We start from the raw sequence: 121,358 nt of genomic DNA on the forward strand, positions 1-121,358 counted from the left end.
TTTCTTGCATTGACCTCTCAGATTTTTTTTTGGTTGTTGTTTTGTTGTTGTTTTTAAAAGAGGGCACAGGAAGTTCCACATGCTCTAACAACATTTGCTGTTTATTATCCTCCATCTCATTCAGATTATGGCTTGCAGCTTTTGCTCACTGGGGAAGTTTGCATAATAGTTTCAGTTCGCTTGTTAACAGTAATTATTTTTTCCAGTCTCTCTTTTGATGTAAGCTGAATAGCTTGGCCTCTAAGAGATGCAATTAGTGATTCCTGCAGTTTGCTATGGAATGGGGCAATTGCATCATTAAATTCAAGATAAGTCTTAACTTAGTATTTCAGATGCTCACGTAATGTGTTATGCAACAAGGGAATAAAAGCTACACAATCCTGCCCTTTAGAACTTTTCCCCAGTTGTTTCTCCCCACAGCTTCAACGCAGAGAGGAAACACAGATTTCCCATTGCAGGTGAAAGGACATCAGCTGTTCAGACGGCTCAGCTGGCATGTAGCTGGCTTGTGTGACATGGGATGAGGCAGCGCAGCTCCCCCGCTCCCCCGCTCCCCCCACCCTTTTGTCAGTGCAGCTAATGGACTCTGGGTACAACATGTGCAGCAGCAAAGATGAGATGTGATCCTAACTCAAGAGAAAGCAAATAAATAGTCCCAACTTATTTGGATGGAATTGTATCTAGAGAAGTCAGGCCATTCCTTCAAGAGGCTTATAATTTACTGTTTTCTCTGAGCTTGTTTACTGTCTTTTCCGAAAACCCATTTACTGTAAAAACAACCCTTGAAATTTTTTTAGCCTTTACTCTCAGTAGATCTTAAAATTCATAGTTTTATTTAAGCCTCACCTCACTCCTGTAAAGAAATCATGATGTTATTAATAGAAATACCTATTACTTACCCAATAGGGAAACCAGAACACAGAAATTGTAATGTTGTTTGTGTATGGCTGTGCGTAAAGTAAATGATAGACTGAAGAACTGACCTCTAGTATCATGCAGCTTTACCAATTCCCTACCTCCCCATTTTATTCCAGTAAAAAAGTAATTCAGTAAAAAATCTAATCACATGGAAAAAATAGAATTTTATTTAATAATATTGAAATCTACTGTTTAAAATATTATTTACTATTTTCATTTTATTTGCACCCCTTCTTTGCAGATAAGTAGGGTTGGTTTTAAAGTAACAGTTCCTGAAGTTTATGTAAAATCTCAAAAATATCCTTGTTTTGGGACTGTCCTTTCCTCAAAGTCATATGGCAAACCTCTGACATGGCAGTGTTGTACCTGCACACAGAAATCCAAACTGCCGTGAAGATTGATAGGACACTGCGACACAGGAGACAGGAGCACATTTTTAACAAATTGCACTCCTATCCAGGACTGTTATGCAGAACTGCATAACACTCAAAAGAAGTGGCAGCTACACCAAAACTCATCACTTTTTTTCTGTCTCCCCTGACCTGAAAGCTAACACATAGCTGGATGGGTATCTCCAGTGTTTCTTATCAAACCATCAGTTGTTCAAACCGTGCAAAGCCCACACAGTCATTCTTTGACTGTTCCCTGAAGCGGGGACATACATACAACGTGCTTCCATTCTACAACCAGAAGACAGTTTTAATAGGACTAATGCCTTGTCCCTCTGATAGTCTCAGAAAGCAGAGAGAGAGGTGAATAGAAATGTTCTCTTCTTTTCTTATGTAGCCTTTTTTCACGTATTTTTTTGTATTGTATCTCTTGCCTACATACATATTGTGAGATGCACTAACTGTCTCTTCCCGCCTCCCCTTTCATGTGTTTTCCGACCATTTTTTCTCCCTGTTCTCTCTGCTCTTCCATTCCAATTCTTCATTTTAACATTCATAGGAGAATATCCTAGATATCCCAATGGATCCTGGGACAGATTTAAAATCCATTTTAACCAAGGGAAATATCTCCATTTCTGCTGTGGAAAGAAATAGCATATCAGGAACTGGAGGCTGGCATATCTGGTGTCTTCTTCCACAGCACAGATTACACATTGGAATTTGGCTGCTCTGTCCCATATGCTGATTTTTATCTTTGCAATGATACAGTTCATTCATAGGCCTTGTGCATGTTTTTTAATTTCTGAATTAGCCAGAGCTCTTTTAATTTTAACATCCAGACTCTCTCGTAAACATGTCTTATTACAGCAGTACCAGTATTGCCTTGAAGATAATATCCATTTCCATTTTTGCTTTTTTGGACAAGCTGCATCTTGCCTAAAACCTAAAACCCAGTATCAATTTTTAAAAATGTCCTTTTACACTCATATGATTTGTCTGTTGTATCTAATGTATGAGGCATTTAGTTCCTTATTCTTGCTGTGGCCAGTAGACAAGAGGAATTCCTCTAAATCTTGTTACCACAGGGATCAAGCCCAACTTCTTAGAATGATTTATGGAATATGCATGGCTGTACTCAAGTGGTTGATCCTCTGTTTCTCTTCCCCACAGGTGCCTGTCCCACTGATGGATGCACATTCTTGGGATCTGTGATGTGAGAAGGACTGTGTAGTGTATCTCTTCCCAGTTTCATTTTTGCCAAAAAGAAAAAAACAACAGGTGAAAATCTCTGGTTAGGTTGGGAGCAGAGACTGTTCTAGTGACATTATGTGAAGAGCAGCTCCACTTGCATTCCCAGGAAGATCAGCTACCAATAGATGATAATTAGTTCATTAGCATCCCCATTAGTGTCTGACAGCATGTGATTAAGCTGCAGAGAGCACAATGTAGAAGCCAGTCAACAAGCTAGGAGGACACTCAAGCCACTCTGAAGAAGTCTGCCAACAACAGACCATTGGGAGATACCACTCCGAGGTGTCAGCACAAGTCACAATGACTTCTGCAGGCATGAAAGGGATTGGAGATCCCACCAGATGTGAGGGAATGTGAGAGGTTGATTGGCTTGTCCACTTTCTCAATCTCTTCTTTCACCACATTCCTCAAAATCACAAACTTTTAATTTATTCCCAACATGAGGCAGTTCCATGGAGAACACTGTCATCTCTGGATGATAAAGGCTGTGGTCTTTCCTTCTCTCCTCTCCTTAAACTAAGGCTTAATGTCTAGCAGCTCTGAGCAGAATAGCAAGGCACAACGCCGATAGATGTTGAGGAAAGCAGGGCCCATAAGCTGACCCCAGAAGAGTATCACAGACATGTAAGTGTGACTGCCCTGTTGTTTTGGTGGTAGCTTTGGTCCTGTGGCTGTTGTAAACTGTCATACTACCCTAGGACCGCTACATCACCCAGAACAGGTTTCTGTGTCCTTATAAAGGCTTTTGTAAAATAAATGGATAGGGAGTTTTTTGAAAGCACAGCTATGGGGATTATTCATCCATTCATTGCTAAGACAGCATTTTCTTACACCTGTATCTTCTATTGTCTTAACATAATTTTGTTACTACAAGAAATCATTACCCAGTACTATTTCTTTTATTTTTTCCTCTCTTTTATGTGATAAACTGTGTTGTGATGGAAAAACCATGTCTTCTTATCTATGATACAGATTCTGTGCTTTAGCTATAAGTCCTTAGAGGTGGTATCTTTGACCACCAGAATAGAAAATGGTATGAACTTCATTCTGTTTCACAGAGAGGAAAAGGTGTATGATTGTTTGCCTTATAGTTCCTCTATTTCCTAGGACCTGCACGGCTCCGCTCATTGCATGGGAGGTGGGTAAGGGCATAACTTTTGCATGTGCAGGTGTTTCTGCCTTGAACGGCTGCTCCATACCCAGGACTCAACAGTGAAGGTGTGCAGAGGTTCAGATGACACCAGCAGCTGCCTGGGCCAAGCTCACTTGCACAGGCACTTCCACCAGCCATGCTCTGCCCTGTCTAATCGAGTAATCCCTCACAAAGCCACATAGAAAAAGAGCTGAAGAAATACCAGAACCCCTGTTCTGGTTGTTGAAATTTCCCGCTCTTCTCAAAGGCAGAGGGTATAACCTTCCAAGTCAACACATACACAGGCCCGAGTCCAAAAGGTAGCATGCCAAAATCCAGAGCTGTGGTGTCCCTTTGGGACAATGTAGCTGCTACAAACATCTCCTCCACGATGGCTAAAGATTGTATTGTGTAAGTTATTTTACACTCACCTAGGGAAATATATTTTTCATTCATTGCCTATTGCAATGACTTTGCAGTTTGTGAGAGACCTAGGCTTTACTGATTTGAATGATTTGTTACAGTATCCACACATCTTTATTTTTAATGAAGTGACCTAGGAAAGTTCTGGTAGCTGTGTTATAGCCATTTTTTCCCCCAGTGTGGCTTAGGCGCTATTTTTCCTGTAGTTACCTCTCTTTTATGAGAAGCATAAATCATCAGTTGTATAGCACTGTACTGGGGATACAGCCTTCAAAAATGTGAGAAAGAAGCCAATTACTGTAGAAATTATTTTGAATAGCCAAAGAAAGCTGCCTTCATATGCCAAGCTTAGCTGTCTTGACAAGTCATTGATATTATGTTGGCAAACCTCTTCTTTTTCCTTTTAATCTGTGTTTTTAATTCAGAAGCTACACTGATTTTACAGAAGACTAATACTGAACTAATCCAACCCGTGTAAAATCAGGGCACAAAGTTACACAGAAAAAACAATGAAAAGGAGAAGAAACATGAAAAAGCATATTGTGGCAGGGACTGAGTTCCTATCACTGCCTGTAAGTAAGTCTGCCTGACACTTCCCAGATAAGACTGCTTTCTGTTGACTGTAATTATATAACTCTTTAGCTGTTTAGGATGAAACATGCCTTGCTGGGTGACTTCCACAAATAGATTTCTTTATTTTTTTTTAAGCCAGCCAAATACTCAATAACAGAAAAGAAACCCCAGGGAAGCTGTCTCTGATGTTCACCATCTGGAACAGTAAATTCCAGAATGGCATCTTACAAACCAGGGCCATCCAGAAAAGCCTTTTTAATGGATTATGATATATGTTGCTATTGACATAAACAAATTAAAGCCCCTGCCTGCTTCTTTAACCTAGGTAGCAATTCTCTGTCCTTGGAAACCTCAGTCTTATTCAGTGACCTATCCGTTTTGAGAGCCCAGTGCTTCTGTGATAGGATGTGACAACTCCATTTTGCAAGGCAGTGCAATACATCAGATCTATTTTTCTGAAACTGAGGACAGCAAAGGTGAACAGCTTTGCTGGTAATGAAGAGGAGAGACTAAACCTCTGTATGTATTTTGATTCTTGCAAGAGGCAGCTGTAGTCAATGTTGGGAGCTGCAAATGCAGTGGCACATCCTTCAGTGAGGAGGCAGCCAGTCTTTGCATGTTAACTTCACAAGATGACTGTTCCTTTGTGCTTTGAGACCAGTGCTCCAAAAGTGCCTTATGACTTCACCTGTCAATGGCTCAGATTCCATCTCTCCTGTGTAAAAGGATGAGTTGTGTAAAAACTGTCTCTCTACCCTGAGCCTCTCCGTCCCTTTCCTCAGCCCTCAACCCTATGTGTGTTTAAGTTCATTGAGGCTCATGCTCGTCCTTCAGTTCAGTCGTGTCCACTCTTGGTTTGTTGTGAAGGATGGATGACTCCTGCTTCTCTAAATGCTGCCCACATCCTTTAGCCTCAGCTCCCTCTGCAGAAAGTAAATAACAATACCTTCCCCTGGGGTCTGTGATCAGTGACCTTCTTTAGCTGGGTAACTTCAGCTCTGCAACTTATGACAGACTTAGACCTCATTTCCAGTGAACAGAGAGCACCTGATGGATCAGTCTGAGGCACACAACCCAGAGAAAAGCCACAACAGTTTTACGGACTGGTCCTCACTTCTCTGAATTGTTTATGGGTGCCATGGTTTAACTCCAGCCAGCCACTAAGCCCCATGAGGCCACTCACTCACTCACTCACTCCCCCACCAGTGGGATTGGGGAGAGAACAGGAAGGGTAAAAGCTAAAAAAATTGTGGGTTGAGATGAAGACAGTTTAATACGAAAAGCAAAAGCCATGCATGCAAGCAAAGCAAAGCAAGGAATTAATTCACTGCTTCGCATAGGCAGGCAGGTGTTCAGCCATCTCCTGGACCCTCCTTCTCATTCTTCTCCCACTTTATATACTGAGCATATGGTCTGGAATATCCCTTTGGTCAGCTGGGGTCACCAGTCCCACCTGTGTCTCCTCCCAGCCTCCCATTCACCCCCAGCCTCCTTGACAGCACAGCAACAGAAAAAGCAGAGAAGGCCTTGGCTCTGTGTAAGCCCTGCTCTGCAATAACAAAAACATCTCTGTATTATGAACCCTGTGTTCTGCACAAATCCAAAACACAGCCCTGTACTAACCGCTGTGAAGAAAATTAACTCTACCACAGTCAGAACCAGCACAATGAATTATATAAGTGGGTAAAGGGCACACTGCCTTTGGAAGGGACAGTCACGTCTCAATTTTATTAAAAATCGAGGAAAATAGTCAACACATACACAAACAAATTCACTAAAGCAATACTTTTTCTAAGTATGACTTCTGAAGCTGAAGAGGTGCTGAGCTTTTCTCTCTTTTTTTTTTTTGCATTCTGTGGGCATTCTTCTGCAACAATTGGAAGTCAAAAACCCTCAGGTTTGTCCTTGTATGAGGTAGAAAATATTTTCTTTTTGAGTTCTGATATCCTGGTCAAAGGCACATTTTTAATATGACTTGCAGCAGGTCACTGGTTGTATACATGCCATTGCCAGTTCTACCAATCAGCTAAAGAAAGCTGAAAAATTAGTCAGTTGTAGCTGGATTCAGAATGCTGGTCTATAAATACACTCAAGATGAAATTTTTGTTAGCAATAGGATTGGTAAGAGTTGTCAGATTATGAACAATTTTTGTAGTTCTTGCCTTCAAATCTTGATTTCCTACTTGAATTTGGGAAATAAAATATTTTAAATAGATGACTTAAAATCATGAATCTGTTACTTTGATTGTCTGAATTTACCTGTCACATACTTTTGCATTTTGTTAGATGTTTTTTTATTATTATTATTGAGCACTTGCAAACCTCATCAATTTCCAAGCTTCTGGTAGCATTGCTACTAGGAAAAGTTGTGGCTTCCTACCACTTTGGGTGAATAAAATTGAACTGGATGTTGTTTTCATAAGAGGGTAGTTGATGAAATTTCCACGCTGCAGAACTTCAGAGAGATTGTTCACTGTGATTCAGTAGCAAAGGGAATGATTAACATTTCCATCTGACATGACATACCCCACCATTCAAAGTCTCATTTAATGAACTTTCCCTGCACCCTTTCAAAACACAGTGTACCAGACAGTTTTAGAAAGTAAAGCCAATGCATTTACACAGACAGTTCCTCTTGTTGGATTAAACACATGCATGCCTAATGCTGTGACTAACACTTCCCACCTTATGTCCTGAAATGCAGCATCCTGTTCAGATCATCTTTTGCTTCCTTTTTCTTTTCCATGTAGTTATATAAACAGCTTTTGGCCTGTCTCTTATGGCAGTTTTGGCTCATTGCATTCAGAGCCTGCCTGTGGCAACAACTACATGTAGCTCAGATTTTCTTCTGTTGCCATCTGCTTTCTACACCTGATACAAAGCCTGGCCTGTTTGCAAAATCATCATTGTGTGTGCTCTATTTTTCCTCCACAAGAAGCTGTTATTGTTCCTCAGAATTACTAATCTCAGTCACATCCATCAAGGACTTGGAGGTGCTGATGGATGAGAGGCTGGACATGGCCCAGCAATGTGTTCTTGTAGCCCAGAAAAGCCAGTTGTATCCTGGGGTGCATCCAAAGCAGCATGGCCAGCAGGGTGAGGGAGGGGATTCTGCCCCTCTACTCCGCTCTTATGAGAACTCACCGGAGTGCTGCATCCTGCTCTGGGATCCTCAGCACAGGACATGGGCCTGGTGGAGCAGGTCCAGAGGAGGGCAACAAAAACAGTCCTAGGGCTGGAGAACCCCTGTTGTGGAGAAGGGCTGAGAGAGTTGGGGCTGTTCAGCCTGGTGAAGAGAAGGCTCTGGGGATACCATATAGCAACCTGACAGTCTCTAGAGATGGCCTACAAGAGAGCTGGATAGGGACTTTATAGCAGGGCCTGTTGTGATAGAGCAAGGGGAAATGGTTTAAAACTAAAAGAGGGTCAGTTTAAATTAGATATAAGGAACACTTTTTACAATGAGGGTGGTAAAGCACTGGAAAAGTTTCCCCAGAGAGCTCATAGATTCCCCATATCTGGAAACATTCAAGGTCAGATTGTTTGTGGTTCTGAACAACATGATCTAGTTGAAGATGTCCCTGCTCATTGCAGGAGGGTTGGACTAGATGACCTTTAAAGGTCCCTTCCAACCCAAACTGTTCTATGATTCTATGTGACTTGTTTATTTAATGTCCTTCAGTTTATTTATAGCTCATTTGAAATCATCAGCAGCTCCTCCCTCATGCAGCAGAGTATTTGACCATGAAAGCTGGTTCACAAAATTGCCTTGAGCAGGAGGGCTCACAGAGGTGCTTATGTTAAGTCCACATCCAGATACCTGGGCAACAAAAGATCTAAACAAGACTCTTCCTTGCCTAGATTTTTTTTTTTTGGGTGGTTCTGCACTAGACATGCAATTTATGCACTTAAAAATATCATTGTCTCTTTGGAGGCTGCTTTAATTGCATACTGAAAGTACGTGAGCTGGAGATTTTGTTTACTTGTCTCCATTCTCAGCATAAAGATGCTTTTGATCAACAGTTTCTGTATAACCTTTTTACTTTAATTACAGGAGGGTGCTTCTACTGAGTCAGAATAAAGACAGCTCTAACTCGACATCATGTCTCTGATACTGGCTAATACCAGCTATTTAGAAGAAGAAATTGAGAAAAAGGGCAAATATGAAATAATCTTTCTTCTATTTATTGATGCCTCAGCATCAAGAGCTGCAGGGTTATGGACTGGGAGGTTTTTTTCACGTCCATGATTTAACTGGGCTTATATTAAATATCCCATGTCCTACTTCCACATTAATGAATATTACCTAGCAGCGTTTTTTAACCCATTCTTGCTTTTGTCTCCCTAACACCTATGGCAAAGTGTTACATGGTTTAACTACATGCTGTGCAAAAAAACACTCACATTTTTATTATTTATATTTGCTACTGGCTATTTTGGTTTTGTGCACTTTAATTCTTTCATTATAAGAAGCAGTGAAGATCTGTTGTCCTTTTCCAAACCATTATCATTTCATAAACCTTGATCAAATTTTCCCTCAGTCATCTCTTTTCCAAGTTAAAATGCTCTGAGCTATTTCCATTAGCTTTGAACAGACTTTCCTTTGTCCACATCTTTTATGGGAAAAGAAATTCTCATAAAAAGCATGGGCACACTGTCCTAATCCAATTAATGATGGTTTCTATTTGTGATTCCCATTCTTTTTTTCCCCCAGCGTCAGTAAGTAGCTAAATTAGAGCCCATTCACTTTCATGTATACTTAGAAGTGTTTTTCCTGTATGTGATACAATGGTCTTAAACTTATGTTTCACCTGCTATTTTATCTCACAGCTATTCAACATTGCAAAATCCCTCAGACACTTTTTGCAGTCAACTTTAGAATTGATTTTACTAAACCATTTTTAATCATTACAAAAGGTTTTTCACCTGCACTTGTACCTTCCTTGCCTGTCAGTAACTTCTTCCCAAGTCTGAGCACATAATCTTTGGATTTTTAGGGGTAATTTCCCTTCTTTATGAAAAGTGACCATTTGTTCGTATCTTTTTTTCCCTCTGTCATTAGCAGATTTTAAATGCAAGAATGACTTCTCTTCCATGCCATGATGATTATATTTGTCTAAGAGCTTTCTGTGAAAGCTTACTGAAAGCACAGAAAGGAGAAGAGGAGCAACAGCAGCCTCTGGAAAATGGGGATTCAGATTACAGAAGCAAAGCATCTGGGTCAGCTGGAGGGAGCTAGAGCTGCTGAAGGTCATAACAAAAGAGCTGCAAAAATGCTAAGGAAACCTAAAATGAGGTCTGTCTGAGAGAAAATCAGTTGCAGAGTCTAAATGATCAGCCCATGTCAGGTCTTGCTCAGAAAGCTAATTCAGATTAAGTCATGCAATGTGAATGCGAAGAATTATATTAAAATCATGTCACAGAAAAAGGATTAGATTACTTGAGGAAGATGCTGTATGCCTCATTCCTATTTGACTGTCATTTCAAATCCAGATCAGGGCTGTGCTCCTTAAGACTTGCTAGCATCTCATGGCCCATCTGATCACAGTATGAACCTCTATTTACAAACAGTCATTCAAGCAGTAGAACACAGAATTTCCTCTGGATGGCTGCTCCATGCATGGGCCAGTTCTCATGACCAAGCCTGCTAGTGTGTATGGATAGCATTTTGTCCTAAAATATCATATTAGAAACTGTTCTTCTTCGGGTGGCAATTAATTCAGAGGAGGAATAGCTCTTAGTTTGTCCCACAATAAATTTTGAGAAGACAGAGCATGAAACTGGTTTTGCTTCAGTCTGTTAGTGATGAAAGGTGCCAGCAGAGAAGCCAAAGACTGACTGGGTAGGGGAGAAAATATCATTCACAGTCCACCAGCAAACCCATTTCCAATGGGCTTACACTGACGACTGAAGACACATTATTTTGCTTGGTCAGATCTTTCACTCAGCCTACCCTATTTTCTCTTTATGCCACTGCTTACCTCTGATCCAGCAGATTTATACATTACATCATTTTGAGAAAGAGGTTGAAAATTTGTTTTGAAAAATATTAGGAGTTGCTTCTTTATTCCCCAGCCTTGTCTTTTTGTATGTGCTGCATGCCCAATCCACCACCAAGTTCTCCTTCTCAGTTATAGAATTGTGGTATTTTATCAAATGTATTTTTATTCTCCCAACTTACATTTCCAGCTGCTCCTTCTGCAGTGTTAATATATATATATTTAAAAACGCAAGAAAGCAAAAATACTACATGATCTATTTGAAGCAAAGCAATGGCTAACTAGGAACTTGAGTTTATTAAAAAATATACATGTTTTGGTTGACTGAGACAGGGCTTTAACCACATATCAGAAAATTCTTTCTGTATGTGTAGTTATGTGACCAACAGAATTACAGGGAAAAAGAGATTGCATTTCTTTGTAGAGTCTTCTTGTGTTTCATCACAGAAATGCACCTGGTTCATCACTGAAGGAATGTTCTTGCTGCATGAAAAGACAGAGTTAGTTATGATGCATTGCTATGCTGTGCTAGTGGTAGCTTTTGTTATGCTGTGCACAGAGCCAAAAACTCTTTCAGTTTGGATGACTTTAATTAAAATTTCAGATAACAAAGACAGAAAAAAATTCCATGTCAGAGAGAGTACAGCACATGTCTGTGCTCAGACTGTTTTAAACTCCCAGAGGGTTATTAGCTTGAAAAGTTAGACACTGGAAAAGTTAGTTGTATTTCCAATGCAAAACCTTTGTCTTGAACATCTTTGTCCCCATCTTTCCAGTTTGGTAAACAGACCTCCATAAACCTTCTTGCCACCTTCTGTGCCTTTATGTATTTATTTGCTGGTCAGTTTTCATTGGGAATTTGATGGCTGAAGTTGAAGACACCCATTCTGGGAATACCCTTTCATTCCCACCCATCACCCATTCATTCACAATTTCCAGGCAAAATCTTTTTGTTTGGGTGAGTGTAGGAGGGTGTGAATTAGTGAAGAAGGCAGAAGGTGAGAGAGTCAAACTAGCTGAGGGAGAAAGGATGCTTGAAATAGTGACTATTTAAAGGGGGAAAAATAAATGCTGAGTTGAAGTGTTTGTTTGAAAAAAGGAGCAGAGAAAAGCAAAAAATGCTTGAACTAAGACAGAAAGAGGGAACAGAAAGCCAATGATCAGACAGAAGGAAAGAATAGACCTGCAGAGGAAAAGTAACAGAAGGGATGAAAGCCTAGAAGAATGGTATTTAAAAGCCCTCAGTATTTTCATGGTGAGAAAGCAATTTGGTTTTATGCCCATGCCTTAGTGAATGAAGTTGGCTGTGGTGCCAATTAGCTTCTGAGAGTTTATAACTTGTCCTCGTTTCTCACTGCACTTTTCCTCTTGCCTCAGCTGCAGTTTCATTTCAGGAGCACAGCTGTAAGTCTCTTTTCTCTTGCTGGAATTCTGGGAACCATGATCTTCCATGTCACCAGCGTTTAACTGGACACGCATGAAAAGCCGCAGGGGCCGTCCAAGGCAGGACAGGCAGCAGCTGCCTTTAGACAGAGCTTCTTCAGCACCCACACGTTCCTCAGAGCAGTAACCTGACTGTCAGGGTCCAGCTTCACCTTTGCAACTGCTCACACTTCCTCAAAATAGCATTGTCGCTGTCTGGGGCTTCAGAAAACATTCATTTGGGGGAATGTTTGTTGTTGCTGTCTAGCCCTTTAAGAGGTAGAAATGTACAGTTTTTCAGATGAGTTGGTGTGCTTTCTGTAGCATTTTAAAATGGTGAGGAAGGCATCATTTTTCCTTGAAAGTTGTGGGCATTTTAAGATTAATTTCAGTCGAACTCCATTTAAACACCTGAGTGTTGTTCCCAGAGACCACTCAGAGAAAGGTCCTCCTAAGGCCATAGGACAACAGAAGGACAAGAGAAACAGCGGTTTTGAAATATCTTTTTTGGCATAAGGAATAAAAATAAAATTTTAACCAAAGAAAGGAGAAACCTGAGAAACCTTTCACATTTCCAGCCGAAGAAAGCATAAGAACCCATTTCCAGAGCTCCCTGAAAGAAGTGGTGAGCTGACACTGAACCGTGCCGTAAATCAAATCTCTCCTGATGGGAGAAGGTGTTTTAAAAGTCCTTGCAAGGAGTTCAAGAGACAAACAGAGACTTTCCTGGAGTTTCACTGCTGCCAGATAGTTGTTTATTAAGTCTTATCAGAGAAACAGAGTCACTAGTGTGACCCAGGCATAACACAGAGCAGAGAATGCAGGAGAAAAGTCTAATTATCAAGATTTACACAGCCTTTTAAAGATATTTTAACCAATGGTTACTAAAAACATATATTATATTCACTTTCCTACCAATTATTCAGTATCATGGGCAGGAACTGCGGAATTCTCTATCCAATCATTCCAAACTACTTTTACTGCAAAATATGGAGTGGTAGAAGAAGAAGAAGAAGGTTTGGAGAACAACAACAATCCTCCATTTTGATGTTTTTTGCTCTCATCTATTTACTACAAAGAGAAGCCCAAAACCTCTAAATTTTTTACCCTGTGACAATCTTACATAGTAGTCTATCACCTAATTCACACCACTGTACTTTCTAGTTTTTGTCTGATCGTAGGCAGTTTTTTCCAAGGTTGGAGGTTAAAATAGTGTTGTTCAGGGGGGTAAGAACCCTTCAAAACAGGCAGAGAAATATTCTCGGCATTTTGGGTTCCTACAGTGAGCTTCACTTTTACTCTGCATTTTCCACAGTGGTGTCTCTCAGCTCTCCCTTTAATATGAAAGCAAGGAGCCCTATGACTAATTTCTTTAGCATCAAAAAACTCCCTAATTCCTCATACCCTGTAAAAGTCTGCAGTGGGACAATAGCACAAAAATGTATAATTAAAAAAATAAAAAGGATAAAAGTGTAATAGTTTCCTTGTGCATGAATACTTATGAATACTTCAGCAAGAAACTCTCTGGAGAGCATTTTCATTAACAAGAAGAAAAGTAATAATAATAATGATAGCAAAAAAAGAAGATATACATTTTGCATTTATACAAAGGAATAATTTATCTAGAAATTTGCTTCCTAAAGTGATATTCTTCAAGGGACATGCACTTATCATGTTACATATATATCTAATGGAATCTAGGCAACCATGCTTCAGTTTCATGTATCTGATATTTTTAATAAGCTGTGCAAGAATAAAATCCATCTGTCCATAGCATGAAGATCTTTCAGGGGCAGGTTTTATTAATGTTTTTTCCTGCCAAGGAGCCCTTAGTCACACGAGGAATCCTAGTTAAATGAACGAGAGAATAGTGTGAAACTTCTGCACCTCTGTAGATAATTACACATAACTTTGGGAAGAAATCTTATCAAGGCTGTCTTTGTTCCTTCTCTAACTGAAGGGGGTGGCTGAGCAAAACATTTATAAGTCACATATACAGATTTGTAAACAGTGCCTGAAATTAAGGTTTTAAAGTCACTTGCTATTTGTTTTGATCCAATTTTGGGATGTGCATGGTAAACATGAATGTTAATTAAGTCCTTGTGTTGACTCCAGCTACTAACATAGTATGCATTCTGCTTATCAATAATGAAATGCTTTCCCTTGCGCTAGTGGGAAGCTGCCATGTAGTATCAGATTTGCATGGTATAATCCTGAGTCTACATTTTTCCTCTGGCTTTGAGCCCCTTAGAGTTCCCTTAATGATTCAAATGGTCAATATATGTTTTAGATTCTGTGTCCCTTAATTTAATTTTTTAAAATATTATTGTTGTTATTATTACCAGATATATTTCCTTCTTCAATGAGTTCCCCCATTGACAAAAAGAATGAATGTGTCAGGTTTAAGAGAAAATTTCTAAAGTCCGTGCTTACAGAATTATTCACGTCTCTCCCTCTCACCCTTTCTTTTCTCAGATAGAGGAAAAGTAAACAATCATAAAGTTGATTGCTAAAAACAACAATTACATCAAAATCCTTTGATTGTTTTTATTGTGCAGTAAATTCTTTCATTTTTATGTTTTTTTCAGTGTAAGTCACATTCTGTTCAAAACTAACTGCGAGTTTCTTTCTAGATTGTAACTGTGAGGTATTACACTGGGGATTTATTTCCATTCTGGAGTTTATATACCTGCCTTTTCCTTCATTGATTTGCCTCTCTCATTTCAGGTATACTTATCTCAGCAGAATCATTGACTTAGCTTAAGCCAACCACAACAAGCGTATGCAAAGCTACACACCCACGCAGCAATTTCTGCCGGGCATAGTACACAAATGACAAATGCTCTTTTGCCTGTTTATGCCAATCACCTATGTTCTTCTCACCAGTTTGAAGGCTATAATCATTTTCCCTTTCATCAGGTAACTTTAACAACCTCTCCACTGCTGCAACAACAATTTAAACACGAATGCTCACCCATCAGTGCTCAGATTCACTTTGCGTGAGCTAGTGCTCAGCTGGAGGAGTGAGTGGGTATGTAAGTCTCAAAGATGATTTTTCTGGTAGCAGTTCTCCTCTGTGAGTCAGATTCTACATGGACTATGAGACACAGATTGAAAACCCCTCCTCTAACTTGGTTCTGTATATCTTCTGTACTTTTCCAGCCTACAGTTGTAGGCAGGCATCATTAGTGTCTACAGAGGATGTCATGACTCCAAATGATGTGAGATAAAGTAGTTAGGAAGAGCATTTGAAAATCAGTTTACTGTCTCTAAAGAGAGTATTCAAATGTTGTGACATCCACTCATCAGCAACTACAAAGGAACTGCAAACGAATATTAGATATTTATCTTGAAAACTAGGTCAAAATTTGCCCCAAATAACAGTTCCTTAACTATGATTTCATGCTTTCTTTTGAAACATCCCTGGCAAGTAATAGGAAACCCAATGAAAACAATGATTTTGCCTTCTCGTGTGCCTAGCCCATACTTATTTTCAAGCCTGGGGACTGCTCACCATCAGAATTTTGTTGCTCAAAGCCATCTTGATCTTGTATTTGAAAAACATTCACAGATGGAGTGAAGAAGACTGTTTCCTGCAGTGAACACTCTTCTCTCTGTGCTACTTTCTCGTTTTCTTCATGGTTATTTTTCCTTTTTGGGGGGCACAAACAGCATTTAGCTGAGTATTACCATAATGTTTTCTAAAAGCACTTTCCATGATTGAAGAGACCACTGCTGGATTCCTCACAAGGCCGCTTGGTAGCACAAGCTAAAAAAAAATAAATGTAAGATAATGAGAGAAATCTGCAGACTGAAATAATTCCCCACGTTAATAAATATTTCAAATCATCCCAGTAATGCTGCAATTTTCTAAGAATACCCAGAACCTTTCATTAATGACCTCTGTAAATGCTTTTTACTGGCTGGAATCGTTCCTCTTAGTCACACTAATAGCAGCATGACAGACAGGCCAATAATGGCATCCTGGGGGCTGCAGCCACTGCAGCTGAGCTGGGGTCTTGCCTTTCGGACTGGAGGGAGCCAAGCCATTCCCCTTGTGATGGCCAGGGGGTGGCTCTCAGCAAAGGATGCCTCTGCCAGGGCTGGTCAGTGAAGGAGTGATGCCACAGGGATGATCCAAAGATGGGGAAAGGTGGGGCAGCCTATCAGCTGCTCTGAATTATGTGGGGGACTGAGCACACCCACGGCCACTTCAGCACCAGGGAAACAGTGGGTGAAGGTTGTAAAAGCCCCTTTCTCCCTGCCTTAGTTGCTGCACCCAGGGATATTGTCCAACATTTATAGCTAGCATTTGCTTTGGTATTAATGTTTCTGCAGCAACATCTCCTAAGAATACAAGGGACTAGGAGCAAAAGTTAGCCATGTAAGAAGGTAAAAAAACCATCCAGATTTTGGTAATCATAACTCAGTCATCATTTTGGTCCCTATATGCAGACAAATATTCTGAACACTTCTCATGGAATATTTCTCAGGCATTTTTCTCGTTATCTGTTAAAAATGTAGGTATGCTCCTGCCCCCATAGAGGCCACTGAGGGGTGGAAACTGTCATCATCTAGCTGGGGAGGAAAAAGCTGCTGCTCTGTTTGATGGTCTGGGTCTGATTCATGTGAAGCAGTTGGAGAGGAAAAGGCCGAGAGCTACAAGAGCAGCCTGAAAAGGCCCCTGCCCGTCCCCAAGGCTGGCTGAGAGCCTGTTGGCAGGGCCTCTTACTCTGTAGGAGCCTCTTACTCTGCCACTGGCACAGAACTCACTGCAGGACCCAGCCTTCTCTGTGCCCCTGGGAACACAATTAATTGGTGTCATTTTTGGAAGTGCCTTGCCCAGTTTTCAATAACAAACTTCCAGGGGAGACTTTGCGACCATCACTGACATTGGGACTAACAAACAGCTCCACCCACAAACAGCCATACGGCCAGCCATTCCCAAGCTACTGTTTCCCAAAGGAAGCAGGCTCTGGGTTAGGTTATGTGCTGTATTGCCCGTGCATGGCTGGTACAGGAGGGGTGTGGTTCTTGGGATCAGCTCTTGAACGGAACCTGAGCATAATCATACTAGGTCGGCAGACTGATGGGGAGCAACAGTGATCTCTGAATCCTCGTTTGAAGCAAAAATGCCTAAGCTCCCTCTGTGTGCCAAACATGATACCATTCCTAACATTTTCTAGCACTATCTCTGTCATGCAGGAAATTATTGACAAACAGCTCCAAGCTATGCAATACAAATCCACCTGGTGTGCACCTCATGCTGTAATGCCTTTCATCCATTCACAGCATCAGTGTCTTTTCAGACAGATACCAAACAGTTGATCCAGGGGCGGTTTGTTTCAGAGGCTTCTGGTATGAGCATCTTTTCTTGGTTCCTCAAATGAAAAAAACGTAGATCTATAGCTCAGCATGATCAGTTTTCTTACAGTCCTCAAAATTGCTTAGAAGCAAGGAATTTATAAGACCTAGTGAACTGAGTTGTCCTCCTTGTTCTCCTTAAACATGCACAGTTAAGGGAGAAGCTGAAGGAGCAAAGTAATGAAATAGGACAGGTACACTTGACAGACACATCAAATATGCCTGACATCAAACTGAGATGAAATCAGCTTTGCCTCTGTATTGCATCTTGAAGGGAGGAAGAGATTTCTGATCTTAAAATGACTGAAGGACATCTTACCCCACACTGAATGACTCGGGCGCTTTAACAAGTACAGACAGGGCAGGGGCCAGCTAAAGCAGTTGGTAAGGAGTGTTAAAGGTGTGCAGAGGTGCAGAGCTCACTCTCCTGGCTAGCATGTGATTCAAAACAAAGGGCCACATCTGCAAATGATCAAACTAATTTCACTGTAACCCACGGACAACACTGGTGTGTTTGCTTACAGGACATGGCCAACTCACTTTCCAACACATTTTTGAGTAATGCACTAGAGACTATCACAGACTACAGCTTCCATTACAGCTTTGACCTAACACTTTACAATATGCCACATACCCCTCCAAAGAGATGAACAAAAAAGTCAACACAGGCAAAGTTCTGGTTAGCGAGTTTCAAATGTTCCACTTTCGGATATATTATCTAGCAAAACACTAGTGAAGTGTAAAGCCCACTGACGTGCAAAATTAAAGGATTCTTCTTCTTGATTTTGACTCTTTATATTAATGAATTGTTTTTCTTAAAATACTGCCACTGATGAAGATTATGTTACCTTGCAGCAACCCTTGTCTGTAGATTTTATAGAACATTGAACTATAGCAGTCCCTCCACTGGAGAACTCTAAATGTTTAATAAATGCACATAAACTAACCTCAGCACTTACCCAAAGAACAGAAGAATCATTCTGTGTTTCTGGATCCTGAATGTGCCAGAGACAGTGGAAGGAGCAGCTCCGGTTGTGATTCCTGACTGCCTCCCTTTCCTCTGGAGGAGGGGTTCCTTCCTATTTGTCTTCCAGCATGCTGCTGTGATCCCAGGGACATTTTTCATCAAAAGAGGGATCACCTTCATGTCTAGCATTTCACAGAGCTGAGTGCCTAATCAGTCCAGATTTGGATCAACCTAAAATCATTAAAAACCAGCTTTTTTCAATTGGAATGTTTCCACTGAAAACTACTGGCATTTTCTAAAAACTGATATAATTCACCTCCAAGTAGAATTAATGCTTTAGTACTTAAGACAGATATTTGGACTCAAGCAACTATAAAAAAGCAAGTCCTTTTCTTACCACTGCTGAGTAATTAATGCATCTAATTTCTAAATTGATTTCTCTTGAATTACATACAGCTGAGGAAGTCAGCGAGACAAAGAAATTCTGTTTGTTTACAATCAAAAAGTCAAATTGGGATGAGATTGAGAAATCAGATTTCAACACCTCTTCCCCCATCAAATTAGTTGATCCAAATTGTGCTTGCTTGAATTAAGTAAGAAAAATAAATTTGCAACATATAATGGAGTTCCTTAGAAAGTTTTTTATCAGTGAAAATATATGTATTTAGGTAAGGGACTACATGGAAGTAAACTCTCCTAAAGAGTTCTCAGGCCAAATTGACTCATTATTGAAGATGATAAAACTATTTTGCATCAAAGGGTCATGGTGGATGACACCTGTGATGCATAATAATCAGCTTTGAATGAAGCTTTGGACCATCAAGATAATTTTCAGCGAGCTGGTTTCTTAAGGAATAAGGCTGATTCATTCAAGATAAAACTTTTTGTAGGAAAGTGTCAGTTCTGACATTTACTTTTACCCTTAAAAATTTTCAAATGTGATAAAAAAGTTTCAATGAAACTATTTTTCTAATTACAGCATATTTCTTTCATGTTTACAGAATTTCCCCATGTTGAAACACTGTCCATGATTTGAGTAATATAATTATGAAAATTGGTGAAATATTTCAAAGGTTTTGAAACAAAAAATTGGCACAAATTAATTTTCTTTCTTAAATTTCTTTCTTAAAAAGCCAAAAGAAGTAAATAAGCAACCCCCAAAGCCCACCAAACCCCAGGATTTCACCTCTTGGTCCCTAGACAAATTAAGTTCTTTTATTTGCTTGGTTTTTCCTAAAAAATCTGGGTCAATATAGCTACATTTAGCACATAAGTTCGTTTCAGAACACTGACTAATATTTGTACTGTTTCTTTTTTTTTTCCAAAAGGCCCTGATTAAGTTGTGAAAGAAACCAATGTCTTAAAGTTCAGCACCATGAGGAAATTACAGATGGTGCATCAAGCCCATGAGAGCCTCACTAACAGAAGGGAATGGGCCTGTAGTTATGAAAACACAAAAAAGGTCTAAAAATTCCAGTGTGAATTCCATAGGCTGTTCTCAGCCCTCCAGCAAAAATTAGCACCAGGGAAATTTCTGCAGCTGAAAGCCTCAAGACCAATCTCAAGTTCTACTATTAAGTGTTAGCATCTGTGCTTATATTGTGTAGTACCTCCAGAAGATCTCTCACTGAATAAATATGATCCATCAATAACAAAGTTATTTTTTATGTTGACCTGCAGCCTCATCTGGGTAATTAGGGGACAAGTTTGTGTCGTTCAACATCTTCTGTTCCAAGGTAGCATCAGGTCACTTTCACCCCCTCATGCACACTGGCACATTAAATCCCCCATGAACTAGTTATCATAATTTGCATCTGTCTTCCTGAAGCAAAAAGTGGCCTGGGACATGTTCTTCCATTGTTGTTTATTGGTTTAGCATCTCTTGGTCCTGAGAATACTAACTTTTAAAATACAGACTCGTATATGGCAAGCATAGATGACAGTGACATATATGCTCCTGCTACGACCTTCATTTCCCTTAGCTTAAAAACTAATTTTAGTCACAACTGAGCAGCTCCACTAGCATTGCAGGGATAAGAAAGACATAACCAAGACTGAAACGATCTTCATTTGTAATTGCCCTTCTCACCCTGGCACCTTATGCAAGTATATTTTGTATTATGAGTATATTTGTATATTTGTATTCTCAGCATGTTTAACAAACAACATCTGCATTCAACTGTTTGCTTTGTTAGAAACAGCAAGACAGCAAACAGCACAACACAAGACCATCCCTGCAGGTGAAAAGGACTTGCCTCTTCCCAAAGGACCTTGATCCAGCTGCAGTATCCTGTTACCTGCATTGATTTTTGAGCGGCTGCCTGGGTTTCAATAGGATCAGATACGATCCTTCCACACTGTCCTTGTGCCAAGGCTTGGTCTGGTGTCCTGAGAGTACAGGTATTCCCCACCTCCCTGGACTGTCCTCAGCAAGATGGATGATCAATGCCTGCACAATGACAGTGCAGTGACAAAATGGCCTCTCTACTCCCTCACTTTCCTTTGGATAATTTGTTACTGTCCTTGTCTGTTTAGTGATGCATTTTATAGGGGCAGCCGATTCTTCCAAGCTTAATAATGCAGCCTAGCTGCTTTCTGACATTATCCCAACATAATCACTATAATTCCTTCTGTTTCCAATATAGGTCAAGTTCTGCCTGATTCAATAAAATACCATTTTTAAGTGAGCATCATTCATCTTAGGGTGCATTTGTCTCTTTCATTTTGGTAATTGGTCTCTATCATTTTTTGTTTGCTCTTTCACATTTTCCTTGCTCCTTAATTATCTAATCACACTATGGATCATTAAAAAGCTGAATCCCTGTTAAATAAGGTGACCATATGCAGAAACTTCTTTGCAGTTTAATTTCCATTCTTTCAGGCTACAGAATTCCTGGAGTTGAACAAAGAAGTGAGTTCTGATTTTCAGTTATAAGCATAGAAAAGAACAGGAAATAAAGGCTCTAGTTGTATTCAAATCTGAAATTGAATAAAAGTGGAAATAATTTTAAAAATAAATGGACTAACAGAGATGGTATAGGGGGCATGGGGACTGGAAATTCAATATTTTATTCTGTGGTGTATGATAACTTTTGGAATGTGGAAAACATCACCAATGTTGGAGAGGGAAACAGACAACTGTAGGTGTAAGGGATTGTACTTCTCTTTATTATTAGATGCATCTGACCCCCATCTCCAGAATGACAGACATGCAAGTCAAAGAGATTTGCAATGAACAAATAAAAAATAAATACTAGCCGCTTTTTGTGACTGTAAGTGGCTTTAGCCTAGATGGGGCCTCTCAGCCACAGGCAGAGGCTCCTCAGAAGATGAGGGTCCTAAATGTAAAGACTTAGTTTGGAAGAAGCAGTTTTTCAGAAAGTTCCAAATATTTGCAGAAAGGATGCATGATAAAAATTGGCCTGGTCTTCCATATATTTTGGTGGGTAGTAAAAAGTTGCAAAAAGAGGTTGTATTTTGTATCAAAAAATGAAATTTGCTTAAAATAATAAAAGCTAAAATTCTGAATTTAAATTAATTTATATGTTAAATACTGTATTCTGCTTCTAGTGAAACAATAAAGTCTAAACATAAAATACAAATATATTTAGTACATGTACTGATAAATATAACATATTATTAATATTTTAATGAGTCAGAATTATGTGAATGACAACAATGCAACCTAAACTAAATTATCAAAACAAGACAAACCCAAGCTATTTAAGTCTGTTCTCTATTGAACATGTGAAAAAAATGGCATATTTCTGTGAAATATAGGGAGAGGGAAATCACATTTTTAGGGAAAATGGGTATATAGATGGTTTTGCAGCCACGTTTCCAGCAGACATTTAAAAAAAACACTCTACTTACTGTCTGATGACAATTGAAAGTTCAGCTTATACTGTACAAACAGATGAATACTGAAAGTACTCACAAGTAATTATTATATATTATTTATTCTTACTTGTATGCCCAGTGCTCTTACAGCTACACAGACCCAGCAGAAGGACTGGTGCCTTCCCAAGAGCGCAGCTGGAAGACTTTGATCTGTGACAAGCTTCCTATTCCTTCCAATAAAATAAATATAGAGCTGAGGTCTACCTCCTTATGTTCTGTTGAGAACTGCCAAATAAAATTAATACAACCCATGTCTGATTTGGCATTTTTTGCTGGGTTGGCCTAGAAGAAACTTTTGCCACCCTGAAGAGCAATTCAGGATGATGTGATTTCTTACACTGACTAAGTCTTTGACATGACTTCTTGAGGGATCATGTCTTTTGAAGATAATAACTATTTTATGTAAGTGTGCTGTGATTTGCAAGTGTATCCATGTGGAAAAAAAGGCCAACTCCACACTAGCAGGGACAGCAATTAGGGTTGTGAGCTCCTGAAAGAGCAGCCACTAGCTTTTAGTTGACTTAGAAGATGACTGAAATCAGAATATGAGATGAGGTTGCTGTGCAAGAGGTGATTTTAAAAGTAGTCAAGGAATGATTCAAATAACAAGTGAAGTGGAAAGAGAGCTGTCTTAAGGAAAAGAAAGCATTGAACTTTAGATTTTCCCTATCATTTTATTTTCTGCACTCCAATTCATGGAGGCCCAGGAGACTTCATAATTTCTCCAGAGTCTCTGCCTGTATAGGGGAGCTTCTGCAAGCATAACAGCCTCTTGATCTGGACACAGAGAGAGTCTGACCTCAGGTGCTGGGGGAATTGGAGGCAGACTTTTTCTGCTGTTTCACTGCCATTTGTAATAGTGTGCATGTGACTAGTGCTCCAAGGTATCAAAAAGTTTGTCTACAACACCTGTTAAATATGGAAGCTAGCTGGGTTACCAGATCAGACTCATCCACCACAGATGTATATACATGGGAAGCAGGAAAACTCAGGTTTGCTGGATGCTTTAGCCTGTACCAAACATCTACCTCGGGTGGACTGTGCTGCCTAGGACTGTCAGGGCTGAGCACACAGCAGCCCAGTCCAGCTGTCCTGCATGGAGCTCTGCTGAGGCCCGAGCATGTCCTGCTGCAGCAGAGCAGACTAGTGCTTCTCAATGCTTAGGGACAAGATCCACTGAGTTGTCTTTGTTGTTCTCACCAGAGGAAAGGGGGAAAATTGCCAGCAAGACACAATAGGTTTCCCTCTTCTAAAATTTTCTGTCTCTGGTGCCCAGAGGACACCACCAGGGGACTGTGAGGGCCATTCATTATCTCTCTGCAAGATGTCCAATGAAGTATTGGGACAAATCAGACACTCTCCAAACCCTGGAGAAACCTGCTGTAATTCTGCATTTTTCTGGAAAACACTGTGGTGTTTGCTTTTGTTTGGAAGAAGCTGCTTCTTTCCACTGTGACCTGTTTATATAAGAGGACAGGATAAACCAGTTTCCAAAGATGCTCTTATTTTCTTCGATGCTGGCTCCCTTCCTCCATTTAAGTCTGCTTTGAATACGCCTTTTAAGTCCACTAATGAGTACATTTATCACATTTCCCAAATATTTCTTTTGTAATTCACTGACTTGAAACTGTTCTGGAAACTGCCACATTATACTAAACAATTCTTTTAAGGCGAAGATATCTGGGGTGGGGAGGGAAAAAAGACATTTATTTTCATAGAACTGTTCCTTTTTCTTCAGGCTTTCAAGATTTATTTTTTTTCCTTAGAGCTCAAAGTAACCAAGAGTAACTAACCGAAACTAAATCAATAATTTAATTAAAAATAATAAATGAGGAAAATAAGATTTATCACTAAAAAGGGAGAAACCACCTAGTTTTCATTCTGTCTAGTAACATTTTTAGTAATATAATCAGGCTAAAACAGGTGAATTTAGACATTCTTGGGGTGAACAGGAAAATATAAATATCTCTTTGACCAACGGTCATCTCCTTCTAAGGGACTGAAAAGATTAAACTGTTCAGATTGCATAAAGCAAATGTGTGCATCATAATCCCATAAGGGCAAGAACGGGTAATAATGCTTGGAGCACATGAATTTTCACATGAAATATTCTAAGACAGAGCTGCTGGAAGCCTCTTAAGGCAACAATGGCTATAAATTCGTATATTACATGTAAATAACCTTGCTGTCAACAAACACAGGGAAATTTTTAATCACAATAATTATTTTAATCTTTTCCCAACTTAAAAAATAACAGAAAGGAAACTGGGGACTTGTCTTCTAGTTTTGTATTTGTTGTTAGTGGTACTGTGTGCTCAATACAGGCAGCAGTGCAGTAATCAGAATGAGCCTGTTTATCCTGCCAGCTGCTGACATTCGCCCCGTGCTTCCCCCATCTTCTTAGGCTGCACCTGGGCCCCTCTGATAACTGGTCCCTGGTGTAGTTGCATGCTGAATAGCTACATCATTTCTTCTCTCACCTTTCCATCTCCTCCTGTCTTGACTGAAATGCCACCATTTTCACAATGGTGGCATTTCGATTATTTTCTGTCCTCATCAAGAATTACAATAAATGCTGTTATTCCTCACTGATAATGTCTGCTTGATCCAAATGTGAAAAGAGAGGCTGTATGGTCCACATCTTGGTCATCTCTTACCTCTCACTGCAACTTGGTTCTCTGTAGCTTCCTCTCATACAGCTACCTGTTCTTTCTGAAGAGGAGCTGGGGAAGAAGAAGTCTGCATTGCATATTTTCCTATGAATGTATGCACCCTCGTGGCCTTTTCCTTATTTTTGTCTCTGTTTTTGCATGAGATTAAAGCACCTCAGTTCTGAAGTTCTCCACCTCATTATGCTCTAATCAGCAACTATTATCCATGAAAGAGAAACTGATTATTTTTCTGACTAATTCCAGAAAACATCAGTTCGCTATTCAGCATCCATGAAATAGGAAAGCAGAAGGCTAAAAACTAGTAAGAAAGGAGTAGGAAATAGAAAACATCAGTAAGTCTTTGCCAAAGTCTGCAATGCACACACACCTAGAAAACTGCAAGGAGTTTTGATAAATCAGTGTTTAAAAGGATACAGTGAAACTAGAACAAATACAAAATTACATAAAATAATATTTTTAAAATATATAAATTTATGATTGCCACAGAGAAGATGAATGAGGAATAATTACTGACTGTTTTTCACAGTACTGAGAGACATCAAATGTCTCTCAGTACATCTCACAGGACTGAGGGACATCAAATGAAATGATCAGGTGACAGGTTAAAAAAAAGGAAATACTTCACAAGCTGTTTTTAACTTGTGGAATTCATTGCCACAGCATGCTGCAAAGGGTGTTGAGAAAGCTGAAAGTACAAGTTTGCTCAAAAAGGAATTAGAAAAGTGATTCGAAATAAAGCCTACTAAGACCATTAGACAGAAAGGTATAGTTACATTTGTTTGTGAAAATTCCTAAACATTATCATTCTTATTTTCTTTCCTTCCCTCTTGCTGGGACTCCTTTTCTTCTCCTCTTCCCCTCCTACAGGCCACTATTCCTACTGCAATCCTCCCCATCCTTCACCTCTTTATAGGAATTCCTGGGTACTGATTTGTCCTGAAAACACATCATGATAAGACTTATACTTTTAGTGTATATGTCATGACCTGAACTGAAACATCAACTGGTTTTCTGAAGGTTTCATCATTTTTTAACATTTGCACACTGGTAAGAATGCCTCCAGGGATGAAGAAATGTGACTGTATCTTCCAGCTTCATAATATCATGCCTACATCTCGCTTTCTTGTAGCAGCAGAGATCAATATGAAAACAAAAATAGGAGAAAGAAATAAGAGATGGATGGGTGCCCTCTGCATTCAGCATTGATCAAGAGAATGAGTTTTGCTTCTGAGTTAATGCAGAACAGGTATGACAATGATGGAGATTTCTGAAATCCTGATCAGAAGAGCTTTCATGGAAAGGAGGCTCCATGCTCATGCCAGAGAGGGATGCTTCTGATGGAGGGTGCAAAAATATGGCCCAACATCTATCTGGTGACAGGACAATCATGTGGCAACTGAGCGTGGCACCTGGCACTCTCTGTCAAGCAGCCTGACACACCCATCACCCAGTGACAGCACTGATCTCTTAATTAACGTCATGGGCGTACATCTAGCCACTCCAAGCCAGCTGCCACTGCTGGAACAAACCATCCAGCCAGCAGCTGGCTCTCTGCTGTGTCTGAAGTGTCTTTCTGCAAGAATGTGGCAGAGCCTTTGTGGAAGGAAAAGGGGCACAGATAAAGTGGATCTTGTCAAGGTCTCACGGGATCCGGGCTGCGAGCCTGGTGAGCCTGCATTTTGTGCTGCTTCCCATTCTGTGCACAAGGCAGAGGAGAACACTGACAAATGGAGGCTTCTCCAACATGCTCAGTACATATTTTATGGCCAGATAAGGCTAATAGGACTGAATATTATTGAATCACTCTTACCACCCCAGATTATCTGGCCTAACCTATTGATTGATCTCAGTACCTGTTGCAAACATGTATCCTCATGAACAAGCAACCATTCATTGATGTGGCAAATTATAAATATGTTTATGTGATGAAGAAGTAGGCAGATTTTCCTTAACATATGAATACATTGGTGCCAGACTCTTTTCAGTGGTGCCCTGCGACAGGGTGAGGAGCAATGGCCATAAACTAAAACTCAAGAAGTTTCACCTCAACATGAGGAAGAACTTCTTTACATTGAGGGTGGCAGAGCACTGGAACAGGCTGCCCAGAGAGCTCGTGGAGTCTCTCTCTCTGGAGACATTCAAAACCCACCTGGAAGTGTTCCTGTGTCACCTGCTCGAGGTGACCCTGCCTTGACAGGGGGGTTGGACTGGATGATCTCCAGAGGTGCCTTCCAACCCTAACTATTCTGTGATTCTGTGATTTTCCACAGTTACAGAAATTAATATATACGCCCTTATTCCTAAAGAAGTACATATATACAGTCAGCTATTTTGTCCATAGTCTTTACTTATTATTTTTTCTCAGCAGAACCAATGTCTCTTTACTTAAACAACCGGACAAAAGGTGCCCAGTACTGAACACATCTGTTTAACAAGCTTTGTAAGATAAATCTTGCAGAATATATATTTGGAAGTACATTTCCAAGACAGCTAAATGCTCAAGTTTTTCTTTTAGCTTTCAGTGTGCTTTTGTGTATTTCAAGATCAAGGAGATTTATGGGATTTGAGCTTGCTGAACTAGAAGAAAGGGGACAGTGTTACAGCCAACAGCTGATGATTTGACCTCTGCTCATCTTTGTAGAGTCTCTGCTTGGAAAAAGAGGAGTTGAAATTAAACAAAGATGGCTAAAAAGTATAAATCCAGCTACTTTCATCATACAGTATATTTGGGGCTACAAAATTACTGAACATTCAAAAATAACCCTAGTAAGTGTCCTTGGAAAATAATTGTATCAAATTATTAATCTACATTTAATAAATTGGTTTGACTTGTACTGCAGCTGCCTGCAGCAAATACCTACTTTACAAAGAAGTTCAAGACTCCAGAGTAATGTAATTTACATACCAGTCTTTAAGTACTGCTAAGACTAATTGTCTTTGGGAGAGGGGTATAATACTGTCAGTGTGTTCCCAAGGTATCACCTTGTTAGTAAGTGCTGAAGTGGTTGAAGATATCCAGGATGCCAAAGTGGATGGGAAGTTTTCCCGGAGAAGACAATTGTCAGACACCTAGTAGCAGTAACTGAGGATGGGACAAAATTATGAACCCGATTTTGCCTTCTTTCTAGAAGGCAATGACCTGGGTTACATAGGAAAATGGAGCCCCAGGAATGACAGGTACAGAGTTACCCAGGGACATTCCTTGGTGTTTCAATGGCTATTCAGACCATGCCTGTAAGCACAGTACAGCTTGAGAAGGAAGGCTGAGTTTACAGAGCAATGTGATTTCCCCTCTTTAATGGGTAAGGAATCACAGTCAGAAGAGAATGTTCCCACTGCAATTGTAGCAACCCACTAATAAGGATGACCAGAGGGGAAATCACGCCATGCAATATTTTTTTTTAAGAGTAATTACTATAAATCCAAAAACCTACAAGATATTTTCATGTCATCAAAGTCAGTCAGTTCATGATTCCTCATTGCTCCACAAACACACACCAGGGAGTGATATTGATTGGTAATATTTTTCTATATTTTGAGCATGGCAGGGGGAAGAGGATTTAAAAAAAACTCCAACAAAACAAAACAGAAAGAGCAAGCCAGCACGAGGAAAGACTCCTAAAATCAAATATCCTACCAGGGAAACCTTACAAGGAAGATTAAGTCCATGAGCCTGTGCTTAGTTGAATTAGTGGCAAAACCCCATACTGGTCTGGATGAGACAGGTGGGCCAAATGGGAGACAAAATAATTCAGGGCTGTGTGTAAAGGAAATGCAGGGAACCAGTGTGTCCTCAGCCTACAGTCAGCAAAGGAAGCTCTCATCCATGACAGCAGATTTCCCAGACAATAGCTGTGCAAAATGGAGAAGATGAAGGAAAATGAAGCTGTGGTATAAATCAGGAGAATAACACCATATTTCCTCAGGTTGTTTGTGCAATCTTCTCTAGGGACTTATCTTATACAACACTTTGAAAAGGCAGGTGGCCCAGGTGAGGAAAAGTTAAGCAGACACTGCAGTGCACAAATGAACAGTTTGACAGCGAGCAGACGGAATATTTTGTGTAATACCTATCTTAAGCTTCAATAACTCAACTGGCATTCAGAAGTGTTTCTCTTCTTTCTCTTTCTTTTATACTAGACTCCATGTTACAGAGTAACTTTGAAGGAGTAATAATTAAGTACCAGACAAATATCAATGTCCCTCCAAAATTTAGTAAAATTCCCTCCAAAATTTAGTAAAGCCTTTACCCACTGTGGTTTTTCATCTACCTCATGAAATTAAGCAGACTAGGACATGACACATGAAGCACTGACAGATTTATAGCCATAGCTGAATTTCCATGAAGATTCTGCTGCTTTAAGCATACACAGCTTTGCCAAAAAAAACAATCTCAGGAAAAAAGTAGTCTCCTAGCAGGACTTTTTTTGCATATATATAAAAAAGAAAATGAAAAAAGTTGTGTTTTCTTTGTCCCTTTTTGGAGAAAGCAATGGGGAAGGCTGATACCCTGATGACATAAAAGGTGCCTATTTCAATCCAGGCCAATGTGCTCTGCCTGATTTTTGTAGATTTCTGATAGCTGGACAATGCCCTGATGGAAAAACCATGGTAAATCTCCAGACAAACTACAACTTGAGTGTTTGACCGGTGACAAAGTACAATAATAAGTACAAAGACAGAATTGATCTCTACAAGTAGTCTCTGATTATTCAAGAAGAGCAACTCCCAAGCAAAGCCACTAGGAGATGTTCCAAGATCTGAGAAATGGACTGCTCTGCCATGAAGCCTCAGTGAGCAGGAAGTAGCTCCCCACCATGGGATGACTGAGATACAACAAGAAAGAGTGGCTTTCTAGCTCATATGTTGGATTTAACCTCTAGGTTGGTACTGTCAGGAAGAAGACAATGCAGTACCTGAGGCATTGCTGGCAGCTCTCTGCAATGGCGATCCATTCAGTGATCCACCATGTAGCAGTGACACGGCACACATGGAAGAGTGGCCTTCCAGCTTGAGGTTGCTCCATCTGGTCACCAGCACTGCTTTAATGCCTCTCAGACTACATAGTTTCCCTGCAAAAAAAAAAGGGGTCAGAGTAGGATTCCATCACATAACAATGTTCTCACATTTTCTTAAGTCAGCTGGAACAGGCGTTTTAAACAAAATATTAGGCTTCTTTTGAAATCTAATCAACCCAACACACAACAAGGTCGCCGAACGATGAAGAAACAAGGGAGTTTGCCAGGGCATGCCCATCTGAATGAAAGTGACAGTCATTCACCAAACTAAGCTACACAAATGCCGAAGGGAGAACATAAATCTGACACAAAAGCCAATTTGCATTATTTCTTTTGGTTTTGTAAAATTATTTTCAGCGTTACTTGGAGGGAACTTCTAAAAATGCATTTCAATTAATAATTTTCTCCATCTTGCAGTACCAAAAAATCTGATTTTTATCTTGACAACACTCTTTGGAAATGTTCCTCTTTTGAATCGCAACTGCAAATCTGGAGAAAAACTGGCATGCAAATAAGCCATTTCTGACAGAAGATCACAAACATTTTTTTTCCAGATGTCTTTTAAATATCCTATTTCTAACAACATTACAAGCTATTTAGAGACCTCAGCTTCTGGAATTGGTAGCTTTCAGTGGTGCATCTCAGAATAGAAATTCCGAGTGTGCTGAGCCAGCAGCCAGTTCCATGCCCTGAAAGGACCACTTGATGGGCCAAATCCTGAGAGCTGGGAAGTGTTTGTACATTTCATTCACTGCTGCAGCTGTTCAATTACCCTCAAGATCAAAACCCACTTATTTTGTGATGGCTGAACATTCACCCTTTGCTTGGAAAAAGAAAATATCTCCCATGGTGGGGGCAGATGTCAAACAGAAGGTATTTTTGAGATTAACAATTATTTTTGTTAATGAAAATAGACTGTCACTCTTCTTCGCTGCTCCCTCACACATTTTCAGTATTGCCCCCTTTTATGATCAAAGTTTGACTTCTGAAAGCCTCCTTTTGCTACAGCTAATTGGGACCTGATCTACTTCCTGTTTGCACTAATTGAACAGAGTGGGTAAACTCTCCTAATTTAATGGTGACTAACAGACATCTGCCACAGTCTATGACTAATATTACTCTGCTTTTGTGGGAAGATGTGATTCCATTTCAGATCTTTAAGTGATTCAAATCACCCTATACAGAAGATATTTTGCCTTTTCAGCCTTTTTTTTCCTCTCTGGAAAGAAACTGGATCCCATAAAAATGTGATGAAGGGGGCTGCTCTTAACCAAAACATAAATTAATCTGTTCGGTGTCTGATGAAATGCAACAGAACATAAGTCTAATCTCACTTTGCCAACCTGTACTGCTTTGCAAGGACTACCCGTTTCAAAAGGTTTAAAATTGTCTGTCAAGTTATGAGAAGGTTTAGCACAGGTTATCAATGGGTTGGAGCCTATTTAGATAACGCTAATCAATGCATCTTGGCAACTGCAAATCCTGGTGGCTTTAAAGGGCATATTACAAAAACATGCTAGAAACCAGAATGCATTTCCCTGTAGAAAATGAAAATGATGGTAGATGACAAAGATTAGCAACTTGAGGAACTGGTTTTGGGCATTATGGCTCATCTACCTACTCATGGATTATGTTTTCTGTCTCCAAGAAGAGGCCTTCATAATGTTAGTGTATACTTGGGGCCTCTTTTCAATAACATCATATCCTAATTTTATTATATTATTATTCTAAACATTAATGGTTTAATAATAATAGTATACATATGGTAATTTAAAATAAATAATTAATTATTAAATATTTATTATAGAAGATGAATGTTTGCACTATTTAATGATTTTATCACTTTACTTCTGAGTTGGAAAGGTAAATTAACAAGCTGATACGCGGAAAGAATGAGCACATTCTGCAGCTGGAGAACCCTCCAGTTTGAGCTGCAATGGGAAGACGACAGTGTAATCTGTGGAGCAAATAGAATATGGCTGTACCCATGCACTCAGGCAGGCAGACACCTGACTTGGCAGCTGAGGCATCCTTCAAGAAAGATCTCAAGAAAGCGAACTTGGGAATCTGCAGACCAGTGGTGGTAAAGCAAGGATGGCCATGGCAAAGCAAATGCTATGCAAGACAGCAAACTGGGAACCAGCCTGGCTGGGATCCCGTTCTCTAGTCACCTCCTTCATGTGTTGCCACAACACAGCTTTCCCTGAAAATCCTATTATGTTTTTACCGAGCTAATGAACAAATATAGGATAAGATCTGAAATTGTAATTTGCAGCAAACAGGTTTCCAGATGGTAGAAATACAGGTAGGTTTGCATGTGTGATTTGCATGATAAGGAGTGTTCTCACAGACCTGACTGTGAGTTGTAGGTCACAAGGAGCAAAGTTCCTATCTCTAACTGGGCATCAAGCCCTGCAAATTTAATAATCCCGTAGCGTGTTTTAATAGAATTAACTAGCTAAACAAAGAGCTTCCAGATGGTACCACACTACCAGTCCCAGGGACTTTCTAGGTTCAACTCCCATATTGATCAAAAGTGAAACTTGATCTACACTGCAGGGCACACAGGCTGTTGTAGAGCATTGCCTTAAGGACTGCAGCCTTTAACAGGGCTCCCCTGAGGCTCTGCCTTACTGGCTCAGGTCTTACTGTGAAGTGCGTGCATGGGGTCAGCCCTTCTAAAAGTCCATTTCAAAACTGCATGCTTTTCAATGGAAAAGTAAGTGCAGCCCTACAGCACTCTGATTTTTGAGTGACAGCACAGCTCTGTGCTTCTAGCCTACTGCACTTAGCTTCTGCTTCACACCCATACCAGAGAGGAAGAAAGGGCTTTTGCAGACCATTGCAGGACACACTATGGACCCTCCATAAATTATTGATTAAATAGCTGATTTTCCATGCATGCATGAGAAACACACCTTATCTTTCCCTTTGGAGCTTAGGTGAGACTTGTTCATAATACAGCTTTTGCTAAAAATGTACTGGGCATGCATGAAACATGATTTCCAAGGGCTCTTAATCTGAAAATCAAGTGCTCATCACTGAAGCACTGAAATTTCTCTCCTAGATTTTAAATTGCAGTCCACTTTTGCTTCAGTATTAGAAGAATCAAAAATCACCTCTCCCTCTCATGCTATAAGAAAAAACCCATACTTGTTCCATATCTCTCATTTGAAAAGAGCAGCTTGCTTTTTCCCTTGATTTTTGGGTCAAGATCATACTTGGGAAATGTTAAACATCAAACCAAGAAATACAGGGTTCAAACAATACAAAGCAGTTGGAAAACAGAAAGCAAAAAGGAAATACCTAGACAAGCATTTTTATTGTACCCAACTTGCCACATGCTGTAAATACTTCACGAATTTAAAAGAAAGACAACAACCCACATATATTATCAATGTTACTTCCAACAGGAGAGTTGCAGGGAGGATGAGAAAGAGCTCCACAACAACCTGCATAGAGCACTATATTATGCAGGGCAGAACAGTGGCAAATCAATCCCTACTGAGATGCTTTTCCCTGTGCCGTGCAGCAAGACATGTAACAGAAGCCTCTGTGGAAGGGTGTGCAGAGCACTGTAACAGGACAGGTTGTGGTCATATAGATTTCAACCCTGCAAAGTAGGGACATCAAATGGTGATGTGCTTGAGAACCAGCCTGAGCCATGAGCTCTCCCAGGGATGGGGCAGTCCCTCCCTACCCTCTTCCCAAGGGCTTGGGAGGAAACAGTCCACTGGCTCCAATTCATTATTGTTTTCAGTCTTGACGAAGATTTTTCCCCAAGTTCCTCTGTTCCTCTGAGGCCATGCAATAATGGAAGAGGGAACTGAAGCCTATTGGCCTAACACTGGATAAACAACTCGACTGACTCTACAGACTCCTTTTAGTGAGGCACTGAGATGGAAGACAGTTTGAAATTCAGATTCCAGGGTGCACTTTCAGAACAAGTGATTAGAAAAGAATAATTTTGTAATCTAATTAGATATTATTCCATCTCAGTGTATTTGTGCTATGGAAGGCACACACCAGGGCTTAGTTCTACAAACTCCATGAAATCAATAGGAAGTGAAGAAGTTGAGACAGAAATGTCAATATTCTGTTGGATCTAGGCCAAGGCTTGACAGTGTAAATATGGTGAAAGATGGCACAAGATCCTTCCACAAAGAGATAACTATGAAAAATAAGTTACTGAGAAGTGAGAAACAAGAGATTTCCCACTATCATAGTCTTAACCATGAAGCTTTTCATGGTCAGAAGGAGTGTACCAAAGGCATCTTTTCTGTTGCAATAAAACCAGAAAACTTAAAGGAAAAAAACACCAAACATTTTCTCTGTAGACAAATTAAAAGTGAATCCACAGGTTACCATGGCTACAAAAGTCCATTTACTCTAGTAGTGTTTTCTAGCAGCTAAACACAAGTTTAAGTGATTAAGGAGAAAACACAGTTATGTTTATAACATTCCATTAGGTTTACATAATTAGATCTTTCAACTGCAAACCACCACTGGTGACGGTTTTCTTGACTGTTCATAAAAGCCCAGTGGACTGATGTAACCATTTTTAGAACCATCCATTGTATTTCTGCACCTCTGCAATCATTTGGGATCAAATGACTACTAGCATGTCATACATGGCAATTTTCACAATCCAGAACACTCATTTTGGGTTACAGTAATCCAATTGGCAGCTTCTGTGGATGGTTGGAGGGGTACACAAGAAAAGCTAATTCTTAGACCATAAGGCAAGCCAAAACCTTAGGCATGCAGCCCTGTGTGGGAGCCTCTACAGTCCTGCCTCCTAAAAGTAATCTTCCCATACACGCATGAGAGACTAAAGCCGTTTCTCTGCTTGTGGGACAGGCAGAAGAGGGACTTGTCATTTTATACACTAAGCTGAAAGAGGAGAAATTTCCATCAAAATAAACTGCATGTGTGTATGGCAGCAGACTCCGTCATTAAAATGTCATGTTGGATTGGTAGGTGAAAGGATCAGTCCCATCTCTCTCCATCAATGCAGTGATCTCCTCCCAGAGCTCTCATGTCCATCACTCTCTTAAAAAAATGAAAACTGAAGTTTTGGCCATTAGGAGGGAGGGTCCTGGCAGTGTGCATCAGCCAGCTGTGATGGGAGCCTGTTTTTGGCACAAAGCATGCAAGAGTTGGGAGACATTGTCTTTGCTGCAACCCACGGACAGAGAGGGCTCTGTGGGTTTCTTCAGTCTCTGGACTGTTCCCATGAGTTCTTTTACTGGGAGCCCATTCTGATAAACTTCTCTTTCTGTCCTGGGCTTCGGAGCAGTCCTTGTAGCTGTTGTGTTTCACAGAAAAGAAGCAGCAAATTGAAGACATTTGAGTGTCCATGGACACTTTCATAGAAGCTGGGTGCTGAGGTGAATTCTACATCACCTGGATGGACACCTCCATCCTTCCAAAAAATCAAAAGTGTATTTCAATGTCCCTATACAAAGAACCTGTCAACATATTTGAAGTGGCTTTTTTCAGTCTTAACCATTGTGTGAGAAGATCAACAAAGGGCATCCCTATTTTTTTGTTTCATGAGAACAGCATATAAAACAGACAACATTTGTGAAGAAGAGTCTGTGGTTTTCTACATGCCATCCCAGCAAACTGGATTCATGATGTTCAAGCTGGTCACTCACTACCAGCAAGAAAACTCATGCCTTCCCATCATGGTACTCTGAAGACACAGGGTGGCAAAGATAGATTAAAATGATACCTTGGCCTACAGAGCTCTGATTTCTGGTGACCAGTGAGATGAAAGGAAGCCAGTGCAATGCTCAACTGACAGGCTACATCGGCAGAGATTGCAACTAAAAAAAAAAATCCATTTGTATATCAACTTAGTAATTTTTTAATATCATCAATAAGACACTTGACATTTTTGAAAGTAGAAATGCAACTTAAATCTCAGCCTTCAAAATACACAGGGCTTTCCTGTTTACTTAAAGATGCACAGAAGATGGATTCTTTTCTCTGGATTTGCCTGTATACATTATATAGAACTTTAAAGTTTTAATGAAGCCATTGCAATTAAAAAAAAACTGAATAGGATGTAAGATTAATCTTTTAAATACCTACACAATCCAGCTTTTATAATTTTCCATGTTGTGCTATAGTCCTTGAGAATCATCAGAAGGCCATTAATCTTCCTTTTTTAAAGACAGAAACATTCAGTGTTATAAAATTTGTTAAATCTGTAGCACTAACAGATCTTCAGACCAACCTAAACGGAAAGTTTGCATCAAAAAATGCAAATTGTTGGGGAAGATGAAACAGGAAAGCCTTGGAAATATGATTGCCTGACAAAAGATTTTGGGAATATGAAAACTACAGGCAACATCGAAATGAAAGCCACTTTTGAAATACCAGGTCTTAGTTACTAAACAACTAGAAAACAATGGTATGGCCACTGAAGTAATCCCCTTTTGATTGAACAATACCCTCTGCTAGCAGGCAGGTCCAAGGGTCAGAGCAGACCCTACTAGCTCAGCAGAAGGGGTCCAAAGAGTAGTTTTTAGAAGTTAAGATGTAACACTCTATGGTAATATAAGAACTCTTATAGGCTGTATGTAAATGCTATAGGATTTGTATCTTGTATTAGATTGGTTAGTGACAATTAGAATATTCAGTACAGAAGATGATTTATTGTATTGTAACCAGGACTTCAGACATTCTCATTCTCTCTTCTCACTTCTTACTTCTACTTCGATTCTCACTTCTCAATTCTCTTCTATTCATTCTCTCTCTCTCACCCGTTCACTCTCTTGCTCTCTTGGGCCTGCTCAGAGCTGAGTCCAGCAGCTCTGAGCAGTGCCCCAATACCCACGCCCTTTACAATAAACCGGCTGTGTCCCGAGACCTGCCTATAGAGATCTCTCGTCTCCATCCGTTACCGTCTACGTCCGGCCGTCCCGACTGGACCCCAGAACCCCCCGAAACCTACAGCAAATAATATGCCTCCCCCCCCCCCAGTTCCATACGATCAGTCCACAGAACCCGGTTACTGTTCATTTTGAAAGCACTGCTGTGAAAGGGTAGGCTCGATAGCTGCTATTGCGGTTGACAAGGGAGTGAAGGACTGTCGTCCTAATGAGTGTTTGTACAGTAACCAGCACAGCGGTATGCCAAATCACAAATAATAAACCCTGATCAGAGATTTCAAACATTCCTGTAACATCAGACAGACCATTCTGACTGCTGCACAACCAGGGACATCAGCTGCTGTATGAAATCCTTAGATTACTCCAGGGATACTACTGAGTCATGTTTAACTAACCCGGTCACGGCACGGGTGTTTTCACTTGCCTCGTTTTTCTTGTGCCACGATATTGCTTTTAAATCAGCGGCAATTTTGGAAGAATGGTTACTTCACATAAGAAACCAAACCACGCACTGGAGGCGCTGAGCCCCACACCCTGAAGAGAGCTGGACAGGCAGGAGCGCGTGTATGTCCCACGGCCAGTGCAAAGCCGGCACGGAGCCCAAGCCGGGTGGTAGGGCCTGCCAAATGCCAGGTGTCCCACAGCCCTGTGCTCCAGCACCTTCCCCACTTTCCTTCAAGGGCTGCCCCGGCGCTGGAGCTCTGTGTCCTACTAGGGGGCAGCGACACGAGGGCCCCCCCTGCTCACGCTGTCCTCCATGACGAGCTGTGTGGCCCCGGCCACGCTGTCGGGGCTCGGACCCACCGGGTTAACACCTCGGCGCCTTTCTCCTCCCAGTCCGCGGGAGCCCTTCACCCTCTCCCCGCACGGCGGGCGGTACTGAGGCCAGCGCTCCTGCCTCCGCCTGTGCCGCTCCAGCACCGCGGCAGGGAACAGCTCCGGCAGGGATCGGGGGCCGGGAGCTGGAGCGCTGCTGGGGGCAAGGACCCCCCTCCCGGCGTCGGAAGGCAGCGGCAGCCCCACGGCAGCCGGCGCTGTGATTTTAAATGGGCGGAGCGGCGGCGAGCGGCGGGGCGGGCGGTGGGCGGCCCGCGCTGGCTCGCGGCGCCCATATAACCCCACCTCCCGAGCGCGGAGTGCCGCGGCAATTGGCTGGATGTGGTACTTGGAGATGTTGAGCTGGCTCCTTCCCCCCATGTCCCTGCACACACACAGGGGCGGGTGGTGCGGGCGGGAGCGGGAGGCAGGGCTCAGCCCCGGTGGCGGCGGCGGCGGGGCTTCCCCTCCTCGCTGCCTGCCCGCTGCCGTGCCCGAGCCGCTCCTGCTGCTGGGCTGCTGCCTGCGGCCGCAGGACCCGGCCGAGCCGGGCGGAGGGGAGCGCGGGCGGCTGCTGGCGGCGGCGGAGATGATGGCGGAGGGCGGCGGGCGGGCCGGCGCGCAGGAAGGCATTATCGCTGCTGGAGGCGGCCCGATCCCGCTACGAGAGCCTGCAGATCTCCGACGACGTCTTCGGGGAGTCGGGCCAGGACAGCAGTGGGAACCCCTTCTACAGCACCTCGGCCGACTCCCGCTCCGCCGCCTCTTCCCAGGACGAGGAGGACGACGAGGAAGACGAGGGGCGCCCGGGGGTGCCGAGCCCGCGGGGCAGGGCGGCCCGGCGCCGCGCTCCCCGGGCGGCGGCCACCCCGGCGGAGCGGCGGCGGCAGCGGCAGGTCTGCGGCGGCAGCGCCGTCCCAGGCGGCCCCGGCCCTATGGAGGAGGAGGAGGAGGAAGCGGAGAAGGGGGGCTGGACCCGGTCGCTGCGAGACGTCCCACCCCCTCATTTCAAGGATGGCAGCGGTACGAGGAGAGCGGGCTGCCGGGGCCGGGGGCGGCGGGTTCGGGCGGCCGTGGGGATGCCGGCGGGGGTGCCCGGAGCGCGGCCCCCACGCTCGGGTCGCGGCGCAGCCACGAGAGGGAAACCCCTACACGGGCTCAGTTGCCGCTTGGGCTGCTGCCCGGCGCCGGGCCTCACGGGCGGGGGCACGGCAGGTGCCTCTTGGCAGGCCCCTTCCCGGGAGCGGCCCCGCTGTCTGGCCGCAGGTGCCCAGGGCTGGGCGCGCCGGTGCCGGAGAGCCCGGCCGCGGAGGTGAGCGGGAGGGCGAGGAGAGGCCGCGTGTGCTTAGTCACAGGCATCCCCTCCCCAGCGGGGAGCAAGGTTCCCCATGGAATGAGGACAGGCGCTGCCCCGAACAGGGTGGGTGCCTAGGCCCCCGCCGTGGCTCCGCTCCGGTGTGCGGCTGGCTCCTCGTCCCCACTCATAGGTGGGGAAAGCCGCTGGTCAGGGCACTGCGGGTCACCTGCCCTGCGCTGTGCAGTAGGGCTCTGGGATTGGGACTGGGATTCCCCCTGGCTGCAAGGTTTCCTGTGCAGCCGTCCCTAAACTTAACCCTCCTTGTGTGGCTTTTGGCCAGAGCGCATACCAAGAGAGTGGTGAAATGACACAGCGCGACCTACAGCAGCAGTGCGCTGCACGGAGATCTCCGCGGAATGGCTTGTGTAGCAAGTTGCACCATTGGTTTGCCGAGGGAGCCATTATAACATATATCTGCAGGCCTCGACAGCCAAGTTGACTGTGTAGCAGATCAGCAAGGCATTGCAAAAACAGATTAATTGTTATGAAAAGCTGGGATGTGAAATTCAACATGTGCATCTCAGACGAGGATGGGATGATTGCTGTCAATTGAGTGGGCAGTTTGCCTGTCCTAAGGTTGCTTCTCTTTGCTTTTTTTCGGTAGTGTTTAATTCCTTCATTTGGCTGCTAAAAGTAAATGGCCAAGAATGCTGCTGCACTCGGTGTAGTGTGCTGAAATTTGTGCAGTGGGGCAGGCAGAAACCTATCTGAGGAAGCAGCTTGGGATGGTTGGGGAGGAAGGTGGAGCTAGCACTGAAGCCCAGAGAAAGTTCAGTTCTGCTTCTGACAAATGTCCAGATAGAAGCTGTGTTTGCTTCTAGAAATATCTGAACCTTGTAAAATGTTTAAAAATCGCTGTTATGTGCCTCTATAAAGAACTCCTGAGTTTTATTGAAGGTTCTTATTCATAAACATATCTAAGATGACATTCTGGACTATAAGCTTCATGATGTGATGGTATTTCAGCATTGGTTCTCATCTAATTTCTCTGCCTTTGATAGCTTATTTCATCATATCATTACTTTATAGTAATACCCTTTTTAATACAGAACTGGGATTAGTGCTTTAATACTGGTTTGGAAAGGAATTGAGTTGATGAACTGTTAATTCAGGAATTCATATTTCCTTTGATATAAAGGAGTCTGATTAATGGTTGACAGGGACAATGCAGATGTCTCTTGAGGAAGGTGTATGGATATTGCTGTGAATATTTCCTTCCACTAATAGATGCAGAAGAGGATACTTCTGCCCTTTCATTCTGTTGATTGTGATGATGATGATAGATGCTGCATGCTCTTCATAGAATGGTAATTTGGTTTGGCTAAGTTCAGGTAATGTAGTGATTTGATATGTGGGAAACATTTACCATCTGTGGTATTTTTATTTTTGATTACTCAAATTCCAAGCTATGGAAACTACTGCATTGTATATAACTAAGCTCTTATAAATCTAGTTTGTAGATTGACTGACTTTAGGCAGGTATCATCATCGGAGTCATGCTAAACATACTTGTGCTGGCACCATTGTTGCTTCATGGGACAGCATTCTGACCCAAAAGTTTGTATCTATACCTGCTGAGGAAGAGGTCTTCACTGAGCTCCCTTGCAGTGACAGCTTGTCTTTCACTCCCTTATGGAGTACAGCAAGAAATACAGGGTTAGACAGAGCACTAAGAAAACTGTATTCTTGGTTCAAATGTATTGGACGTAAGATCCTTTCTCTCTAGGTTCTGAGATTAAAAGGAGTAGGTTTACATGACACTGAGATAAAAATTACCTTTGGTTAGCACCAAAACTTCAGAGTGTGGCATTTTGGTCAAAATCTCAAGGTTTGGTTAGGGGCAGGTACTTGACATCATCTGATGTCAGAAGACAAATGTCTCATGAGACTTCAGCCTCATTGATGCTGGAGATAAATTCTTGAATCAGACTAGGATCAAACCTACTGTCAAGCTCTTTGGTTTGGGAGACTGCTCCTTCATGAAAGGGATTGTGTGGAGGAGGAAAAGGTTTGAGTTAGTTAATGAGAATGAGCTAGAGCTCCCAAGAGGAAGAATAAAGAGCCACTTATAAAGCTTGTGGTCTTTTTAACTACAAGTAGAAAATACTATTGCTTCCCTTTTTTCTTTTGAATAAATTACTTATTACTACTTTTCCCTTCCCAGCCTCAATATTGAACTTACGTCTTTAAAAAGTATTGTACCCATCCCTAGAATTAATCTTGAGCACAGACAGGCTGATACTTCATCCCAGAAATACACTCAAGACCCAGATGTGCTGGGGGCTGCTGGCAGTGTGTTAGATGGTTGAGTATGTCCTCAGTCTGCAGTCAGTCACCGCATGTATGCATGGTGATGCCTGCCTTGCTTGTGTGGCAGGTTCTGACAAACTGGGAAAGGTCTGGCTTGACTTACGTGTGAGGAGATAAGTGCATTGCTATGCAACATGGTGCTGTTTGTGTCCCAGATTTTTGTTTTCTGCCCCTTCTTCAGGGATCTCCAGTTCCTGTTGTTCCTGTTCCATATAATAAAAATAGTGGGTGCTTAGATTCCCTGGGGGAAAAAAAAAGCCAACGTTAATAGCTTTAGCTGACTTCCTTTGTTGAAATCCAAAATAGCTGTTAACTTTAACATAGAGGTTAGAACAGATGGCTTGCTGGCACTTTGTGTTACTTCCTGTTAAACTATTTTGCAAATCACTCTTTTAGTTGGTGAGAAAATTCCCAACCATATGATTTGATACCCTCATTTATAAACTGGTAACTTGTGGCACTGTGTAGTTCTAATTAAATCAGGTTGAGGAAACAAGTGTCTGCTACAAATATTAAAGCAGTAATGTAAGTTCTGAGGTACTGGGATGTGAGTAATGGATAGGAGATCTTGGGGAAGTTGCTGAAATGCCTTTCCTTCACAAAGAGCACCTGGCTACAGCAGGTCCATGGGTAGGTCAACATCTGTGTTTAAAAGGATGATGTCATCCATGGTCAAATGCTGGTCAAAAGCTTTTTGACCTAGTTGTAGAGTGTGGAAAGAATAAGAGAACAAATTGCTGCTAGAATAGGGAAAGAATAATTGAAAAGGAGAGAGAGAGCAAGCAACTACTATTACAAGCCAGTATGTGCCAGTAACTCAACATATGCCCTTCATTTTTGGTTGCTCCTGCCTCAGACTTGATTGATGTGCTCTTCCTTTCTTTAGGAGTGGGGTGGCTCTGAATGGTGCTTTCCCTTGTTAGCTCAGTAATGTAGCCAGCAACTGTTCTGTGATATATTGAGGCACTATTGCTTCTGCTCTTGGTTCTTTTGGGGTCTTTGGAGGTGCGAATATCCTGGTATTGCTGCAGCTTGATGTTCCTGATTTGGGGTAGCTGGCATTTTCTTCCTAGGATCCAATGCGTCCTATATCAGTGTAGTTCAGCAACCAGAAAATTTGACCTCAGATGTAAGAACACTTCTTACTGTTAGGATGCTATGTTATGGTTATGTTTTAGGGTGGCAGCAATAGCAGGGAAATGTAAGCAAAAGTTAATGTTGAAGTCTTCAAAGATATGGGCAGTTAGTGCTACTGTTTCCTTCATTTTCTATGCCCTCCAAACCCTATTCTTAAGCCTAGACCTAAGGACAAAATATTAAGAATGTTCCTTGCTGAAAGAGCATAGCAGGTCCTCTTTGAGTTGCATTTAGACAGTGAAAATATCTTTTATGGATTTCCAGAGTGTTTCTCTGAAACAATGTGCCGTAAGTTGCCATCTTTGAAGAACATGCTGCTGTATAACAGCATGCTCTCAGGAAGAAGCTGCTAGGACCATGTTTAGCAATCTTGTTGCCTTGAAGAAGTTTAAGCAAATATTTAAAGTAATTTTTAGTATTTTCTGTTCCCAAGAGTGTGGACAGGCAGATGGGAAGGCAGCATTCCAGCAGCAGGGAGTCTGGAAGAAGAGCTCTTGGGTCAGGCTGGGCCATAAAAGAGGGCCATATACATGCTACCACCTAACAGTGCAGGAACTCTTGGGTCAAGTTCAATAATAGAATCTGAAGACTTTAGGCTTACTAGATTGATGTCAATATTTAAAGATGCTAGAGTAACAAAAGTATGAAAGCTACTTAGTCACTTATGTCAGATTCTGCTTCAGAAATATCTGGCCCAAATTTTCTGGCTGTAAGTGGATAAAGTGATGTTGATATGATTTGTTCTTATTTATGTCATCAGAGAACTTAGCTGCTTTTGACTTTCATAACCATGGACAATATTGGGAAAAATGTGTATTTATATAATCTGTTCTTGCATTCTAGGTAGAAATTACTTATAATGACAGTATCACAACACTTTCAGGAAGATATGATCAATACATCTCAAAGACGTACATTACTACTTTGCAAAGCCTTTATAGGATGACTTAAAGTCTTGAAGTTTTGCTAAATAAGTGAATTGTGCAAAGGCTTAGTATCTCATACATATTACAAAATCTAGATGTGCTTTTCAGGAGGTTTTAATGGCTTTAGAGCACATTTTCCTGCTTCCATCATCACTGAAGAGAACAAAGTGCATATGACAGCCTTATTGATTAAAAAATTTAGTGCACCTTAGCTATCTGTGTTCCCTTGCCTCTTTTGCCCATACCTCTGCCTTAAACGTGCATTTGAGGAACAACCTAGTATTTAGATAGACTTTACAGGGGAAAAAAAATCACTGGTTTTTTTCTGCTTTTATAAAAAGAATCTGTTTTGGTCAGTACTCGAGACAAGTCTATAAGCACTGCAGATTAAGGTCTTCTCCATAGACTCTATCTAGCCTTTTACAGAGAAAAAGCATATTTGCTCCTAGATCTGTTACTGCATAAAATGAATCTTTTCTCCTTGCAGCTATTGATGGGGTCATTTAAAGTAGATCAGTTCCTACAGCTACTCATGTCCTTTAGTCAACATCTCAAAAACAGTACAGCAAACAGTTTCCATGTCTGCATACCTTTTAAGTCAGCCTGGAGAGGAAATCAGCCTCTCTGTTCAGTCTAATGAGGATGCTAATGGTGGAGTTGACTTGCAAACTCTGTATTGACTGCTAGGTCACAGGAGGTTGTCCTGGATGCCATAGACTTAAAAGAAACTGGAAATGCCTCTTAGATGTTCATGTTCATATAAGGGTTTTGCTTCCCTCCTGTGCTCAAGCTTCAGAATTTTTGGAGTAGATGGATTTAGCAGTTTGGAAATACGAGATATTTCCCAAAGGGAAGGTAATTGTGGATATAGTTACACATCCTGACTAGAGGTCAGTGGGGTATAATCACTGAAATATCTCATTCTTTCAAGTACTGCCAAAAATTGGGCATGTTACTAGAAAACAGAACAGATGGACTCAAAAGGAATGCATGGCTAGAACAAATGCATGAGGATACTATCATTTGACGTCTTACTTTCTTGTAGCAAGCCATCGTTTCTAGGAGCTTATCCAAGCTCCCCCTTCATATTCTTTAAAGAACAGGATGTTAACCAGTCACTGGCCCTGGGTGAAAATGAATGAACTCATACCTGAGTAGGTCATTTAAAAATTAAGCCAGTTCCTTGATTGACAGACTGCAGGAAAACAGGCTTGGAAAGCTCCACAGCTGATTTTGTCTCTAAGTTACTCCTGGACTATCTTCTTATTTTCTATGAAAACAACTGGTATTCATGTAACATGGTAGAAAACATGCTTTTGATTCTGCTTTCTTGGATATCATGAGGGATTCACATGACCTGTATGGACAAACCACGCATAGTGTTAAGGACAAAGAACAAAACCAAGCAACTTCTATTCAGCAAGCAATAAAAAGCTGTAACTATGCAGCTGCAAACTGGGCAAGTTGAAGTGTAGTTGATGAGGCACATTGTAAGGATGCCAAAATCATGTTGGAGAGGGATACACAGGAGACACAGAAGAAGAATACTGTGTATGTATCTGTATGGATGGGGGCAATTAGCTGTGTGTTGGACAGGAAGATTATTGGACTGACATAGATACAGCAAGCCCATCAGTGGGCACAAATGAAGGTGTTATTTCTAGTGAAGAAAAAGCAGAAAAAGACCTAAAGCAGCTGCTGTTATAGCTGTGATTCATTTCTGATTACATATGGCAGGGAGGTGGGTGTGTATGAAAGATTAAATTCAAGCAAAAATAAGAATATCTTTTTTAGTTACAAAATTCACTGTTGTGGAAAGTCTGACTATCCAGTGCATGTAGTCATCTCTGCTTTTTTTGGAAAGGTAGATGCTGGTTAACTTCTGAGTGGGGCGCACCTGTAGTTGTGCAGTGCTAGGGGTCAGCGTGTAGCTGTGGGCGTGGCTGTTCCCATTGATGTCATGGTGCTGCCTGCTGCCAGATGCACCCTGTTGACAGAGGGCTTGGACAATGGTAATCTTGTCAGTTCGTGCCCAGGGACACTGCTTGGAAGAGGCTACATGTATTGAAACTCATACATGTGTGCACTTACACATTCAGAATCATAGAATCATTAAGGTTGGAAAAGACATTTAAGATCATCAAGTCCAAATGTCAACCCAGCACCACCACAATGTTCATGACTAAGCCACGTTCTCAAGTGCCATATTCATAGGTGTTTTGAACACTTACAAGGATGGGTGGCTCCACCACTTCCCTGGGCCATCTATTCCAATGCTTTCTAACACTTTCAGTGAAAAAAAAATTTCTTATATCCAATCCAAACCTCCCCTGGCACTACTTGAGGCTGTTTCTTCTTGTCCTGTCACTTGTTACTTGAGAGAAGAAGCCAACCCTGTCAGGTAGTTGTAGAGAGCAGTACTGTCCGCCTTGAGCCTCCTTTTCTCCAGGCTAGACAACCCCAGCTCTCTCAGCTGCTCCTCATAAGACTTGTGCTCCAGGCACTTCACCGACTCCACTGTTCTTTTCTGGACTCCCTCCAGAACCTCGATGTCTTTCTTGTTGTCAGGAGCATAAAATTGAACACAGGATTTGAGGGGCGGCCTTGCCAGTGCCAAGTACAATCACTGCCCTGGTCCTGCTTGCCACACTATTGCTGATACAGGCCGGGATGCCACTGAACTTCTTGTCCACCCCTGCTCACACTGGCTTATGTTCAGCTGCTGTTGATCAGCACCCCTTTTCTTCTGGAGAAAGGATGCAGGATAGATTTCCAGCCACTCTGCCCCCAGCCTGTAGGACTGCATGGGGTTGTTGTGACCCAAGGGCAGGACCCAGCACTTTGCTTTCATGAACCTCACACAGTTGGCCTCAGCCCATGGATCCAGCCTGTCCAGATCCCTCTGCAGAGCCTTCCTACCCTCCAGCAGAACAACACTCCCACCCTGCTTGGTGTCATCTGTGAATGTGCTCAGGGTGCACTCAATCCCCTCATCCAGGTTATCAGTGAAGATACTGAACAGGCCTGGCTCCAGTACTGAGTCCCAGGGAACACCATTCCCTGGCCCTGTCATTCAGCCAGGTTTCTCCCCAGCAAAGAGTACAGGCATCCACACCATTGGAAGACAATTTCTCCAGGAGAATGCAGTGGGAAACAGTTGTAAAGGATTTACTAAATCTAGGTAGATTACATCCAGAGCCTTTCTCTCATTCACTAAGCACATCACCTTGTGATACGAGGAGATCAGGTTGGTCAAGCAGGACCTGCTTTTCATAAATCCATGTGGCTTATGGCATTTGGAATATGGGGTCTAGTTTTCCTTATTCTGCCCCAGTACAGGGTAAATAGATCAAGTGGACTACAACACAAGAGGTGGCCAGCCCTCCCCAGAGGGCAGGGTGGCGGTTCATAAACCTTTTGCTGCAGCAGCCAACTGAAAATGAACCACCTTAGGTTTGGGGTAAGGGATTCCCAGGATGATATTGAAAAATGTAAGATGCTCTTACATCTATCTCGCTCGATATGTTGCATTATGGATATAAATACATATGTGGATATAAATTCTTTTTTAGCCTTTCAAAGGGCTTCTAGCTTTCTGGACTGTATTCTTGAAAAGGATCACTAGATGAGAAGACCTTCTTAAACTGAACACTTTCTCATTTTTTGGCCATTATAGTTCTTCCTTACTCATAAACTGGTCCTTTTATGTAGTTAGTGGTTGTTTTGAGATGAAGAAAAATACAATGTTTGAAGGTTTATACATGGAGATCTGCATTAGTTCCCTTTTGTCACTGACTCTGAGATGAAAAGAAATTACGCTGCAAGACTTGGAGTGTGGTTGAGTGATCTGTAGCTATTTTCATGGTGCTAACATTGTTGCAAGTAGTTTCAGTTCTTTCTTTTAAGGGTATGGCTTTAAGTGTATCACAAACCTGTCCCATTGGGAAAAGAGTGATGGGGTTTTAGAGTAAATGACATCTTAGTCTTTCCACTTGATGAGGTTGTAGTTGATGAATAAAGAATGACCTCTCAAAAAAGGCCTTTCTTCATCTGCTTCTGTACTACAGGGTAATGACTCACACTTAAAATGACATCAGAGATGGTCTAAGAGATTGTCCAATCTCTACAGCAGCCCCCTGCCATTGGGCCCCTGGGGGTCTGTCAAAGCAGGGCTTGGCAGCCAGGGCTGTCCTGCCACCCCAGCCAGGAGAGTTGCAGCCGAGGACCCTGAGGCAGCCCTGGGCACTGGGGGGACAGGCTGAGGCTGGGTCAGGATGTGGGTGTGTGGGTGGGCCCGTGGCAGGACAGGGCTGTGCCAAGCTGGAGCCTGGCCCTGCTGGGGTGGGGGCTGATGGCTCTGGGTGGCTGATGTGGAGCCCTGGGCCAGGAGGGTCAGGCATGGTGGTGATCGTGGGGCACTGGCAGCAGCTCCTTGAAACAAGCTCCTTGGCAAAAGCCATGACTTTCTGTAATGGCTCTTCCACAAAAAAGTGTTCAGAAGGAATTTGTCAGTGCTCAGCTGAACCATTGTTTCAGCCCACTTCCCAATAGCTGTGGTTCTCTGCACCCTATCCCTACAGCCCAGGCTGTTGGTAGACAGCCCTCCCGTCAGCCATGGAGAGCCTGGCTGCTGCCACAGAGTGACTGGGAGGTAGTGCTGTCTTGTCATTACCTTTGTTTCATGGGTGCCCTGCAAGTTCTTTTGGTTCAGATTACCTTCAGTGTATATGTCTTGTGTATGAAACAAACCCTGTGGGGGTTTTGGTGCGCAGAGCAGTTGTGTGAAGTTAGGAGTCAGCTGATCCTTGTGGAGGCCCACCATGGTCACTGTGTTCCATGACAGACTTACTGCCTTGTTTTCTGCAGTGAATTGGAGGCAAGCGATGGAGGTTGGAACCATCTCCACAGTACTGGCTCTGAGTTTCACTTTGTGCTTTGTGTTACACTACATCTGTTGCAACAAATCTTACAGACATTAAAATATGTAGCAGGGTGAAGCAGACAGATGCAGAAATATCTGATTGGATAAATATCATCTAATCCCCAAGGTATTCTCACTAAAATGCCTGTTTGTCTCCATTTGAATTGGATAGGTCTGGCCCAGCATCTCCAAAAATGTGTAGCATAAAGATCTGTCAAAAGCTTAAATGTTCTGATGGGACATTTTTACTTTAATTTTATTTAATTTCATTTAATTTTATTTTTTATTTTAATTTAATAAGAACTTGAAAGCGCATTCCTGAATGGAGCTGGACTTCTTGAATTTGTTTATTAAACCTTTAGATAATGTGAAGTTGGGAGTGATTCCATGTACACTGAAGAGCAAACTGAGAATTTCCAAGGTTCTTGATAGCCTGAAATAGTCTGGTGCAGGGAACACAATGGCATGGTGCAAGAGGGAAAAGCTTAGTGTGAAGGCAGCACTGACTAACAGCAGAAGTGGAAAATGGAAGAACTGTCTGGGTGGAAAAGGAACTGGTGGTTGAAGCTGAACACCAGACAAGTGCGACTCAGTGTCATACTGTTGTGAAAAGGCAAACATCCAAACAGAGTGTACAAGACTTGAAATGAGACTGTTTTGCCACTTAGGAGAGAGAGTCTGGGTTGCCAGCCCAGGTGAGAAGCACGTAATTAAATATGAAGATAAAGGACAGAACCGGAAAATCTACTAACTTGGCTGCCTTTTAGTATTCCGGTTTTAAGCCAAAGGGCCATATGGGTAAGTAAAAGAGCTATTGTAGAAAAGGGAATTATCTGCCTTACCTGCTCTGAAAACTAAATATGAGGAATAATGGGTATAAATTGATGGATAATTTAATCAGACATGATAGAAACTCTCAGACAGTGCAGTGGTGCAGAAGACAAATGTGTCACTGAAAACCTAAGAACAAGTGTCATTAACCTGTTACATCTGTTGTAACAGACTGACACCCAGTATGTGTGCTGAATGGGGATAGAGGCCTTGGACTGAAGGACTTCCTGAGGTTCCTTCCAGCACTCTTTTCCTTTGTTTTAGATTGGTTAAGATAAAGTAGCAAGCTGCTTAGTGGCAAGTTAAATGTTGGAGTGTTATGCAAAGGACTTGCTACTTTCATCTCCCATGTCAACTTTTGGAGCAGGGAGAAGGCTGTGCAGCTTGTGGGAAAGAGCTGTGTGCTCTTAGAAGGCTGCCTGATCTGTTAAGGTGAAACTCCCTCCTTCCCTTCGTCCCGGAAAGTGGCCCAGGCACACTTGATGGTTACTTAGGGTGTTGTTTCCACACTCACTTCTATGGTAATGAGTTGTGTCCATGAATCTTGTATCTCTACTCAAATGACTTACTCTGAGACTCCTTTATGTTCAAAGCACTAATCTGCTTATGTTAGGGACATCTGATATGACACTACCCAAATACTTGTGAGATTAGTGGTGCTACACTCTGGAGGCAGTGCATCATCCAGTGGTGCCTGCGTTTGTACTTGCCTTTGTTCATGACACTTTTTGAGGTATAAAGAGCTTCCTTGCAACTGAATCCCAACACAATGCTCTGTAGGTGTTAAGGATGGATACATGGAGGAAGATGAGCGCAGGTCTGGAAGAGGCCCAGCTAAGTCATAGTGCAGACACTTGCAATAACTGATAATCATGTAACAAGTGTCCTGGCAAGAAAGAACAACAGAATGTCTACTCCATGATTTTTCAGTTTGTGGACTGGGTATCAGAAGGTTGTTTTTTCACTTTTTTTGTGAGCATTGCAATATTGTTTCATCTTCAAAGACTACTTTTTGGCACTTAGGTTTTCTTTTTTCCTGATATTTACCTCAAGTATATTTAAAGAGATTTGCTGTTTAGTTTTCTTGTGTTTTTTTCTCTTGCTCTTTTTTCCCTCTTTTTTCTTTTTCTGTCTTTTTTTTCTGCCTAGGCTAAAAATAAGAAAGTGTCATATTTCTTCACAATCTTTCCTTGCAAGAATACACCCCTACTTCTAGTAGTAGTTCTCTGCCTTTTCCAGTGTAGGATCAACTCTTTGTTGACAGATTGCACAGGTGTCCAAGTAAGGTCTTACAGTTCCTTGTTCAACGGTACTAATGCATCACTATCTCCACTAAAGATAACCTGCTTTATGCTACCCAAAAAATGACTGTTCTAGAAGTCAGTTGTGTATCACTTTTCTGCAGAATAAGAGATTGTGTCTGATAATTAGAGAAAAAACTTTCAATATGGGTTTTTGAGATTTATTTTGGCCAATAAATTCAGATACTATCTAGTGGGATGATCAGCCCAGTATTTTCTGATAGTGTTTTGAGCATAAAATTGGTTCTAGTTCCATGTCCTGGTAAAAAACAAAATAATGTCTTTCCCAAAGTCACCTCCCTTCATCCAGACAATTTCTTTCTCAGTCAAGGATCTGGGTAAGGAGGACACATTAATACTCTTACTTATCTGTGCTGCTGCCAATTAACAAGTATCTAGCTTGAAACAGAACAGATAAATTCAACTTTCCTGTAAGTAACATCTTAGAAGCTTACCCACTGAAAATGATTTTAAGGTGACCTGTCTATGATACAAATGTCTGCATTTGTCTTGATGTCTTTAATTAGTCTTTCCTTCAAAATCTATTCAGTGTTTAATGAGTATTGGGATCAGAGCAACAAGCTAAAGTCGCCAAGGCTCTTACTTCTTTTTGGCAGTCTTTGTTTTCCCAGCTTAACATCTTACCTTGAACTTGGATTCACTTAGGTTCTTCCTATGGGGCTTCTATTTGAGTATTTGAAGATTAGAAACAAAAATATATACTAAATGGCAAGATTCAAAATTTTTTGTCTTTGTCACAGGTATTGCAGTTTCTGGTGTCCTGTCCTCAGACTCTTGAAACTTACTCTGCTATAAACCTCATTAATTGCCTTGAGAATGAAGCCAAAATCCTTGCCCTAACAGCTGAAACATGCCTAGGTTGTCATGAATCTCTGTGTCATGAAAATTGCTCTGGCTTCACTTCCTCCTTCTTCCCCTTCATCCCCCTTTTATTTTACTGAAGAGCATTTTCGATCTTTCTATACAAGACATGGCTGTTTTGGGTTAAGTGTGAGTACACACACTTCTGTGGGTGTGAGTACAGCCAGCAGTATCAGAACCGATAATCCCACTAGACTCAGGTAAATTCAAAATACATTGAAGGATGTTAAGTTCAAATAGTAGTGCAGGCACCTAACTGCTTTCTGGGACAGATGGTGGGTGTAAAGTATTCAGCTATGGATATTTTTGAATCAGTACCATCAAAGTACCAATTGAATATAAAATGGTTCTAGAAGTATGAAATGGACTTGACACTGTTAATGCTGTTGTTGAGATTGTACCAGTTTGCAACTCTCTTTTCACTTTTTTTTTTTTTTTTTTTTTTTGGCTGCTGGCTATCTCTCCCTGAATCAATAAAAGAAGCTAAGTGAGCAAGTGAGCATCAGTTTTTTTCTAAAAGCAGCCATTTGTATCATATGATGAAGCAGAAATGCTTGATAGCATTTTATGGACATATATTGCAGTAGAGTGAGCGAGGTGTTAAAATAAAACCCGTGCCTTTTCTTCAGGTCTTTTGCTGAAAGGTTGACTTGGAAGGGAGGGGTCTGAGTATTGACCTGGAGCAGCTTGACATAGAGCAGCGCACTGCCAATTGTTCGAAGGTCAGCTTTCTTCCTAAGATAAAAGGGCAGTGGAATTCTTTTTTTTTTTAAGCTGAAATGGGCAGCTAAAGGGAGACTCCTTCAGCACAATACTTTAATCAGAAAAGGAACAAGAAATAAGTATAACAAAAGCTGCTCAAAACTTTACTTTCAAGCTTTCAGTTTCTACTGAATCCTTTTAATCTGTACTATAACCTCTTTCTAACCTGCCCTTCTGTGCTACAGCATTTAGTTTCTCTAATTGTATTTTGCTTCCTAGAATCTTCTCCTGTCATAAAAATGATGTTACTCTTATATCTTAATATTCCAATACTTCACATTTTAACATCTTGTTCTTAGTCATTATGAAACTTCCTTTTTTTTTATTCTCTGGGCTCTGCTGGATGCCATGGCTCCATTGTTCCTATTAAAATTGTAGGTAGTCAGGGGCGAGAGTTCATCAAATTTTGCTTCTTAGTAAGTCAGGCTTTGTGTGATTTTGCTCTGCCCCATGTGCCCAAGTCCATTCTTGTGGGAGGAGAAGGTAAAGGTCTTCCAGATACCGAATTCTCACCTAACTTACGGGAAGATAGCTGATAGGATGACAGCCTTTTGAATTCCCCTTGCTGAAAGATGGCTTGCTTGAGTACAATCCTTATTGTACAGCACATTTGCAGTGAGAAGAGCCTGTAGGCTCCAACAGCATCTCCTGTGATGAAAAAGCAGGTTGGTGTTGAGAAGTGAGGTCATATGAAACAAGTCTCTGCCTGTTCTTGCCTCACACAGTGTATCATAAAGGTAACAGCTGGTACTTCGAACATACCAAAATTATGGCCAGGTGCTCCTGACCACATTGCTCACCCAGCCTGGTGTAGCTGATGTTCCAGATCTGCCTTTGTGGGAGATACAAAATGTGAACTGTCACACCCACCACAACATCAAACGTAGCATTAAAAAGCTCGGAGGAATGCTGTATGCAGCTCAACAAAATTTGAGTTCAGATCTAATAGTGATGTTTATTTATGGGTTTGGTTATCCCATGATTATTCAATCTTTTTGGATGAAGGTTGCACTTCAGGAGTGTCAACTGCCCCCGCATGGAGTTTTGAATTAGCGTTTTATTTTGTCTGAGTTTTGAATGCATCTGTGCTCCTGCTGCCTAACAGAAGAGACCAGTGCAGTTCTACAGGCTAATGCACTGAGTAACAGGCCCAATTCTTTATAGCAAGGATTTAAGGAATAGTCTCCCTTCTCCCTCACCTGTATTGGCAGGAGTGGGAATTGCGTCTCCTGTCTGGTTCTTCCCTCACTTTGCGAAGTGTACCCTGTAGTCCCTCGTCTGCCAGACATTGTTTCTAGAGGCAGGAGGATGTGACCAAAATCAAGCAATAATTTCTATAAAGAAAGCAAAATATTATGGTTTTTATAAACAGTTTTGGTGTAGCTATTGCTTTTCTTTTCGTCTTTGAGACTAGCTGAACTCAATGTTCTGCATGCTCGTGGAGCTTAAATGCTTCCTAAAGAAAGGAGACACAAAGATTTCTTTTAAGTTTTGCTTTCTCTGACTACTGCTGTAGAGAGTCATTGTTAGTTGCCTTGTTTGTAATTTAGAAGAGGGAGGAGAAAGGAAGCAAGCTTTTAAACTGAAGTAAAAAAACAAAGATTTTTTTCTAAGCAGAGTTTTAAGCACCTCATTTGCTGTGTCTTCAAGGACTGTGTACTATACTTGCCAATACTTACTGTTTTGCAGTTATTTCTGTGTTTTATTATGGACTGTGTCACTTGATATTGTAATACTTATACCACTAAGTCATTTGTTTGGAGCATTCCTAGGCTAGAAGAAATATGTTTAATCTCACTTCAAAAACATGCACATCAGTGTAGTGTTGCAGTGATACCTAAGAATAATTTAGTCACTGTAGCTTAAGGTTAAGTATCTGCCTCAAATGCTTTCTGCTGGGCTGGAGCTGAAAAGACCCTAGAAGAGGTTACTGTTGTCAAACTGTAGCCTCGAAAATTTCTTAAAAGAGATCCCTTTTGAAGTTTATTGAAAGTACAACCTGTTTGCTTCGTATCCTGACAACAACAGAAAGTTTGGTATCAGCTCTGAGTGGTAGGAACAACATGAAATCCCCTGATCAAAAGGAAAAATCCATGCTTCCTGAAGAACATGGTTTCCTATTTGCTTGCTAAGGTTTGCGAAGAGTGACCAAAATCTGTAGCGGTCATAAGGCCTAGGAGGGAGGACAGAGGGGCTGCAGGATAGACTGCAGAGAATTTTCAGTCAAAAGACATTCCCCTTTTTTCCTACCACTGCACATATTGCAACCTCAGTCTTGCTTTTAGGATTAATAATTTGCGTGGCTGACTGCAAAATGAGTGTCTGCTCTGGAAACCTATTTCTGCTAGAGAAAAACACAAGGCTCTTACACGTCCTTTTGATTTGTGAGTGACACAAATTGAAATTCAAAGGGAAGTGTCAAGGGATGTAAATATAGGGCATTATTCTTTGAATCCAGAAATGCATGTAAGCATGTACATAGGTGGTACTACTTTAATGATACATGACATATGACTTGAATGAGATGTATTTCTTTAGTGGCATGAAAAGTGTTATACCAATGCTGAAGGACCTCTCACTGATACCACCACTCCCCTGTTCTTACAAGAAGACAGTTTTCTAGGAGGACAAAGGGAAATGACTCCTTTTTATATTGGTATAAAACCTACGAGTAGATCTGCTGAAGTTTATAGGATTTGAGCACACATTCAGCTCTCTGCTAAAGAGAACGTGAACTGTATCTGCTAGGCTGCTTTAGTCCTGAATGCAGTTACTGGAGAACTCGAGGGCAGTGTTCCCCAATCATTTTTGATCATTCACCCCTATCAGTAGAAGCTTTTTCAACAGAAAATCTCAATCCATGTATATTTATTTATAGATTATATACTTGCACTTCTGTACTAATATACTATGTACATTATAAAGCATACACAAAACCATAATTAAAACCAGGATGAGATAAAGACAAAACTAACACTATTTAATTTTTTTACTTTGTTAACAATACAGAAAAATGTTTTCTTCCAGCACCCCAGTAGATTGTCTTGTGCAGCACCCCATGTTGGAAAGCGCTGTGGTAAGTTCATGTATGACCAAGCAGATGGTGCCTGGATCTCGGCAAGGAGGACTGTGGTCATTTGTGTCCAGCCAAACTGCTTCAGTCCAGGCCCAGAAAGAGAATTTTTGTAAAGTGGTTTGAATCTCCCTGCCAGGGATGCTACCAGACCCAGATGTAGCTGTGATGAAAAGCTGTATGTTCACCTGCTTTCTCTGTATTCTCTCTCCTCCCCAAATAAATAACACTCTGATTTGCCTAGTAGGCTCGGGGTTTTGATCACACCAGAGTAATAATCTGAAGGCTTCCCCACGCCCCTCCCAGCAAAACATCAATGGGGGTTATAGCATTTCAGACCTAGTAGAATTTGGACCTTAAGGGCGGCATGTAATAAATTCTTGATATGGAAGGTAGACTGCTACCTATTCAGGGCCATTCACAGTGAGCAGGAAAGGAGCTCCATCAACGATGATGGAAGAAGCTGATGGAGTTTCACAGTAGGTCTTTTACTTTTCTTAATTTTATTTTATGAGGCAGCCAACATAAAGAATGAATGGAAATAAATGTTGTTTAAATGAGAGCTCTGTGAACATAGCAACAAATGGCTGAGGAACTGGAAGGGCCATGTAAAGGAGCAAATCCATCTATAATGTAAAACCAGCTTTAGCAGTTAGGTCCAGAAAGCATAGGAAGTGGGAGGCTCCCTGTGGAGATGTATGTTCTTCTATATTTGCCTTACTTTTTCTGCTCACAGAGCCAAGAGAGCAGTGCAAGACAGCAGTGAAAACTGGAGGCTCTCAGATACCCCTTTCCGTGGGGGATTCCATACTCAAAGAGTGCTTAAAAACCAAATCAGAAAATGAAAGAAGTTTTGGAAACAGATAAGCATACTTGATACTGGAGCTGCAATGCTGTTACCCTGACTGGAGCAGCACCATGTGCTGATTTCTCCCAGAAAGCAAGTTGACACTAGGATTTCTGATGGATGAACTCTGGCTGAGGCATCATCTCAGTAAGGGCATGAAGGAAGATCTCAGCTTTCTATAAAACACGATGGTAAAGAGGCAGAGATGCTTGGATGTCAGTAACAATGAAAGGAAAAAGAATTTTGCCTTGTGAGAACAGTGACTTGCTTAAATAACTCTCAGTTGTTATGTAAGTGGAGACTGTAAGACATCTAGAGAATTGAATTTTCCTTGTAGAAAACGTTGTGGTACTGGATAAACACCAGTGTACCTCACACATACGTTGGGCACTTCCTTGCCAATGGGGAGTGTCCAAGGCAAGAAAGCAACTTGTAAGAGCAGCTCTATGTGAATTGTTACACATCTGCTGTGTAATTCAGTTGATTTTGATGGCTTGGCTGACTGGGCTGTATGGAAGATTCCATTTCTGCCTTTTGCACACTTACAGAAATGTGTATGTCTCCTTACTGGTGTTTTGATTTTAAGCCCATAGATTTGAATCCATACTTTAAGATTTTGAATGCCTCTTCCATTATGCTGATTATGATTGAGGAAGGTGTAGGTGTGGCATGCTCATACCTGTAGATTGTACGAAAAGAGCAGGGAATACAAGTTCCAACACTTTCATGTAACATTACACTGTCTTCAAAATGAAAGAGAAGAGCAGCAGACCTCCCTCCCCAGTGGTTATGGCATTTGATCTGTATTTACCTGCTAATTAGGTATTCCTTGACAAAAGGAGAAAGTGTGACTGTAGATGCCAATACTGTGTTAATTCACATGAGTCAGTGCTTGGGAGCAAGGGAGAGAAGTGGAACAGGACCCAGAGGGGGTTGGAACATCTAATTTTGCTTTTTGAACAGCCACAGGCTGGCCAAGCATAGGTGCAGATCTTTATTCTGTGACTTACAGCTGAATACCATACAGATGGACACACTGCTAACCAGTGCTGGCCCAGCTGCTTGTGCTATCTGACAGCTATTCCTTGTCTCAGAACATGTGACCTTGGAAACAGCAGTTGTAGACTTGAAAAATTCATACTAACATATGCCTCATCTCATCACTTCAGTGAATTGCCAGTGGAATGGGAAACTGAGGTATGACACTGTCTCAAATACGCAGGAGGAAGGGTGGGGAAAGTAGCAGAAAAGTGGACCCTAGGGAAGGTTGAGGTCAGATAAGAGTGAGCAGTTGGGGAACGCTGAGAATTTGCAGAATGGAGCAAAGGAGAGCAGGCCATAGGTCCTAGTGACAGCCTGAGACATGATACACCAGAAAAACTGATGATATGGTTAGCTGGAGATAGTAGAGCGTATCAGTCACAGAGTCAAATATTCAGGGAGGCTGACTTTCAGTTTCTGAACTCAGGAAATAATTGCTATAGCTTGATGGGCAGACAGTTTGGAAGGGAAGTACCACTTCTCTCTGAGCAGCAGTCAAAAGCCACAAGCCCTTCTTTAAATGAAAACTTTTCCGGTTACTTGTCACCAAGTAAATACACTCCATCATATTAAATTGTAAGCCAGCCTGATATGAAAACAGCAGCTTACATATTTTCACTTTAAGAAAATTAGTCTGAAAGTATATAAGAGCATGCAGGACAGGACATGGGGCTAGGGTTTACACAGAAAAAAAAACCATAATGGAAACTTCCATATTACTAGGTTAGTAAAACTTTACCTTAAGCATGCAAATTGACTTTGCCTAGGGGCTCTGATTGGTCATTGGCTTTTGTTCCAGGCAGATTTTTTCAAATTGTGAAGGATTTTGCTCTGGTATAGTCATCTAAAGATCTGTTCTGAACCCTGCTGTGAAGACTGCATGCTTCTATAAGAAGAAGGCTATAGCTAGCAAATGTGAAGCTCCAGTCACTGAGGTTTCCAGCTATAAATGTCCTAATCTGTGGTTACAGAGTGGGAAGCTGTTACTTCTGTTATGATAATGCCCAGAAGCTTCTGTAGAAATCCGTAATGTGAAGTGCTTGACACTTTGCAAACAGAAGGACACGCTTTGCAGTAGTTATTCCCGTGTTCCTAATTTAAATTTACCCTGCAGGTGCATCCTGTATCATTATACCTGCAGATTCAAAAAACTGGTGTTTGAGTGTGGGATTTTTTATACCAGAGAGATTTATTTGCTTTGTCTTCCACTCCACTACTTAGTATGACCCAGATTTCATCACCAACAACCTTTTTTTTTTTTTTAATGTGAACACGCCATGAACTTCTTTGACAATCTCTGCTGTTTGAAATCTCTGTTGCTGCTAGGTCCATCATGAGAAATACAAGCTACTTTCTCCTTTTATAATCTAAAGTATGTTCTTAGAGTGATTCATTCTTATGAGATCTTTCAGCTTTTACTGGTTCGTATGTTGGCAGTCCCCAAGAAGCCTGGACAAGTTGACCTCTAAGTGTAGCTGTGATCTGGTGTTCTGGGTGGCTACTAGGAAGCAATGCCTCTCTGGTGACCTCCCGTCTTTTCTCTGCCTGATCTCAAAATACAGCACACTAAGCCTGTGTTTGAAGAGGTGGACACTGGCTCCAGAGTGACAAAGCATCTCGCCTGAAAGGCTGTGGGGGAAAAGTACACAATGCTTTTCTCTGCAAACCTAGTTCCGTGGGTTGGTTCCTGCTCCGCACAGCACGGCGTGGGCTGTGGTGGGAGCTGGCTGCCCGGAGCCAAGCAGTTCCGCAGGCTGCGCGCAGGAGCTGAGCAGAGGTTGCGGGAGTGGTGCTGTGTTGCTGAGGGACTGCTGCTGAGGGTGAGCGGTGCTGTGCCACTGAGGATCCCACTCAGACTTTATGCACTGTTTAGCTCTGAGCTGTGTTTCTGGCTTGCTCTCTGCAGATGCAACTCCCTGAAAACTTTCCCCTGGGGTACAGTGGCTTGTAAATACATTTGTGTCACCCTGAAGTTAACACAGGCAGTACAAGTAATAAATCCCATATTTTTCACAAGTGACTGTCTTTTTTTTTCCACTCTTGATTGTTGAAGAAGTGTACTGACTTCTTAAAACTGGCAAGTTGTGGGTTTATAAGAGTTATTAGGAAGCCTAAGCACTTGCAATGCTGTGGAGTGTGTCATGTATCCTGCATGTGGTAAGAGGATTAGGGATGTTGATGTACATGGTGTATAGAAGTCATTTATTGAACTTTCCAGCTGCTTGCCTGGTTTGAGTTGAGATGTTCAGACAGCCTGCAGCACTGGTCACTTCTTAGGGCAGGCAGAACAAGGATGGAAAAAACCAGTCTAACAACAGGGGCAGGACTAGAAGAGCAAAAAGAAACAAAAAGCACACAAAGTGATACTGTGCATGTGTAAAGGAGTCCTGACCCTAGTAAGGATTGAAAATGCATGACCTCCACTTTGCATCTTAGGTGTCCTAAGAAAACATTAAGACTTTCATCTGCCTCTAAGCCTAATGCACCAGCAGAGAACATGTGGCTTGTCCCAAGATTTTTAAGGGTATTGGGGAGGAACATGGAGAATATAAAGTGAGGGAATTACAAGTTTAAAAGCAGGTGTGTAAGTGCAGATGCAATATGGAGTGATGAGAGCTCCTTTGCCTCCTAGTCTGCGGTGATGACAGTAGAGAAAACTTTTCTTACTGGGCAGTTGATGAAACTCACCTACAAATGCAAGTGCACACTTTTCTACAGAGAGCAGTAAAATCCAAGGGAGGCTGGTACAGCCTAAAACAGGTTTGAAAAAGCCTGAGTATTGTCCCCCTGCAGCTCCTGTCACCAGCCTCTTTGGCAGATTCCAGTTTTTGAGCTCTTCTAGCAGAGCTGCAGCATCACCCTGCTCATCACCCTCTCCCAAGTGGGTGCTGCAGTAGGTGCTTACTTCTGTTTGTGAGAAGTAGCACTGAATACTTTGGGGACTATGTGCTTACCCTAACAACTACTCTCTGTCTTCTCCAGGAAGAGCCTGTTGCTGCTGGGAAGCAATTGCAGAGACCAGTACTGTAGCTACCTTAGCTCATGTGGGATGGAGATGAATCATTAGGAAGTTCTGTACTGAAATTAATGTTAGCATGTGATAAGGTTATCTCTAATGCTTTAGTGAACTGTCTGGATTTCTGGTTGCTATATTCTTTTTTTTATTCTTTTTTTTCCTTTTTTTTTTTTTAATAACTAATATTTGAACAAACCTGAAAGCCATTTCTTTGTGAGACTTGCTCAAAAACTGGAGGTTCATTTTTAAATGGCTTGTGTGTGTTGTGTGTAAATGGCAGGAGTTGATGTGAAGGCTTTCAGCATCTCATTAGTTGGGTCATTTGCTTATTGAGTTCTATTTACAAAAGATAAAGTAAATATTCTGATGGTTTGCTTGGAAAACATAACAGGCTGTTTTTTCCTCCTTCAAACACAAAAGCCCTACCTTTCAAGGCAGGGTTCTCACATCCAATATTGCTGATGCTTATACAGGTGGATTTTTATTCCAAATTTCTGGAAAGGAGCAAGTTGCATGTGGGTAGTGGTATTTGTGAACAGTGTGCACTAGAGCAGACCAGGAGCCTGGGACAGAAAGATGGGGTGGTGGGATTGCACCTGCAAGGGTTGCCTGTGCAGAGGAGGGGTCCCCCCATGGAACCATCCCAAAGCAGTCTTTTGGGATAGAGTTATGTAGGTCACCCTGCTGGTAATGGAAGTTGTGCTGACATAAAACTATCCATGCTGCTTTGTACAGTTATTTCATAAATGTGCACAGCTGTGCCTACAGACAGATGTGTAGCTACTATGTGATCTACTAAAAGCTGTATTACAGATAGTGTATGAAGTCAGCATATCGATGGTTGTCTCTAATCTGCTAGATATGCCCAGTGTCATCTGGGCTGCCAGGAGCAGTGCAGTAAAATGCTAATAGAAAACTACAGTGGCAAAAGAGTGCAATGGACTATTGCCATGGAAGCTGCTGCAGCAGGAATTCCCCTGAGGAGGAGTATATGCAGTCCCACAGCTAAATAATGTGCAAAGAATTATGTAAACTGACACAATATGGTACTGCTTCAGCATTGACTCTTCTGCTTTAAGGTCTTTGGCTTTTGGAAATTATTTTAACCATAAGACCTTGTACCAGTGTTTTGGGAGGTTCTGTTGGGTGTTGGGAAAATGGTGATTGGCAGGTTGCAAGATCTCACCACAGAAATTAAGTGTATAATTAAAGGTGTCAACATCAGCTGCAGTGGGCTTTTTATTCTTTGTACTTGTCACAGCTTGAAAACTTTGTAGCTTTAAAACATGGTGGCAAACACAAAGAAATACTCTCTTAATTAAACAATTTTTTGCCATGGCTTAAATCTACAGCAAGGCACACTTCCATGGAAGACTGCCACAACATGTCTGGCATGTTCTTATTTTCAGACCAGTGCTGTTGGTGGTACAACATACATTTAGTCAATGGGAAAGGTGTAAGACCTGCACGATTGGTCTCTTGAAAATGCCCCGAAATTTAATTGTTCTTCTACAGTGTCTTATCACACAAGGTAATTTACTGAGTGACAGTCAAAATTATTTACCCTTGGTATCCCAGTCTCGATGCCCCACTGAAGTTCTTCACCTTTTCCAGGCTGAACTGCCAGCACACAGTATGGAGGAGGAATGGACAGGGTGCCTTGGTTATCACCCCGGTCTTTGCAAGGTCAGTCACCATCACATCAGGGGAGGAGACTGTCTTGTGTTTGGTGAAACAGGTGCATTACTTGTCCCTGACCTATGCCAGCTTGCCCTGCTACACTTAATGCTCAAGGGTTTTGCTATAATACTTAAAAAAACTGAATGAGAGTCTGGATCCAGTACACAGCATGGAAACAAGCTAAATTGCAGGAATTTCCTTAGTTTGCTAAATACTTCATTAATTTTACTGGTTAATTTAAATTTTACTATTTTATTTACTAAATAAGTTCTTTATTTAATTTATCATTAACTCAGTGCTGCTTGCTGTGGAGGCCAGGGACTCTTAGGACCAGAGTCAGCATGGAGCAGCTCTGTGCTGGTTTTCAGTCCACTTTCATTTGTCCTTGGATTGCTTCTAGACACAGTTCTTAGTGCTCTCTATGGATAGAAGTCAGACTGCAGTCTGTGGATCGCTTTATTGCTGACGCTCTGAAGAAAACAATCCTTTTTAATGCCGGGGAGGGAAGAGAAAGTGGCCTTTTACTGAAGCTGTTTGGAACAATTTTTTGACTACGGTTATTATGTGCAGGCGTGGAGGCATTGTCAAAGGCTTATTTATAAGGTTGGAAGAGTGCAGTCAAATCTTTGCTAAATAGCTTGGAATAAACTTACTGAAACTAAATGTAGAGCAGAAGTACGGCCACTTAGCGCCTGTGCAAGGGTATAAAGTAAGTTTCTGTGAAGGTGACCTTGCAAAAACTTACCCAGAAGCCTGGACTGCTGAGAGCGAGCCCTTATAGTCTAAGAAGAGACCATCTTTGGAAGGACTGTGTCCAGTTTCTTCTTTCTAAACCAAGAGTGTCTGCTTGGGAGTTGTTGGCTTTTTTTAACTGCCTCCTCCTAGGCTGGCTCTCAGCTCCAAGCAATGCCACAGTATGGATCATGTTTTCATCATTTATGTTGAATTCTTCTGCAAGGCAGTCATTAAAGGAAACTAAGATTTGTTTACCAAAATAACAGATGCAGACATCTACTTGCCCAAAATACTGGTCAGAACCACAGCTGGTATAAATTAGGATGATGCCTTTGGCTTAGCAAAGGATGCCTGTCACTGAGGCTTTGGTAGCTTTTTCTAATGAAGATGAATAAAAACATGCAGCATAATATCCTAAAGACCTGGATATTTGCTGCCCAATTCCTACAGGAGAGCGGTCTCTGAAATAAACTTCAGAAAAGAAGTGGTACGTGAACTTAGTTCAAGCTGTCTTGACAGGCTTGTCGTAAGGCCGTCAAACTCGCTATGGTTTGAGGATGGTCTGATGTACATTTCCAGGCCATTAAGAATAGAGCTGAAATGAAAACGGATATTCTGGCAAGCCAGATAAGCTCCAATGCTTCCAGAGGTTACATGAGGAAACTTAGTGTAAACAGAAATTCTGAAAAATCTCACTTGGGAAATATTAAAACATCATTTTTTGTTTCCTTGCCTTTTTAAAAATCTCTTTGTATTGCTCTCTACACATTGAAAAAGGTGAGAAATTGTTTTAACTGTCTTTCATATTTTATGAATTGACACCTTCCATGAAGACATCATGATTTTTTTGATGGATGTATATTTTCTGACAAAAGGCTTTTGTCAGCATTTTTTGATGTTCTCTAAATAAGACCCAAAAATCATGTTGTGCACTTTTGCAAAGGTAACTTGTCAGGAATATAAGAGTCTCTAACTGCTTAGACTTAGGAAAAGGGAATTAATTGGCTTTTCAAACCCTGGTTTTTGAAGGCTGTACCATATGTTGGAGGAGAAAGTACTTCCCAGCGGCCAAAAAAAGTAGTTTCTGGATTGATTTTTTGTAGGTAGGTATCTGTATATAATACAGTTCATGTGCTATTCTCATGGGTGGCTATAAATTGTTAGATTTCTCCTCAAGACAATAAAATTACTTCTAAATTCTTGAACTGATACTTCTACCACTCCTGTTCCTGATTTGGGAGTACTGTTTGCCAAACTGTTAATGAAGTTGCATTAATTCCAAAGTCAGCCATGATTGGCTCTGCACAAGGTTTGGTTACAAACCACATAATTTGGGTTATCGTGCATATGGTGACACCTGGGCCTGTCAGCGTAATGGGATATTTTATCATGGACCTCGATTGCACTTTGAATGAGAACAGAGTCGTTTGCACCGCAGAGCAAAAGAACTTTCTTTGACTGCATTTTCTTCTTATATATCTGATTTATCCTGCCCAAAATGACTGACCTTCTTAAGATTTGGATGCTATATTGTAAGCACTGATAGGTTACAGTATGTTTTGAAACTTTCAATCTTTTGCCAATTTATTCTTAGTTTGTGTTTCAAACTTCATTCTGAGTCTGTGAACTCTGAGCTACTAAATTACAGGTTGGTGATCAGAACAGAAAAAATGGGAAAGGATGCATGAACCTGTTAAAAATGCTCTCAAATTACTTAATTCTGCAAACCAGTTAAGTAAGGAAAAAGCATTTAATTTGCTTGGAGTTCTTTTTTTTTTCCTAATGTGTTGCTCAGTGAGGAGTACTAGAAAGGGAATGAAGCAGGGGGAAGAATGTGACCGGTGGGGATCCATCCAAGAGAGAAAACCAGAGATTGTAGGAGGACATGCAGAGGCTGCCTGAAGTTCCACCTGAACTTTTTCTTAAATCTTTCTGGGTGTTCTGCAGTGGATATATTTGCTGAGAAGTTGAGTGTGCAGCCTGCTCTCTTGCTAGCCATCAGAGCCAGCGAGACAGCTGCAGTTTGCCCTGAGCCGAGTTGAGCCAAAATGGGCTCTGCAATGCACACACTCCTGAGGGCGACGTGCCAGCCTCTTGCCTCTGCTTCACAATCGGATCCCCAGTACGGACACACAAATGGCTGTTCCTGCTTAGTTTTTTTCATTTATTTTGCGTCTATTCTTACAAATGGAAATGTCTCTCTGTGGGAGACATTCCCTCTGAGTACAAAATAGAAAATGGAACCAACTAGTCAAAACAGCAGTAATGACTTGCAAGGCGGTTGCTGTGGAGAGCACATGCAAGTTTTTTCTGGCAGACAGGGTGAGAAGGAAGAAGAGCTTGTGTGTGTATGTTGTACCATAATGGAAGTTGTTTGTTATTTTCCACATCCTACAAGGTCACTCAGAGCAAGCCCAAAGTTCTGCTGCTGGCATCTGTGCTGCCCAGTCAGAACTTCACTCAGTAGAGCTCTGTCCCTGTCCTGACTGTGCATGGAATACTGGATCTGGCTGCATGTTTGGACACTCCAAGAGTGCTTTTGCGCTCTGTCTCTGCAATTTGTATTGGAAGCCCTGATTGGCTTTTAAAGCAAAAAACCCTGTGAAAGTAAATATATTCTCCATGCAAACACTCTATAGCAGAGGAGAGAGAACAATCTGAATTTTACATACCAGTCCTAATTGTATAATCATTCTGAGAATGGACAACTGGGCAAAGCCATTCTTTCATCTGAGTGAGTAAAGCTTTGAAAGGTAAACAGTGTATGTATGAAGCACTGAACACTTTTCGTATCAGTATTTTCTGGGTAAGTGCCATTTAAGTCAATGTAAAAATCCTTAAAAAGTACAAATTAGCTATTTAAGTTCCTTATGCAGACAGTTGGCTCTCTCTATGGGATATATTTGTGTACTTAGAAAGTAATATTTAAATATTTTAGGCTGGTCATTAACTATGCAAAACTCAATTCATGTTAAGAATTCAGTTCTTTTCCTACTGAAATTCGATGTTGCTCTTGTTATATTGTGTATCAGTAAATTATGAATCAGTTGTGCTCACTTTGCTAATAAAGGCTGTTTTTTAAGACAATGAGATTATACAGGAGCTTTCATAATTTTATTTAATCAACAATTATGTTGGTGTTTGAGTCAGAAAGTGATTCAGCTTGCTTTTTTAGAGCTGTGTGGGTTCTGTATGACCAATGAGATACAAAGCTTGCATATTTATTTCAGGAAGGAGAGGAGGTAGCAGGTTCTCTGTGGCTGAAGGAGGACTATTGGGTAAGAAAGAATTGCCAATTCCAGTATACCTGTCAGGTTTCCATAATCACTTACCAAGGTAAACTTATGCAAATACTGAAAGTTTCATTGCACCAAAATTATATTTTTGTGCTTCTGACTGCTCTCACCTCCATAACGATGGAGTCCAGTGTGTACCTGTTGTCCATATCCACAAGTCTCAAGACAAACCTATTTCACTTTGTATGACATAATGCTTTATGAATTCTTGTTTGCTGTAGACAAGATTTAAAATATTACCCCTACTCCCAGCTTCTGCTTCTGAAGACAAGAATTTAAAAACTGTCTCTGTGTGCTACCTGGAAGGTTGCCTGAGCACTGGAGTTGAGTTCAATAGCTACTCAAGATTTCATATATAACTAGGAATACACTCTGTCCATGTGTTGTTATCAGAAAACCATACCTGCTGTAGAGTAGACCATCTTTTGTGAGCTGTAACAGTCAAGCCAGTTCTAGCAAAAATAAACTTCCTGATCAAAAGAAGTAAACTTTTTGTTAAATGGCTTTATTATTGCACTAGCAGTTAAGGTTAAGTAAATATATCTATTCTAGCCCCATAGTTTCCACTTGATAATGGAAACCTTTTATCATTTAAACTGAAATTTTCTCTTCTGTCCTTACCAAAACATGGTTTGTGTGGGGCTCTTTCCTCTGGCCTTACAATAGAGGAATGTGCTTTCCATTGAAAGTTTCTCAATCTCACAAATTAAAACTGGAAAGTAATCTTTAAATAGATGTTTTTTTCCCAGTGCACTTATAAAAAAATCCAGTTTTGTTTGGGTTTTTGGCATTCTTTGCAATCTGAAGGTTTACTGTTTCAAAGTCTTGATGCTATTTTTGCTGTCCTTTCAGTAGCTTGAGTTCACCCAAACTTTAAGGCTTAAGAGCAAGTCCAACCACAGTATTTGCATAATTCCTTGTAGTTCTGTTTCATGGAAAATTTCTGCAAGCTGTAGTTATTGCTGTAACTAGGAATGCGAACTGAGATACAGGGGCCTGGAGAATGCGACATGACCAACATGGTTGTGGATCTTTGCAGAGCCTGGCTGTGGAATGGTCAGTCTCATGCTCTGATCTAGCTGGGAGAGCTGAAGCTGAGATCCAAGCAGCCTTGTTGTGCGAGAAAGACTCGCTCTTGTTAGGCAGAACTCCAAATGAGAAGCTGTGTGCTGTTTCCTTTTGATTAGGAAGAGTGTTTCAGACAGTCCCAAGGCTGAAGGCTGCTGGACTAAGGTGCAGTATTTCTTGGATCCAACTCTTGGTTTGGGATTATACTTGTGAGAGTCTTTATCACAGGGGTGTAGAGCTGCTTTTAAGCGCTCCCCTGTGTGCTGGGTTTGGAGAGGCTGCTCCTCAGGGTATTGGTTTTCACTGCTTCTGTAGAATAGAGAGTGTCCCCTGCCCTTACCTGGTGACTAAAACACTACCACGAGGTGCAAGCATGAAAACTACTAGTTTTAGAATGGAGCTTGGTTAGTTTGTGGGCGGGATTAGAGGAGAGGGGGCTCTAAAGACTGGTGTCTGCATCCCTGTTATTGCGGGTTTGACGTTCCTAATTTGGCTTAATGTAATCTGGTGTCTGACTGGCTAACCTTGTAACACTGAGCCCTTAGAGCCTCCTTTCTGGGGTTTTTTTGCCCTCCTCTTATGGAATAGTTGAAACTGGCAGAGAAGGTGCAAGATGAGTGAAATGCTAGAGTAATGACAGCATGGGACTGCAAGGCTTATTACATTATGGGAGGAAGAGGACCACTGCATGCATTGTAGTGCTAAAAATATTCCCTGTGACGTGAGACAGTGACACTAGCCACATGGTAACTGTGACTTGTTCTGGTAATGTGCTTCCTTGGGGATGTCAGAGTGCAGGATAAAACTCCAGTGTGGTGGCAGAGACACAAAACTCAAAAACACATAGACATGACCTGTATGTGATTCTGTGTGGAGCAGAGGCAGATTTGAAAGTCATAGAATTTATGACAATGAACTAGGCAGGAATTAGAGGTACAAGAGAAATGGTAGGATCAGGTTCTAGAGCCTAGGAATCATGTCATCTGGAATGAGGGCAGCACTGTCTTTGGAGGACTCACACTGTCCTTCTGGGCTGTTTGGAGGGAGGTACTGCTTTGACACACGTAGGGACAAATAAAAGACAATCCAGAAAAAGGCCAAAACAGCTGCTGAGGATAAAAGTTGCAGATAATGTGTAAGTGGAGAAATAAAATACATGCTTGTCTCACAGGCCTGCATGCTGCAAACTAATGAGTGTGCAGAGCAGAGGAAGAAACTTTTCAGAGTGTATAGTATCATATAGGAGGAAGAATATGGGGGAGGGAGGGGAAGTTTCCTGATGAAGTCTGTCAGACAGTGGGTACGTGCCATCATTTGCATTAGAAAAATTAATCATGCTTTTAATTTCTGGTGTTGGACATGCCTTGTGGTGATCAGGAGTGTGCCTATCTTCCCTTCTCACTTTTATCCTAGGTCCAACACGAAAAATGCCCCTGACTGCCAGTGCCATGGACTTTTTTCAGCTCTTTGTCCCTGACAATGTACTAAAGAATATGGTGGTCCAAACCAACATGTATGCCAAGAAATACCAGGAGAGGTTTGGTAGTGACGATGCCTGGATTGACGTCACCTTGACAGAAATGAAGGCCTTTTTAGGCTACATGATATCAACCAGTATCCACCACTGTGAGTCTGTTCTCAGCATCTGGAGCAGTGGCTTCTACAGCAACAAGAGCATTGCACTTATCATGACACAATCACGGTTTGAGAAGATTCTGAAGTACTTCCACATTGTGGCCTTCCGCTCGAGCCAGACAACGCATAGCCTCTACAAAATTCAGCCTTTTCTGGACTCTCTGCAGAATGGCTTTGACTCTGCTTTCAGACCTTCACAAGCCCAGGTAAGAATTAATCTGTCGGCAGGGAACATCTGACCTGTGCGCTCTGGTTGTCTCACTGTGACAAAAAGTGCACAGCACAGCTGCCTGGGGAAAGAGCTGGGGCTTCACAGTGTGAAGCTCTGCTGTGGTGCCTCCATGAAACGAGAGAAAGCAGCACTGTCCTGTGCGAGTGCTCATCAGTGTCTGTCAGTGCAGGCACCAAGCCTGTTTCAGTGGAAATGGTGCTCTCTGAGCTGGAGCTGTTTGCTTTAGTGGCCTAAAAACACCTGGAGTCTTCTCAGTGAGGCTGGCACCAGTAGGTTTTGCTGTCCTGAGGATGGGAGGTTGCAGGTTGTGCAAGGGCAGAAAAGGCAGAGCTGGTGCTGCTGGGCTGGAGGGAAGACCAGTAGCTGCTCCCACTGCAGATTGAGTTGAATGGAGGAGTTGAGTTTGCTGAGTGACTGTCCCTGACCTTAGCGATGGGTGCTTGTTTTATGGTCCAGTAACACAGCTGCTTCCTCACAACTGGAAAGGGGTACAGGTGAAAATCTTTTAATATTCATCATACTCTATTTAAACTTTGTTCAAAATAAATGATCTGCTTTTGAAGCTGTTGCTACTGGTCGTGTTCAGAACTCTGGAAAGAAAAAAGAGTAAGCATGAAATATGTTACTACTTGACATAACTTTTCAATCAATTCTCTGTTTCCAGAATATAAATATTTCACTTAGGCATTTGGAAAGGGTGTTGTGCCCATAGTCCTCTTTTTCTTCCTGTTTCCCTTCTGAAGCATCACATTTTTGCCTTCTGCACAAAATTAATGAAGACATAGATGCATCACATCCATTGAAGTGTGCCTAAAATAAATGGCGAGTGATTACAGTTTCTTCTATTTTATTGACAATAAAAATCATACCTATATAACTCATGAGAACACAGCTGCCTAAAAAGCTGTTAAGGTGGAGAAGGGAGGAGTGTTCTCACTAAGCCATGCAAAGTGTGTTTCCATTAAGACAAAACAGGCAGTGAGAAACACAAAATTGTTGGGACTGAGCTCTTACTAAGGTATGAAATCTAGTCCTTATGGCTGCTGAGTTCAATGGGCAGAAGATAAAGGCTTCAGAAATGTGATCACTCTGTCTAATGTGAATGCTTATAATGGTGTGCTGTGGCACACACTCTGAGTGCAAGTCCATTAAAGGATAAAATTTGATTTGCATGTATATCCCTTCTCCCATTCTCCATCCTGAGCAAGGCTTGAGAACTGAATTGACAAAATCACAGCACCCTGTTTGCAGTGGCAAAACATCTAAATCTTCACAAGCAAAACACATTCTTATTCTGAGCTTGGTAAGGGGATGCTACTTAAAAAAAATAGGGGGGAAGAAGTAGACACAGCCCAATTCTCTTCCCTCCCCTTCCACTTCTCTGCTCCTTTGTCAGTGTTTACGTCAGTGATTTCTATGCGGCATGTTTCAGTGATTTTGCATGGAACAAAAAGCACTAAAATACAGCTTCAAAAATAACCCTGTGAGAAAGAATAAGGTTTTGAATCTGTTGTTAAAAATACCTTAGTGTACCTCTGGTAGCCTACTGTTCCAGGCCTCCTCCTGAAAGGAGCCTTGTGCGTAACATCCTCCTGAGTGCCATCAGTCAGGGCTGAACACTACTTGTCACAAGAGATGAGGACCCCATCTGCTCAAAACAGGAGGAAAGAACTCTCCCTGCAAATTGTCTTGAGTCCAGACTGCAGTAAACATCAAACCCAGAATGCCCAGTGAAAAATACCAGAAATAATTAAAAATAATAACTCAGTTGCACAGAAACAAATTAAAAGATGAGGGGAAAGAGCCATTTAGATGGGCTTTTGGAAGTTCTGCCTGTGAAAGCCAGTTGGAAAGGGGGGGCCAGGTTTCTGTAGTCAGGGATACCTGAAATCCCAAGTTCAAACTGGATTTGTTGCTTGAGGTACATCTGTATCTTAAACATGAGACTTGTGGTACCTGGGTGGCTTGTGGCTGACCCATGAGCTTTATGCTCCCTTCTTGTAAGTGGCATCAAACAGCTGAATCACAGCTCCTGTTGGATGCAGCAGGGCTGTTTGGGCTTATGGGTAGGCTCGTTACTGACTTTCTTCCTCTGGCAGTGTGGACTCACAGAACACAGATTAGGAAGATGCCATATTTAATTCACCCCTATGGACCAAGCAGGGACAATCTGCATCCAGCAGGCGGTACATCTGCCATTACAGTTATTTCTTTTATAGATCTGATCTTTTCTTTTTGGAGAGCTAGAAAAGATTCTTCAAGTGGAACTTCTGTCAGAAAATACTTAGGGGTTTTTTTTCTCATCTGTGACCCCTCCCCCTGCCCAAATTTGCCTGTAAAAATAACACCACAGTTGCTATGAAAGGAAACAGGGAGAAAGAACTATGCCAATATACCAAACCAGAGAAAACAATCTAGTGAATTATAACTATTTTGCTAAATATACTGAGCAAACAAAAGGAAATAATTACTCTCCAGCTTATGAAGGATTTGAAAGCCCAGAACATTTTGTGTATCAGCAGTGCTAGCTGTAGTTTCTGAAGTTAAAAAAATGGTGTTCTGACCTAGATCGGTAAAAAAAAAAAGACAGGAATATTCTCTGCATCTTATCCCTCCTCAGCATCATCTGTATAAATAAGCACTGCCTCTACCTGAGCAACAAGAGGTGGAGGTTTGGGTCTGTTCTTGGAAGCAGTGTTGTTTCTTCGCTACTTAGCTTTGTAGCTGTGCTACTGTCTGCAAGCCTGAAGGCAGGGAGGATGCCCTGCCTGCGCTCAGGAGGTATAGAGCGACAAATTCAAGGGTACTCACCTGCCAAGGATATGCACTGAATTCCAGAAACCTGAGGAGTTCAGTGAAAATAACATCACTGCTCAAATACCCTTCTGTGCCTGCTGAGCATTTATATGCTTGTCAGCAGGATGTGACTAGACAGCATTGCTGTGACTGGCTGCCCCTGACTGGTGTGGGAGAGGTCAGGAGCATAACTCCAGGTACTCTCTGCTTCCCTCTGCCTCTAAAGTACCTTCTCTTTGGTGTCTTGGAACCAAACAATTTTGCATCTGCCCAGTGGAATGTCAGCTGGGAACAGTTGTCTTCTTATCTCCAGCAGGAGTGAACCCCCTGACAAAAAGACAGATGTAAGTCCAATCTCTTGCTCCAAGGGCACAGTGTTAAACTTTGGCCAATTACTAGGCAACTTGTTTGTGTTTCACTCTTGGTGGTATCGTAGGGTACAGCTAGGCAGTTTCAACATAGCTCTTACAAACCAGCTCACAGCTTTAGATGGCAGCCTCTTTGAAAACACAGAGGGACAAAAACAGGCTGGTCAACTTGTTTTTGTGTCCTCATGATTAAATATTCATTTGATATAGGGTATTTCCAAATTATAAGATCTTAGTCGTGTTTTACCTCTGTATTTCAGACTTCCTGTTCTCAAAATTATTCTTTAGGAGTTAAGGGTGCTGGTCCCAAACCAGAACCATTCTGTCTTAGGGCTTCTTTGAGTGTGACACAAATACATAAATATTGAGAGAACACTGGCCAAGTATAAGACATCAAGCAAGAGAAAGACAGACAGAGGAGCAATAAGAGTATTGAGCAGCAAGGTAAATTTCTGATGTCCTGTAACTCTTGGCCAGTTGATCCTTTGGTGAAGCCAGATTTTAGGGAGAGTTTGGCAACAGAAAATGATGGAACTTCATTGGTATTTTTAAATTACCTAATGGCAATGGAGTGCTGTAAGTACTGGCTTTTTGTTTTTAAGAGGATTGATTGGGCAGAGGAGCGTGGAATCATGGCTCCATTGGAGGTCGGAGTTAACCTTTGAATGATGGCAAAGAGGATCTGTAAAATGTGGATAGGCCAATCAGGACTTTGAAAATGAGAAGAGAAAGAATCTGTCTGATATAGTGGAGAAAAACTATCAGAGAGAAGTAAAGTGATGTGGTCAGTGTGATAGACTTGGAAAATGGCTTTCCAGCAGTAGTCTGTAGGACAAGATTGCCTTATGCTGAGTAGAAGTAAAACTGTTGCAGGATGGTTGTGGGTTTTGGATGTAAACTTGTCTGGGTGGGTGGGTTGTTACTCTAAAATGAGTGCCATTTTAGAGCTCTTACTCAGAAAGCATGGAAAATGCAGGCATTGCCTAGCTGAGAAGATTTTGCAAGTAGGAGGTAAAGACTGACATTCAGATTCACTAGCCAGTGATATCTGCAGCAGGAGGACAGGGACGTCTGCAATGACCAAAAAAGGAGATACTAAGGGTTTCTTAAGAGAAGGGAGATGCTCTCAAATGCAGCGTAATGTAATCAGAACTGACAGCTAGATATGCAAGCAGAGATGTCAGACACCAGCAAGAGAATTTATATTAGACATGAGGAGCTTTGGAGCAAAGAGGCAGAAGCATGAGCTGGAGGAATGACTGTGTGCATAAAGGTGCAGTTACCCGGGGACTCTGCAACTGGGTGGTACCCGCCAAAAGCCAGAGACAAGGCAAGCTGAGGGAGCTTCTCCAGGAGACAGGCTGAAGAGACAGCCTGTGTTGTGGATGGCCATGGATCTAAGGGGGAGATGTCTCATGGATAAGTTGATTCATTATCTAAGTGTATGGAGTCCAGAAATTCCATGTACAAAAGACATAGTGATTCAGGGATTTGTCTACAAGCCTGTTTGGGCTCTGGTGAAAGCAGGATGGGTGGAATTCTGGCATGGAAAAAGCATTGGAAATGATCTAAAATGGAGAAGAACGAAAGGCACTCCTGGCAGTGGCTATCTGTTTTGTTCTGTGAGTGAAAGATATTGTGTGATGGAGCAGTTGATAGAGTCCCATCTTGGAGTCCTGCCTCTGCAACATTTGGAGTGCAAATACATGTTGAGGGGAAAGCAAATGTATGTGAAAAAGAGTGAAAATTTGGCAGGTCGATGTCGCAGGGATAAGGATTACTATAAGGAAAAAGGAAAGGAAAAGAAAAGGAAAAGGAAATTAAAGGAAAGGAAAGGAGAAGAGAAGAGAAGAGAAGAGAAGAGAAGAGAAGAGAAGAGAAGAGAAGAGAAGAGAAGAGAAGAGAAGAGAAGAGAAGAGAGGAGAAGAGAAGAGGAAAAGAGAAAGCAGTGTGATGGCAGTGGGGGAGCAAAGCAACTAGATGAGGAGCTTCTTAGACCCCGAGAGAAAAGAATGGGGATGGTTTCTATGAAGAAATCCACAAGCTATCTTGCATCAAAGGAAGTCAGAATAGGAAGAGGGCAGCACTTGGGACTGAGAAAAAGATTGTGAAGAGGCGGCCAGGAATATGTGTAGGAGTCAATTAAGCCTGAAAGTAGATTTTTATCAAGGAAGATGAGAAGCAGGAAAGAATATACCATGGAGGCAGTAAGCTCAGTCCTGTAAAAGCGTATATTGCAGCAACAGCAAGAATGGGGAATAGGGAGGGAGGAAATACCACTTTGCATGAGGATTTGGCAAATAGATGGATTTGAGATACAGGAACAGCAAGGAGACTGAGAATGCAGGAGGGTGAACAAACTAATAGGGTGGGCCAGTAGCACCAGGGCTAACTTTTGTCCTAAAAACACCATGTCAGTGCCAGGAGCAACAAATTGCTTGCTTTGAAAACAAGGTGGGGATCAGCTGTTCCACCAGCAGGCACGGCCCGTACAGTGCCTCGTTTGCAAAGTTCTTTACAGCTGTTGAAGCAGTGGTTGCATTTGGAAGGGTGACAACACTTGTCCCCCACTCTCTGAAGGAAGCAGGAAGAACAAGCTCCAGGGTTTTCAGTTCATTTTCCTTGCCTGTCCACATTTTTTCTTTGCAGCAGCAGCAAACAGCCCTAGTCTGTTCACATTTTTATTCCCCCTTCACAGAAGTTGAGTAGGAACTTACAGAGAAATTATTTACATTCAGTACAGGGGAACAAAGGAGGGGAAGCTCTGGTTACTAGGGGAAGGCAGGGCTGAGCATGGGCAGGGAGAAAAGGAAGATGGAGAGAGGTTTTAAATATTCAGATTTGCTTTCTAAATGTAAGGCTGACAGGCCTTACTGTGTCATAGGAGGCAGAAAGAGTGTGAAGGGTAAACAGGACGCAGTAGAGCTGCTGTGAGGAGAGTTGATGCTGTGGTGCAGAGGGAAAGGAGCTAATGACAGAGGGTAAAAGATGTCCTAAGGTGATGCTTATACAGTCTTTTCTTTCTGCTGCTCTCCATCCTACAGCAGGGGAGATTATAACAGTGGAACCACACCACTCAGTGGGATCTGGCAGGTAAGAGAGCCTTTCCAGAAGCTGAGAAATTCTTAACCGTGTATCCAACCCTATCCCAAAGGATGTGCTCCTTCCCTCTGCACATGAGAGGCAGAAAGGCAAAAGTGAATGAGGGCACGTTTAATATTTGCAAAATACTGTCAGAATCCTCTGAGGCGGAAGTGGGAAATGCCCCAGATGGTCTTTAGATAGGAAGGGCTGTGTTCTGTGTGGACCTTGAGAGAGGAAGATTTGGCTTCAGGGCAGCTGCAGCTGGAAGAACAAATATCTTTGTGTGCAGCTCTCCTTGCTCACATCTGTGTTTTGGTATATAATTTGAACATTTCACAAGAGTGCTTTCAGATGGTCCTGTGAATGTTTCATGAGTTGTTAAGGAGTGTGTATAAATGACAGTGTGCAGCCATCACTGTGTGGGGAGGGCATGGGTGCCTATTTTGGGCTGACAGAGTGATGTTCAGCAAACATCTTGTATTCATGAGGCCAGCAGCTGTTCATCTCTGCTGCTTAACTGCTCACCCACCACATCTCTCCTACGAGCATTGCTCCCAGGTTTAGTGCAGCTTTGTTCTCATTTCTGCCACTGACTGCATGGATGTGCACAAAAGTAGCACACGTGCAGGCGTGGAAATGCTTCATCTGAGGATGGGAGCCTCTTCATACCTGTATCTGAGCCCGCTTCCTGGAGGGATGGTCACTGGAAAAGAACAGACTCCTTTAGATTATAACCCATCTGACTATTTTGCACATCTGTACAAGGGTATGAATTATGGCCTGCTGGGACTGCTTTCCCCTCGTGTACAAGGAGGGGAGCCTGCAGTGACTTGCTCTGATTTAGATGTACATGTCTGAATTTGGTCAGCATTTATCAGCTGTGACCTTTCAACAGTTAGCAAGTCTTTGTACTTTCACAAGTGGCTTGCTAGGCAACTTACACATCATGCAGTCAGGTATGTGTATGTTATGCACAGCTGCCTGTGAGCTGTGGGCATCTGCTAGTACTTTTCTGTAGGTGAGTTCCACAGTGTGATACCTAACAGTTTTGCTGGTGAATTAATGGAGAGAAGTGTAACGAAACAGTTACAAGAACCACTTACAGCATCTGGATGCAGAATGCAGAAACTGCTTCACTTTCACAGGTCTTCGTTACTTGCTCCAGTCTGCCTTACCTTTTTCTATTCCTGCCTCTGGTGCTTTATACTTGTCTCCTTTTGTCAAATTTTTCAGCTCCTGAGGCAAGAGAGACTTCCCTGAAGCTGCTGCTGCTGCCAGGAAAAATATTTTCTGTCTCTTCACCACCTCTTTAAATGGCAGCATTTTTCTCCCTTAACTTCTCTTTCTCTTTATTATGTGTTTTCCTTTGCTGTAACCAAGGAACATACTTTACAACATATTGTAGGGGATGTTTGGGTGGAAGACATTCTGCCAAACAAGATGAAGCTTATGATGAAGCTTGGAGAAGGATGCTGCCAACAATCCACTCTCCCTGCCCCATCCCCTGCGTCGTTTTGGAGGGATGCTGAACTGTAGCTGATACTAAGAAATGAGAGCTGTGCCTTGCAATGTTTCCAAACCACATGTAGAGCAGCTATCCATAAGGGAGTGTGCTTGGCCAGGCTTTGGTTTTTGTTGGGTGGTAGCATCAAACAGAAGTGAGTTTGCTTCTTTGTTTGGAGTGATGCACACAAGCACCGTGCAAGGGTTGTATTTCCTTGAAAGAAGTTAAAGCACCTTTTTTTTAGCAATCTTGTATTCTTCTATTTCTTTCCCTGCCTCTTTTCTTGCCACTTGCAGGTACTACATGAGCCCCTGATTGATGAGGATCCAGTTTTCATTGCTACCTGCACAGAGAGGGAGCTGCGCAAGAGGAAAAAGAGGAAATTCAGTCTTTGGGTTCGGCAGTGCTCGTCCACTGGTTTCATCTGCCAGGTGGGTTTTACCTCTTCAAATGTCATGATTCAGTTCCAGCAGGCCCTTAAATGTATTGCAGGACCAAGGGTAACAGTCACTTCTCTTCATTACCCTGCCGGGGGCTACAATCTGCGTGCAGGAGGCCTCTGACTCCTGTGGATACAAGACCCAACGGACAGTGATGACAAGTTCCTGATACTTTGTTTGCTGTATGATTTAACTGAGAGTTTCTGTCTCTGATAATGTCCATCTGGCTGCCAGCCCTCAGCTAATTACATTGAAATGCAGTTAAAAGGTCTGTCTGTTTGTATATCCTAAGTTTATCTGAATGTCTGAGTACTGTGACTTATGTCATTTTTTTATGAATCAGCTTTTCTCTCTCCCTAAGTATGACACTGCAACTGTGATAGCCAACAGTGTCCAATAGACTAAATCAATACGGTATCAAGATGTCAATTTTTCTGTGAGAAATATATTTGTGGGGGTTCCTATTACCTATCTTTTCACACATCTACCTCTCTATCAAAGAAATAAAATCTGGTGTGACTTCAAGGTGAGATGTAAGCTGGAGTGAGAGACATGTTGAAGGGTTTGTTTTTATTATCATAAGGCATTGGGAACTTCTTTTCAAATTCTCAGCTTCCTCAATTGCTGATGTATTTTGAGAGCCCTTGAAAAATCTGGTCATTTATGTTGTTACTTAGAGATGAGGGGGCAGATGTTTTCTAATATTTCTTTTTCCCAAGAGCTCCTGTGAGAAGGCTGTCCCCCGCATGTTCCAGAGTGGTGGTTCAGAGGTAGGATGTGCACACTGCTTGCTCAAACTGAATGCATGTCAGAACAGGGCCTGCGGATTTGCTGCAGTTGAACATTTGTTCAGAGCAGAATTTAGTTGGTGAATCATTATGACTGTTTGACTAGCTGTGCAGGAAAAGAGGCTCACTGGGAACAGAGGTTTGTGTTTTCAGCAATGCTCTTCACTCTGAGAAGAAACTTAGGATACTACATCTTCCATCTAAATTTTAAAGCAGCTGTTTTCTCTGATACAAAATAGATTCACCTTGTGAAGCATCCTTGGAAGTTTCTGCTCTCAAGGCTCTTAGAAAGTCATTTGCTATATAGAGGCAGTGTCTTTGATCTCCAAGGAGAACTTCACCAGTCCCACACGCAGTTTATTACTGAAGCGTATTGGGTACAGCGAGCACAAAGTCTGCTCATCTCTCTTGCCATGCTCCCCCCAGCCAACTGCCACAAAACTAATAAGTCTTCAGACAAACCAGAGGTTTCAGATTCTGAGCTATAATTATGTTGCACCTCCCGTCCTGTCCACTGAGAGACTAAATTAATGGAATGTCAAATTAAACAGAATAGATGCTCAGCACCACCCTAATCCTCCCACTCCCTTAATGAATTAGATACTCATGCTTCGCTTGCATCCGGATGACGTCCAGGATTATCTTGCCAGCTGCCTTCTATATTCATTCCATGACTTGGCTGTCGTTATCAACGTGCTGAAATGACTGGGTGAAAGGGACTTTAGGGAACTGTGACAAAGAATATGCCTTCATGCTAAAATGGAAAAACCTAATCTGGGGAGGATGGGCATCTTCAATTATGATATGCTTGAAATGCTATGTTCATTTATGTGTCATGCTTACAAGTGGTCTTGCAGAATCCAAAGCACTTTTTCAGTGGTTATTTGGTTTATTTAGGGTTTTAAAACAGAGGTTTTGTTTCTTTCCCTATGTTTAACAAATGGAGAGAATTGATCTAAACCAGAAGAAAATCCAGTGTTTTCCCTTCATGTACACATTTTCCTTTCCATCTCTTGTGAAGCTGCCATCGTGAAGAAAAGACTTGTTGTCTGATAGTTAAGGACTGACCTGTCTATCACCTGCCAACCGTTGGAAAAACCTTGCAGCACTTACTTCAAAACATGTAGACATTCTGTAATACTGTCCAGGTGAATTCCCTCCCTCACTGCTTCCATGTGATGGCATTGAGGTCCTTTTATTCAAGATAAAATAGGACAATCAACACTTCATAAATCAGCATAATTCAGTTTCAAAAATCTGAATAATATGTATCTATAAAAAGGTGAGCCAGCCCAGACGGAAGACAGGACGGAGCTATGTATGACTGGTTTTCAGGAGTGGAAGGAACCTCAAGAAGATTGTGATGCTCCTGGCCAAAAACAAGGTCCTCCAATCCTGAATGATAAGCCTGATGTTAAAAAAAATCTCCATTTGAGGAAACACCTTAGTTTTCCCAGTGTGCTGCTTTGCCTACAATGAAAGGGATTGGTTGGTTTGTTTTCCTAATGTAGAATGGATATGCCACATGATGAGTTACTTTGTGAACTCAGCTCACAGGTCAGCTGTTAATGTTAGGAGTTTCAGCTGTTTGTCTGCTCAAATTCCTGTTCCTGCTTGTTCTGTGAACAAAACTGAATCACATTTTTGGGTATGAGTAAACACTTCTGTTTGATGGCTCATCATTTGCTTTTTTTAAGGAAATGGTGTTTGGTTAAAAATCTAGCCCAATAAGCCATTCATGGAACAGAAGTGGCATAAAACCCAAGTGCTGCTTGTGGACATAAGGTGCATAGGCTTATATAGCCATAATAGAAACAATGTATGAATATTAGACTACTTTTCTGTTTTCTGTACTCCAGATAACTTGACTGCACCCTGACAGTTAAGTCTTTGTTTTAAGATGGATGCCCAATTTCATATTATATCTCTGCTTCAGAAAATCTCAAGCAGAGCATCTCGTTGCAGTGAATAGCTTTGTTGCTGAGCATCTCTTCACGGTCAGCTGGCCAAGTGGGAACATGCAGGAAGGACACATCATTCAAACAATGTAAATACACGTCTGCCGCAGTTGGGAACACGAACAAAACCTCTCAGAGAGTTCAGAAGGGCTTCAGGAGATCTGACTTTGGCAAAGTGGATGGCAAAACTGCCCTGATACTGTTGCCTTTTTCATCTGCCCTTGACGCTGGACATCAAGGTGGCAGCAGCTGCTGGGGGAGAGGGCTTGGGCCTTCTAATTTCTTTCTTTCTAATTCAGGGAGGACAACAAACACAGCTTGCAGGACTTCAGGTGTCCCTCTCTGTTCCATCTTCTCTTTGCTTTTCTTGTTTCTTTCCAATCTATTTCCCTATATACTGCTTAGCACTTCTATTTCCCTACTTAACACCGAGACACTTTTAAAACCAATATTTTAATGTCTTGATTGCAGTTTAAATTATTGAAGTAGCTTAGAAATCTTTCTTAGACTATTTGCTTAGCGTATATTTAAATATTAAGTCATACTATGTAAATCTAAACTCCAGCTGTGTCAGTTTTTTTGTCAGTTCTTATTTCTTTTTCTCTGAAAATCTGGAATACTTGATTATAAAAATTGTTCATAAATATGATTGGTAGGGCTCTTTCTTATTTTAGATATAGCAATATAGCTCATCAAAAAATGATGAAGAGAATTCCCAAATACCTTATCAGGGCTATTTATTTTGTCCTGGTGGGACATATCATGTGCTCTCTGCATTTCTTGTGTGGCTCAAAAGGAATGAACATGGTTATGAGTAACTAAGTGATGCCTAGTCCTTGCATAGCTCCTCCTGCACAAGAAAGTGTTCTGATCATTTGCAGGTGAAGAAAGCACAGGATTCTGGTGAACCCCAGCACATGGAGAGCTGACAGAATAAGGTATTCCCATAGTGCCTCATCCTGAAGCGCAGACCCATAGTCCAAATGTAACCCTAAGAAGTCCCTGACCCACAGAGCCATCAATCAACAAGATGGAAGGCAGTAGCAGATGGTAAAGAGCACTACAAAGAGACAATCAGACAATATTAATCACTTTGATAGGCAGTAATAGAATTAGCTCATCAACGTAATTATTTGCTTAAAAAAGCTGGTGGTATGGTGAGGAAGAAATTACTTCATGCATGCATATATACTTTCCTAGTCATTGAGATGAATTTTATTTTCTGAGGCTATACTGGACACTTTTCACTTCCCACACCTCCTCCCTGCCCCCCAAAATATATGGGCTCTGCACTTGCTTTTATTCCCTGGCAGAAAATTCTTGCAATAATGCATTTCATTTTCATTAATATCCCTGTGCAATGTTACTCAGATTTATGAAGTCCTTTAGGTCCTTGTGCTGGGACTGACTTTGAGTTTCCACCTTCCACTGCTTCCCATGAAGTGATGAGTCAGAACAGAGTAAGGAAAACTACTGTGTCTCAGCAGCTTGAGTCTTGGTCCTGAAGAAACAGCAGTTTGCATGATAGCCGCGTTTAAAGAGTGAAACCTGGAGCGGGGTGGCCCCTGCCTGAGAGGGTAAGAAAGGGCTCTCTCCCCAAAGAGCAGCAGTCTCACTGAGGGGAGATGTCTGAGGTTGCTCCACAGATCATTGGCAGAGCTCTCAGTGGCAGGAAAAAAACCCTGAACAGTGTAAACACCATGCTTCTACAGTAAATGCTGTAGTTAATTTTAGACAGGGTAGCTACAGCTAGCTTAAATACTTCATAACCCTATTGACTTTACAGAGTAAGAACTTCCAGAATTTAGAGAAACTGAGGTTGTGCCCCAAAGAATTTATAATTTTACAACACACCACATAAGTGCATTCAGTCAATGGGAAAGGGAGGGGTAAAAAAACCTGGAGTCAGTTTTGTTTTCAAGGTCAGAGTTGCAGAAGAATTAGCCATCTGTGCACTTGTTTAATAAGCTGCTCAGAAATGTTGGTGTTTCGGCCTGTTTAAGTTCTGTTTAGAGATTAGTCTGAGCCCTTGCATTTCTTTAAACCATGTCCTGATAATTCCTCTATTGCTGGAACAGTTGCATCTGGAACACACAGATGTAGCAGGTGCTTTGAGGAGGTTCTCAAGGTCAGGCTTTGTCTGGGAGGGGATCCCAGGAAATCTGATCACCTTCATTTGTCAATCACTGGTGGCTGGAAAATCCTATCTACTTTCTTCCTCTGGCTTCCATCTGGCTCCAGCTTTTTAATGCATGTGGTTCTGTAATGTCAGCATGTGAGAATCCCAGATCTCAGTTGAAAGTCAATTATCCTCTTGCTCACCAGTGTTAAATGGAAAGGTATTCTTGCAGATGTGTGTTGGGCCAGACCTATTCATTTTTATGGAGTTTACAATCTTTCCATGTTTCTAAATGAATAGGAAAACCAGACCTAAATGTGATCTAATGCAAAGATCTCTGTCAGAGTTTGCATACAGTCTTAGTGTCTATTTTCAGGTGTGAATGAAAGTTATTTTTTAGTTCCCATCTGAGCTGCTTGGAGTTTATGACAATAAAACTACCTGTGTAGTTGTGTCCTTTCTGCAGCTGTTCTCACTCAGTGCAACTCTGCCTGGGGAAGCAGACTAAAAGCACCAGAGCCTCCTCTCTTATGCACTTCATAGGTTTGCCATAGGAGTGCCCCTCATGGATCCCATCCCTTTGTGCTGGGTGTGGAGAGCAGAACAAAAATCTTTGCCCTAGAAAGTTTGGGATCTAAGTGCAAGAAGGAGGCTTAAGCTTCCCACAGCAAATCTCTTTAGTTCAGACACATTTTGGCTGCCCAGAGAACTGTGGAAGCAGGCTGAGTGCAGCAGTGTTTCTTGGCTAATGCACATGGCAGAGATCTGGGACTAACACACTACTAGGTACCTGTATACACCCTACTCCTGGTGAGCCTGCACAGGCCAGGCTGTCATCAGCCTTGTGGTTCCTCCTTAGAAATGAACTGGGTCCTCAATGTCAGTGTTTTGTCATCTCTTGGGTTTATCTTAAGATTTTATGCCCTTTTTATGGAAGTATTTTCCTCCTTGAGCTGCTATGTGTTATCCTCTCAACAGTTACAGCATTTCTGATAGTTTATACTGTTCTTGCCTTGCGTCACTTATATACCTTCTCACTTACACCTCCTCACTTACACACCTTCTCACAGCTCAACAATAATTTTCATAGAAAATCTGAGCCAATGTTGTGCAATTATGTGGCACCAGAGTGAAGCCTCAGTCATGGACCTGAGCTGGGCTACACAGAGGGAGCCTGGAAAAGCAGCATTAAGAAGCAGCAGGACCGATGCATTGATTAGCAATTGCCTTGTGGGGATTGCATCCTTTCTCGGAAAGGTTTTGAAGAGCAAAAGGAAAGAGGTCTGCTGAGATGGTGGTGATTTCCAACCAGTCAGAAGGGCAGCATGGAAAAGTGCAAATGTGGGCTTGTTTGACACTGGTTGTTGGATGCTTGGCTTCACAGGGCAAATGCGGGGAGGAGTCACTATACTGACATGGTATAGGAAGAGATCAACAGGGAAGCCTAAACCATGAAGGCCTGTCTCTGTTTTCCAGCCCCGTTTCCATTTGATGCTGCAAAGAAGAGGGAACTGGCAGAAGGCTGATGTGGTCAAAGCAAAGGATTAGACAAGTGATCCAAGGGGTGGAGCACTGTCTGGATGTCAAAATACATTTCAGCAAGGCCAAAGAAAAGAAGGATGATTGCAGTAATTGGGAGGAAAGCCAGGCAGTTCTTAGGTATTTGAAAGAATAGGAAATGATTTATGTGGAGCTGTTAGAGATAATGAGTCTGCCTGACCTAGATGTGGCTGCCTGGGAGAAGGTACAGAGCAAAATCTGCATTCGTTGGTCCATGAGTTGTTGGTCCGCCATGCAGGTAAGATGTTGTAGTACCCACAGTGACAAAGAAACAACAAGAAATCATGGAAAGAAAAGCAAAGAGCTTTAAGCCATATGACTTGCATTGTCAACTCTGCCAGCATCTTTTTGCCAGTCTCACAAAGATCTTTTTAGAAACTTAGAAGAACATGTGCAGGTAAAACAGACTTTTGTCAGTCCTCAGCACAGAGATGTTAGCTGCATCTGTGTGTGTTCATGCAGATTGAAATCATTCAAAAGAAAATGCAGAGGGAGAAAAGAAGGGGACCGAGTAAAGAACTTTGTAAGGAACACCAGGAACTACCTGGGAGCAGGTTGGGAAAACTGCATGTTCTTGCATACCCTTTAGAAAGCAGACTTTAGAGTAGCAGGAAGAAAATTAAGAGAGGCTCAAACAAATGAAAAGATCTGGTCTTGGTAAGAGCACCACCACTGGTGCCAACATCTGCTGCAAAAGAGCTGCCTGGGAAGAGATCATTAAAGAAGGAGGGAGTATGATGTGCAGCAGGTTTAGGGTGAAACTGGAGAGGAGAATCTCCCAACAGTGTTGGTAATGGCAACAGTTAGAGGTAGGGTTTAAGATGAGAGGGGATTGAGGCAGGATCTAGAAAGTAGTGCTAGGAATGTGCAGTTGTGGGTTGGCTGTAGAAAAAAATAAAGTTATTTTTTCAATAGCTATTGAGGATCGAAAAATTATGACTACTTTACTTTGTTCTCTTGCTTTTATAACTGTGTCATCTAAAAACATGGCTTCTGTTTTGTGGTTGTTTAGGATCTGCCCTTTGTGAAACATTTTTGCACAATATATCTTTCAAAATCTTCCTTCTGTTTATTACTACCTCTGCCCTTTTTTTTCTTCCAAATGTCATCTATTTCATTTGAGAATTGTACCCTGGGGTGCTTCAATTATGTATGAAGGTGGAATATTTGGGATGTGCTATTCACAAGTGCTTTCAATATGCCATCTGAGCTTTGAATATGAGCAGAATCACCAATATTTCTGTTTCTAGGGCACATTCTCTTAAATGTGCAGTCAAGGTGTAGCTTTTGTTCCTAAGCATTCCATTTTTTACTCAGTTTCTGTGAGACCTTATGAACTTTCCACAAGAAGGTAATGAAAACATACTGGATTCAAAGTATCTGGTGCAGTAGGGCAGCCACAGATAGAGAGATGGCAGAATTGAGTGTGTCACTGTTCTGAGAAACAACAGATATTCAACAAATAATTGAGGAATGAATACAGAAAGCACTGCATGTTAAATGTCTTCAGCCCATAGTCGCCTCCCAAGACAGCTGCTGTCACATCTACACAGGTTATCCCAATTAGTGCTGTAGATCAAATGTACCAGTAGCCATTAGAAAAGATACAGTGAAAGAGATCTCTGCAGATATTCAAGAAGCACTGGTTTGGCTGTCATGCACAGAAGCAGAGGATGTTTGCTGCCAGCATCTCCCATCTGTTATCCAGCAACAGTGGTTGAGCCTGTACTTCTGATGATATTTTGCTGGTGGTGCATATGGAAAGGGCACAAAACTCTAATGTCCCAGGACAAAACAGAAGGTCTAGTGAATGGTTTAACAAACATTTTGGGGGAGCAGTTTCTGACTGTGCCTGTGAAGGTCTAACAGCCAATCTGGCAATGTGTGCTGTTTCTGCAGATTCCTGACTCTTAAATACCACTTCTAATGCATTACAGAAAGGGAGGGAATGCTGTGGGCTTCAGTAGGGAGGATCTTAATGGGTTGAGGTAGAATGAAATAAGCTGGATGGGGAAAATAAAGGTCATATGGGATCCTAGGTATTTGCAAAAATATTTGAAGCTATGCGTTTGCCAGTTACCTGTACACAGCCACTTTATGCCTTCACAGCAGCCTTAATGCCTTCCAACATTGTGCTGCTGTCACCCGTCATCCCAATAGAGCTGGGCACGATAAAGCTTTGAATGATGCTTCTCCAAAACAAGAAACACTGTGCCAAGAACTAAGGCTGTTGTTGGATAGGCAAGGAAGTGCCCAAGGAGAGAAAAAAAAAGGGTTATATTTAACATTGGAGGAGGAAAGGTTCAGCAGTGGGTATGAACATTTGAGTAAAGGGCGCTGGGAAAGTGAACAGAGCAAGGGGGGTTGAGATTCAAAGCCAAGTGCACAGGGAATTCTGCTAACCAAACCTTTGAAGTGTGTAGCATCCTCATATGAAAGTAGTGCTACCTCAGTGGACAGGTGCCTGGTGGGCATGCTATTAAAAGTAGCTGCTTCCAGACACAAAGCAGCCCACAGTGAGGGACCAGCAGTGCCAGAGGACTGTCCCTTGGAGGGGCAGCACTCTACAAGGAACACGGAGTGAGCATGGAGCAGGAGAGATTCTAAGATTTACTGGATTCGGGGAGGTAAGGTGTAAGACACTTTTATAGACTTAGAGAGATTCCTGCTTTGTTTTCAGCTCATCTGCTAATCCAAGGTCAAAACTAATCTGTCTGCATCTTCTGTCTCCACTGCCCTGTCTGTAGATTTTGAGGATTTGATCTGTGGTCTCTGTGCTGACATACTAGTAACCTAATCTTAATTTTGTTGCCAATAATCATGAAATACCTTTGCTGTAAATTTGGAACAATCTGTTCTTTGAATGCATTCCACTGGCTCTCTGGAGCTCTGATTAATAACCTAAATGACTTATCATAATTAGCTAGTCCTCAGCCTTAGAATTGGAGAAGTTTGACAGCTTTCAAAAACAAGTGGAGCAGAATCAGGGAGTCTGCAAACATTGCTGCTTTTGTCCTCATCTGGAAGCTGTTTCTATCAATAAAAGGGGTTTTAATTTTTTTTTGTGATAAATGATGTATTTAAGACTTCCATTTAATATACACTCTACTTTTTGTAATTAGTGTGCATTTTTCCTTGCACCAACTTTGTTTTCAGCATGTCAGTTCCTTCAAAATTATGTCTAATTTCCCAGAAATTTCATGTGTAACACACACTGTTGAGGTCTCTTCATGATGAATGAATTGCTAGGGATTATTACACAGAATACCAGTGCTGGGGCATGCACCATCTAAAATAGGGAGAAGCTGTTTAATTGAATTTTGTCCTTCTCCAAGATCACTGAGTTACAAATTACTGGGAGCACTACTGCAAACATGAGCATTTTTGTTCTCTGAGGATTGCTATGAATTTTCATTTGTAACAGTGTCCGTTGGTAAGAGAAATAAGCTATATAGAAAAGTAATACTGTATGTTTTGCATGGTTGAACTCCCAAACAAATTTAACGAAGTTGTTGTGGATACATCACTCCAAAAAACCAAGGTAAAATTACATCTTCATGCCCCTGAATACTGAACAAGTTTCAGCTTTTTCTTTGACAGGAAATATTTTCTGTAATTCATAAAAGTTTTGAGTATTTCAGAGCCAAAGTCACAAAGGCAGGCCAGGGCAAGTTTTTCTGAAAATTTGCATTTGTTTGTGTATTAAATCTTTGCAAGTTCCATGGTGTTACAGTAGTGTTTGAGTAACTGAGTACAGTGTTTGCTTCTTCCCATTTCTCTTTCCAGCAGGTTATTTCTGCTAGCTCTTAGAACAAGATGAGGGGTTGGATGCTTAGTTGGCTTATTAAGTGTTGAACTTGGGTGAAAGTTGTGCTTGTAAAATACTGTCAGTGAAATAAAATAGAAGGCTTGTGTACAAACTAAGGGTTACACGTTTTCTTCCTCTACATGGTTCAAGCTGTTTTGGTGGGTTGTATCCAAATCAGCATCTACATAAAGGATGTAAGTGTTAGCACTGTGCCTGGAGAGTTTGATGAGGGTGTTCTGGCTGGTTGGGAGTGCATTTTGCTCATTTATGGAGGTGCACACACACTTGTGTCACAGCCCGATGGTTACTGCCAACCTGAATCTGAATATTAATGCAGAGAAGGCTAATGGGCCATTTCCTTCTGGTCATCTTACACTGGCCTTTCTTGAAACTGAAGTTCCCATGCTCTCCTTTTGCTGGCAGCAGTGAAGCCTATGCAGATTCAGTACAACATGTAATCCCAGTTATGGCTGGAGTCTTTTCCTGCCAAACAAACAATGTTCAAACTGCACAACAATGACAGGAGCCTCAGAAGTGAGGTGAAGGATGCTGTATTTACTGGTAGCTGTGCCAGCTAACCTGAGTTGGTTTAAAAGCAACAGCCCCTTGAAAGGACCTTTAATTAGCATTTTATAACAAGTATCTGCTGCTTTCTCAGCTTGTCTCAAGTTGAGCTGTGCAGGTATGTCGGGAACTGCATCTGCTCGCTCTGGGTTCTTTATAACCTTCTGACTTTTCTTACCATTTCTCATTTAAGATTTATGTCCATCTCAAAGAAGGGAGTGGTGCTGATGGGCTGGATGCTTTGAAGAACAAACCACAGCTTCACAGTATGGTGGCCAAAAGCCTTTGTCAGAACGCCTCTGGGAAGAACTACATCATCTTCACAGGCCCAAGCATTACCAGCCTGAATCTCTTTGAAGAATTTGAGAAGCAAGGTGTGTATCTGGTGACTCACTGGGTTTTAATGGTGACAGACCTAGGGGCCTCCTGCCACTGAATTAAAAAAAACTTCCAAAAGTCTTCACTGATACTTCAATTCCTTGTATAGATCAATTGTTTATCTCTAAGAAAACTTCTCATTCATGAGAAGGTACTATGCAGAAGATGTTCTAAGTTGCTGTTTCTATCTTCCTTTTTAAAGATTCAAAATGAGGGTGCAAAAACAATTTAAATACGGTTATTTAAAGAGCTTCCTTTTGTTCTTTGACTTAGAAGTGTGAGGTCAAATCTCCTATGTGACCTGGGGGACATTTCAAGGAATTTCCTGTCTGCCTGTGATTTTTCTGTTCCTCTTGTGAAAGATGAAGGATGGGATGAATCCTCAGAGATGCGCCTTAGAAGTCTTTTTTTGGTTTAATATCTGTTAAAGATGTGTTTTCTCTAGAGGACATTTTATGCCTTTGCAAAAGCTCTAGGGAAGTTTGCTTTGTTGTGTTTTCGGGGGTTTTTTGCTTTTATCAACATACCACTCTCCATTAGCAAAAACCCACTTCCAGCAGAATGTCCATTGATACAGCTCTCCCAAGCAAGTCTCTTGCTAGTGCAAAGAGCAATCCCAGGTCATCCTTTCTGTCAAATGCCCCCTCACCTTGAGCGTGGTAGAGCCACATGTTGCTTTGCTTTCAGCCATGCTGAGGACTCGTAACTCCCCCTCAATTACAGGATCCTGCACTCTTGCCAGTCAGTTCTAAATAATTTCATGTAACTCTGGTCTCGTTCTTCAGTCAGCACAGCCCTTCAGAGTGATGTGGTGCATAGAATAGATCCTTCCCAGCAGTGAGCATGGAGGCTGCCATTACGCGTCACAGCTACAAGGCCATTTGCTGACACACCACTGCTGTCCTAGTCGGGGTCTTTTTTGTCATTGCAGAAAATTAACCCACGTAAACCATTATATTAATGAAACACTGCCCAAAGCAGAAGGAAAGTGTGGGAATTGAGACAATATGTTGATTCTCATTTAAAATGAGAATGTCAGTGAGCTGCACCACTGCTGTAGTTTAGCACTACAGATGGTGCTGGCACTGAGAGCTGCATCTGTTGAGCTCCATGCAGGACTTGTCTCCTACATTAATTTAGGCAAGCTGGAAGCTCACTGGCTACAGTGGAATAGCTGCATATTCTCATAAAAGAGCCATGGTTTCCCAAATGCTGTGAACAGCCAAATGGGTAAGGAGTCAGGTGTATTTATAGTGCACTGGAGTTTTTCCTCTGAGCAGAGACTGATCTTTGCTAGATGGCTTTTCACAGCTGATTATAAGCATTAAATTTGTAAGACTACCAAACCAATGATGCAAAATGTGAGTTTAAAAGAATGTAGAGGATAACACATGTGCTCTTAGTACCTGAGGTGAAATGTTAAGGTTTAAATGTAAAGACTGACAACTTGACTGAGTTCATCCTTTATGCTTAGCTAGAGAAGGATAAAGATGATCTGGCATGATCCATTTGGTTAGTAACCCTGGTTGAAAAAGATACATGGCTACTAAACCAGTTGAGTGTTTATACTTGCAGATAATTCAAATTGTTCACAGGGTTGAATTATTCATAGGCTTTACCCTGCACAGATCATTCAAATTAATGGTTTCTAGCAGGTAAGAAATTCAGTAATGTCTTTTTAAAACATGTAATTTTGACTTACTGTCTGATCAAATATGCTAATGCAATACTGAGATTTCAGTTTGGTTCATGATTTGTTATGTAGCTTCTTGAGATTTTATAATCTCTGACGGTTGCCTCCAAAATTAAATTTCATATCTGGTACATACTATCACCTTGCTAGGGGTGAAGCTATGAGGTAGGTGGGGGGTGGACACTAAGAGAGCAGGTTTATTGACTTTGCAAAACAGCATGGCGCTCCTACATAAAGAAGATCATGGGGAGAAAAGTGTTTCGGTTTAATAAGACAATGGGATTGTCTGCATTTGCCATGAGCTACTAGGGGCTAGCTCAGGTTTTGCAGGGAGAGGTTGAGCTGAATGGACTGTGAGACATGGAGAGGTGAGATGTCAAGCTGTGGTGAAGTCAGTAAGAGCCTTGGAGGAGATAGTGTTTATTGACTGCTGCAAAGCAGATAGTGTACTGCCAGCACCTGCTGGGATCCTACTGCATTAGCAGTACATTTGGAGAGAGGCAAGCAAAGAAACCTGGACTTGACAGAGAGATCTCTTCTGATGTACCACAGAGTCTCCTTCAGCAATGAAGTCAATGTTGGGATTTTTTGATGTGTGGCTTAGCCCGCTAAACCTGAACAGACCTATACCATGGCCACAAAGTGTCATGAGAGCCTGTTCAAAAGCATCTATGCTCAGGTGCTCATAGCAGTTTAAGACCCATTCTTAAACTGATAAATTTACCTTTTTATGTTCAAGAAAATTTAATTTGTGGGCTAGAGCAGGACCAGCAGTAGAAAGATCCCATTGAGAGCTGAAAACAAAAAGAAATTGGTATTGATCTTAACTGCTTTATTTTGTTTGGGGGTTTCATGACTATCAACAGAGAAATACGGAAAGATTTCAATAAGTTCATGCTTGGAAGCCATAAACTTACTGGGAACAAAAAAGTTTAAAGGGAACTAAAGGGAATTCTGGAAAATCTGGAAAGTCACCCACTAAAACTCTATCAGTTCCTTTCAAAATTCTTGATGAAGAGGACCTGGGGTCTTGGTAGCCAGTGTACTGAACCTGAGTCAGCAGCATGCCAAGCTGGTTAACACTGTCCTGGGCTGTGTCAACAGGAGTGTAGCCTGTAGATCAAGGGAGGTGATTACAGCCTCCTACAATTTTAGACAACAGGCCCTCAGTACAAGAATACTCTGTATACAAATATAGTCTGCCATGGGGAGGGAACTGTTCTTGTTCAGGTTGAGAAGAGGCTATGGGGGCATGCAACAGCAGCCTTACTCTACCCTGTCATGAGAATGGAGCTGGCTCTTTACAGTGGTGCATTGTGGAAGGACAAAAACCAACAGATGTAGGCTGAAACAAAAGATGTTCAGACTAGATGCAGGATTTTTCCTGAGGGCAGTGAAGGAGGATGCCCAGACAGGTGGTGCAGTCTCTGTCCTTGGAAGTTTTCAAGCCCAGATGGCCTAAAGCCCTGAGCAGCACTGTCTGGCCTCAGAGCTGACCCTGCTCTGACAGGGGATGGGACTAGAGACCTCCTGAGTTGTTTTTCAGCCTGAACTAGGCTTTAATCAATAGAATCCTGTGATCCTATAAAAAATTTTGTGGAATCTTAACTATCATTCACTTTTCTTCACCCTAGCCCACACATGCATTATTGTTAAAAACACAATGCTCTTTATTGGGAGCCTGTGGTGTAGCACCTTCACTGTACCACCGCAGACAATGATGTGCCTTGTAATACAAAGGGATGTCGGTGAACATAATTCTAAGGCTTATATGAGGATACCAAGAACTGAGAAAACTTCAGAAAATAAGATAGAACACTTTGATCTTTTTCAAAATCAAAACCCTGAATAGATCTCTTTTTTATTTTTCAGAGGACATATAAAGAATTTCTTTCTCTGGCCTCTGAATAGAACTGGAAACCTGCACTGAAATGCCCCAGATTCTCTGTTCTGTGAGCAGACAGCTATCACTGCTATTTGCTGTGACATTCATTCATAGTGCACATCCCTTTTTCCCTCTCTAAGCATTAGTATTGTCCTTTATAGAGGACAAAACCTCCTAAAGCCCTGTGTTCCATGCTTGCCTTAAACATGATCCCTGAAAGTCCCTTCTGCATGTTGTGAACCAGCAGGAGCAGCTGGCTCTGCTCTGCAGAGGGGCTGGTGTTGGCAAAGCTGCAAGAGATGCCAGCCTGGTTGACCATGGCATTCCCACAAGGTTTGCAGGATCCTGCAATTCCAGCACAATGACCAAAGCAAGCTCACTTCTCCCCACAACAGCCGCCTTGCCCCCTCCCCCGCCCCGTTTCCTGGCTCTGACTTGACCCAGTGTTTCATGCAGAATACGTGATTGCAGAATGTGTATTTTTGCCTGAATTAGCTCGAGCCTGATGGCCTTTGCAAACTGTGGTAGCGAAGATGTGGTGAAACAGGCTTCAGCACAAGCTGTCTGGAGGCTGGAGACTCTGGGAATGAGTTTTGGGTGACTACACTACATTTCCTCTTCTTTGCTAAACTACCTTAGGTGTATTCGTTTATATTGCACCTACAGTTTAAGAAGACCAGTGAACAAGCTGTTTCCACTGACTCCTGTGTGTGTATCAAACACCTGTTGTGATTCTGATTTAATTACACACAAAAACTTCATTGAGCCAGATGGGTGTAATTTTTATTGCTTCTATTGCTATAGTAACTGGGTGGTTTTAAAAACCTCTACAGTAGATTAAGGGTGTCATCCATGATGAGAGATGCTAGTAAATCTGCAGAAGTGCTGCACTTTTCTAGGCTGTACAGCAGGAAGGCAACATGTTGTGTTCCTTAGAGAGAAAATGGTTCCCATTATTCTGCATGAGGAGTGGAACATCTGCTGGAAGCTTTCTGCAGGCTTATTGCTACAATAAAAGGAAAGGCTACAACTAATTATTATGGGATCTCAGAGATGGCTGTTGCTGTTTTGAAGCTCTAGCACAACAATGTAGTTATTAGCTTGGTTTTATTCCATTGCAGCCTCCTGGAAAATGTATCACATTTCAATGAATAATAAACTCTGGGTGGCTAAGAAAAATCTTCACAGGTTTGCTTGTTATCAAAGCAGGAAGATCTTAATATTCGCTAGAAGAAAGCTTTATGAAAGCTTGCTATGTTAATGGCAAAGTTTTCAGCTACATGACCTACACAGTTTGGGTACCTCTTAGCAACAGAAGAAATTTTTAAAAAGAAAAAATAAAAAATCAGCTTTCCACTGGAGGTGCAGTTCCCTCTATAGTGATTGTAAGCCTGTTACCATCAGGCTTTTCTCATTGTCTTTTGTGGAAGGAACTTATGGATTTCCAGGGACTGATTAATTCATTAGAAATAACCAGTGGAGTACAGGTTTCCCCCTTGAGAATGAAGTTTTCCCATTACTGTGTTGGTTGACCCTTCTTCTCCCATCAGTGGCTGAAATTTCTGATGGAAGAGGCATAGCTCCTTGTAGATCTGCCCACAGCAACTGGACCAATGCATGAGTATATGAAATTAATTTATTAGTATTCCTGTAGTGTCTGTGAGCTGTTGAGGGGATGCTCAGCATGCCAGTCACTATATGAACCAAGGACAAAGGCTGCACCTGCACTCAAGAGCTTAGGTGCTTCCAGAAAGACAGAGACAGAAGAGCCACTTAAACGGAAACCCAAGAACAGAGGTAACATGTTTATGGAAACCCAAGAACAGAGGTAACATGTTTAGGGGAGGCCAGACACTGCATTCTGACTTTGCATTTTCACTGTAAGGATATCATGCAAAATTCAGCACGATGAAAAATTTGATCAAGCAGACTTAGCTGACAGATGAGCTTTAAACCCCCACAAGATGTGCACAGATGTCAGCTGCTTCCATGCCCACTGGTTTTTTCCACTCAGATGGGTTAACACAAAACTAAGGGAGACCATGGAATTTTCCATCCAAGATTTCTTTGAGTCACAGAAAAATTGGATTGAGAAGATCTGCTTCTCTTGGACTAACAGAAACAGGCTGCTGCTATTTCACAGCCTCATGAAAAATTCAAGCATTGTTATTAGTGTTGTTTCCAAACCTTGTTTGTGCCCACCTGGCTGTATTGAGATGTGTTTTGTGGTGTTAGATTTTATTCATTGCCTCTTTCACATATGAAAAGGCCAAGAGGCTCTGAGCAGCAGACTGTCTCCTGCAGAGCCTCTGGTGTCTGTGCAGGACAAGATCAGTGCTCGCTCAGGTAGGGCACTGTGTGGTTTTTCTCCTTGCCCTAAAATCAGTTTTCAGTGAACTTGTATTTCTATCTTCTCCATCCTTCTGGCATACGCATTTTTTAAATCAACCAGTGGTTTCAGTGGTTTTTAGTTGCTTAAGCAGCATTTCCTTAGCAGATGATGCATGTGCAAGGAATATTGAGCTAAAAATGAAGAATGTGGCAGCACAGTGAAACAGTAGATTAAACTAATGTGTCTAAAAGCATCATAGGAGTCATGTAGGAGAATTTATTTTGGTTAACATCAGAGATGCTATAGCTTTCCCTACGTCCCTATTCCCTCCACAATTTATTCTTTTAGTTAAACATCAAAGACTCTCTTGGATCATAAATTCTGATTTGTCCCATAATGCATATCACCACTGGGAGGTTTTTGAGACCAATTTTAAACATGTTGTAATGTTAAACACAGATCGTAGGTGTTATAGCTTGGAAAATACCCAGGATTATTTTTCCTGTTGTTTCATCATGATGGTGCAGGAGGCGTCAGTATATTTCAACAAGAGAGCAGACTTTCTGCACTTGTCTGTTTCCAGAGACATTCATGTAGGACACAAATCTTTGGTATTACAAAATAAAACCGGTTGGCTGCCATATCTGTTGGACTAGAAGGTTGTAGGGCAAGTTCTTTCAGAGGTCATTCAGGCTTGCTCTGCTGGTTTTGCTGTCTGGGTCCATGCAATGGCTTGCTGATAGGGGATGTGTTTGTTCACTTGCAGAGATTTACTGCTGTGGGTTGCTGAGCACCAGGAAGAGTGACTGCACAGGCCTACCTCCATCCATGCTGAACAATTCTGAAACTCCACAGTCCAGAGGACAGTACAGAATAAGAATGAAGGGAAACATGTCATTGATCTGCTGGTACAATAAAGGGCACTTTCGTTTTCTGACCAACGCCTATTCTCCAGTTCAACAAGGTAAGCAATATTCCTAGTTCTCATCTCCAAAGTGCACATGCTTTATATCACAAGCCAAAATGAGTCACTGAGATTGATATTAAGCCTGAACAAAGAGCATGATTGTAACTGATCATACATACTAGATAAACAGTAGCTGTAGTGATTACTTCCCTTTTGTGTCTTTGTACAGCTATTCTTTTTTCCCATACAAAGGTTAAAAGCCTACTGCTAATGCAGCCTCCTTGCCTGAGCTGGTGGAGGCACTATCCTTTCAGGTATAAAGATTATATCTTTGCTGATGGTCAGAGAAGGGAAGATAATTATTGCAGAAGACAATATTAGCCCCATTTGCAAAGCATCTTGTAGGATTGCGGCTACAGAAAAATTAATAATAATGTACTTTGAACTCCAAGCAGATCCTACAATTAATTTTTCTTAGCTAGTAAAAACTTAGTCACAAACAAGTATCTTTTTGCCAGAAGTAAATATGATTAAGGTTTCCTGTTGTATGTTAAATTGATTTTTACCAGTCGATGAGAAGAAAGCAAAACAGATAATCTGGATAGTTCAAATAATTACAGAGAGCTTCTTGTTACTGAAATATTTTCTTTTTTGAAGGTATCCAGGTGGTTTGAAGAACCTTTGGAAACTTCTATAAAATGCAATATGACTAACTAACTTCTTGAAATTAGTTTTTTTGTGAGAATGTTTTTTTTCAGTTTCTTACAATTTTTATTATTCAGATTTATGTATAACTGCCAGAGAAAAATGAAAATAAAAGAAACATTTAAATATAATGCCATCAATTCAAAGGCAACTTCTACACTCATTTTCTGAATCCCAAGCTACTCTCACATGTGTGTGCGGATTACAGAAGCAAATTTAAGGCTTAGAATTACTGTATGGTAAACTGAGAAAGCTGACTTAGTGTGTTCAGTGCCTTGCCAGAAGGCTCATTGCCTTAGCAAAGCATGGCTGATCCTGAGGAATTGTGCTGGGCATCCCAGCAGAGTGAGGACTTGGTGATTCAGATGGATTGATGTCTGAGCACAAATGCTGAAAATACGTATGTGAAGGAAGTATGACACTTTGGAGACCCTGCTGAAGCCAGTCTCTGGAGCAGTGTAGTTCCCCATGAGGGGCTTTCACCATCAGGATTTGTGCTATTTTCCTTGTGGTTGTTGGTGGATTTAGATTATTTGGCAGCACTAACTGGACAAGAGTTATCACTACAAACTACTACTTGTTTCCTTTAGACTAGCATAGAGAATATGGTTATAATTCATAAATATTAGAAAACTACTCTGTTTGTAAACATCAGTGTTAACTGCCCTGTTAAAAAGGGGAGCAAAAGCAGACTGTGCTGGCAGCCTCCTTTAAAAGCAGCACATGGAGTTGTGAGCTGTTGTGCTTGTGATTGACCTTGGGTCTGTTTTGGCATAGATGGGATTGTGGATGGTGTGTGTGAAGTAGTTTAACGTCCACTGATTATGACTTCTGTGTGTGATGGACAAGACTTTCCCAGCTCGTTGCTCACCAAATGCTGGCTGGGACAGTTGACATAGTTCACTGTGAATCACAGCAGAAAACAGAGACTGGCTTCCTAAAGAGTGATGCTGGGCAAAGAATCTCTAGCAGGGACCTGGGAACAGATGGAAGCTTGGTGGGAAGGCAAGAGACCAGATTGCTTGCCTCTGATTTGGCACTTGTAAAGTCAGTGCAGCAAAGATAGTTCAAACCAACTTGAGAGAAGCTGGACCACCAGTCTCCTCTAAGGCATGTAAATATAGAGGAGGAAGAGGAGAAACCTCAAGAAATGTTCCTTGAGGCAGGCCTGGAGCACAGATCTGCTGAGCACATGTTAGATGGGAGAGGAGGTAGGGACAAAGGGAGTTAAAACCCACGCGGGGTAGTTGAACAGAGACTGCTGCCAGTGGGATTGTCTGGTGATGCACAGTGTGTGTTTGCACTTGGCTGAGTGTAAATGTGTACAGGCTGGAGGAGGCCACGAAGAGAAAACAGTAAAAACATAAGGTAAGAGATGGTCAGAAGAACACTTAGGATGAGAAAAGAGGTGGACATAGCTAATCATTAGCTATTTATTGCAATTTAAAGGAAAGTCAAGAAGGGAAATCTTGCCTGTACTTGGAGTGCAAATCCCAGGCCAGAGGCACCAGGAGGGCAATACACTTGTCAGAGCAGATCTGTGAATACTGTTCTTAGATGTAGCAGGTTATTCATTATGGATGTTTTAAACCAGCATGTCATAATGCATCATGTCAGATATTCAAGGATGGGTCTCATTTCTTTAGTCTTGTAAAAGTGTCCTGCTTACTTATCTATCAAGTATGTAGTTTCTGCCTGGAACAAAATCCAGTTGGATTTTTAATTGCCCTTAAGCTTTAATTTTTCCTTGTGCTTGTATTACAGAGGAACTGAGAATTCAAAAGAGATTGGGACACCCATAGAATAAAAAGTTACCTTATTCTAAAGCAGGTCATCTATGTGCTGGCCCAAATCTCCCCATCTGTGGGACAAGGCTGCATTTTGTTTTTTTCACTCTAGATCTGATGCCCACTTCCCCAGCATCTCCATTATTGTGTTCCAGAAATAACCGCAGTCTTTACTACCTTTCATATGTAGCAGGATGGAGCAGGCAGCAACCTCACTTGCTGCACAGTAGGAAGACCAGAATAACATCTTCAGCAAAAAACTATTGAACCCAAGATCTTTTTAAGAAGTAGCTTCTTTCTGAGAAGAACTTTCACAGGTGCTCTTCACTAGCTCTACGTAGAAGCTAAACAGTCAATAACTAAGAGTAGAAAACAAACCTTGGGCCACATATGCAAGGAATAAAGAGCTGCAAATGGCATGTTAGCATCTCATAAGTGACTTGTGAGAAGGTGGAAGGTGTTGTGGAACCATCATAATTGTATGAAGCAGTTGTAAGAGTCCCTGTGTGGTTCTTACTCCAGGAGAAGCTGCAGTGATGGGTGACGGGTGACAGTCTAGTTTCCTGAAAAAGCTTGTGAGATTGGCCCAAAATTGGAAAGTCGGGGGAAAGAAGCATAATGTTAAAAAGCATATTTCAGGATGGGTAAGCTTAGGGTTTCAACTTACCATTTCCATGTGTCCTTTTTGAGACTACAGCGAGGAGGTTGTGTCCAAGTATGGTGAGATTGGGGATGGGGCCAGAGGACCCCGATGGTAAGACCTCAATCATCAGACCTTGCACAATGCTGAATATTGGCAATTCTGACAAAGAACTGTAAGAAATCAAAGTCCTGATAAAAAGCCATATAGCACTTGGATCATGCAATGCCCCTTCTTTTATATTGTTATGAAATCTCAGGGTTTGCCAAGATGGATGCAAGTGCTTGTATTAATGAGACTCCCATTTTTAAAAAAGCATGATTCTTGATAGGTTTAGAATAAGTGTTTTGAGGAAACAAACATGTAAACCTTTGTCTTTTGGCTTGTTTCATTTGAGGTAGTATTTCCCAAGCTTTGCTCGATGAGCATACAGCTTAAAAATTTAAATTGAAAAGGAAAAAGGTTTAAAAGAACCCCAAACCCAAAAGCTGATGCCTTTCTATGGTGACAGGATGGAGGCTAACAGTCAGCACGCTTTCCAACATGGAAGCAAAGGCAAGCTGTGGCTGCAGTGCAGGTGGTGTGTTCCCTGGAGTGCTGCCAGGGATGGGAACACAGCAGTGCTGGGGGAGGACCAGGAGGGGAAGTGGCTCATCGGATGTACTGATGAGTCAGCTGGCTCGGGACCACATGCCACAGAGACCTGCAGCTAGGAATGACCCAGCTCTGGCAGTTGTCTTTCCGGGGAAGGTGGGTTATGGCTACAAAACAAGCTTGGAAAGGCTAAAAATAATATGCCTATAAAGCTATTTATATTCTCAAAACAGGGGAATGTTATGGGGAATATAATAGAAAGTGATAGGGAGTATATGGTTCTGCCACCTCAATGCATTCTTTTAAAGATTATGAATACAAAGCAAATTGCAAAGGACATACAAATCCTCCAAAGGAAGAGAAGGGGAAGAAAGAGAAGAGAGGAAGAGGAGAAAGGGGATTTTTTTTTTGTATAACACTTGTACCAGGAACATAGCCCTTCCCTGGCCTGCCCTGATGAGATGGCAAGTGATTTTGCAGCACTAATGCAGCAGGCTGGTGGTGTATCAGTCCTTTTTACCTCATGCTGGCCAGATATTTGTAGGACTCATTAAAAGAATCAAAATCACACTATAATAATTACATGAATGTAATGAAGAATTTATTTGTTCAATTGGTTCCCCGCCCCCCCCCTCCTTGGGCTACATTTACACCAAGCTTGAGGAGGCAGAGATGAAAGGAGAGTGTATTGGACAATTCAGAGGTGATATAATTTTGGATTCTGGAAAAATCAGACTTTAAACACCCCAAATAAATTTCTGCATGGCTCAGCTGTAACATGACATTTAGTATGTGTTGCATACTTGCTTCAAAATAGAGCCTGCCAGCTAGGACAGCACAGGGGGCTTGACAGAGATAATGGATGGAATGAGACTTCCAGCTGGAGGAATGAAATGGTGAAGTCTGTAATCAAAACGTGAGTAGCATTTTAGGGCTGATTGTAAAAGAGTTGGCAGAAGGAAGGCGAAGAAAGTTCTCTTGAAAGCTTGAGAAATGAGAAAGCCCAGAATTGTACTGAGAAAGGATGCAAACAAGCCTGTGCTTCTCTAGACGTGGAGAAAATAGTGCTGTACCAGAGAGAAGGGCACTACACTAGTCAGGGTGCCACAGCCATGGAGTAAGTGGTGGTCCATACCCTGGAGAGCCGGCGATTGAAATGAAACCTGTGGGGGTAAAAGGTCGAAAGTTAGGGAACAGACTCCTATGCTATAAGTTTGTTTTACTCACCCTTCCTTCCTACATGGAGCTTTCCCCAGGAAGGGGGAAGAAGGATAGGAGCAATAAATGAGAAAAGAGCTAGGGGAGTTTCTTAGGAGATCATTTGACTTACAAATACTGCTGTAGTGTTGGATAAAGCCAGGTCAAAGATAGACCACATGAGGGAATGGGGCCTGGTTTTGGAGTTACCTGCTCTAGCACCACATCTTTGTCTGTGCAAAGAGTGGTTGGTAGGTGGCTGCAGCATGATGCCTGTTGCCTTACCACAGATTTCTGCAGTAGGCAGGGTGGCCATCCCCCATGATGAGCTGAGTTACCAAGCCAGATGACCAAGCAGGACAGGAAGCAGCACTTGCAGGCAGAGAAATGTATACTAAGCTCCAGTGAGCAACCTAAGAGTACTTCTGAGCTCTGGCTCCCCACAGCAGGAACCAGGCTGCTTTTCATTTCAAAGAGACCGCAGTCACCAACCAGCATCATTTCTGTCTTCACTGAGTTCAGACATTTGGCTCCTCCTTACTGTATTTTCTTCTCAGTGTCAGTCAGCCTCCAGTGAAGAGAAGGTAATATTGCTCTTGGCCTCCATGGGTGGAGATAAGCAAAGGATTTAATGTCAAGGGACTAATTTGGAACCTCCAGAATTCAAAGCATATAACAGCAAGTCACTGCTCTAGAGGTGACCACAACTTCTTGTGATCCAAAAGAGGAGAGACTAATACTGTCTGTAGGCGGCTACTGTGGGACTACAGCAATGTGTGCTTTTTTTTGAATGTATGGCAAAGATGTCTTTTCATTTTCAACTGAAAAATTATCCCTCTTCTTCCCCTTCCACTTGTTCAATGTACTACCTGTGGGAAAAGAAATCAAATTAGCATCTCTGTTACAGAGAAGTTTCCAGCTTTAGGGGAAACATTGTCAATAATGTTTATTTCATAAGCCATATATAGAAAACATGTTTTTCAATTGCTAGACTTATGATGTCAATTTAAAACTGTTGTGTTTCTAATTGATGCAGGAGTTATAATTAAGAGAAAAAGCGGAGAAATTCCATGCCCACTGGCAGTTGAAGCCTTTGCTGCTCACCTTAGCTATATCTGCAAATATGATGATAAATACAGCAAGTAAGTAAGAAGATGTGCATGTGTGTGTGTACTTCTTTCACACCTTCTCTGTTGCTGCAATGTTTGAGTTCTTCATGTTGAGCTCCATCTGAGGGCCCAATGCTGCTTTCACTGAGTCTCTGTCAAAACTTCTGTTTAAGTCAAAGATCAGATGCTGGCTCTGCACAAAGCAGGAACTGCATTGCTGGTATTGGTTTGGCTCTATCTACCCATCCAGCAGTCAAAAAAAAAGAAATGTTGAGACACAGGTCCTTTGCATCTCATAAATTACTTTTAAGAAGTGATGGGAGGATGAGCCAGCAGACTGATAGAGAATTCAACAAGGGTCTACCATCCCCACAAGTCTCTCAGGCTGGCTCAGCTCTTCACCTGTAGCAGTAGATGGTGTTTAGTTGATAATCCATCCTGGTGATATTTGCATCACCTGGAGCCAGAAGAAAGAAGACTTTCAGTTGTGCATGTAAAGCTGATCTACATGATCTGAGAGAGCAGAATGCAGAACTTCTAGCTCCTGAATTCCAGTTGGTGTCCTCCGTGTTAGCTCTTAATGTAGCAGGGAGGAACAGAAGTGAGTAAGAATAGCAGCGGTGAAGCTTGGCTATGGGAATAGCAATGAGGTGCAGAAGATTTCAAGAACTAAAAATTGAGAAGAGAGAAAAAGCAGCACAGGTTTTTCAAGCCGATTCTGGGCAAGGCTGCAAGAATTCAGTAGAACATACGAAAGAGGAGGAGGTGGTCGCTGGAGAACGATATTGGGATCTGATCAGAGGAAATCAATGCAGAAAAGAGCTGAGGTAGTAGTTTTAAATGGTTGCTAAAAAAATGAAAGTAGGAAAATGGGAAATCTTATGACTGAAGAGAGAATATTCTGGCAGTCCTAGAATTAGTCAGAACCTAAATACAAAGATGTCAGTCCTTTCTAGTTCTGCCTTGTGCTCCACCTACCAGCAGTGTATGCTGTGGCTCTACCCCCACATCCTCCCACCTACTGTTGACAGCAGCAGCAATCATCTTTGCTCACAATAAACATGAGGAGAAGCATCAGCAAGCTTCCCAAAACTGTAATGTAATGTGACTGAGGCTTTTTTTTAGTGACAAATTGAAGGGATTCAGACCTACATCTCCCATCACAAGGATATTTGTCATGGGTGAGCTCGAGGAATCTTTATCAGTACTCTTATTTACATGGAGTGATACGGAGGTGAGAGTGTTGCTGAAGTTTGCATCTGAGAGACAGGAGGTCTGTTCTTTTACACACTACCAGAAATGTGCAAATCAGCTGTAAATGACTGTCAAACACATTGTACAAAATTTCTTAAAATAATACTTGAACCAGGCATCCAGTCCTATGTCTGCTTCTCCTTTGGGACTGCAGGGTCTTTGTGTGGGGTGATTTCTTGCATTCCAGCTGCAATTGTTTGGCTGAACAATGTTTTTCTCTCCTTTCTTGGCTTTTTAGGTATTTCATTTCTCACAAACCAAACAAGACCTGGCAACAAGTGTTCTGGTTTGCCATAAGCATCGCTATAAATAATGCCTACATCCTCTACAAAATGTCAGAGGCCTACCACGTGACAAGGTACAGCCGCGCACAGTTTGGTGAAAGACTTGTAAAGGAGCTCCTGGGCTTGGAGGACACCTCACCCTCCCATTGATGCTTTGCTCTTGGTGGCAGAGGCAGGGGCTGGAGGGAAAGCAGAAGATACTACACCTGGAGCGACAAAGCAAGGAACGTGTGACACCACCAGTGCTGTCATCCAAAAATGCCAAGTGATGCCACTAGAGAGGTGCAAACTTTGTTCCTAGTATCAGCTGGATGTAAACATATAGTGCAGAAAGTGCCACTGGAAAAGCTGACCCAAAATTGCATACGTGAATGCCCTGTGGGAATCTGTACACCCAAAACAGACATAAATTAGCCGTCATCTTAGTGCTATTTGTTGAACAGGGTCATCTTGTAAAGTTCCTCTTGGGCCAAGAGCTTGTCAGAAGCTGGCACAGCTCAGCAGTCCTAGATGGGTATTACAGGAAACTCTCCACCTTCCTTGGAGCTACTCAATTCTGGGACGAGCACCATGAGGCTGCACCGTGGGCTGTGGCTGAGCACGGCTGCCATCCCACGAGGCGTCGCTGCTGTCCTCCGGTGGGACAGGCGGAGCAGCCCAGCACAGAACACTGCAGCAGGCATCTTGACAAACACGACCTTCACAGGCAGGCAGCCAGCAACTGAGGACCAGTCATGATTTTTTCTTTCTGTGGTTTTTTTTTCCCCTTTGCTTTTATTAATGTAACATAAAACAATTTGATCCCAGTTAGAACACAGAAAAATTAGGAGAAACCAAATACATTAGTGAATTTAAAATGACAAATATATTACATTGATTTTCTTTTTTAACCAGGATGAAACATTTTATACACAAACAGTGATTAATACTGTAAGTATTAACAGTGAGTAAACCAGTAAGTAATACTGCCTCATATCTTAACTGCCACGGTCAGTGTACAGCTGAGAAATCAGAATATATCAACTATATTTTTTCTTGATTTCAACTGTATCTTAAATGTTGCTTAAAAAGCTAATGTAATGGACTGTTAAGGTTTTAAGAACAATAATTTCTTGCTTTTTCTTTGGTAACTATCAAGACCTTTTTGGTCCACTTTAGAATGTTTGGCACACAGTTGGCAGAAAAAAAAAGTCACTAATAGCCACGTGTTTCCCATTATCACTGTGGGGTGTTCTGTAGGAATTCTTTTTGGTAGAGTTCAGGGCTTGTCACAGTAGTTGCAATTAAGCAGATTACATGTTTAGCAAAATAATGTAGCATTGTGTCTTACAAAAGGAAAGAAGTCCAATTGTAACCAACCTTAAACCTTGCTAAACCAGAGCAAGCCCAAAGAGTTCTTCTGTTCTGAGTGACACTGTAGAGGACAAGCATCATCGTGAGCTGGTGGCCAAGGCCATATTTTGGGGCTCATGGAATCTGAAAGCCGCTAGAGTTTCAGAAAACAATGCCAAGAGAGAGGTATGACTGAAACAAGGGAATCAATACTGAGGTGAAATAATACCCTGCCCTCTACACTTTATTGATTTCAGTCCACAACTCAATCATCCAAAAACTCTGTATTCTGAAGGTTAGCAGTGATGGACACAAACAGAATTGCATTAACTTACAGGGCAGAAAACCATGTTGATTAGAGACCCTAAGCCTGAAATTTTTACTTTACTCCCAAAGAATGACTCGAATTGATTCAAGAGGAATGGAGTGAATGATTGACTTACCACTGTAAATCTAACCAGGTTACATGTGTCTATCTGACAAGAGGCAATAGAGGGTAACCAACACGAATTTGGAAACTCCTCAGATTTCATCATTCTGTGACATGCAAATGCATACCATGTAAATAACAACAGAGGAAGAATCCAGCAGGGGTAAATGAATGAGTAGCCCATGGAGTATCCTTGCAGTGACACCTTTCTGTTTCCACCAAAGTCTTACTGTTTGGAGTAGACCTTGAGGCAGATCTCACCTGGTTGCAAGGAGAGAAGGGGATGGCTAACTCCACGGTGGTTCTGCTTGTGCTACAGCCTGGAGCCTGTCCCACACACCCTGCTCTGCCTGCCAGCTGCACAGTGAACAGCAGCAGGATTCCTAAGCATCCTTTTCACTTCTCAGTCCACAAGGTCTCCACCCAGGAAACATGGGAGAAAGGACAAAACTTTGTGTACTGAGGCCTCCTAACCACAAAAGAAGGGGGTGGGTTTGTATTAATGTAGCCCTTGGCAATGCCAATCTGCACAGGAACCCAAGGATGAGTTCAAAATTTCTTGGCCCTGCAGAGAACTGATACCACCCCTCTTGATTGAGTGTGTTTGATTGCTGGTTCTTGTCAGTCTTGTAAGTACTCAAAGGGAGAGAGCAGCTAGCCTGAAGCATGAAAAATAAATGTTCAGCAATAGAAACATACAGTTTTCTTTTTTCAGGAAATTTCACAGAGTGTTCTCATTGCTTCAGACAATGCCAGCCTATATTGGATCAGGAAGAGTAGCTACTAGCTTATTATATCCCATAAATTTATATGGTAGTTAAAACTGGAGCAGTAAGGAAAAGACTGGCTGGAGCTTTGCTGATGGGATGGCTTAAATGAGCAGTAGCTGCTTCCTTGCACTCCCATGCCATGCTGGAGTATGTGCAGGGATACCCATGGCCCCAGCAGACATGGGATGGTTTCCCAGACCACCTTGGAGCCACTTGGCATTTCTGAGGAGTAGGCAGACCACTCTCCAGCTGTGTTGTAGGCCCCTGGGATAATCTGGAGCCCTTGGCCAATTGTTACACAACTACGTATGCTTAAAGGCCAGGATCTAGGCCAGCCCATACAGAAAATGCCTTTTCTTTTTTAGGTGACAGTAGGCCTGAGGCCTCAGAATATTTAATTTTTCACTAATGTATGCTGTTAATTATGTGGATTACTTGAGCTCAAATCATGAGGTCCTAGCTTTTTGCCTCAGGGACTTGGTCCTGAGTAGTTTTCCCTAGAATTGGTGTTGATGGGGGATTACACAGTGGCTGACTATTACAGGGAAGATGCTTTAGTCTCCTTTGTAAAGGAGAAAAATGAAGACAAAATTATAGCTTTGCAATGAATTTCATTTTCTTAGCCTTAACCATCCCTCATCATTTTGAACTGGTATTCTAATCATGCACGAACATTCCATAAGTAAGCAAAAATATTTATATATATTTATATGTACAAAATGCCTGAATTTTGGCTCTTGAAGCCAACAAGTAAAAGCCACCAAAGTGTAGTCTAAATCTACAGCTGACTCTTCCCCCTCATCTTTTCCTTTTATTGACTGGAAGTGGATAGGGTTGGGGAAAGTTAAGATTTCTCCTTGTTGAAAAAGCATCTTGCACTTTTTCTGTTACTACAACCAGGGCAAAGTAATTAAGGAAGATAGAGAATAATTTTTTGAAGGCTAAAATTTGTCAACTGCAGCTCAGCCTGTGTAGGATTATTTCCTTTACTGAAAACTGGCTTACTTAGATTTGGTTCCCCACCTGCTTGTAACATTAAAGCTTTTCCCTAATTAAAGGGGGAAAAACATTAGTCTCAAAGTAGTGCAAGGATGCTCGTTATAGTGTGTGTGTGTCTAATTGTGCAATAGCTTGTGAAATGATAGTTTGGGTTGTTTGTAGCCTTAAGACAATCTGGGTAAGAGATCTGAGAACTCAACAGTAGGTAAAATGCAGTCAAAATGCCAACCAGATCACAGAGGAATGGCTCTAAACTTTTTCAGGAAAAAAGTTTGACACTGAAATAGTGAAGGGAACACAGCACAGCTCCTTTCTCTCCTGCTGAATTGAATTTTCAGAGACATGTACTTCTGAAAACTGGTAATTACTTGTTCATGGTATGCAAACTTTGTTTCAAAGAACCAAGACCATCAGTAAGACATACCAACCACCTTCTATGCACAGTACTTTCAGGAAATGTCTGTCATGCCACGATCCATTCTTGGAAAACATTTCCTTTCCCAGTGAGTAATACAGCACTCGCTAGAGCTTAGAAGCCACTGGGAAGTGGTTTCCACTGTTGTCTCAGTTGAAAAATACTTCAAGGGCTTGCAGGAATTCTGCCACTCTTTACTTCAGCCCATCTGTACACTTAACAATAGGGCACAATTTAAAGAAATCTCATCTCCATTTTCTGTTTCTGTTCTCTATCCCCAACCCTTCTATGTTACAAGTAGTCTAGGAAACATAATATATAGAAGTACAACTTTGTTTTCTTCAGGTAATTCCTAAAGAAAATTGAATTTAGCAACTCAAAACAGCATTCCCATTTTTTACCTCCAGCTGTATTTCTGTGACCTTTTATTTTTTCTGAAGATGTTATTTTTTTTCTAATATTTATTTAGAAGTCTGTCTTTAGCTGGGAAGTAGTGAAAGCAGCCTCCAGTATCTCATTCTTCCACGCCTTAGTCCCCTCGTGTGAGAGCTGATTCCACTGATGAGGTGGGGATTATGCTGCTCTGATAATTCTGTGCATCTCTGGTACTTTCCAAGCAAGGATTGCAAAGTGCTGTAACAACCTCAGCACTCATGAGACATCATTAGCTTATGAAAGCTTCTCCTTTCCTACCAGACACCAAGGCACAGCGCAGATAATAAGGGTGACGAAACTGTGGAGTTTGCACTCCTGCTGATTAAGGCCATGTTTGGTGTTTTCAGTGATTTGGTTCTTGTTCAAAAGCACTTTTCCACACTAGAAATGAAAGAATATAATTTCCAAGTAAGGGCTGTGGGACTTAGCATAGGTTCCTTCATACAGGCTGGCACGAGTCAAAACCAAGTTGCACTAAAGGTAAGAGAAAATTTGATAAAACATAGGAGCCCAACTAGCCTAGAGGAACTTAGATAAATGGAAAATCTGAAGGTGTGCAGTAGTCCAGTAAACAGTGTGAAATTCAGACAAATAATTACTGAGTTGAGAAAAATCACTGAGGCTTAGATGGAATATGAAGTCTTCCATCCACCTCTGTTGTGGAGTTTGCCATGGCACTTTCTTCCTGCTCAGATTGATGTAAGATTGGTTGTTTGTAAAATGAGCTCATCTCTGGCTGAGAAAAACATTCAAGTGTCAAAGGCCTGTTCACAGTTTCATAAAGGCAAGGAACTCTAAGCTCAAAACAGGTATATATTTGGCCTGCTGTTAACTAGGATACTTGCACCAACACATCACATCATCTGCTCAAAAGGAAGCCTGTCATCAGTGCTACTTGATATATATTCATTCTTGTCACAATTCTTCCTAAACTTACCTTACTCCAGATGCATCATGAACTCAAAGCACGCCTGTATCATCACTTCACTGTTGGGAAACAGTTGAGAACAGTTGTGCTTTGTAAAAAGAATCTTTTCCTCTTCTTTTGAGTGACAGCTTTGTCCCTCTGGAAATCTAGCCCTGGAGAAGCTTCCTGCCCCACACTTTTCCTTTGCTTCCCTCATTCCTTGCATTTAGAACGCATCCAAAGCATCCTGCAGGTTCTTGGTCAGTCTGGAAGAGCTGACAACACAGGGTTGGCCCTTCAGTTTACTTTTGTAGCATTGCTTTGCTGGTCCTTTCTTCTATTTTGCAAATCTCAGATGAAACAGAGTATTGTTTCTGAAGCCTGTTCTGATTGCAATCACTGTGAAGGTGCTGTCTGCTTTGCCCAATTAGTGCTGCCCTAGCAGATTCAGATGGACCCCAAAGAGTTTCAGCAGCACCACACCCACTGCTCCAATGGAGTGGCTGTAAGATTCCTCAACTCTGGATTGCTGGCATACAGGGACCTTTGACAGGGTCTGGGGATTTGTTTTGTGTTTTGCTTTGTTTTTTGAAGCCCTTTAACTCTGATGGGTTTGGTGAACAGCTGTTAGGTATCACGAAAAGGCCTTAAGTGGTAAATCCCTTTTGTATCACTCTTTTGAAGTAATAATTGCTTGGATTGGGTGTCAAGGTGGTCCATGTGATGTGTAGTGCAAAAACCTTACCCACGAAAGCATCATTTGCTGTACCTGAACAACCTTGGATGCCTGGAGGCCCTGGGTGAGGAACCCAGTGGGAGAGGACTGTCATGCCGTGCTGTAGGACCATGATGTGCAGGACCTGACTGTAAAAAGAAGCTGGGGAGATACGAGACTGCAATTTGCAATCCAAGCTCCTTGGACAAGCAGACTTCATAGTCAAGCTGGTCTCAGAAGTTTTTCTAGGGAAGGGAAGATGCCAGGCCTATGCAGTTTGCTCCCAGCCCTGGCAACTGTGTTTCTAAAATAAACACTCTGGCAAATGCTTTCACGCTTCAAGTATTTACAGTGTGCTCTAGACTTCAGAGCATTTTGACCTATTTCCACTAGTTCCCCCCGAAAAGCCTAGAAATTGAAAAGCAAAGCACAGTACACTAGGTTCAGCCGTCCAGAACCCCAACCCACTTGTGTCAAAGTAACTTTGTGGTCTTGTTCTCAAATAATCTGTGTCAAGGCATTTGCAAAACGTGACTGCTGAACAACTTGCATGTCTCTAGAAATATAATTGCTCATTTGGTGGAAAACAGTTTGCAGGTCTTTCCGACTTACTTTTTTCTTCTAGATATAAGCTAAATCTTTGCCTGGCATTTCAGTACTGAAATAAAAAAATAGCTTGATCCCATGGTCTGGAGGTGATATTAGAGATAACAAAACTCAGGTTTATGCCAGAGATTACTCTGATCCTGTAAAGGTGAAGCTAATCAGCATGGCCTGACACAAGGAAGAGTTCAAGGGCAACAGTGGGTTTGAGAAGGCAGAGGAAAGTTCAGAGGTTGGACACATGGAGGGAGAGGAGCCAGGTGATCCCTTCTAACTCTCATCATTCCAGCATGTATACCCCTCTCTCCTGCTGCCTTTGGATTAAAAGAAAAGGCTGATGTTTAGCATATCCAGTCTGCTCAGCTGATTTAGTAACATAAACCCTGCTTTAGCTACATCCCTGGCCTCACTCCATGCCTTTCCTTAGACTATACATGTTCAGTAGTCATCAGCCTTGAGTCACAGCACTGCTGCATGTCAGCACAGCATGGAAGCTACCGACTGTGGAAGCACCACGGTAGGAACAATGGAGATTCCGGAGAAGGAGTCTCCCCCTTGACATTTTGTTTTCATTTATTTTCAATGTGTGCACCAAATGCAGTGACAGTTCCAAAAGTGAAGATGGGCCCTAGCTAGCTGAGTGCTTTCAAGACCACTGGGCTGTGCTCACACCATCAGCAACTGCGGTTCTGTTGCAAAGTTCCATATTCTTTATAATTTTAAAGATTTCTGTCAAAAGCATAAATTCCAGAGGTAAAGTATACACTGCAAATTACTTTTTTTTTTCTTTTTATTTTCTTTTTAAAAATCTTCTCAGAGCAATTTTATAACAGCCAAGTCTTTCAGGAAACGCAGGTGTGTGACCTCTTCACAGTAAGAGACACACAACTGTGTTTCTGCATGGGACAGGGAACTACTTTTGTGACACCAGTTTTGTTCTACACAAAGGCACGCTTGCAATAAATTTTTACAAGTTTTGTACACCATAAGCTAAACTCCGAGTTCCAAAAATGTGAAGTGTGGCAACAATAACAAAATGGATTTATAGTATCACTCTGATATCTTGTCATGTGATTTTATTTCTTCAACAAAGTTTGTTTACAACCAACAACTTTGAAATACAGTCAGATATATTACCGGTTGCTTTTCCTGTCTTGTTCTTTTTTGAAATAGGTGGGAAAGATGTTTGGTCATGCTCTGGGTATGTAAGTGGAAGGATGTAGAGAATATACTGCAAGATATGTTATAGGTTCACACTCTAAGAATCCATTAGAATCATAAACCTACCATCTTTATCCAGCCATTGGGGACAAGGGCATTTTCTTTAGAAAGAATTGACTTTAAAAAGCCTTTCAGTGTAGTCTGCACACAGGCATAGGAAAGGGGACCACTGTCTGCCCCGTGTCGTCCTGACCCCGACAAGCAATTCTTCCCAACCACCTCAGGGCAGAGTAGGGTGGACACAAGGACAGGGAGAGCTGTCCCACCTCTCAAATATCTCTGCTGAACAGAACCAGCCCTTTGTCCTCACTGCTCTGGCTCTTCCTGGCGAGCATTGCCTGTACCAGCAGTGGCACCCAGCAAACCCGTGACCTGCACACCAAATTAGTGGTATTTGCAGGCAAAACCAGACACATGTGATCTGCAGATGGCCACTGTTTCACAGCTCCAAGTCAGCAAGTTGCTAGGACCTGGTTTAAACCTTATTCCACGAGGGGAGCAGAAGCCTTGCAGGAGAACACGTGAGTGGAGTTACAGTCGGTCTTTGCCTACAGCCACAATAAAGATGTCCCCCCACGCCTTGGGCTGTGTCCCTCATTTCCCCGCGGCTGCAAAGGCTCCGCTGGGACCGGGCTGCCTGGCATCTCCCAGGTGTGTGAGTGTGGCTCAACACTGACCTCTGGCCGGGATCTGTAGGGCTGCGGTGGCTGATTTGCTCAGGGTGTTTCTTCATAGCATCTTGTGTTTTCCACATGAAGAAATTTAGTTTGCACCTAAGCTGTGCAAAAAAAAAAAGCCAGAATTCCGGGGAAAACAAAACATTAATAGAAGCCACCAGCAACAAGGCCCTTGACCTATTTGATCTCTTTATGGACCCTTCCCTAGGAGAGGACTATTTTTCTGAAGTTGCTTAGTATCACAAAAGGGGAGGGCAAGAGATTCTGGCTGTTCAACACAGCCAAGATCTCAGAAATCTTTTCAGCATGTAAGTAGCTGCATTGACAGCCCTTAACACTGGTCTGAAAGACAGTCTGGACCCTTCACACAAGAAACAGACTCCTTTTCTCCTTTGCTGTGTATTTTTTGCACCACAACAGTCACTGCTGAGCAGCAGGGGAGGAACTCACAGTTTCTGCTCTGAGACGTCACATCCAGGCTCGAGAAGCAATCAAACCACAGTGCGTGCCTGCAGCTCAGAGTGGAGGCTGGCTCATCCCAGATGGGTGCAGAGGCTGGAAACAAGTAGGTGCATCCTCAGGGTGATGGACCGGCACGAACACGCCCTGGTGGGTGGCAGGGCTCCCCAAGACGGGATCAGCCACGCACAGGTGGCTCCCTGCATCGCTCCATAGGCACACACAGGAGGGAGCTAAGGAGAGGATTACAAGCCCCTGCAGTGAGACCAGCTACACGCCAGATGAGATGTTCAGCTGTGCCATAAACCAAGTGATAATTTCTCCTTGTTCCCTGTCACGGTTGGAGAGTCGCCCCCAGCAGCACAGCACTTTGTTCCCTGGATGTGCTGTGACCAGGGCTGACACTGTGTCTAATCAGGCCACACCATCAGAGGTACAATAAGCAATGCAAATCATCTTTAACACACTAATTGAATAAAAGAAGGAATTTAATTTATGAAATTATGAAATCCAGGATCTGATTGACACAGACACATGCATTACCTTGGCGCTGTCATTTACAACACTGCCATCCGTTCAGATCAGTCCAGGGCCTGCAGTAACTCAATTTCCCATGAAATTATTCTCAAGAGAATTTGCAATTAATAATTCCAACAACTTGATGTTTCTTAATTAGGCCAAACTTAACATTCCCTTTTTCAGTGTTTTCTAATATTCTATTCCACTTGTCCCGCTGTCCCCAGAGAGGAACAGAGAGAATAAAAACGCCACCTCACAGACACTGCAGAGAAGGACGCCCCCAGCTGTCACCAAGTCAAAGCACAGACTCTCCTAAAGCACCCTCACCTGAGATTTGACAAAGCACTTTACAGGCAGTAATGAACAGCATCTCATCAGACCCCTGCAAGGCAAAGCCATCTCTCCTTTCTTCAGACACAGCCTCCATGCTGCAGTTTCCTTAGACTACAGCATAGTCACAGTTTTGTCTTTGGGAATGAATTTAAGAAATCAGTACACAAAAGGTGATGAGAATTGAGAAGCCAGAAACCTCTCTTGCTTCTCTGATATTCCCACTTCCCCAGGTGAGGGCTTGGACAGGATTCTACAGGAACACCTGCACCAGAGATGCTGGCATGGGATTCATGAATTTTACCTGGGCTTTTTTTGCAGGTTATGTTTCCTGTCACAGGTTTTGCCTGGGAATCTGCAGTCTGTCCTTCATCAAAGAAGCAAGAGCAGCAGCAAAGGAGGTTCTCAGTTTCATGGGGAAATGGCAGTCCACAAACTTGGAGGAGAATCACCTCCCCTGAGCAGACAGTCTCACCTCCTGCAGTGCAGCCATTGCCCTGCACTGGCCTGGAGACAGCTGGTACCAACTGCAGTGTGAGCACACCGAGGTGCAACAAGCCAAAATATGCTCCTTTTTCTACTTCCGTGACTCAAGGCTGGATTGCAGCCTTAAAAGAAAGGTTAGATACTCCTTCTGCCAGATTCAGACTCCCCAAGGGCAACAAGGCAGGATTTAAGATCACAACATTGTCTCAAACCCTTTGGGGAAACACCAAAGCAAACCTCTTCCATCTCTCCTGGACACACACAGAATTTACAAACAGTCAGGTACAATGATACCAAATAATAATCCCCAACAAATGGAAAGTTTTGAGGGAAAGTGGGGAGGGAGAGGCATTTATTTGCTGCGAATAAGATTAGCACCTGCAGGCAGTCACACCAGAATAAATTGCAAATCACTCTCAGGAACTGTAAAAGTTCATTGCCTACTAGACTATCTGTATCCCAAAGCCTTTTAAGATTGAAACTGTTGGAGATAAAGACAAACACGTGAATTAATGGGCATAGTTATATCTTGGACATACAGACTGGAAAAGCTGCTCTGCAAACATAAGCAATTGTATCTTCACCCAGCCACAGAGGAAAGTCTCCATCCAACACTTGCAAAGAAAAATCTAATTCTGTACCTGCTGGTGTTCCTCCAGTGTATGTGTGCTGTTCTTCTCCTTGACATCCCAATTAATCTTTTTTTAGTCATCTTCATTACTGTGCCAAACAAACCACCACCACCTAAAACCCACAGCTACTTCTGATACTGGATGGAAGAGAGACATCCCAACAAGTAGCTCAAGCATAACATCAGCACAGCGTTTCAGTGTTCAGATAATCACCTTTTCTTTCCACTCCTATCCCATGATTAATATTGAGCAGGTAGAGCATTGCTCTGTTCCGTAAAGCAATTTCCAAAGTGCCACTGCAGAGTTCCACAGTTTGTCTTTCCAGACACCAGGTAATGTCAAGTACTTACTAAATTGGTAATGGTTGATCACCCACAGTTTGCAGGCAGGCTGAGCAAGCAGTGCTATTCAATACTGCAAGTCATGTTTAATAAACTTACTAGAGCAGAAGAAATACTTGCACTTTTAATGAAGAAAACCAGTTACTGCAGCCAGGGGCTTGGTGTGTGTGAGTGACCCTGGAGTATCTGAAAGGTATTCAGTAGGACTGAGACCAGCTGTTAAACATCTGTAGCCCTTTCAGGGGTCTTGGCCAGTGCAACAAACTGGCCATAGACGGTTTGAACAAATCATCCATATACAGCAGCATTCTCTTGCCTGGGATGGCAGCAGCCAATTTCAAGGCATGGTGCACTATAGTGATTTTAGAAGCTGCTTTTTTGAAGCAAAAAAAGCCCCTGGCCTGGGGCAAGTACACACAACTACACACCAAGCACAGACATTCAAGTGGACTCAGTGGGGGCCAGCAATAGCTTTCTATTGCTCATGTGACAAGCAAAACAAATTCAGGAACTTTTTCCCACAGGCCAGCATGTATGATCTGTCTCTCATGATTTTTCCAGTAGCATCACCACCAAATTTCAGTGGAAACATGTATAGGGTGGTGGTTCAGCAGGCCAGTGGTAAATCACGTATCATGAACATCTTGCAGGCACTGGGATGGACCCTTCCCTCATTGCTTCCCCAAAGAGCAGCCTGCAGGAGTGATGACCAGGCTCCCTCTTAGCAAGAGAGAGCAGGTGCCAAACAAAACTGGGCTGCAAGGGAGCTGCCCAGCCACAGCCCAAACCCCAGGGAGCTGGAAATGCTGTCCTGGAGCTCTGTGGGTAGGACTCAGCCTCATGCCTCTGCATCAGGTTTAGCAACCAGATGTGCCAGACCAGCCAGACCTTACTCTTCTCCCCATGTGCTCATCCTACCTGTCGTCTCATTGGTTTTATGGCCACTGGTCCCAACCAGCTCTGATTCTGTACTGCAAATAACCAAATGGCTTTTGTGCAACCTGAAAGGGACAAAAGTGCGACAGAAAGAGAGTAAGAAAGGATTTCCTCTGACTGTTTATTTTCAAACAACGAGGAGTGATTTCTAACATAATGAGGTTCATTGTTGCACGGAAGCAGTGCCCTTTCCCAGCTGACAGAGCCTCTCTAGCAATGACAGCCTTGCAGCAGCCTGCAGGATTATTTTGCCTGAGGTAGCTTAACCCAGTTTTTCTTGTCAATAATGAAAATCAGCGGTGGATAAGATTTGATGTGGCTGCTGTTCTTTGGGGCTCTATGCAAAGGCTGAAGCACCCAGGAAGATATGAGCACCTCTACCTTCTTAGGGCAGATTTCTGTAGAAATGGGTGGTTGCAAAGCTCCCTTCCCTCATTGAAAGCAAACCGTAACACCTTATCTGAAGTGAATTTATACTTCTGGTTCAAAAGTTGCCCTGCTCTTCTGTCAGCACCTCAGGCTGGTGTGATAGAGGCAGTCAGCAGAGAGCAAACTGCTCCCCAGGAAGGTGACCCAAATCTCGCTTTGCCCAATGCTGCTACAGGGCACTGAAGGGGTTTGTGTGCTGCCTTGCCTTCCCTCCCCTCGCCAGCAGCTAGGTGCTCCAGGGCATCCATCCTCTCAAGGTGGAGCAGTGCAACTGCTCCACAGTCCCCAGGGCTGAGGAGAAGCATCCCCTAGAGAGGGACAGCCTTCAGAGGCTCTGGTAACACAGTGTCACATATGCCAGCTCTGCTGAAGAGCCCAACTCTGCCCTTCCCAGCTCCCCCCGCAGTGCTGTGTAAGTGCTCCCTTTGGCAGATGTCCAGCAGGAACATCTCTGGCCAAACAGTGCACAAGTGTCCTGAAGAAGTGAAGGAGAATGGCAAGAACAGCCGAGCTGCTCAAAGCAGTGGGGAGAAGATGGAGCAGGAGTGTTTTAGGAAAGGGGGGTAATGGGTCACTATTGTGGGATATTTAGGCACCTTCACACAGGCCTTGAGTTTCACAGGAGGCTCCTTGGATGGACCCAAGCCTCCCAAGCCAAGCTGTGGCCAAAGAACTTCACTGTAACATTGCAGCAGTGGTTGGGAAAAGGCGCAAGAGTTGCATTTGGCATGGCTGCCAAAAGTTAATTAAAACAACAAAAACAAACTGGGGAGAGGGCTGTGCATATGACAGGGTTCATCAGTCAAATCAGGTAGAGCTTGTGCTTATTACTTGCGTCAGACCAAACTCCCCACAGTGATTCCTTTACCTTTCCACCTCCTCGGGGCTAATTTAAGAGCTGTTCTTCGCAGCCCATAATAATAGCGAGAAAGAAAATCAAATTCTGTTCTGCCAAAAGGAGGAAACTGGAACAAGGGAATGGGCAGGAAACTTGTCTTGCTGCCATCTCTGGCTTTCCTAAGGAAATTCGTGCTCCAGGGCACCCAGTCAAAGAAAGCAGAGCTGCCAACAGGATGCATGACTCTGATCCTACCCACAAGAGCAGCCAAGTCCATCTGCTGGGAAAGGGAAGGACATTTCCCACAAATAAAACAGCAGTGGGGTGGGATGCATAGGTGAACACAGAAATAACCATCCTGCACAGAGAAGCATTTTCTCTGGGAATACCTTGGGCTCAGACTGCCTCTTTTTTACGTACAACACTCCACCCGCCACCAAACCTTTCCTGTGAGGGGCAGGTAACCTCCCCTGCCCCAGCAGAGAGCACCAGCACAGGAACAGAGCTCCTCACACAACAGGAGCAGTAACACTGTTTGTGACTGCTCCTGCTCCGGCCTGTGCGGGCACAGCGAGCGAGGCTGACGTGATGCCTCCTCCAACACAAGTGTTCAGAATTGAAGCAAGCGGGCTAAAAGGTCACCTTCCACTCACGTGGATTTGGGCCTACCCTTTGTGTACCCCATGAAATGACTTTTTATTTGGCCAAGTCTATAGAAATGATTTTTTAAAAATCTTTCTGGAAAGTCACCCAATGGCTGTTGCAGCAAGGGCACCAGTCACTCCTGCCAGGCTCAGCTCTGCTCCACACAGGCTGGGCACGTCTTCAGCTTCATTTCCAGAGAGTGTTTAATCCATACGAAGTGGATCACAGAAGTATCGTGGTACTGGCATTAGGAAACCAGCAGGGCTGGTTCCAACCAATCCCACAGTGCAGGGGTTCCCAGGGGCAAAAGCCACCTGCCCTTTTTGTCACAATTTCTCTAGCAATGGAGCCCAGGGTGCCCCACCTTAAACCTGGACCCCCTTTGTGCCAGGTGCAGATACCCAGAAGCTCATACAAGCCTTTCTCCAGGCACTGCTAACAAAGGTCGAAATTCAGATGCAGAACAAAGATCTTTGCATCCAGGCTAATTGCAAATCCCATGGCATGCTCTCAGAACTCTATATAACTTGTTTTCTTCAGAAGCTCTCAGAGACTGTCCTTAGGGACTTAGGCAATGAAAAGAGCAGAACGTCAAAGATGGCATCTTCTACCAAAGAGACTTTTGAGAATGCAGATTCTATGGGTTTATGTCTGTGGCAGTTTTGGATAGGAATAAAATTCTTTAAATCATGTGGAATTTGGTCCCCAAAGGCACTAAACTGCTATTCACAATAAAATACAAAAATATTTTCCTAATCCTTTCCAGACTCATTTTTTGCCCATACTTCCTCAATGCAAAAGTCTGAAATTTAAAAACTATCTGCAGCCATTTTCTGTTATAATATAAAAATCAACCAGAAACATCTTAACATTTTATGTGAGAGGTTGAGGACACCATTTTGTAAGTAGCAAGAAAAGTAGTTTGAAATGAGAGCTGGAGATGGGATTCTCCACCCAGCACATTAAATACCAGCTGCTTGGTCATTCCTTCTGGGTGTGCTCACCTGGCACTGCCCCTTGGCATGTTCCTGGTGCTGCACTTGCTGTTCTTACCTGCTGCTCCAAAGGTGCTCAGTGCATCCATGTGTTGGTCCAGCTTCAGGACACTTCAGCTGGAAAATGGAGCAAGCATGGACCAAAGGATTTGATAACCCAGCAAGCAGTTGCCTAAGGAAAGAACAAAGGAATGGAATTAAAACCGAATAGTATTACCTCCACCTGCCCTTCAAGCTCCCATTAATCTCTGTCTTAGAGACTTCCTGGTGCATGTTTATAAATTTGCATGTTTTACAGCCCTGTTTTCCACTGAAAGGGCTGTCACATCCATGGAGTAATTTTCAACAATATGAAGTGCTTTTGTCTTAAAACTGGTACCTGGCATCTTTTTTTTTTTTTTTTTTTTGCCTTCTCATTCAGTACTTACAAAGAACAGCCATGAGTTAACTCCCTATCCATATACTCCTTACTGCTCATGATCTAACCTCTTCTTATACAGCCACCCTGCCTTTCCAGCTCAAAACTGGACAATTCTTGCTCCTTGCTGATAAAGGACTTCAGATTTAACAGGGAAAGAAGTGGCCCCTGGCATACACTCTGTGCCACTTGCCTTGTAATTGAGCTGTGTCTATCCCCCTTATTCCATTTTCCCCTATTAAGATTTCCCAGTGCGCTGTGCAAATACTTTGATCCGTTCCAGCACCTAATCCTGTTGTGTAAAATGAGAAGCACAGAGATTCCCAGGTGGACAACCAATTTTTGGGATGTTCCCTGAGCAAACTGACAACCCCTCAAGAGCATCAGTTCTCACCAGCTGCCTGCAAGCACTGTTTGTGGACACCTAGCAGTGTTCTCTTTACTGATTTCATCCAGAAAGATAAACAGCTAAAGGCCCAACATTGATTTACCTTGCCACACTGGATTTGCTGGAAGCCAAGGAAGATGTAACACCCCTCAGGATCACTCAGAGCACTCCCTGGCTGTCTTTCTTACAAAGCCCCAAGAACAACGTGAGTAAGAAGCATCAGTGGGAATCTTACACAAGTAAGAACCATAGGGAACCCCATCCTGTTTTTACTGGAGTTGAGAGAAGGACCTTCACCCCTCATCATCCCTCCATCTGCCTTGAGGACAGCTCAGGGAACAGCTGTAGCAATGTGTGACCTGAAAAACCTGCTTCTGACCTAGTTTAAGGGTTCAGTCTGTACAGGCAAAACTAAAGAAATGGCAGAATCACATTCCAGAAGCTCTGATTCTATGAAAAAATATTTTAAGGAATCAAACATAATTAGCAGACAAATGGTTCACAGTTGAAGCTAGACATTCAGCCTGGAAACAGTTATTCATTAAAACAAACTTATATTGGAAGAGCTGACAAAAGGAGAATTAGATCAGCTGAAGAATAAGATTTCCTAATTCTCAAGTTCATCTGTTTCTCAAGATGTTTAAACTTCCAAATTTTATTTTTAAAAACTAACAATCCTTAAAACTTCTGAAAATTGTAGCCGCTCTTTTACATCTGAGCTCTTGCCAGAGGTCACATCCAAACAGAAGCTGAGCACTTGGCACAGATACCACTGTTGAAGATGTTACAGCTGATTCTGTAGAGCACAGGATAGCCCCATCTTATTTTCCCTTAAACTATGAATTACTAACTTTGAAATACATTCTAAGCTGCAGCTCTGCATCTGCTTCTCCACGCCCTCTCCCTTTGTGACTCTGTTCTCTTCTGCTTCACTTCTTTTTCATCTTTTCTACCAAGATACCAAGAAGAGTGTGTGTGTGTGTCATTTTCTTTTGAAGCTCCTCCCAAGACAGAAGCCCTGACCCTCACCAGTGACCTAAAGATGCCACCCTCTCTCAAATAACTCATTCCACAGGGAAAGGAAGAGCAATGGCTTGATACAATTCTGAAACCAGCTGGCAGAGAGCCTAACACCAGTATGATGTGCTCCATGCCACACAAAGCACAAACTGCACGCAGGGTGGAGCATCTTCCTTCCCCAGATTGTTGAGACCAAAGTGTTACGTCCCTTTCTAGCAAGAAACTCCCTGTCAAACACTGGCTTAGTGTTGAAACCAAGACCTTGATGCAAAACTTACAATCTTTTTGTCTCTCTCACCCCCTGTTTCTCCTCTCTTGACACTACAGGTACTGCTGGCTTTAGATACCAGCAGTTTTGGTATAAGTTAGTAGTAGTACTATTATTACTATATAGGCACCTCAGCTGCAACACAAACCAGAGCATCCCTCACCTCAGCCTCTCTTACAAAAATGTAAGGCTTGATTTTATGGTCTAGTTAAGCCAAGCTCAAAGGACTTTCAGCTACCGAAAGTAACCACACTTTCTATATTTGGGTTGTTGGTTCTTTTTGTTTGTTTTTGCCAGCCTTCCCTATCTTGTCTTATGGAATGGCCAGAAACAGTATCCCAGGGAGGAGAGGCAGGATCAGCATTCCTTTCTCCCTCCGCAGCAACCAGTAGGCTGGCTCAGCTGAGCACGGAGCTGCCACCAGGAACCCAACCCTTGCTCACTTCAAAAACAACCTTCTGGATGGGAAGAAAGGTGGCACAAAAGTTGAGAAAAGTGTTTTGCAGAAGTGGTGCTCATCACACTACCAGACCACAACAGACCCTCAATAGTAATTTTCTAACCCTGTTTTTACCAGACTACCAAAGGTGACCGTTAATTAATACAGGTTTGGCAGAAAGATGCTTGCTACTTCCAGATCCTTTTTAATTAAAAAAACACCTCAGAAAATCCTTGGATTAAAAACATCTGCTGGGTAGAAATAGGAACTTGAAATCAAACAGATCCCTCTTTCTGCATACAGAGCAGCAACATGCTGCTGTGCTGCAAGAAATCAAGTCAAGTCAAATCAAAAGGGTATTTTGCACCCATTCAGACCTCTTGGAGGGCTGTAGAGAGAACATCTGTGGACTGACTTTATTCTCAATTTTTAAGCTTGATTACTAGCACATCTTAAAATAGCTGCTGGATGCTAAGCTGTAAATAAAATGTGAAGGCTAACAAAAGATGCAACCCTGACATTTGTGCTCATTCTGTAATCACGGCTTATTATCCCAGAGGTTTTTTCAGTGACTTCATTCACTTGAAACGATTCTGTAGAGGAACAAGCCTCTTTAGAGCATCCTGTAAGAAGTTATTGCTATGAAATTATTCACTGTACTTCAGGCTTGAAGGAGAACACGGGTGATGCCTGCATGCCACTCAGGGCCACATAAATTCATAAAGCATCTACATTTAAAATAAACCTAAGTAAGGCAAAGGAGATGTTGGTATTTGTGTACAAAAATTAAACATCTTAAAATAACTACGGTTATGGCAGTAACACCCCAGAAAGGAACTGGGCAATGTTCTATAGGATCCACTTTAAACAAGACAACAGCCCTTACCTCAGGCAGGTTACAGCCTTTTAATCTCTCCCAATATTCAGCTTCCTTTTTTCCAAACAGAGACAGGCATCTTGTTGAAAATTCAGGATTTAAAATGCTTTTGTTAATCCACAAAGAGTAAAGCTTAAACATTCCCTTATAAAAGCAGTATAGACATCTGCTTTTATGCACAGTGACAAGCAAGCAGAGTAAACCCATGCATGAAAAACTGCTAAAAAGCATAACCTGAATTTCCAGAAAATGAATGGGAAACTGTTTTTCAGATCTATGTACTC

General features: G+C 42.2%; 1 protein-coding gene and 1 long non-coding RNA gene across 3 annotated transcripts; one reads left to right on the forward strand and one right to left on the reverse strand.

Moving 5' to 3' along the window:
* Positions 1 to 13,400: 13,400 nt before the first annotated feature.
* Positions 13,401 to 31,698, reverse strand: LOC104684312. Of its 2 annotated transcripts, XR_750930.4 has the most exons (3): positions 29,927 to 31,698; positions 18,431 to 18,669; positions 13,401 to 15,876 (listed from the first exon to the last, which is right to left on the reverse strand). It is a non-coding gene; the product is annotated as an uncharacterized LOC104684312 (long non-coding RNA). The 2 variants fall into 2 exon arrangements; XR_002043717.3 differs by lacking the exon at positions 18,431 to 18,669.
* Positions 31,699 to 38,068: 6,370 nt separating this feature from the next.
* On the forward strand, positions 38,069 to 110,298 carry PGBD5 (piggyBac transposable element derived 5). The gene is given in 8 exon segments (XM_039568691.1): positions 38,069 to 38,353; positions 38,355 to 38,769; positions 68,343 to 68,770; positions 76,845 to 76,979; positions 87,979 to 88,159; positions 94,840 to 95,037; positions 100,940 to 101,045; positions 102,505 to 110,298. Coding segments are annotated over 8 exon segments (1,926 nt in total). The 5' UTR covers positions 38,069 to 38,086; the 3' UTR covers positions 102,701 to 110,298.
* The last annotated feature ends 11,060 nt before the right edge of the window (positions 110,299 to 121,358 follow it).

This window comes from Corvus cornix, chromosome 3 (assembly GCF_000738735.6).
Source record: "Corvus cornix cornix isolate S_Up_H32 chromosome 3, ASM73873v5, whole genome shotgun sequence".
Classification (NCBI taxonomy): Eukaryota; Metazoa; Chordata; class Aves; order Passeriformes; family Corvidae; genus Corvus; species Corvus cornix.